The 119,207-nt window shown below is 47.3% G+C and overlaps 32 protein-coding genes across 39 annotated transcripts; 12 read left to right on the forward strand and 20 right to left on the reverse strand.

Annotated features, from left to right (window-relative positions):
- Window positions 1–6,639: 6,639 nt before the first annotated feature.
- On the forward strand, window positions 6,640–9,683 carry E1B28_002708 (uncharacterized protein). The gene is made up of 7 exons (XM_043159646.1): window positions 6,640–6,725; window positions 6,773–7,233; window positions 7,293–8,564; window positions 8,637–8,775; window positions 8,839–9,266; window positions 9,332–9,446; window positions 9,508–9,683. Exons 2-5 carry the CDS (start codon window positions 7,153–7,155, stop codon window positions 9,240–9,242), a joined length of 1,896 nt encoding a protein of 631 aa, XP_043003249.1. The 5' UTR covers window positions 6,640–6,725; window positions 6,773–7,152; the 3' UTR covers window positions 9,243–9,266; window positions 9,332–9,446; window positions 9,508–9,683.
- Window positions 9,684–10,137: 454 nt separating this feature from the next.
- Window positions 10,138–12,416, forward strand: E1B28_002709 (uncharacterized protein; the record flags this gene model as incomplete). The annotated part of the gene is made up of 13 exons (XM_043159647.1): window positions 10,138–10,450; window positions 10,508–10,535; window positions 10,593–10,612; window positions 10,683–10,707; window positions 10,767–10,904; window positions 10,959–11,122; window positions 11,198–11,298; window positions 11,346–11,481; window positions 11,553–11,566; window positions 11,621–11,924; window positions 11,977–12,001; window positions 12,054–12,305; window positions 12,374–12,416. The coding sequence occupies 13 exons, from the start codon at window positions 10,138–10,140 to the stop codon at window positions 12,414–12,416; spliced, it is 1,563 nt and encodes a 520-aa protein (XP_043003250.1).
- Window positions 12,417–12,852: 436 nt separating this feature from the next.
- Window positions 12,853–13,344, reverse strand: E1B28_002710 (uncharacterized protein; the record flags this gene model as incomplete). Its single annotated transcript, XM_043159648.1, has 3 exons — window positions 12,853–12,893; window positions 12,968–13,008; window positions 13,079–13,344. 3 exons carry the CDS (start codon window positions 13,342–13,344, stop codon window positions 12,853–12,855), a joined length of 348 nt encoding a protein of 115 aa, XP_043003251.1.
- Window positions 13,345–15,849: 2,505 nt separating this feature from the next.
- E1B28_002711 (uncharacterized protein) lies at window positions 15,850–20,405 on the forward strand. Of its 2 annotated transcripts, XM_043159649.1 has the most exons (22): window positions 15,850–16,088; window positions 16,152–16,587; window positions 16,657–16,739; window positions 16,796–16,885; window positions 16,943–17,151; window positions 17,216–17,362; window positions 17,417–17,810; window positions 17,859–17,947; window positions 18,000–18,044; window positions 18,103–18,237; window positions 18,304–18,371; window positions 18,426–18,498; window positions 18,559–18,682; window positions 18,765–18,986; window positions 19,054–19,238; window positions 19,294–19,332; window positions 19,395–19,504; window positions 19,552–19,680; window positions 19,736–19,784; window positions 19,844–19,871; window positions 19,926–20,050; window positions 20,107–20,405. In XM_043159649.1, exons 2-22 carry the CDS (start codon window positions 16,397–16,399, stop codon window positions 20,350–20,352), a joined length of 2,781 nt encoding a protein of 926 aa, XP_043003252.1. In that variant the 5' UTR covers window positions 15,850–16,088; window positions 16,152–16,396; the 3' UTR covers window positions 20,353–20,405. The 2 variants fall into 2 exon arrangements, with proteins under 2 accessions (XP_043003252.1, XP_043003253.1); XM_043159650.1 differs by having other exon boundaries at window positions 16,805–16,885; window positions 19,736–19,871.
- Window positions 20,406–20,411: 6 nt separating this feature from the next.
- E1B28_002712 (uncharacterized protein) lies at window positions 20,412–22,930 on the reverse strand. The gene is made up of 6 exons (XM_043159651.1): window positions 22,814–22,930; window positions 22,701–22,759; window positions 22,410–22,640; window positions 21,997–22,357; window positions 20,787–21,944; window positions 20,412–20,734 (listed from the first exon to the last, which is right to left on the reverse strand). Exons 2-6 carry the CDS (start codon window positions 22,750–22,752, stop codon window positions 20,647–20,649), a joined length of 1,890 nt encoding a protein of 629 aa, XP_043003254.1. The 5' UTR covers window positions 22,753–22,759; window positions 22,814–22,930; the 3' UTR covers window positions 20,412–20,646.
- A 52-nt stretch (window positions 22,931–22,982) lies between these two features.
- Window positions 22,983–26,596, reverse strand: E1B28_002713 (uncharacterized protein). Of its 2 annotated transcripts, XM_043159652.1 has the most exons (14): window positions 26,422–26,596; window positions 26,285–26,373; window positions 26,095–26,114; window positions 25,591–26,041; window positions 25,187–25,540; window positions 24,910–25,133; window positions 24,681–24,840; window positions 24,544–24,625; window positions 24,439–24,480; window positions 24,136–24,386; window positions 23,937–24,076; window positions 23,853–23,876; window positions 23,268–23,786; window positions 22,983–23,210 (listed from the first exon to the last, which is right to left on the reverse strand). In XM_043159652.1, the coding sequence occupies exons 1-14, from the start codon at window positions 26,492–26,494 to the stop codon at window positions 23,135–23,137; spliced, it is 2,505 nt and encodes an 834-aa protein (XP_043003255.1). In that variant the 5' UTR covers window positions 26,495–26,596; the 3' UTR covers window positions 22,983–23,134. The 2 variants fall into 2 exon arrangements, with proteins under 2 accessions (XP_043003255.1, XP_043003256.1); XM_043159653.1 differs by having other exon boundaries at window positions 25,591–26,114.
- A 343-nt stretch (window positions 26,597–26,939) lies between these two features.
- On the reverse strand, window positions 26,940–27,233 carry E1B28_002714 (uncharacterized protein; the record flags this gene model as incomplete). Its single annotated transcript, XM_043159654.1, has 2 exons — window positions 26,940–26,971; window positions 27,023–27,233. The coding sequence occupies 2 exons, from the start codon at window positions 27,231–27,233 to the stop codon at window positions 26,940–26,942; spliced, it is 243 nt and encodes an 80-aa protein (XP_043003257.1).
- A 329-nt stretch (window positions 27,234–27,562) lies between these two features.
- E1B28_002715 (uncharacterized protein) lies at window positions 27,563–28,066 on the reverse strand (the record flags this gene model as incomplete). Its single annotated transcript, XM_043159655.1, has 1 exon — window positions 27,563–28,066. The coding sequence occupies one exon, from the start codon at window positions 28,064–28,066 to the stop codon at window positions 27,563–27,565; it is 504 nt and encodes a 167-aa protein (XP_043003258.1).
- An 88-nt stretch (window positions 28,067–28,154) lies between these two features.
- Window positions 28,155–29,382, reverse strand: E1B28_002716 (uncharacterized protein; the record flags this gene model as incomplete). The annotated part of the gene is made up of 5 exons (XM_043159656.1): window positions 28,155–28,493; window positions 28,563–28,850; window positions 28,908–29,077; window positions 29,134–29,249; window positions 29,315–29,382. The coding sequence occupies 5 exons, from the start codon at window positions 29,380–29,382 to the stop codon at window positions 28,155–28,157; spliced, it is 981 nt and encodes a 326-aa protein (XP_043003259.1).
- A 106-nt stretch (window positions 29,383–29,488) lies between these two features.
- E1B28_002717 (uncharacterized protein) lies at window positions 29,489–29,866 on the reverse strand (the record flags this gene model as incomplete). The annotated part of the gene is made up of 1 exon (XM_043159657.1): window positions 29,489–29,866. One exon carries the CDS (start codon window positions 29,864–29,866, stop codon window positions 29,489–29,491), a length of 378 nt encoding a protein of 125 aa, XP_043003260.1.
- A 42-nt stretch (window positions 29,867–29,908) lies between these two features.
- On the reverse strand, window positions 29,909–32,485 carry E1B28_002718 (uncharacterized protein; the record flags this gene model as incomplete). The annotated part of the gene is made up of 4 exons (XM_043159658.1): window positions 29,909–30,537; window positions 30,593–31,603; window positions 31,658–31,720; window positions 31,777–32,485. 4 exons carry the CDS (start codon window positions 32,483–32,485, stop codon window positions 29,909–29,911), a joined length of 2,412 nt encoding a protein of 803 aa, XP_043003261.1.
- Window positions 32,486–33,815: 1,330 nt separating this feature from the next.
- Window positions 33,816–34,936, forward strand: E1B28_002719 (uncharacterized protein; the record flags this gene model as incomplete). The annotated part of the gene is made up of 5 exons (XM_043159659.1): window positions 33,816–33,908; window positions 33,964–34,126; window positions 34,186–34,316; window positions 34,380–34,586; window positions 34,646–34,936. 5 exons carry the CDS (start codon window positions 33,816–33,818, stop codon window positions 34,934–34,936), a joined length of 885 nt encoding a protein of 294 aa, XP_043003262.1.
- A 1,178-nt stretch (window positions 34,937–36,114) lies between these two features.
- E1B28_002720 (uncharacterized protein) lies at window positions 36,115–37,061 on the reverse strand (the record flags this gene model as incomplete). The annotated part of the gene is made up of 4 exons (XM_043159660.1): window positions 36,115–36,263; window positions 36,319–36,481; window positions 36,560–36,820; window positions 36,888–37,061. The coding sequence occupies 4 exons, from the start codon at window positions 37,059–37,061 to the stop codon at window positions 36,115–36,117; spliced, it is 747 nt and encodes a 248-aa protein (XP_043003263.1).
- Window positions 37,062–37,360: 299 nt separating this feature from the next.
- Window positions 37,361–39,224, reverse strand: E1B28_002721 (uncharacterized protein; the record flags this gene model as incomplete). The annotated part of the gene is made up of 10 exons (XM_043159661.1): window positions 37,361–37,468; window positions 37,517–37,573; window positions 37,626–37,672; window positions 37,725–37,785; window positions 37,838–37,870; window positions 37,928–38,240; window positions 38,295–38,470; window positions 38,530–38,649; window positions 38,708–38,815; window positions 38,871–39,224. 10 exons carry the CDS (start codon window positions 39,222–39,224, stop codon window positions 37,361–37,363), a joined length of 1,377 nt encoding a protein of 458 aa, XP_043003264.1.
- Window positions 39,225–39,553: 329 nt separating this feature from the next.
- Window positions 39,554–40,752, forward strand: E1B28_002722 (uncharacterized protein). The gene is made up of 3 exons (XM_043159662.1): window positions 39,554–40,070; window positions 40,144–40,279; window positions 40,333–40,752. Exons 1-3 carry the CDS (start codon window positions 39,597–39,599, stop codon window positions 40,569–40,571), a joined length of 849 nt encoding a protein of 282 aa, XP_043003265.1. The 5' UTR covers window positions 39,554–39,596; the 3' UTR covers window positions 40,572–40,752.
- A 1,592-nt stretch (window positions 40,753–42,344) lies between these two features.
- Window positions 42,345–42,740, forward strand: E1B28_002723 (uncharacterized protein; the record flags this gene model as incomplete). Its single annotated transcript, XM_043159663.1, has 1 exon — window positions 42,345–42,740. One exon carries the CDS (start codon window positions 42,345–42,347, stop codon window positions 42,738–42,740), a length of 396 nt encoding a protein of 131 aa, XP_043003266.1.
- A 656-nt stretch (window positions 42,741–43,396) lies between these two features.
- Window positions 43,397–45,670, reverse strand: E1B28_002724 (uncharacterized protein; the record flags this gene model as incomplete). The annotated part of the gene is made up of 4 exons (XM_043159664.1): window positions 43,397–44,860; window positions 44,908–45,256; window positions 45,310–45,546; window positions 45,595–45,670. 4 exons carry the CDS (start codon window positions 45,668–45,670, stop codon window positions 43,762–43,764), a joined length of 1,761 nt encoding a protein of 586 aa, XP_043003267.1. The 3' UTR covers window positions 43,397–43,761.
- A 1,477-nt stretch (window positions 45,671–47,147) lies between these two features.
- Window positions 47,148–47,450, forward strand: E1B28_002725 (uncharacterized protein; the record flags this gene model as incomplete). Its single annotated transcript, XM_043159665.1, has 1 exon — window positions 47,148–47,450. The coding sequence occupies one exon, from the start codon at window positions 47,148–47,150 to the stop codon at window positions 47,448–47,450; it is 303 nt and encodes a 100-aa protein (XP_043003268.1).
- A 260-nt stretch (window positions 47,451–47,710) lies between these two features.
- Window positions 47,711–49,265, forward strand: E1B28_002726 (uncharacterized protein; the record flags this gene model as incomplete). The annotated part of the gene is made up of 2 exons (XM_043159666.1): window positions 47,711–47,770; window positions 47,831–49,265. The coding sequence occupies 2 exons, from the start codon at window positions 47,711–47,713 to the stop codon at window positions 48,839–48,841; spliced, it is 1,071 nt and encodes a 356-aa protein (XP_043003269.1). The 3' UTR covers window positions 48,842–49,265.
- Window positions 49,266–51,197: 1,932 nt separating this feature from the next.
- Window positions 51,198–54,289, forward strand: E1B28_002727 (uncharacterized protein). Its single transcript, XM_043159667.1, has 6 exons — window positions 51,198–51,343; window positions 51,394–51,692; window positions 51,752–52,357; window positions 52,534–52,621; window positions 52,677–53,370; window positions 53,424–54,289. Exons 1-6 carry the CDS (start codon window positions 51,309–51,311, stop codon window positions 53,940–53,942), a joined length of 2,241 nt encoding a protein of 746 aa, XP_043003270.1. The 5' UTR covers window positions 51,198–51,308; the 3' UTR covers window positions 53,943–54,289.
- A 3,289-nt stretch (window positions 54,290–57,578) lies between these two features.
- On the forward strand, window positions 57,579–60,825 carry E1B28_002728 (uncharacterized protein). 2 transcript variants are annotated; one of them, XM_043159669.1, is made up of 6 exons: window positions 57,579–58,021; window positions 58,080–58,471; window positions 58,528–58,541; window positions 58,597–58,797; window positions 58,849–59,760; window positions 59,811–60,825. In XM_043159669.1, exons 1-6 carry the CDS (start codon window positions 57,846–57,848, stop codon window positions 60,609–60,611), a joined length of 2,496 nt encoding a protein of 831 aa, XP_043003272.1. In that variant the 5' UTR covers window positions 57,579–57,845; the 3' UTR covers window positions 60,612–60,825. The 2 variants fall into 2 exon arrangements, with proteins under 2 accessions (XP_043003272.1, XP_043003271.1); XM_043159668.1 differs by having other exon boundaries at window positions 57,579–58,471.
- Window positions 60,826–62,565: 1,740 nt separating this feature from the next.
- E1B28_002729 (uncharacterized protein) lies at window positions 62,566–64,786 on the forward strand. Of its 2 annotated transcripts, none has more exons than XM_043159670.1 (8): window positions 62,566–62,675; window positions 62,732–63,029; window positions 63,085–63,579; window positions 63,645–63,717; window positions 63,770–63,857; window positions 63,908–63,969; window positions 64,021–64,379; window positions 64,438–64,786. In XM_043159670.1, the coding sequence occupies exons 1-8, from the start codon at window positions 62,641–62,643 to the stop codon at window positions 64,696–64,698; spliced, it is 1,671 nt and encodes a 556-aa protein (XP_043003273.1). In that variant the 5' UTR covers window positions 62,566–62,640; the 3' UTR covers window positions 64,699–64,786. The 2 variants fall into 2 exon arrangements, with proteins under 2 accessions (XP_043003273.1, XP_043003274.1); XM_043159671.1 differs by having other exon boundaries at window positions 62,745–63,029.
- E1B28_002730 (uncharacterized protein) lies at window positions 64,768–68,225 on the reverse strand (the record flags this gene model as incomplete). Its single annotated transcript, XM_043159672.1, has 16 exons — window positions 68,173–68,225; window positions 68,035–68,123; window positions 67,905–67,981; window positions 67,826–67,853; window positions 67,569–67,761; window positions 67,227–67,513; window positions 66,775–67,170; window positions 66,488–66,720; window positions 66,276–66,435; window positions 66,101–66,218; window positions 65,800–66,047; window positions 65,605–65,741; window positions 65,520–65,543; window positions 65,043–65,461; window positions 64,913–64,988; window positions 64,768–64,846 (listed from the first exon to the last, which is right to left on the reverse strand). Exons 2-16 carry the CDS (start codon window positions 68,107–68,109, stop codon window positions 64,768–64,770), a joined length of 2,550 nt encoding a protein of 849 aa, XP_043003275.1. The 5' UTR covers window positions 68,110–68,123; window positions 68,173–68,225.
- A 620-nt stretch (window positions 68,226–68,845) lies between these two features.
- E1B28_002731 (uncharacterized protein) lies at window positions 68,846–71,357 on the reverse strand (the record flags this gene model as incomplete). The annotated part of the gene is made up of 8 exons (XM_043159673.1): window positions 70,447–71,357; window positions 70,144–70,383; window positions 69,985–70,066; window positions 69,695–69,919; window positions 69,490–69,640; window positions 69,236–69,430; window positions 68,998–69,173; window positions 68,846–68,938 (listed from the first exon to the last, which is right to left on the reverse strand). The coding sequence occupies exons 2-8, from the start codon at window positions 70,365–70,367 to the stop codon at window positions 68,846–68,848; spliced, it is 1,146 nt and encodes a 381-aa protein (XP_043003276.1). The 5' UTR covers window positions 70,368–70,383; window positions 70,447–71,357.
- Window positions 71,358–76,696: 5,339 nt separating this feature from the next.
- E1B28_002732 (uncharacterized protein) lies at window positions 76,697–77,825 on the reverse strand. Its single transcript, XM_043159674.1, has 7 exons — window positions 77,664–77,825; window positions 77,507–77,585; window positions 77,353–77,437; window positions 77,241–77,283; window positions 77,124–77,179; window positions 76,984–77,071; window positions 76,697–76,920 (listed from the first exon to the last, which is right to left on the reverse strand). The coding sequence occupies exons 2-7, from the start codon at window positions 77,583–77,585 to the stop codon at window positions 76,852–76,854; spliced, it is 420 nt and encodes a 139-aa protein (XP_043003277.1). The 5' UTR covers window positions 77,664–77,825; the 3' UTR covers window positions 76,697–76,851.
- A 2,476-nt stretch (window positions 77,826–80,301) lies between these two features.
- E1B28_002733 (uncharacterized protein) lies at window positions 80,302–80,780 on the reverse strand (the record flags this gene model as incomplete). The annotated part of the gene is made up of 3 exons (XM_043159675.1): window positions 80,302–80,502; window positions 80,559–80,688; window positions 80,740–80,780. 3 exons carry the CDS (start codon window positions 80,778–80,780, stop codon window positions 80,302–80,304), a joined length of 372 nt encoding a protein of 123 aa, XP_043003278.1.
- Window positions 80,781–82,718: 1,938 nt separating this feature from the next.
- Window positions 82,719–83,449, reverse strand: E1B28_002734 (uncharacterized protein). Its single transcript, XM_043159676.1, has 5 exons — window positions 83,342–83,449; window positions 83,197–83,281; window positions 83,081–83,123; window positions 82,813–83,008; window positions 82,719–82,749 (listed from the first exon to the last, which is right to left on the reverse strand). Exons 1-4 carry the CDS (start codon window positions 83,418–83,420, stop codon window positions 82,919–82,921), a joined length of 297 nt encoding a protein of 98 aa, XP_043003279.1. The 5' UTR covers window positions 83,421–83,449; the 3' UTR covers window positions 82,719–82,749; window positions 82,813–82,918.
- A 1,472-nt stretch (window positions 83,450–84,921) lies between these two features.
- E1B28_002735 (uncharacterized protein) lies at window positions 84,922–86,905 on the reverse strand. 2 transcript variants are annotated; one of them, XM_043159677.1, is made up of 7 exons: window positions 86,339–86,905; window positions 86,199–86,280; window positions 85,908–86,132; window positions 85,704–85,854; window positions 85,523–85,639; window positions 85,281–85,456; window positions 85,034–85,221 (listed from the first exon to the last, which is right to left on the reverse strand). In XM_043159677.1, the coding sequence occupies exons 1-7, from the start codon at window positions 86,560–86,562 to the stop codon at window positions 85,129–85,131; spliced, it is 1,068 nt and encodes a 355-aa protein (XP_043003280.1). In that variant the 5' UTR covers window positions 86,563–86,905; the 3' UTR covers window positions 85,034–85,128. The 2 variants fall into 2 exon arrangements, with proteins under 2 accessions (XP_043003281.1, XP_043003280.1); XM_043159678.1 differs by having other exon boundaries at window positions 84,922–85,221; window positions 86,199–86,905.
- A 1,101-nt stretch (window positions 86,906–88,006) lies between these two features.
- On the reverse strand, window positions 88,007–89,978 carry E1B28_002736 (uncharacterized protein). Of its 3 annotated transcripts, none has more exons than XM_043159680.1 (13): window positions 89,617–89,978; window positions 89,554–89,563; window positions 89,346–89,498; window positions 89,236–89,290; window positions 89,146–89,178; window positions 88,963–89,091; window positions 88,808–88,906; window positions 88,714–88,752; window positions 88,602–88,649; window positions 88,524–88,550; window positions 88,422–88,462; window positions 88,330–88,355; window positions 88,007–88,262 (listed from the first exon to the last, which is right to left on the reverse strand). In XM_043159680.1, exons 2-13 carry the CDS (start codon window positions 89,554–89,556, stop codon window positions 88,079–88,081), a joined length of 837 nt encoding a protein of 278 aa, XP_043003283.1. In that variant the 5' UTR covers window positions 89,557–89,563; window positions 89,617–89,978; the 3' UTR covers window positions 88,007–88,078. The 3 variants fall into 3 exon arrangements, with proteins under 3 accessions (XP_043003283.1, XP_043003282.1, XP_043003284.1); XM_043159679.1 differs by having other exon boundaries at window positions 88,963–89,094; window positions 89,236–89,295; XM_043159681.1 differs by having other exon boundaries at window positions 88,330–88,550; window positions 88,963–89,094; window positions 89,236–89,295.
- Window positions 89,979–90,401: 423 nt separating this feature from the next.
- E1B28_002737 (uncharacterized protein) lies at window positions 90,402–92,666 on the forward strand. The gene is made up of 4 exons (XM_043159682.1): window positions 90,402–90,897; window positions 90,974–91,169; window positions 91,222–91,941; window positions 92,015–92,666. The coding sequence occupies exons 1-4, from the start codon at window positions 90,878–90,880 to the stop codon at window positions 92,111–92,113; spliced, it is 1,035 nt and encodes a 344-aa protein (XP_043003285.1). The 5' UTR covers window positions 90,402–90,877; the 3' UTR covers window positions 92,114–92,666.
- A 718-nt stretch (window positions 92,667–93,384) lies between these two features.
- Window positions 93,385–95,188, reverse strand: E1B28_002738 (uncharacterized protein). Its single transcript, XM_043159683.1, has 5 exons — window positions 94,688–95,188; window positions 94,420–94,634; window positions 94,177–94,366; window positions 94,049–94,117; window positions 93,385–93,998 (listed from the first exon to the last, which is right to left on the reverse strand). The coding sequence occupies exons 1-5, from the start codon at window positions 95,181–95,183 to the stop codon at window positions 93,523–93,525; spliced, it is 1,446 nt and encodes a 481-aa protein (XP_043003286.1). The 5' UTR covers window positions 95,184–95,188; the 3' UTR covers window positions 93,385–93,522.
- A 12,971-nt stretch (window positions 95,189–108,159) lies between these two features.
- On the reverse strand, window positions 108,160–109,220 carry E1B28_002739 (uncharacterized protein). The gene is made up of 2 exons (XM_043159684.1): window positions 108,760–109,220; window positions 108,160–108,700 (listed from the first exon to the last, which is right to left on the reverse strand). The coding sequence occupies exons 1-2, from the start codon at window positions 109,153–109,155 to the stop codon at window positions 108,287–108,289; spliced, it is 810 nt and encodes a 269-aa protein (XP_043003287.1). The 5' UTR covers window positions 109,156–109,220; the 3' UTR covers window positions 108,160–108,286.
- Between the last annotated feature and the right edge of the window lie 9,987 nt (window positions 109,221–119,207).

The raw sequence follows: 119,207 nt of genomic DNA on the forward strand, positions 1-119,207 counted from the left end.
TAAACAGAGCCCCTACAGACCTTAGAATCCCCATAGCTGTGGTGTTTTTACACTTGCAGTTACACCTTGATTTCATAAGAACTTCATACGATATTGAGACTGTGATCTTGTGCGTAACCTTTGCCAAGCAGTCCACCCTTGCAATCTTTCCTGGTGTGTAGAGTTATTGATAGACTTTACACGGAGGTTTACTAGTTTTTGGGTTGATTTGGTGCTGGTGCTACTCCCGTAGCTCTGATATCAGGTTGACTCTTGAGTGGTATTCTTCGCCCATTACCGAGATCCGTTGTTCATTCCTGCCTGGTTCCTAGGTACTCTATCTGTGATCTGGGATCTGTATCATGTCTTTTTGTCTTTTCCTCAGATCGGGACTCGATCTACGGTCATATCAAATTTCTCCTAGTCTGTGTGGTCCAATGTCCGATTTCTTGTCAACTAAATCCCCCGTAGAAGTAGGTACTCCTAGTATGAAGGTCTTTTGACTTTGTTAAGTTCTGCTACAAACGGTTCTGTGAAGACTACAAGTCTTCCAATAGTACAATCCCTTGATATGCCAGTGCATAGTAGGATGTAGAGAGTAGAACTCGGTAAATTACCGCTTAAGTCCTCCGCTCATAGTGTTCTACAGGTTTCGAATGGTCATACAGTTTTCTGACACGATCTACGGCTCTCTCTAACTGGTCTAGCTGTGCCTACGGCACATTCTACTAGCGGCACTAGCTTTAACTAGCAATTCGGGCTCACTCTAGTTCTTAATACGACAAATATCGCTCCGTAGCACTGTTTAAAGTGCAAAAAGAACCTTGTAGCATAGTCAACTAAGTCGCATTATCGGCAAAGGTCTTTGTAAGCCTCCTCAGTTCGTCTCTTCTGTTCTTCATCTGACAGCATATCCCAAACATCAGGTCCCCCTGCTATAGTTACTATCCATGCCATGGAGTTCATTATGAGTGGAAGAACCGTTAATGCATCTATAGAAAGCAGAACCTCCTCTCCTTGTACTTCATGGTCTAGATTATTCTTCATGGCCTTCAGTAACCGTGTAGCTTTTTTCTGATCCTCTGCGTAGTCACTGGCAGCACCCTTGATAGACATGAAAAAGGTTTGTGGATCAACGAGACCGTTCTGGCAGATATGCGGACTTTTATTATACATGTCATAAAAGCGGTCTCGTAGTCGCACCCATCCACAGACCTGTTCCTCACTTGTATGATTTTTGTCGACTCCAGTCCTGCACAGTAATTTCGATGGTCTGTTCCTTTGTTCACGGTAATAAAGCGGGACTCGTAGTTGATGTTACGGTGGGTTGTACCATCCCCACTCACAACTATCCCTGATTTAATTTAGTTTCAGAAGTATTTCAGCCGACAAAATTAATTGATACACACCATCTGCCTTTGGAATTGCATCCACTATTTGCAACTCTGCCATGACACCCCCCTCAACCACAAAGCACTTAGCGCTCGTCTGTGAGATATGTCCATCCACACATAGTCCAACCCCAGTCAAGATCCTATCAATTGTTGGACCAACAGCTTTGGTCTTGACCCCCAGTGCAACCAAATCATTGGACATGTCGCATATGGAATGTCAAAACTGCCCATTCTCCTTCAAGCAAACTGTCTGTTTCTCTCTCTGCACTTGTGCAACTGCTCTATCCACTTTAAGCTTTGTCTGTCCTGGCACCCACTCTGCTCGTTTCTCCAGTCGATAATGATCTCTCTTCAAATCTGCTTTTGTCTCCTTCAACTGCTCTTTAATCTCTTCCGAATATGAGATTTGTTCTTCAACATCTTCTAATGTTACGGATATGCGGAGATCGACTGGACCCGAGTGGATCCAACGAATTAAATGATAGATAGATAGAAAGAAGAAGTGAAGAAGTGATCGGAAGTGATTGGAATGTTTCGGACAGCGATGAGAGAGATGAGAGTGACAAGTCTTGACAGTAGCCGAAGTTATTGGACAACGGCTCCCTGAGTCGAACTGTCTTAGACCTGATCAATGAGATAACCAGAGTTGAGTTAAATTCTAAAGTACTAGCTATTAAGAAGTACATCTTATATAGTACTCGAGATAACTAAAGGAGATAGAGTGAAAGTAGATGAGATCCGATCGGAGTCTGAGTCGGACAGACTAAGGAATTAAGCGAAGTTACTAGACCAAATGGACACTCAGCCAAGTAGAGATATGTTACATCCATGCCGGACCGATCCGGACCGACATGTCACAATCACTTCATTCTATTCTTACTTACTCCACTTACCTTAATCTCCATACTACCCATTAAAGCCTAGACCATCAGCTTGGGAGTCGGTGGTCCGAATGCGGATCCGACTATTGGATCCATCTTGGACCTTGTACATTTCTATCCTATATAAGATGTACGACTTAGTAGTTACCTTCTTTAGAATTAAACTCAACTCTGGTTTCCCAGTGACCTGGTCTAAGGCAGTTCGACTCAGGGAGCTGTTGTCCAATAACTTCGGCTACTGTCAAGACTCCATCATCCTCTTCAACCTCCTTCACTCTCCTCGTCACTCTCCGACACACTCCGATCAACTCCGTTTCTTTCCTCTCTTCATCTTAGATCATTCCTCTTTTAGTATATCCTTCAGTACATATCTTATATCTTATCTTATCGTTTCTCCCTTCGGTTCCAAGTCATTCCACACGTCCTTAACAAGATAGTGGAGTAAATAATGTGAATGTGTGGAGTATAGGAATGATAGTAAGTAAAAGCATCTTGGTCTTTGTTACAAACAATCCTTGGTCATAGACTAGGGACTGGATGGAAGCGGACCGTAATCCAGTCGGTCCGGAATGGATCCAGCACGGATATAACATCTAACAGCACTCTAGTATTGTGACAATCTTTTTCTGCCATTGTCGACCTCTCCCTTTCCACATCTAACTCGGATTGTAATCTCAGTTTTGCCTTTTTAGCTGTAGCTTCCCACTTCTCAGCTTTCTGCATCTCATGCTGATAATTGGTGGCCCTTTCCCTCCAATTAATACCACTTTGTTCTACTTGGTTTGCATCATTTTCCTTCTCAGGTATGACATGTTCCTATCACAAATCTGCAACTCACCTAGTTTCTTGATGTGTTGTAGTGGAGTGGTAGAAGGAGATTAGTAGTGAAGCTTAGATGGAGAGCACAGAGATGTTGTATGAAGACAAAAGATGTTGTTAAGTCTGAGGCTCTAAGGCTCAGACTGTCTAGCTTATATACATGAATTCTATCTAGGACCCCAGATACTATACTAAGACCTCTAATACTCTATTTGAATAGTAACACATGGTGTGCTTGGTAATTGTCTGATTGGAAGACCCCAGGTACATTCCAGAGAACAATAGTACTCTGGATAACACTGGGTAACTATATGGTACACTGAGTAACACTGGGTAACACTGAGTAAATATATAGTACTCTGGATAGCTCAAGCATGCTTGGCAACAAGGATCAACATCTAGACATCTAGCCTGCCAAGGCTGTTGCTAGTGTGATCTAGATCTGACATAATTCCCTAGATCTGATCTACAATCTGGAAGTGTCTAGAATGGTCTAGAACAAGTCCAATGGTCCACTCCATCTTTGGAATATCTAGTGATGTGATAAGATAAACACATGGCACAGATAAGATAAATGTTAGATAGGGATAAGACAGTGAAATCTGTGACAGTTCCGTCAGATTGTTTTGTTGATGGGAATTTGAAGGAGATGTACCCTGTGTCTGACAGGATGTAAGTGCCTTCAGTGATGCATGTTTCTGGGCAGTAGATCTTCTCCTGTGTCACCATTCACGTTTTGGCTCGGGAATAATTGTTGGTGTTTATTGCAGCTTGCCTTGGCTGTTTGGATGATTCCATGGGAATGTTATATTGGTGACATAAGCAGGAAGTCGATAATGCGACTTAGTTGACTATGCTACAAGGTTCTTTTTGCACTTTAAACAGTGCTATGGAGCAATATTTATCATATTAAGAACTAGAGTGAGCCCGAATTGCTAGTTAAAGCTAGTGCCGCTAGTAGAATGTGCCGTAGGCACAGCTAGACCAGTTAGAGAGAGCCATAGATCGTGTCAGAAAACTGTATGACCATTCGAAACCTGTAGAACACTATGAGCAGAGGACTCAAGCGGTATTTCACCGAGTTCTACTCTCTACATTCTATTATGCACTGGCATATCAAGGGATTGTACTATTAGAAGACTTGTAGTCTTCACAGAACTGTTCGTAGCAGAACTTAACAGAGTCAAAAGACCTTCATACTAGGAGTACCTACTTCTACAGGGGATTTAGTTGACAAGAAATCGGACATAAGACCATGCAGACTAGGAGAAATTTGATATGACCATAGATCAAGTCCCGATCTGAGGAAAAGACAAAAAGACATGATACAGATCCCAGATCACAGATAGAGTACCTAGGAACCAGGCAGGAATGAACAACGGATCTCGGAGTCCGTGCTGTTCATGTGCTACGGCGATTCGGAACTCTGGACCCATATGCTGGAACTACTTGGACACACAAAGTCCATATGATTTGATAACGTCAAAATGCAGGATAAGGTCCGTAGGCAGGAAATACCATATGGTACACCTATGTAGGTCCATTCTACATGCTGAAACAAGAATGAAGAACGGTCCAGATTGGTCCAAAACATATGATTCGAATACGGAAAAGCTCCATAGACAAGATTCTGCACATGTAGCAGTCCCTAGCGATAAGACTCTGCATGGATTCGTAGCTACGGTGCATTATTTTTAGAGATGAAACAAGTAGGGATAGGATTACAAAGCTAGCGTAGAAGTAGTATAAAAGCAGCTCATGTATCTGTAGATAAAAAAGTACTACCCATGCGTAGGAAAGTCCTGAGTGGGTTGCCCGTGAGTAACTGCTCTTGACACCAATAGAGAGATTTGCCCTGTCTTTGTGCAGTGAAACGATAAGATTTGATTTGAACTATACGAGACCGTCGAGGTCAAACTAGAGAACTATCCGTCCATAGGTCGCCGAGGTCTTGATTACTGTTTCGTGATCCGTTGAGGGTCTTAGCATTCGTGTCCGCTGAGGACTTAGTTTTCGTGTCCGTTGAGGGCAATAGTCTCCAATTGTTCAAATTAGTCTTACCGTAGACAAAATTCACAGTCCCACTTAGTCCACTGAACAATAAACAGAGCCCCTACAGACCCTAGAATTCCCGTAGCTGTGGTGTTTTACACTTGCAGTTACACATTGATTTTATAAGACCTTCATACGATATTGAGACTGTGATCTTGTGCGTAACCTTTGTCAAGCAGTCCACCCTTGCAATCTTTCCTGGTGTGTAGAGTTATTGATAGACTTTACACGGAGGTTTACTGGTTTTTGGGTTGATTTGGTGTTGGTGCTACTCCCATAGCTCTGATATTAGGTTGACTCTAGAGTGGTATACTTCGCCCATTATCGCGTCAAAGGCGCGTTGGATGGCCTTACATTAGTCGAGGTTCCACCAACAATTGGGTCCTGATCTGATGCTGCAGAATAGGGCTTATCCATGTAGAGAACAATATATTTGGGCCAGATTTTCTATATCTAGTCTCAAATGTTACTAAATGCGCGTATTTCAGTCAAGATCACCACTAAACAGTCAATAGCTGGTTTTTGAAGGCTCGGATCAAAATTTGGTCTCGAAGGATTCAATCTAGACATCATTCTTCTATGATTCCGTGACTAGTTAAGACACTTTACCCTACTATTATAGTTGTGAATTTTTTGTGCCACAAAAACCAGGAGGCTAACCGTGTGGGAACTTTCATGTCGGAGTTTAAACTCGCACGCGTTGGTACCTACCAGAGACAGATGGTGATTATATAAAGTAGCACATATGTCAGCTATCTGTTCAACAATTGGCGGTGTAATGGGATCACAGCATCGTTTTCTTTGGCTGAGTATGCAGTTCTCGTGATCACTCTGGAATTAGCAAGGATGGTCAAGGCCAACAGTCCAACTCTCACTGTGGCTGGAGGTCAAGTTATGTTAAAGGTTTGTTAAACGCGCTCTCCGAGTGACTGATACAAAAATTACGAAAAGGTATTCTAAGCTGCTTCAGATTTGATATAAAAGTTACAAGTAGCATTGCATAAAAATCACTTGAATGAGAATGAATGGAGTGTCCAGGAGTCCAACAATTCGTTTGACATGGGAAAGCTATAGTGTGATATACCTGGTTTGGCGGGAGTTGGTGACTTTTCGCCCCACACACGTGACTATGATGATCCAAAAAAGGAGATCTGGCAAACCGGCATTTGGCACTTTATGTCACAGTTGTTACAATGTGACAACAATGCTAAATACTGGGGGCAAGCCCCCAGACCCCCTCATATACCTTTGAATCCTTAACCGCTAGCCCGAACCCCTAACCAAACCCTAAATCTAACCACTAACCCGAACCCCTAGCCTCCCCAGTCAATACGTGTCCTGAGGGGAGAGTTTGAAAAAAAGCAGTGGGACATTGTTTGTCAATGTTGACGTGACATCATTCATCTTCAATATTTTAAAATTTCCGTCACAACCCTTTTTGGGACATCACGTGCGTGGGGAAACCTTTTGGCGGGCGGCGGGCGCGCCTGCTGCCGTGATGTGACCGAAACGTCTTGTATCAGAGAGAAGTTCCGCCAACTTTAAACACCCCTAGTACAGTCGCGTGAGGAAACAGCACCCATATAGTATGTGCGATCTGGTGAGTGGTTGTCTTTTCAGGTAATTCCAAGTTCAAATATCGCGCAGATTCCTACTCGAACTTTGCTTAGACCCTCGGAGCATATTGAATCAATACTTGGCTGCCGTTGAGTATCTGGTTCACTTTAAGAACCTCGATTCGTCTGAAGACGCTTGGGTTCCGCTCACCGCCATCCTCAACTCAGAATCAACCGCTTTCCGAAGCAGCATTGACATTTGAACCAACTTTCATGCTTTTGGCTAGCAGGTGTTTCTTGTCGGGTGTACGGCCCGTTTATTCTAGGTAATTCTCGGTACACTTCCCACGAGTCCTTCTTGAACTGCTTCTTCCTTTTTGGCCGCGCGATTTCTCGTCGTAATAACGTGTGCCTACAAAGTCCTCTATTATTCTACAATACCCCTCACCGCCCTTATTTCTTTTCACCAAGATGCAACGATCTGCACGTCGTCAGCCCAAGGCCCGCACAAAGTTGTCGTTCGATGACCAGTTGGAAGAGGATATGAAACGGGTATGTTCTCAATATTTCGCCGGCAGGAAGCTGTCTAGATACTTTACCCCCTTCTACAGGAACACGAACTATCACTCTTGATACCCGACCGGTGGCGCTACTTATCGACTGGGCTTCAAGAGGCCTTTCAAGGAGATGGGAGTCGCGATTTCTCGCTGGATGAAGCCATCGAGTATCTTCACGAGGAGATCTCTCCGACCTACGACGCAGATCTGGAGCCCTCCGAGCTCTACGAGAACGTTCTTCATTCTATCGCGACAATCCTCGCTCTCAAGTTTTGCCCTTGCCCTGATCACTTCGATTGGACCTGTGCAGTGTTCGAAACATGGGTCAAAATGTGTGATTGGACTGTGCACTTGCTTTACATCTACGTGCTGGGGAAGAGGACGCCGAAAAAGAGTAAAGGAAAAGCGTTCCAACATCGACTCATTGTTCTTGCCGAGAACCTATGCCACATTCCCGGGAAATACGGTCGATTCAACGAAGCGTTCGAGGGCGTTTCTGTCCCCGTAGCGTTCAGCTCTGTTCCACACCTCATTCCGACCATGATCAAGGTCTCCATCCATCTCCTTTCCCTCGATCATCCATGGTACATGACCACCTGGATGAAAATACACGACGAAGCCGAGAAGATACCCGACAAATTCAAGGCCTGCATCGAAGAAATGGAAACGGAGCATGGCTACAACATCGCACAGTACCTAACCGACCATTTCTCCACAATCTCCTCTCAATCAGATATTGACTTCTGTACCCTGCGATCCGACATCATCCTCCTCCTGCAGATTTTCCATTCATGCCCAGAGAGCAATATATTCCACCGCATGCTCTCGAGGGGAGTCACGAAAGCTTTCGCGAATATCATGGTTGCGGCCGCTTCCCAGGCTTACCTGGTCGATGCTCCTCCAATCGCTTACTATGACCGTGACAACCTGAGTTTCCTCAGTGCGCTTTTGGCCCGGTGCCTCACCGGGGGGATCACATGGGTCTGTGAGGCCCTTGACTGTCATTTCCTGATTGCGTTGGTACAGCTGGCAGTTCTCCCAGATAATGGTGATGCTCACATCAAGGATGGTATCCCTCTGCTCTTCGTATCCTACGCTAAGCTGACGAAGCTCTTACGGCCATTCTTGGTCTATCGTTCGGTGTTGAACCGCACGCGGAGAGAGCTCCGGCTTGTGCGCGACTCAGAGCTGTTGGGAAGGCTGGATGAGCGAAATTCGTTCAGACTTGCGTTGGAGGATTTGGATAGGGAGGCGGAGAGGTTGAAAGGGCTGCAGAGACAGTTTGAGTCGTCCACGAACTTGCCTTCGCTGTGTTCTGTACAAAAGGTGGGCGTTATATCCGTTTCCAGCGTTTTCTCTTTCTAGTCCCCGGCGCTGACATTTCCTTACCCCCACTAGTGCTGGTGGGTACGGCCTGGAGCGAAGCTTCAACGGTGCTCCGGATGTCGTGTTGCGGTTTACTGTTCGCGCCAGTGCCAGCGAGCGGACTGGGAGAAGCACAAGGAGTTGTGCGACAAGTACGACAGGCCAACGGATGGTAATTTCGTCATGCCTTGTTCTACTTCAGACATGACATGTAACTCAACGAACATTTGAACAGGTCTATCCTACCGCATCTCCCAACTAGATACCCTCTTCCTCAAGTTCCTCATCCAACGAGAGATCCGCGAACGCCCCGTTCGTCCGCCTGCCCACAACCGGTCTGGCAAGAAATCCAAGTCCAAAGTCCGGGCTGAGGACGTTGTCGTCCAGTTCAACTTGAGGGTTTCTCCGATGCAGGTCACGTATACGACCTCGGCCAAGGTTTTGCAAGAGATTCTATCGCTTTCCACGGGGCTCACAGACGACGGCCTTCATCGCTTGGAACACTCACAGTGGGCTCATGACAGAATGGCGATGCTGAAGGACCGGGTGAGGGAGAATCCTACCAGGACAATAATGTGTTATATGTTGTTTCCGGCAGGCTATAGCGATTCGTACGTATTGTGGGCGGAGCAGGTATAATCGAAGGGTTTGTAGGCTACTTCCGTAAGGTTCTTATTCGAACCTTATCTCTTGTCGAGCTGATGTTTATCTTGTTATTCATTTTCCAGTCGTTCTATGATGTATATGTATCATGCTACTTATCGATTCGAACTACTGTACCGCGAATCAAGTCAAACTTTTGTTGCCACCAGCAATACACTCCGAGACCGACTGAGAACACCTGTACGTCGACTCCCTTGCTTTGAACGCCATTTCTGCTTCTTCTCACATTTGCTACTAAAAGTCTACCTTCAATACAGACTGAACTTCGAACAAGTCGTGCCACGGCAATACCTGTCACAAGACATGCGCTGATGTACTCTACTATGTAGCCACGGCGTAAGTGTACATCAGGTCCCTGGCATCCATTGGGTCCGAAGCCGGGAATGTAATTCCCACCGATCTATTGCGCCCTGACGCTTTCTTCCCAGTGACACCTTCCGTCTGCAATATTAATTGAACTTGTCAAGACCTGCATCTTAGTAGGGAGGATGCAAAGTCCAGCCGCCTGTACTAGGTGGTTTTGGCAATCTTCCCTAGCACGGGTCGTGGCTCATGATGAAACCTTGGGGGTAATCTGAATTCGCAACTTTCGTCGTTCCGGGTGGATCGTGCCTAGACATTATTGATATTAGGAATTTCTAGACATGTGTCTTTTGCTTATCTTCGTATAAGTGCGAGGTGCTGAGCGCCGAGCGCTGAAGCTCCGCTTTGCTACTTCTGCCACAAACCACCTCTGACCCGGAATTTGGAAATCTCGTTGTAAAATGTGAGTTTTATCTTCGTTGAATAAGGATAGAACATCTATAAAATAGTAACGAGTGTCTCAACTCTCTCCTTTAGATCTTCCGCTGTCCTGCCTATCAAACGCACAATGAACATCTTCAAGTCATTTGTGTTACTCGCAGTCTCGTTACTTTTTCTCTGTCTCTTCGTCAACCGCTATCGTCGTGGGTTACATTTACCACCTGGACCAAAGGGACTACCTGTCGTCGGAAATTTTCTCGATGTACAGCGCCTGCAGAAGAGTAACGAACTTCCTTGGGTCACATATACCAAATGGTCGCACATCTATGGCGACATATTCACCTTCCATGTTCTCGGATCCCGCACAATTGTTTTGAACTCTTACAAAGCAATCATGGAGCTTCTGGACCGCAGATCTCACAACTACTCTGACAGACCATGTAAGTGATCTTAATCTGTGATCTGACCATTCTTTGACTATTCTTCCCACGACACAGACCAACCAATGCTCAATGATCTGGTGAGGTTCGTCCTCAACGTTTACCCCAACGACATACATACAGATACTAATCAATACTGCAGGTGGAAATGGATGTTTGCTTGTATGTGATTCGCCTATATTGCCATTCCAACCTTTGTCTTTGAACTGTCTGCTTCCCGGTGTTGCATCAGTCATGCATTATTCTGACTGGTGGAGGTATACCCGTGTATTCATTCTTTCCATTTGAAACGTTACTCATTCTTGGATTTTTGTAGATTACACCGGAGGACCTTTCATCAATTTTTCCAACCTCGAGTTGTATCAGATTACTATGAAATTCAGAAGGAGAGGACCTCTTTGTTGATCCAGAATCTAGCGACCTCACCGAAAGATTTCTTTGAACATGTCAGGGCGTGAGTTGCAATCTTCCTTTTGCACACAACAGAGCGTCTCAACATCGCAACAAGCCATTCCGGAGGAATTATTCTTGAAATAACTTATGGTTATCGTACCCAAGACGAGATCGATCCGTACATTAAACTGGTCGATGTCGCGATGGTAGGAATGAATGCATCCGGCCTTCACGGAACGTACTGGGTCGACTATTTTCCTATGCTAAGACATGTTCCGTGTGAGCCTTTTTCTGCTTCTCTACGATGCTGTTTCCCCGTTGTTTAAATTCCATCACAAAATTCGTGCTCCCAAGTCTGGTTCCCGGGTGCAAGCTTCAGAACCAGGGCCGAAGCGTGGGCTCGGGATACAGATCGGCTAATAAACATCCCATGGAAGCTGCTCAAGGAACGCATGGTTAGTGTCTTCCACATACCTATCCTACTCTGTTTACGTTTGGTCAGAACGAAGGAGACACGGTGCCGTGCTTCGCTACCCGAAACTTGGAGAAATTCAAATTATCACCCACTTCAAGCAACGACTCGTCGGAGTCCGTCATGGAGGAAGTGATAAAGGATTGTGCAGCCAATTCTTTCCTTGGTGAATGCCACGGACTTTTTTGTTCAACAAATGGGAAAACTAGATCTAACTCGAGATCTTTTTTTTTTCAGCCGCTGCAGAGACGGTACGCAATCGGAGGTTTTGGTTTTGGATGCATGACTCAACCCTCCGCCTGTAGACTGTGTCGGCCATTCTGTCTTTCATTTTGGCGATGATGTTGAACCCTCAAATCCAAGCGCGAGCGCAGAAAGAACTCGATGAAATCACTGATTCTAATAGACTTCCCGATTTCACTGATCGTGCAAATTTGCCATATATCGATGCTGTCCTTTCAGAGACTCTACGATGGAATCCTGTTACGCCGTTAGGTCGATCTCTTCCGGTTCATTGGGGATTCGAAGTCGATGCTAATACACGTATGGCAGCTCTCCCTCATCGGGCTCTGAATGATGATGTATATGAAGGGCATCTCATACCTAAGGGTAAATTGACTACTTTGCTACGATATTTTGTGCTTTACTAACGATGCCTCAGGATCGACCATAATCCCCAATGCCTGGTAAATCCCTCGGTCCTGCGCGATAGACATGGTACTTACCCGCTGCTCTCAGGGCTGTTTTGAGGGATGAATCTCTTTATGGCCCCGACACACAAAACTTCGACCCAGATCGGTTCTTGAAACAGGACGGAAAGAATATCCCGCCGAACCCGGAGCTCCTTGCATTCGGGTTCGGTAGAAGAGTCTGTCCTGGGCGCTATCTTGCGATCAACTCACTTTGGCTTGCGATGACCTATCTCCTCGCGAGCTATACTATGGCTAAAGAAATTGATCCAGTTGTTGAATATTCGTCCGGGATAACCAGGTTCGTATTCATGACATTGAACCAGAGGTGTCTGCTGAAACCAGTTGAAGCCATCCTCATCCTTTTAGTTGTCGTTTTATCCCAAGGTCATCGGTCACGTCGTTCAACTAACCAGTGGCACCTCGCGACTACGAGAAAATATGTAGGTTTTACGTACCGCTCGGAATTCTTTTGTAAATGGTACAGAGTATATAACTCTGGAACGCTTATACGCGTCGTGACGCGTTTATGGCCTGTATGAGTGTCTGTGGTTACGGTCTGACTGCCTGAGCGCGTACGAAAAGCAACCTAGATTCGGAGTATGGATGTATTTACCATGAAGTGAAGAATCAAAAAAAATCCATCGAAGCCAAATCGGAGCGGCCATTGAGCAACTCATCAATGTTCAACGATCAACCACACAGCTCCATCACTCGAACAGGCGTTTACACCAACAACAATCTGATATTTCAGTACTAAATCAACTACCAAAACTCAAGCTTGAGACTGATTCGACCACGAGTACTACATCCAATCCAGAATCCTCCGTTTCTCATCCGAGCGATGTTTAGATGGTAACAGGAACGCATCCGACGCTGATGAGATTGCCTAGAGATAGAAAGGGAGACAGTCAGTTCAAGAAATCCTCAACCGGGTATATCGAGGGGCAGAGGATCATGTACCGTGGCTGTTGTCATTGCAAATAACGGTGGTGCCTCCAGAGCTAGGTGAAAGAAACAGGGCATTATTAGTTATGTTTTGTTAGTGGAAGAAGAGGCAACCCGTGAACTAACCATGCACCGTTGTCACCACCGATAACGGTGATGGGGCTGCAGTTGAGACCAACTTCGACGGTGGCAAGGAGACCTGCCAAGACAGAAAGGACACCGAGGCTGGTAGCCTGGGTAATGATAGAGGGGTCAGTCGCGGACCCAACCTGTTGGCAGCATCGGAGGCCTGAGCATTGGGTGTTATCCTGACCACCCCCGCGGCGCTCGACGGCTGTGGCGGCAGCAAGAGTACTGAGTGCGGAGACGGCGAAGACTTTGTTAAAGAGCATGTTGGAAAAAGAGGACTAGTACTTGAACAGACGATTTTTGAGTGTTCGAGTAAGGAAAAGGAGTTCGATTTGGGGAGCCTTTTATACGTTTTATTCAGTGGCTGGTGTATGGGGTTACAATAGACCGTGCATGCTCACCCTGTTAGTTGGGGGAGCCCCAAAATGCCATTCTTGACAGAATGAAATTCATGGGAACGCAGCTTGACGCCTTTTGTGTTGAGCAGGAGGAAATCCCAGGAAATGTCAGTCCGGTATTAAGGGTTCGTTGTGAAACTCCATTGCAGTGACGCAAGTGGCTGGTGGATACGTCGCAGGGTTGCGGGCGTTGTGAAGCCATGTACCCGCGTTAGAGTTCAAACGGCGTCATATTCAACTATTCTCCTTGAGTTCGATTACTCATATGATGTCTTCTAGGACATTCAGCGACGGCATTGCTTTTGACTTTTCGTTCCGGCTGTCAAACGAATAATTTATTGAGCATAAAGCACATTTCACAGTGCGTACCTGGAATATGAAAGGGACAGGAACGACTTAACCTTTCATGACGAACCGGCTTTGTAATGTAGTTTTGTGAATAGATTTGACTGTGCCAAGTCAGTTTTTTCCTTTTTTCTGGAAAAGCCACTGTCATCCTTTGCGAACGGAACTTCCTGGTAGTTTGTTGTATCCCTGAGTCTAAAGTAGGCGATGACAATATCCCAATACCCGGTATAGAGGTGGGGCACGAACTTGCCCAGTGCAAACCAAATGTAGTGCAACGAAGGGATCACCGATGATTTTGGATTTGAAGCGCGAAACGTTGTTGCTAAGGATTCAAATGTGTGTGTGGGCAGCATAGCAAAAGAATAACTTTAGCACACACTTCATAGGTTTCGAAGAAATTGGACGAGTTGTCATTTTACTCCAGGCCCTATAACGACACAAACAAATTTGGGTGATCATCCATATACTGAATGACGGGACCTTCCATTCAAGATGCGTTGGTCAAGCTTAAGTAGGAGAGAGTCTGGGTTGTCGAATTCGAACGAAGTGACTCCGACAAGTTAAAGCTTGTACCACCTGCTCGAAGCACTGGTTCAGCATTCAGGAGAATCCTACCGAGAAAAAACGAGCAAGAGCCGCAGCAATGTTTCAGCGAAGCTGTACAGAGCGCTCGCCAGCAAATTTGACACCGCGCCATGCTCGATGACTGGCGAGCGTCAGACGCCCAGTATTTTCGCAAACAGGGTCTGTTTAGGCGAGATAAACTTGGTTATTGAGAAAGACACAAAAGAATTGTCGCTGCTAGATAGGCGACTAGAACGGACCCTTTGAAAACTTGACCACTGATACTTTGTACCTAATCCTCCTAGAACCAAAAACGAGAATTAACATACATTTACTACCACAATCGATGAGACACTATCACCTATTCCTACAAGCACCCAGTCGCTACGCTACAGGTCTGGCTGCAACAGGCTCCGGGGTTAGTCACATCGCACGGGGCATTCAGCGCAAGGCACTAGGAACGGGAGGGAAAGAGAGGAGGTTTAATGTCTCTGTGGGCGCGAATCGAGGACATGGAACATAAGATCACCTGAGGAGGCTTGGCTTTACACAGACCCTTGTCGCATTTCAGCCCCTGACAGCAATCCCCACGATTTCTACCACACTTTTCGTCGACTGCGACACATTGAGGGGTCTACGGGTTGAAACAAAAGTCATTTATGAAGAGACAACGTCGGAAGAGCAAAAAGAAAATGGCGTACAGGTTCCTCGCATTTCTAGAAATAAATTCAGCAACTCGCAATTTCGAGGACGACGGACAACTGCTCACCCCATTTCGGCAGACCAATCCTTGACAACACTTGTCACCGTTACTGCACTTTTGTCCACGCTGACGGCCATCCTTGAGCAACGATCCAATAACACCTACGCCTGGGCTTGGAGCAGCGGTGGTTTCCTTGGAAAGTAGTTGAGCATCGACATCGACCTCGCCTAAGGAGAATAGTCCTTACCATAACGGCGTGGAAAGAGATGACGAAGAGACTGAAGAATGCGCAAGTGAATAGCATGGTATAGGATAGACAACTGGAGGACTGTGGTGGTTCTGGGAATAGCGAGTCGAAAGAAATCCAGGTTTATATATCCTCACCGAAGACCCGTGAAAGGGGGGCTTTCGATCGGGCTTGTAGATGAACATAGGAGACTAGTTGAAGCGAATAGGAATAATGTTCCGAGCCCGTTTTGGCCCTAATTCTAGGGATGTGTCATTGATATGTCGAATGGCCTGGCGTTGAGTCAAGTCAGAAGTATCCTTGGCCCTGGTCAAGGCAGCCCATGTATAATGAGTTTGACCGAATCGGTAAAAGGACTTTCTTATTATGTGGTATCGTGGCGTGAATGGGTTACAGACTTGAAGTGGAGGATAGATAGATAGAGAGGGGATCGAGTTGATACGTCGTATAACTTGGACGCGAGTCTGTTGAGGAACGAGCTGCAACACGTGGCCGCTCGAAGCCATGACTTCAATTGCTTTCGTACCTCCCAGCTCAACAATTTCAAACTTTACAAGTTACCGAACGATAATTGCGCAGGCGTTCTTTCTCGATGCCATGATTCTCCGATTGAACAAAAGGGCCAATTACCGATTTATCCCTCATATACTCAATGCAAACTCCATCAAAACAACGACTTTTCAGAAAGAAAAGAAGAAAAAAAGAACTAAAATTCGACCGTGGCGAAGGGTGCTGATGCATGCAGGTGTAATTTTCGTATCCTCATTCACCGTCTTCTCAAACTCATTCATAACCCGCTATATCATTCAGCTCGTGGCGATATACTTATGTTATTCCGTGTCCAGTAGATGGCTAGCAAAGGGTCATATGCACAGTACTGAAGACCCAATCCCACGAAATCATCACATGGCATGGCTAGAACGTCCCGAAGCCAGGAACGAAGCTGAGAGCGGACCGCGGGACGTAGCGGGGACAGAAGAAGAAAAAAAGAAGGAGGGGCATATAACACGGGAAGAGGGTGAAAATCGAACATCACCAAGGGCTCCATCTTAACCATGAAGACTCAGAAACCTCGCGCTGCTGATGGAGTCGACCTGAAATGGCTAGATGGCAAAGCCCCCTCGACAACTCCCAGTGGTACCGCGTTTGGTGTGCCGTGGGCTCAGGGAGAAGTGGACAGGACCTCTCCCATTGCTGTATTGTCTGGAGGGTCCAGTGTACCAGTGCAAACGTGGCCTTTAGCCTTGTATGTTTATGTTTCCTTTCAGTTGTCCGTAAAGTAAATCTAATAACTAACGTCTGCATTTACATAAAGCTGGCCTGATGGAACCCTCAAATGGAGTGGACACGCACTACAAACAGACAGTGGTTTATCGGACAGTCTTACGCTCTCAGTAGGTATGTTTCTACCCCAGTGAACTCTGAACGGCGCAAGGAAAAGAAAATTGAACTAGGAGCACAAGGTACACCTGCAGAGCCTCAAAACCCAGTGTCAGTACAACAATCGAGTGAGGGTGTTACTGTCACCACGGGACCCTTCACAGGCATGTGTCTCGTTGCTCGATATAATTTTAGACGCACGTTTTCTCATGAGGCTACAGCTAAATTCAATAACGGTGGAACGACACTCGTCAGCTCATTGGAACTTCAAGGTAAATCACACGTGCAAAACGGTGTCCTCGAGCTTCTCCTTCAAGATGGCCCCGACCAGGGAGAAGTGCCAGGACCCCGCCCAACTGTGTCATCGTTTCAGGGCAGAGTAGATTCAGTTACGGTGGAACAAAAGGGTCCAGTTCGTGCAGTCATAAAGGTGTCTATATCCAGTTCATCCCCTCCTTACAACGAACTTGACAATCCTTCAAATTTTTCCTAAGGCGACTGGCAAATATAGCGGAGCCGGGCACGACGATTTCCTGCCTTTCGTCGTGAGATTTTACATCTCTGCAGGTGCAACGTCACTTCGTATGGTCCATTTCTTTATATACGATGGCGACCAAAACAAAGATTTCATCAAGGGAATCGTGGGTATTTCCTCAGACCATCAAACAAACAGGCAGCTTATAGCTTTTCCCTAGGGCTTGACGTTCACAACTCCCCTCTCTGATAAGCCTTGGGATCGTCACATTAGGTTTGTGACTACCGAAGGAGGGATCTGGGGAGAACCAGTGGTTGTCCTTTCTGGGCTCCGACGGGATGCAACTGCAGTAGTTCTGGATCCCCAGTTCGAAGGGGAAGCCGTTCCTGATATCAGCGAATGGCCGACTTCAGTATCGTCGGAAGTTGATCAGCTTGCTGTCTGGTCAGATTATACATTGGACCAGTTGTCGTCCTCCAACTTCTCCATCTCTAAAAGGACGAATGCAGGAAGTAAAGCCTCCTTTATCCCCCATGCCGGTTTCGGAAAACGAGCTGCTGGACTGGGTTATGTGGGAGGAGCGACTGGAGGGGGTGTTGTATTTGGTTTGAAAGGTAGGCAATTTATCTTACGTTTCAGCGGCTTATGCTCAATCGCCGCAGATTTCTGGGAAGCCTTTCCAAGGGGGTTGGACATTCGTGGTGCTCATAACGATAATGCGACTGTCACGTTATGGGCATACAATCCGAGGGTATGATTATACCGTATTTTCAATTTCGTTGCAGTGATTGAGATCCGCATAGGGACCTGTACTCGATATGCGTCACTACGACACGGTACCTCACGGAGTACGTTCTTACGATTCCAATCTATACAGCTCAGATTTCTGATAGTGGGTTCCTTTAGCTCGATCTTTCCTACGAAGATGTCGGTGATCCTGATCCTGACCCAACTGGAATTGGAAGATCCTATGAGGTATCGATTCAAGTGGTACCAGCTACTCCTTCACGTAGTACGCTCGCGCAGCTTGCAGCCGTTCATGTGTGTGATCTCCTCGATCTCCCTCGCCGACTTGTTTGGATCTTCCTGAGATACGTCTTCCAACAGACCCAGACCCCTCAAATTGTTGCAAGCCCCCAATTCTACGCGTCTCACAAACTCTTTGGCGGTCGATGGTTGGTGTTTGTTCTCATGAGCGTTGTTTCTTTCATCACCCATGAAGGTCATAGGGATGTCCCGAATGCGTCAAGAGCCACCGATATTGAGAAGCGAAAGAGTAATTTGTTGGATTTCTACGTTGCCGTGAGTAGATGGTCGTTTACAATTTCGGCCTTGACCATGCACTGATTTCCTATGATGCAGGAAATTGACCAACGCAATTTCTATGGATTTTGGAACTACGGCGACGTCATGCACACCTATGATCAAACTCGCCATACCTGGAGATACGACATCGGTGGTTTCGCTTGGGACAATGGGGAACTCGGTACGTATCGCCCAAATGCCCAATCAAAGTTTGGAGTTCCTGAGTGCACTTATGCTGAACCGACTTTTTTAACGTTCAACAGGCACTGACTTGTGGCTTTGGATGTCGTTTTTACGAACTGGACGAGCGGACGTGTTCCGGCTTGCATCCGCGATGACGAGGCACTTGTCAGAAACTGATTTCCACCATACCGGTCCGTACGCTGGACTTGGTTCGCGACACAACGTATCCCATTGGGGAGATGGCGCTAAGGAAGCTCGTGTTGGGGCTGCTGCTTTGAAGAGACCTTTCTATTATCTTACCAGTCAGTACTCATATATCCACCCCCATACCGCTTTGATTTTTTTTTGGCTGACGCAGTCTTCCTTCAGCGGATGAGCTTATGGGCGATGTAATGGATTTTGCCCTTCAAGCTGGCGACACTATCATGAACTGGGACCCCCTCAGGAAGGCTTTACCTCGCGATCACCCGAATCCTAATGCACCAGGAAGGTTACGTATCGGACCTGACTGGGTGACTTTGGCTGGAAATTGGTTCACAAAGTGGGAGCGTACGGTAAGGGATCGCCTAAGTCCGTTACAGATTTCCGCTGACCATTTTGGGCACATAGAACGACTCGCAGTGGTTGAATAAGATCAAAGTTGGCATGGCAAGTGCCAATTGCGTTGTTTTACTAGTCCGCTTTCTCATTCATCTACCTTCGTCACCCAGAAAGACATCGGTTCCTTCCAATTCGGGCTGTTCACTGGTAATGGGGCTGCAGTCGGATGGAATGCAGCAACTGGCCATATGTTTGATGAAGGTGAATCGGGAAGTGGCTCGTGAGTTTTGTTTACCATCTTTTGATGCAATGCTGAATAACGGTCAGGTATCACCTTACAATGCTCTTTGGCGGAGGAGAACTACTCATGGAAGCCATGGACATCATTACAGATGAACCGGAATTCGATGCTGCTTGGATAGACTTCTGCAGACTGTATAATGGGACCAATGCACAGTAAGTGAACGAGTTTCCTCAGAAGTATCCCAGTACACAGAAGATTGTGGGATAGGAAAACCGAACGATACGGCAAAGCATTCAACAGTGGAGGGTTTAACAATGTAGGCATTCGTTTTCGCAGAAACACAACCAACGTGATAAATTTCTCCCCCTTCCACAGCTCTATGCCAAGTTACAGGCTTATGCTGGTCCGTTTCACTTGTTGACGCTATGAACTTGACTCGTTCCTGAAGCTTCAACAGGTGAACGTCTCAATGATAACTCGTTGAAGCAGGGGGCATGGGATAACATCAATAACGGGGAACCTAACGTTGCCATCCCTGTCCAGAAAGTCGGCGGAACAGATGTTGTCAATCCTATCAACGAGGTCAACTCCTTTGTCTCCGACAGTGACTGTGAAACTGAACACATGCTATACCGTAGATTCCTAATATCAACACGAACGATGCGGCATCGTTTTCTTTGGCTGAATACGCAGTTCTCGCAATCGCTCCGGAATTGGCTCCCGCTCAGCGTATTAGTGGGCACAAGGATGGTCAAGATCAACAGTCCGACTCTCTGACACTCTGTGGCTCCGTGGAGGTCAAGTCTGCGGTAGATGAGGGTACCTCCGGCGGAAACCGCAACTCAACTGCAACGCGATGGTCGAAGTGGTTATGTTTGACTTAACTCATGTAGCAGTCGTGTAGATAAGAACGTTAATATTCAAGGCGTACACGACGATACCCCCGCGGCCCCGAAGCCTGGCTCTCGGCTCTCGGAGTGACTGACACAAATTTACAAAAAGGTATCGAAAACTGCTTCAACATGAGTTACAAGTAGCATTGTATAAACCACTTGTAGGATACAGGAGTCGATGGCTCAATACATGCAGAAGAGTAGGAGAAGTGTCAAGAGTTCAAGAACCCCATCGACATGGGAAAAGCTATAGGATCGGGAAGGCGATAGGACCATAGAGTGCAATTAACCTGAGGCACTGTGAGATGGAGACGAGCGACCACTTGTGCTCAATTTCCGTTTCTTCGTGACCACAGAATCCAGAGAGCAAGAACTGTCCAGTAGTTAGCAGATATTGGCATGTCATTCAATCGTGTCTTACGCACCTAATCGGAACATAGAAACAGTATACCTGCCCCGTCACCCAACCATCAGGTATAGTCCACTCCACAGGCGGCTTGCGGCCGTCAATGCTGGGGTGAATCAACAGATAACGGAGCTTGTTCGGCTTTGGATCCAACGAGTTCCTTAACGCCTCCAGTACCTTCATCGCCCTCAGGGAACCGCCATGGCTCGTCGGGAGCGTGATCTGAAATATCCACATCAAGCTGGACTGGGCATTCCCTGCACCGTCTTTGATCAGTACACCGTCGAGAAAAGGCGTCTTTTTCTCCTGTGAGAAAGTGAAGATATTTTTCGGAAAGTTCCCATCTTTGAATGTATGCGGAAGAAACGATCTGATATCGACCCCCGTCGCGTTGAGGTTAGCATCATCAGCATAACTTGGCGTTTCTCCCGTCGTGAAAGTACGGCTGATATCATTGGCTTTCGTCGCAGCTTTCAACCGCATGACACACAGAGGAATCGGCTCCGTGATGGATTGGAGATGACGGCGGAAAATTGCTTCAAGCATCCATCCGGCCAACATCCGACTGTTTGTGAGCTTGTAGTACAATATAAAGGTGTCGACTAGAGTTCTGTGCTGCATTTTGGCAAAGCACTCCAGCGCCCGCTCGGCAATATAAACAGACTTGAACCTACAGTACCAGACCTGTGGACGGACGATGACTTTATCGCGATCTTCAAATTCTTCGGAAGGACCTGTGTGTACAATCATTATCTGGTAAGGAACCCTGTCCAAGCAGTGACTCTCGCTGGACCACCTCAAGTCCTCGGCCAATGCATCCCAATCACATTCCAAGAAAGCCATAGAGATATCTCTGTCAGACGGGTCTCTGGCAATATACTGATAAACGTCGCGAGCCGGCCATCCAACATGGTATATGGCATTGTCTATAAGCAAAGACAGGATGTCACGTTCGTCCAAACCCTTCAATTCCGGACAGGACGAAAGGCGTTGTGCGATCGCGTACGCTTCAGATTCACCTTCGTCGAATGTGTTCGACCGCGCATCCTGGTATTTGTTTTCGAGAAGGTCCTTGGCGTACGTGACAGCGACATCATTTGTGCCTAGCTCTTGACCACCTAAGTAGTCGCGTAGGCGATCCAAAAACTGTTTGTGATAAGGATCTGAAGAAACGAAACTAACGGCTGTGGTTATCTACAGTACCACGTGATTTTATGACAACAACTCACTTATCAATGAGTTCCGTCTTAGTCCAACAAGTTGGAATCGCGAGTCTAACGTGGTACTTGTGTTTAAGCCAGGATGCGTGGGCGTTGTTCGGAGAAGATGCTTGTATAATGATTCGGTTTCCCTCGGAAAGGCCAGTCGGCGGCGCCGGCGACCTGGCACCAAGGTCAAGAAATACCAGCAACTTGACAGGTTTCGCACCACGCGCTTGAGAAGGGAATTTCATCTCGTCGACTTGCGAATCATAATATACCTTCCTGTCGAAAAAGATGTAAGCACGTCCGCCTGCCACATAGACAATCGGCATCGTGTTGTTGTTGCGCAAAATCGCCCGCATGAGGTACCACAGTGATACAGTTTTGCCTGCAGGGTAGAGTCAGGTGTGACGAGGGCAGCGATGTGTACTGCTACATACCGATACCTGGTTGGCCGTTGATAACGACATGATTATTGATTCCCATGCATTGCCTCCACATCCGATCGCACAGATCATTATAAAAAGATCTCGGTTGATATTTGTTTGCCCTCGTAGATGGAAAAGTGAACTTCGCGCTCAAAGGTTGAGTCAGAGCATCTTCATAGAAGGCTTGCCAGTCATCACTTGCAAGCATGAGGGGTTGAGGATTGAACATCCAGTTCTGCAGATCTGTTGTTTTTTGTCAACCTTTAGTATTTAACACGTCGTCGTTCGACAAAGAATATATACCGCAACCGCTCTCTTGAAGCTCTTTCGCATGCAACGTTGCTACGGTCGACATTACTATACTTGTTATGATACACGTGTCAATGGATGGTATGTGAAAGAAGAGAGAAACGCACATGGGTCAGATGAGTACAGCGAATAGTATTGAAATAGGGGGAGTCCAGCTCACGCTTGTTGCGGCTTGACGGTAGCCTAGAGGCGTGGTGAATGAGTTCAGCGAATAGGGGCCTTCGTGGCCCCTAGGTCTGAATCTAGCCAAGTTCTCACGAGTGGGTAGTACTACTTTGGAGAGTAAGGTTTGTTCTCATATTAGTATGCAATACATACTTTACTTTATTACTTTGATAGTCTCGTTAAGGCCAGGATACTATTCGTGTAATTGTGCACTATGTGCATCAACTTACCGCGATATTGAGTCATGTTGGTTCTCTTGCTCTTCAAAACGCACTGTACTCCATCGTTCCTGTCACCAAATCTCCGACACTGGCCATGAAGGAGTCCCAATCTTCTTGTCTAATGGTAACGTTATTAGGTGGGGAACGAACCATAGCCTCGGAAAGACAGACGCACGTAAAGTCAACATTCCCTGACCCCTCGGAAGTCAATGCCGTGTCCCCCATTAGATCTGGCAAACCGCCGGGCTGCAGCACAAACTGAGATGCGGCCGGATTAACAAACATTTGAGGGTCGTCCCCACCGATCGGAATCGCCAGACCGGTAAAGTCCGTGTTGATAGGCTGAGGTTGAAGTTGAATGGGATCAGGATTGAAGATCCCACATCTATCTTGGACGACGTTCGTGTAACTTGCTGGTGATGATGACGACGACGCAGAAGCACCAACACCGGAGTAGGTCTGCGACACGATAGGAAGGTCGTTCCATGACAAAGTAGTTGGAGTTGAGCTCTCTGGCTTGCTGTAACTCGATCGCCCACTATGCATCACGTCATGGAGATCCTCTAGCACCCTTTGAGCATGAGACGGTACGGGTGCGGGTCTTCGCTCTTCTTCGTCTCCTGGGCTTCTTGGACGTTTTAATTCCCTAGTTTTCGGCAGTTGACCGATAGTGATAACCGCGTTGAGGAGATCCCTGAAAGTTGGTGGTTAAATTCTTTAGCTGCAAAAACCAAACGGCACCGAAAGAACCAATACGCACAGTATACGACCGGCTGTTTGATATCTGAATGTTGGTAAAGGAGAATGAACGGCTGATCTATTAACATCAAGACGCTGTTTTTACCTCGACTCATGATTCTGAATCAATTTCAGGCATCGATACACATCCGTCATTTCCTTTGCTGACTCGCAGGGAGACGAATAACCTCGTTTCGGACGCCATATGTTGACGAGGAGAATCAATGCAGAGGCAAACAAGGGCGTCTATTTGTCTCATTAGTATCCACAACGAAATTCCGTATAACGATGCGATAAAATCTTACGAGTGTATTCGGGAATATTTCAAGAGCGACCATTCCCATCTCCCTCCGGGAATGCAGTATTTCCAGCATATTAACGGTTGCCCGGGCGGCATTCGAGCATATCGTGAGGGAAGGGAAAGGTAAGACTGACTCTTGCCCAGGTCGAGGAATAAAAGGGCGGTGCACTTGAATCTGCACCCAGTAGTAAGTCGCGTAAAGCATCGCCGATTGTTGGAAGAAAACGGGATCAGGATTTTCAGAATTCCACCTGACTTTTATAAAGTTAGCCATCTATGCATCTCAGTACGCAAAACTCTTACTCACGATGATTCGGTATGGTATCTAGGAACTTGTTCAGGGCAGAATCTGTGTAGAGAAGGAATCGGGAGGTTCAGGGATCTTCCGTAATCGACAGAAAACTGCATTCACCGAGCTCCATGACTGCCTTTCTTCTGAAGTCGATTCCTGAGACCCCCATTCCCGACCAAAGCTCAGACTTACGAACCGCATACTGGCAATCAGGGATTTAAATTTTGCCAAACTTATCAAGATGATTCTGAACTCACCAGAGTACGTTGAGCGAATCCGACGATGTCTAGAAGCTTGAGAAAAGTCACAAAGAACGACAGGACCGATGGTTTTCCCTCCGGTTGTACAAATGCTTTTTGCGGGTCATCAATCTCCCAATATTCATCGTCACATTCAATCGGTAGATCGACATCGAAACTACAGGAAATGGGATGATTCAGTGAGAAAGAAACCTACAAATAAGTAGATCAAATGAGAGCACTGAACTCATCAGGTGTTGTTGCGCGCGGTCGACCCACAAACGCGCTCATGAACACATCGATCGATATGAGCGTCCAAAATGCACGTTTCCACAGCTCGTTCTCGACCGGATTTCGATGATGGGAATTTCTTGTATGTATACCCATTTCCTGAGCGGATCGGATACCGATCCCAACCACCACCCAAGCAGCCTCTGGCGTTGATGTTGTTTGCAAGTAAAAGACTGACAGCTAAGAGATTAAGAGATTAAAAAGGTTGAGCTACGAATTGAGGAACCACGTACACTACAAAGCTGAAGGTCGTACAACGACGGGGGTTCAGTAAACGACTCGCGCACGAGGGGAACCTGACAAAACCATCTCCATCCTAGACTATGTGCCGAAGTTGTGCCTTCACAGAAATTGCGTGGGTCGTTTGACTGTCGAGATGCGACGGCACAAACAGCTAAGACAGTTGCTCCAAATGATCGATCTCGTGAGTGCAAACCTTCCGCAATCGAGCGTTCGAAAGTAGGTTGATGTAGTAGAGGAAAGAGAGGATTGAGATTCGAGAAATAGATATGGACCAGATCATGGAGCAGGTCGTCTTCCGGAAATACGAAGGGAGGCGCTGCACTTCGAGGTGGTATTATTTGCCACTAGATCAAACCTCAGAGACTGTCTAATATCCTATTCATGAATAACTCACTGGGAAAGGTTTCCAAAATTCCGGCCGCTGATGGTTGACAAAAATCGTCGTCGTGAATTTGAGGTCCCCAAGAACATCACGTCGAGCATCCATAGCGGATTGTATGAGCATAAAGTTGCTCGATTTCCCAAAATGTCGTTTGCTATGGGTAATCGACACCTTACTGAGTTCTTGAGCGAGTGAATCGATGGAATCTGGAACATTTCTCTCCGCTTCAGGTTCAAGAGTATCGTATGACGCAGATGGAGAAACAGCTGTTGAGGGAGAGGTATCGGTATCGGTAGCAGCAGCTCTCGCTAGTGACAGTTGTCTATCCAGAGAACGAGCATGGTTTGCAAGGTCGACCAACATCTCCCTGACAGTTTCTGAATCTTCTGGGACAACGAAGGGTTTCGAGGAAGATAAAATGGCGTTGACAAGGGCCCGGGCTGAATCAGTTCTCCTTGATGGCCTTCAAGCGGATTATCGGTGTCATGGGAGGACTGAGTGGTCAATTGCTCTCACCCTATCTTCGGGCCTCGTTTCTAGAACAAAATAGAGCAAGGTCAACCATCGGTATGATAACATTGCACTGCAGGTTCCTTTCCATGAAAGTGGTGCAAATACCCTTTCCCTTTGGGCCCAAGAAAACTACAATTCAGCTCCTCCGCCCAGATCACAACATGGAACCCGCAGTGAACAGATAAGAACACACCTTCTTCTGTAGCTGATGTGTACATTCAGTATTCAAGGCGATACAGTTCGAGCAAACGTTTCCCAGCGAAGTCGCACTGTCACAACGAACTGAGAGGAAGGGTTAGTCTGAGCTCCAGAAATATCCCGCTAACTCACTTTTCCTTCTCCGACACTCATCACACGCATTCTGAAGCCTGCGTTTCTTGCTCCCTCGTTCTTCCTCAGCCATAAGGAAGTTCGGTGAGGAGGTGAAGTAGCATCCGAAGTGGTCGTAGGCGAGACTCTTATAGCTCCCAATTCATCGAATTGACGCTCGGTATTTCTGACTCGCATGCCGAGAACATGGACAGACCATGCGTTGATAACGAAATTACTAAAACTGATAAGATGCGCCCATCCAATTTCCCTCGCAGTTCAAAAACTGAATAAGAAAAACGGTAGAATGCAACGAACACTTCGCTCAACTACGAAAACTTTTTGCACGCGCGTACAATCGGCACAAGAAAGAACTCAATTACTCGAGTCATTTCGTAATTCAAATTCATTGAGATCGACGCTCATGCACTCTAGTGTAAAAGTTCGTTGACAGTTGACAAATACGAATCCCAATCGTTGTACCTTGGGAGCATTGACTCCGCTTCAGCAACAGAGAAGTTATGAACGAGATGCACTGTTCAGTTGGTAAAAATCGCGGGAGACCATATACCTGCTGGATCATCAACACAAGAAAAGACAAGTTCGACCAAGTACCGCTCACCTTCAAATGAGACGCCAACACTTCCCAAGCCAGAAGCCGAGTACACGTCGGTCCCGGAATGTGTATCATGCTGCGGAGGTACCAAAGTTGATATTTCTGCTCCCATGTTGATGAAATCATCTAATAGTTGGCTATTGTTGCGGTACTCAGCGCTACTATCAACTGCTACTAGAGTCGGGACCGAACGCTTGTGAGTAGGAAGAATGATCATTGTGAGTATGTGGACGGCGGGAATGAAGGACTAGGGTCAACTGTAGTGGCGGCCACGTTTGACGGTGCGGGAGAAATCCTCGAGGAGGGGTATGTGCGGCTGGTTCATCGGATGGACTCGGTACTATGCTCTGGTGAGGCTTGAGCTCGAAAGCGGGGGGGTAGTCCCTTTCTGAATACATCAAACAGGGCGTAAGCGTAGAGGATTCGATAATTAGTACTCCTGTCAAGGGATGCAAAACTTGTCCATTTCCGCTGTTCCGAACCACAGCCGAGAGGTAGACGTATCTCCACCAAATTTACTTGATAACCTCCATGTCAGGTCGTCAACTACTTAGTACTCAGCGTCTCCGAGATATCTGTCTGGCTTGTCTCATTCTGCCTCGTCCATGTCATATCTAAGCCCACCCCAATACCCAATTCATCAACATTTATCCGTCGTTCACGGGTTAGATACTCCATATAGCGACCGGAGCCTGCTTCCTCTGCTTTTTGTAATGCATACCGCAACCCATCCTGATATCCCACCAGTGTAGAATCAACAGAGTGAATGTTTTTGAGGGTATCAAGGATACCCGAACAAGTGGGGTAATCGCAAATAGGATCCACACTCGTTCGTGAAGGAGTAACACAAGTCCACACTGTGTTCAGAAGTGCGGGAGTGAAGAGTAATCGAAGCGAATTGTAATGTTTTCGGACCCAACTCTCCCAGCTATCACGATTCTGAGGTGGTGGTGGACCCAACCGAGCAACCGTCTCCGCGATCAGTCGTTGAACGTTACGATTGTTCGAGGTGGAATGGAGCCACGCTATTGCGCTGCAGGCAAGCTCCATTCGCTCCTTTTCGCCGTGTTGTATCTCATTGATTTCGGTGGGTCGTAATGATGGCGTTTCGGCGCTCGGGCGGAAGGAAATCTTTTGCCTACCTAGACCCAGCACCTGCCGGATGGCGAACCATCCTTTTTCGAAGAGACGGAGCGTGGTGTGAATAGGACGATAGACAATAGGTATGCGGTAAGGGGAGTTCACAGCCAAGGCGGTGAGGAAGACTGTTGCGATGTATATGGCCAATACTCCTGCTGCGACCACGATTACCATGTACCCTACGGATGCCAGTTGCAAATATTCCCAATGCGAGATGAAGGAGAAGGGGTAGGATGCCTACGACCTCTGGTAGTCGCCACTTATAAAGGCTGGAGTAGCGTAGATGGCGCGTCAAGGCACGGTCTTGATTGTTGCCAGAAGTAGCAACTACATATAGCTATGAGAAAGAGAGAGAGTCGGTCGGATGAATACAGGGGACCGTGTTTACCGTTGGACAAACACACACCTGAAGCCATTGTTTGACCAGAACTGAAACAACCGAAGTACCCACTGCGAGGGCAAGACTGAGATACCCGAGAGCATTGATAGCTACATCTGTATCTGAGTGGGTTGGGGTGTCTGGCCCAACGTCCGGAGGGGGTATGAGGCTGATGGCAGTGGCGTTTCCAGCGGCACGCAGGAGAGGGATAATCTGGTCCACAAGAAGGCGGTTGGTGATTTGTGGTTGGTCTGGTTCCAATACCTGGCTAGTCTGAGCAACAAAAGTAGCGATGACCCCCGCCGAGAGGGCAGCCTAGCCAAGGTTCTTTGAGCACTGTTCGGAAAGAAGAGTCACGGAAATTGAACTTACAAAAACCAGAACCGAGTCGATTGTATCTTGGAAGCCAACAATCAGATCGTTGTCAAAGCGTTCGGCTTCTTTGAGATACACGCTCCAGATCGGTGCTTCCTCGTCAAACCTCACATCCCCTTGCGTTTTCGCGTCCTTGAGTTCAATATCACACCCGTCACCTTGTCCATCTACAAGTTCCATCGATTCAATCGCCCCAAGGGAGTACATTTGAAGGGCAACTTACCACGGTGAGGTTTATACTTGGTAGGATGAAAGAGAGTTGGTTTTCGTGTTACGTTTGGTTTCGCTGGCGGGTTAGTGTTGCCGTTTATGTCTCTCTCAATGCGTATTGAAGGGCTCCTGCAGTAGTGCGATAACGATTGACGTGAGCACCAGCTGAGCGCAAAAAGGTCACATGTACTGACCTGTTCCTTGGAGGTGGATTTGTCGCAGAGAAATCGAGGAAAGGGGGAGCTTCTGAGCTTTCATCCATGATTTTGCACGTCGCTGACTGGTGAAACTACAACTGAAGGTGGTGGGAGAGAACGATTATGCTCATCAACGAGCTCAATGTAACGAGCTTCTGCAGAAGCGCCCATTCATTTCAAAGAAGGCGGTACTGCGTCGCCATGGAACATGGTAGCAAGGGTTGATGGGGGTTGAATGATTATTTGAGATGAACTAATTGAGTTGGGCTGAGAACTGTCGTTGGGATTAATATCGAGGACGCTGTGTTGTGTGTTGGACCCAAGCGAAGACCCGGGGCTCAAAGTCACATGATAGCTTACAGCCCACCATACGAGTCCTAGTGTCAGTCTCATAGTCCTACGGCGACCAGGTAAGGTGAAGGTGATACAGATACACTGATATCGTGACAGCATTGAGATGTGAACGAGAGAGTATAATAGAAATATATGCGTAGAGAAAAAGAAGAAAGATGAACGGTGCAGGGGATAAGGTGCAATAGAATAGGTCATTACAGATGCAACATGAACGGGCACAGGTAATGAGGTTGAACATTATGATAGGGCGGCGAGAGCGTCCGTATATGGCGGCGGGGGATCGAGAGCTGCCAGGATCGTGCTGTAAGTAACATGGTCACCCAGGGTTTCGTGTTTAAACGGGGGAAGCCCACTGGGAAAATCAGGGGCCAGGTATTCGTCCTGTGCATTATATCCACGGCGGAGTCGTGTCCGAAGGCTCTCTAAAATCCGACGGAGAGATTCATATTGGGGAGTGATAGGCTGGCGTTCCACAGACCCGTGCATCCAATCAGACTTTTGGTGCCCAACATCAACCAAATTGCCTTTGCACCACCCTTCAAATGGTGGATTTCGGATTTCTCGTCCGTCCTCATAACGACAAATTATCCATGCAAACACGTACACCATCGATTCGAGGTCGTACCGAACAAAGTGTTTCTGCAAGGTGTCGGACTCCTTAGCAGGGGTCAAAAGATCGCGGGCAATGAAAGGTTTAGTTCCTGTTCGTTGTTTGGAGCTGGACTGGTGGTCTTCGTCCAGAGTACACGCCAAATCGAAGTCATTAAGGACCCCAAACTTCCTGTCGCCTTTCACACGAAACATCAAGTTATTGATGCTGACATCACGATGCATAATCCCCGGAACAGTGACCAGCCATTGATGACCTGCCAGAGGATATCAAGACTCATGAATCTGGCGGAACAAAAACTAGATACTCACAATAAACTATGTCTTTGAACGCCAATCTCAATTCTTCAGGCGCGGTGAGGTCTGTAATCGGATATAATTCTTCCACAGCCAAGTATCGGAGAGTCCTCTTTTCGTAGTCTTCCCCGAAAAGTTGTTCAAATGATACGGTACCTTCGAAATCTCCCGAATCGATCATTTCCGGAAGGTGGTTCAAAACCCATTTTTCCTTAGCGTCTTCGTTCGCCGCTGTGCTCGCTTTGTCAAGGAAGAATTGCTCGGGTTCCCGAGTCGTCGGAGCGCTCGAGATCTTCAAGATCAATTTTCGAACCTTTCCTTCACCAAGTAACTCCTTGCTCTTAGCCATCATTCCAATTGTCCAAGTCCCACGACCAATCAAGTCACGGGGAAACATGCGGATATCCGACACCTCGCACTTGTTTTCCCCGACATCCAGCGTACATCCCTTGAACATCCACAGATCAGTTTCTCCGTTGGGGCCCGGAAGTTGAGGAGTAGACAGCGTGCAAGGAATAAGCCGGTCGAAGAATCCCCACTGCGACCAAGTCAACCTCGAGAATGCAAGCAAGATGCTTAGAAAGAGACTCGGATTTTTGATGAATTTGAGAGGTTTCGTGAAGCAACTTCCTGAGCGGGTATAAACGAGAAGCTCGAGTACGTTGTTCGTGACAAGAGCCCCAATGACATGGGTGCGAACACCCCCTCGATTGAACAGATGGCGGGCGTATCCAGCGCACTCTACGCGGATATTCGGAGGAATCATCACCTTGCGTCGTTTTGGTGGAGGTTCTACGGCTTGCACGGAATCATCATCGTCACGACGGCGTTTAGTTGAATTACCCCTAGCGGGAGGGGTCGAATCACCTGAACCACCAGCATTACTGTCACTCGGAGCGAGAGGAGGACCAGCGGTACTGACACCTCGGGAAGTGCCATGAGAACGCCGCACTCCGTTAGTCTGGTAATGGTGAAAAATGGAGGCATCGGTGAGTTGCGTGTCATCGACTTGGTTGCTCTGTTTGTCTGAAAGACGTTGTATTGAAGATAAGTGAACAATATTGCAAGAAATGGACTGACTGGATCGTCGTGGAACAGAAACTGTAGAGGAGGATGTTGGCACTGGCTGAGAAGCGCCTACTACTGGCAGATAGGAGCAGTTGAAGAGAGGGAAATCAATTAATCACGGCTTTACTCACCAGGTTCCTCTATATCCCGCTGATCGTACTGTCCGACCTTAAACTCGGCGAACATGTAGAGGTCGTTCCACATCAGCGGAAATGTGGGAGGTGATGTGATTGTGTCGATGATATTCTCGAGAGTCGTTGAAGCATCTTCCACGGTCGATTGTGATTCAACCGTTTCCCCATTACCCCTCTTTTTCCTGTCAGTCTTGTGGTTGTTGTCGTTGTTGTCATTCGTCTCGTACTTCCCCTCTCGAAATCTGATATTGATAGCCTTGTATGTAGTACCAACCACGTCTGGTTTTCGGTGGCCTCCTGAACTGCGAAAATCGTTGACACAAAGCGCAAATCCCAGTTCGTTCTTCGTGATCTTCTTCTCTACCATCTGGGCAATAGCGTATCTGCATAATCTTGTGAATCTTAGGTACTTTTCCTCCTCAAGTACAACAGGTTTGCAGTAGTCTTCAAGGAGCCCAATAAACTCGGGGGATTTGACTATTTCGTCAATGACTTTGACTTCGGTTGATGGAAGCGGGTTGGGTGCATGAAGGACCGTCGACATGAAGACGTCCAAGTCGACTTGCTTATCGCTCATGATGTCATGGTGAAGGAGGTGATGGATTTCCGTATGAGTATAAAATTCTTCTTCGTAGTCAGAGGCTGTTCCGTTGCTGTAAGGAGATTTTGAGAGGCTGGCAGGTTCAGAGCCATGGCGGCGATCCATATTGTAAAGGGGTCAATTTCTTAGCACAGAGTGAGGGCCTGCGGGAGGCTCGCACCGTATGGGAGAACTGTAGCTGGGTAGGAGGAGACACGAGGGAGGAGCAATAAACCCATTGACGTGGTTGAAATTTGAAGGCGAACCTGTGGTATCACATGACCGCGACGCGACGCTTTTTTTTTCTTCCTTCTTTTTAGCGAACCCAGAATATGGTCCACAAATCATTTGATTGACTACCTCATCGATGGATTGTGTTATACCGATGGGCTTCCTGAGCAATGACTCACTAGGGAGTCGGGGCTTGTTCTTGATACTTTTTCCTCCACAACCTTCGTGGGATGACTGACGCAAATCCTCCTAGTAACGTACAACAGTGTGGAATATTTCTGCTGGCTAGGATAACCTTACTACTTTCATCATTCCAGAATACAAGCTGAAGGCCCTTCGAAGAACGAACGAAAGAAACACGCAAAAGCAGCAGAAAAGGAGAAAAGAGCAGAAAGGGCTGCGAGAAAAGCGGGGTTAGCTGTAAAGGCCAATGCAGCAACGGTCAGTGTATCTGACTGTTGAACGTTGGATACCGACCGTATGTGGCCTCATTCTTTTGTATTTCTCTGCTCAGGATTTTGCGAACGAATTTCACAGCCCTCGACTTCTCCATCAGTTCTAATCGTGTTCCTACACCTCTTGTGCAAGGCAACAGTTCTGAAGTCACCTATTTGACATGGATTGATGACATGGACAGAAAGAATGATAAAGGAATTTGCCATGTCGGAGTTTTGGTATGATCCATCTGATCCTCCGCACTTCGGGCTTCTGGACTCACTACCTTGATCAAAGCGACGTATCTTCATCGGGCTCGAGTAAGGGACCAGAAAAACATAACTGAACCAATGCAGTTTTGTACAGGTTGTAAGGATGGCTGATCCACACACGGCCACAATCCCCGTTCAAGCTGTCATTATCGACTTCATGGATGGCTGTTGCTGAAACAGCAAGTGTCAACTTCAGCCTGGAAACAAGGGGTAGGTGGCTTTCGCGGCGACTGCCAGACAGACATGAACCATGACTCCTTGAAGGCTTCATTCTCGGATTCTTGACGCAACGGTGAGCATAGCTTCAATTTATTTTGTGTGAATTAATTCGGTATCGATTCGCTGGATAGATCTACAGGGATCTCCATGCTGTTTTTTTTTTTCAACTTCTTGCGCTATAAAATGCCTTCAAGAACATCCCGGTTTTCTCAGGCGCAGTCCAATCCTCATTTTTTTACCTCTTTCATTTCCTTGTTTCACGCTCCCCTCTGTTCTGTGAACAGATTTCTTTCGTCGTCATGCAATACTCTCATTCTCGTCTTTTCCATTTCTTTGCTCTCTTTCTCTTTGTCCTGTGTTTGACCAAGGCGACGCTCTCTGCCCCTATCAAGGTGAGCATGATACTCGTGGCTCGGTTAACGTTGACTGACCCACCATGTTGTCCAGCCTGCAGCCGGAGAGAAGTCCGGAGCTAAAACCCCTGCTAACGCTAGTAAGAATCCGACACCGGCGAACAGGCCTGCAAGCCCGGTAGCTGGTACTAGTAGCGCCTCCGCCTCCGACCCTGCTGAGGCAGGTTGTGGCAAACAGACTACCTGCGAGAAGTGCAGTCAGTACTGGATAACCGGATGTCGCCTCCGTGAATCTGAATATTTTTTCCCATTCTAGTCGCTGTCAAGGGTTCTGGTGGGAAAGTCGTCTGTGGTTTCAATCAATCTGGAAAATGTGTCGGTCTTTCTACCGCAGCTGCGTCCACCTTGGCAAAAACGGCTGCTGAATGCAAGGCTCTGAACACTAAAGTACGACCCCCTGTGTATCATCCATTTCCGAACTCTTTTGCAACTTGTTTCCATTCAACTTAGGCTAACGAACAAGCCGGCGCAGATGCAGAGTTTACTGCCGCCGCTAAGAGCGAGTTCGCAAAGATCAAACCTCATGTTTTCGGTACGGAGAAGGGATTGAAGAATACCTCTGGCAGGCATTTGGCTTCCTCGCTTCTCAGCGTCCCTGCCAACAAGAACTTGCAGCGCACCGCGAATGCTTCTACTGGTCTTTCTAGGTTCACCAACGTGAGTGTTATTCCCCAATGGCCTTCACTTGTCCTTTTACTGACTCTCTGCTCCATCAGGCGAACGGAAAAGTAAAGACGACCTGGGATGATGACACGGGAAAGTACACCCAAGCTCAAGTACAATCGATGTGCGAGGACGCGATCAAGTCTGTCTTGAAGTTGACGAACGCGAAAACACTACCAAAGGGAACGTCGATTACTTCAGTTTCCGTGCAGTCTCCCCTCGGCATGAACCTCTGCATTAGTGTGCAAGGCAACACCAGTGTGTTCCCTGGATCGACAAACCCTACATCCGACGCCGCAGGTCAACGATGTACACCGGACGCTGAAGTTTCTGATGATATTTGACGGGTTTACTAGATTGAACTTCGAGTACTTGTACCTTACTGCTAATCGCCCACGATAATACGCCGCTTGGACCTTTACCATTCTGCCAGACTGTGATGCACGACTTCGGGGTTTCTCATTTTACTTTCACTGCGCTGCACCTTCTCCTTGGGTTCAAGAGATTAGGCCGCCTGACAGCCTGAGGCCCTCTGCCTCAGTCTCTTCCGGACTTGGAAGGATGATTCGCTTCTTCAGCCCAGTGTACCGCCTCGTCGAACATTATACATGCACAAGATATCATACTAAACCAGGCCAAGTTCAAATCGCTCTTTCTCGTGACACTATGCACTTGCTATCGGGACGATAGCCTCGTAAAAAAACGAAGCCTTCTTTTCTGGTTGGGTTTCTTGTCACTTTTTGGACTACATCGCTCGTATAATGTCAAGCCAAAAATTGACCTTACAACATAGTACTGTGTACATGAAGCCGAATCCTTAACAACCACTAACGCTCAATACTCTACGGGCGAGTCCATGGTGGCCCAATACCATTTCAATCCAAATCCAAGTGGTTGAATGACCATGACGACTCGGTAAATCCAAAGGTTAAGCTGTCAATACAGGTATGCTTTGTCGAGAGAAGTGAGCGACTGTGAAAGCGATAGATGACAGTGCAGCTCACATTGTTATACCCGTGGTGATTCAAAAAAAGGATCCGAGAGCTCCCTCCTGCTCCTCAAACCAGTTCAACGCAATCAAATATGTCCGCTTGGGAGGCGGGCCACGAAGCATTATACACAATCGCCCCAGCGCCCACTTGGTAGTTGCACGGATGCACTAGATTCGCGAACGAGTTGAATGGATGTAACCGATTGCTTCGAAATTCCATCTCTTTTTCGTTGCTAATAGGAGACTTCCTCTTGACAGCACTCGACTTATCGGATGAGGATGACGAAGACATTGCCAGCCCTTCGATGAAACTGTAAAACAGACTTTGTGCGGAGGTGAAGAGAAAGGACCATGAGCCATTCACGGGGGTAAAACCCCACAGGCACGATGATCGGTGTCGCGTTCTCGCGCCATTCCGAGACCAAGTTAACTGGCGGAGATTGCTAACGCCTGAGTAATGTGGAGTGGGGTATCTTATCTATTGTAAAGGTTCCGATGAGAGAAAAGTGCACAAAGCTGTTTTTTCGGAAGTCACACTACTCCGCAACCACCAACCCACACCGGTACCACAGGCTTTTCGTCTTTGCTTCCGGGCTCTGCACCCACCTCGTCAAGTCTCTGTAGCACCCTTTCACTTTCAGAGTCATCAGCTTTGACACGCCCGAATACGACGTATTTTCCTGCAAGTGTTAGACGGTCAGCTTTTTACACGGGTGTGAACGAATACATACACACCTTTCAGCTTCTCGATGACCTTTTCATCATCTGAGAGAACGATGAAAAACTGAGATGTGTTATTCGGATTCTTCCCTCCAGAATTGGCCATAGCAATACTTCCACGACGAGGTGAAACTTGTAATCCTTGTTTTTCGCTCGGAAATTTTGGGCCGTATATAGACTGAACCGCGTACGCCGTAAAGTAGAAGTTGATGAAGATGAGTAGAAGTTCAATACAAAACAGAAGACTCTTACTCACCTCTCCCCCCGAACCGTCCCCACGAGTAACGTCTCCACCCTGTGCGACAAATCCTTTGACCACACGGTGGATCGGACAATCCAGATAATGCAACTTCTTGTTAGGTGCGCTCTTCACACTTCCCTTCTCCCCACTACACAACGCCATAAAGTTATGCTTGGCTTTCGGAGTTGATGAATCCAGCACGAAAGTGATTCGGCCAGCCAAAAGAGGTTGAGGCGGTTGGAATAGCAAGCCTTGGTTACCATCGCCGCTGCCTTTCTGCAAGGAACGTGTAAGATCTTCGTTGTTTCTACAGCTAGGTAGATGGAAAAGAAAAGATCTAGACATTGAGATCGATAAGGATTTCTTGTTGTTCGGGAGTTAAGAGTTCTGGGGCGGATGGCAGATCGAAAATCGAGGCATGTTTCTTGAGGAGAGTGGAGGTGTGGGTGTAATGTTGTATCTGACAAGAATGTTCCTGTTTGTTCCCAGAGTATATGTCCAGATATGCTGCAGACATGTAGGATCAATCGATGGTCACTAGACAAGGTCGGATGCGTCACGACTGAGCGTAGCACAGACCCAAGTACACGTTATATAAGGTATTATAAGAGTATAGATTAGATACAGAAAATCCTTCGATTCTCAAGCTCAAGTTTCCTTTTTATGGAGTGTTGTCAAATGACAGGCGAGCAGACGCCTAGCTGTCCCCGCTGCCAGCAGCTGGGCCGACCCAAGCTCAAGTTTCCGGTTTTTAAGGGGCGTCCTTGAACTTGAAGCTTGAACGATGTCAACTACCAGCAAGGTCCATTGCGTCAATCAATTACTTAATGAAGGCTGCTGAAGACGTTCCCGTATAATTCTCGTTACGGTCTCTGCCTGCACTGGAATATCATTTCCGTGAAATCCAGGAGGAAAATTGACACCCTGAATATCGTTGAGCATAAGGATAGTCCCAAACTTGGTATTACGTACCTTATGTGTGGTTCCCTTCGGGTAGGTCAAAGCCGTGTCGTTCCAAATCCCGTAGTGCTAGTTTTCGGTTGAGCAAAACGTAGGCGTGAGTGCACAGAAAGACACCTACACGATGTCCAAGATTCCGAGCAAGTAGTTCATAATCGAAAGTATATCCTGCATCGATTGAATAAACCACATGAAGGAAAAGGCAACGCTAGTTACAGACCTGTCGGTATAAATATCTCAATGACAGTTGACTTTGTGGATGGTGTCATCCATAATTGATGCTTAAATTCGGGATTCAGAAGGACACGAACAACAGATGCGATGTCAACTCACCGTAAGACCGTTTCCGTGCACCCCGAGCATAATCTACGAAAGGCAACCTTCAGAGAAACACCCCAGGGAAATAAGTAAATAAAGCTATACCGTAGTCCTTGCTGCAAGTTCTATCTGTTGCTTTAATGTCATCTCTTCCATCCGCACAACAAGCACTTCGCAAATCCCCTCGACTCTCAGCTTTCTCAACTCCCTCACAAGTGCCCGATGGTGCGAGTGTATGAGAGTTCGGCGCTGTCTTGTGATGTAGGTGACGACTGGCTTTGATGAAACAGCATCGAACTTTGGAATATACCCCAGCAGGTTGTTAAGCACGGAATGTCGAATGGGTTCCCAAAATCCCTCAGGAACAGTTACATTCATAGTGCCTGCTATCATTTTGTACCATAATCCGCTGAAGGGGCTGGAACAAAAAAGTGATTGGTATGGAATAAACGAGCAGTAAGGGTAAACGCACTGCAAATGCGCAGATTCTCGATTCACCACGATCACCCTGCTAAACACGACCGTAGCCTCAATCTCGATCAAGTCTTGCCAGTAGTGACCGTTTTCGACGGCAGTTGTTGGAAAGGCAACACGCATGATGGGCCCGTTAATTGAAGCAGGATCTCGCCAGCCTGACTCTTCTACGAACTGCATAGAGGGCATGATCAGTGCGAGTAAGAAAGTCTAAGAGGAAAACCTTTGATTACTGGAGCGATAAATCGCGCAGGGAACGGTAGCGGGGTGATTGTGCCATTCAAACCAGTCCCGAGTTTAGAATAGACCCGCCATAGACCTAAAACGATTTCTCCCCACCAATGGTAGTAATGCTACGAACGAAAAGTATTTAGTGACCATGGGCGGAGATACGGAAAAGACTTTACGCACATTCATAAACTGCTCGGGCTCGTACAAGAGTACGGTGAAGCCGCTCAAACGAAGAACACGATCTCCAAGAATTGCCTCCGCGTCTGCTGGGTTGATTACCTGCATTTCCTATAGCAAAATTAGGATCGAAGCTTCAGGGTGAAAGTGGTTATGGTGTATTCACGTTATCAGTAGGTGTCAACGATACCCCAGCAGCCCTCCGACCTGGCTGCGAGAGAATGTGCGACAGAGGTGGAAATGAGTCGGGGTTGTCGGTCATGATATAGAGCGTCCCGTCTCGTAGATAGAGCTCTTCGAAAACCGTAAAACCATGGGTGTGGGCATCGCTGGGAATCGTGGTCTGTTTCAAACGGCCTTGATGATCGACGTCATCTTGCAGTGAAGCGGGTTCACCCTGGAACACGCCCGTCAAGCCAATATTGGTATAGCTTCCTAACCAAAAGTGACTGACGAGCGCAAAAAAGGCCACTAGAAGTAAGAGAAGAAGACATCGTCGTCGGTGACAACAAGGGATCATCGAACAGAGTAAAGGGGAAAGAGAAAATGTCGTCTATGATGACAGCCAGTATTTTGACGTGACCCAAGGTGTTCTAGAGAAATATTGATCCTTTCTAAATGCGCGGAACATTGGGCGCCTTTTCATTCTCCCACATAAAGTAGCTTGCTGAATGTCACTGTCAAGAGTTTCATGTTCATGATATTGACTTTGTTGTTGGGTAGCGGGAGATGGAGGTACTTGCTTGGGCAAATAGCACTGGATGAAGAGACCGGACGGCACGTGCCCAGGTCACGGCCCCGTAATGACGCGCACCGCGCCGTTATCCCATTTTCCCGCGCTTCTTTTTTGTTGATTAATTACATCCACAATTCCCTGTCTCTTCTGGCCTTCATGTTCCACATCCAGTCAGGTCCGGTTTGCGTATCTCCAGTTACTCCTCACACCAACCGCACACGCTCCCTTAATCAAAATGATACGTACGGCTATAGGCCTCTAAACTCCTCGCCACTGGCCAGTTTCGGTAACGATTCGAGTCCAGCTGGTCCGTCATCGTCACCTATACAGCAAGCTCAAGCACGTCGAAGGTCGCAGTATAAATCAAAAATGCGCACCTCTAGTGGTGTTGGTCCTAGTCAGTCGTTGTCTCCAACCATGTCAATGTCACTGTCAAGTGAAACGGGGTCCATACTACGAGAGAAGTTCAGGAGCTCTTGTTTGAAGAGAGCGAAAAATGCCAGGAAGAAGCTAGTCAAGAGCAGGAGGAGGCTAGATCCGATGAGCAGTAGTGACGGGTTTGAGGCGGATGAGTCCATGGCTATGGATGACGAGGACGACAGCGAAGCGGAGGACGAATTTGACGATGAGGTGGGTAGCGTGCACCTCCTCGCTCTCCTTTTGGCCGCGAGTTGAACGTACGACTGACTGACGTTGTCTGTAGGTTCTCAGACGTGTTATGCTCAACGATAATCGCAAACTCAGACATAAATACCGACTGTCATATTATGCTTCCTGTGGTGATTCTTTCGATCCGGATCTTGAAGACCTGGATCAGTGGGAAACTGAGCTTCATGAAGGTGCATTCTAACAGACTCTTCTTCACCTTTTCGGTCACTAATCACTGAGGCAGAGCCTGAGGGTACTAAATCACAAACTACCGTGGCTGGCGAGTCCCAGTTAACTCCAGAAGATCTTGAAGATGCAGAACTCGAAGCCTATGCAGAGGAATGCGAACGCCAAGCTGCTCTGGCCGAATTTGAAAACATACCCGTTGAGGATTTATTTGGGTGGGACGAAGACGATTTTGACTTCGAAACGAACGACAAGAATACCGTCAGTTCGAGTCAGGACATCGACATGGACTTGTAATTATAACATCGTTCTTGCCACATTTTACTATCTTGAAGCTACAAATTGTACGATACACTCAGATCTTGGCTGTTATCTTGGCACTTCATATAATACTCTAACCTACTAGAATTGGAATTTGTACTTGCGTTGGGGTTCACGCGCACGTTTTGTTGTTAATCGTAAATATGGGTTGAAGCGCTGACACGGTCAGTCACATCACATGCTGGCGGTCACTGTATCAACTTGAACTGAGTCATGATCGATGATCCATCACCACGTTCTCCATGTCCGTTGAGTTCTCGCCTTGTCCTGAGGGTATTCCCTACCTATCTATCTATCTATGGACAGCCACTGCTGAAGATTCCCATGCTTTTCTAAGCTGGCAGCTCTCGCTAAGCTTGAAGAGTGGTCTTTTTATTGAAAATATCATTCAATAAACTGCTTGATAAGGTACGTTTTCGGTGTTTCAGAATTACCATAAGAAGACTGGACGGTTCTTAGGGCTCGAATCGGCCATGGCGGCTTGGATTCGGATCTTCCGATTCGCTGCGGTGATGGAGGTTATGATTGGGGAGTTTGGTTCGCCAAATTTTCGACGGAAAAGAGAGCGTTACTCTACGGATGAGACGTCTCCTAGATGGAAAAGCATAAACTCTGAAGTGTACCATCCGGGACGCTGAAACATGTACTCCGGCGAATCTTCCCTGCAAGCCCCCCCCTGCAAGCCTCTGAACTCATTCTTCCCGAGTTTGTTGCATACTCTGCTTGTTTCCCCTCGAATATACCTCGGACTACGCAGGAAAGCCATTCACCCCACTGGCAATCCCGCTTCTTCTCTGCAACCTACGAACGGAATCTATATTTTTTTTCACGAGACAACGTCGTTTTACATTCACCTGCGACGGTACTGCGACGCTACGAATTCGTCGCCTGAGATTAAGTTGGATACTAGGGGCTGAGGGGGTTAGAGTTGAACTACGATATGGATATGACAATCGTCGACTTCCAGCTCCAGCAAGTGAAAACAGTGCAACCTCTCACTGCTCAGCCTACTACGTTATTGGCGGTGTGGGTCACACCGATGTGTCTTTGGTCTTATGATACATGCGCGTGCGGGTTCTGTAATCGAGATCTGGGCTGGTGTAAATTGCTCGTAGGCTTTTTCTTTCGTTTGGAAACCGGGGAAGTGGGATAGGCGGGTCGCTAAGGCTAAGAGGAGGGTGGAACTTTGAAACGCCTTGAAAATATCCACACGCGGGACTTCGGAAATCGCTATAAACGAGACAAGGCTGCCTTATCACAGCATCAGTATACTGGAGGTCGATAGAACATGGTGGGTACCTCTCAATCATCGATGGGTCAATCTGCTAACCTGGATCGACTAGCGCAAGTTGACCAGGCCTCAATCGAGTCGGAATTCACTTGAAAGCGTTTGAATTGTGTGGGTTTTGTGGGTTAATCGATGGAGGAGTAAGAGCATCATCTCACGGTCCTAAACGAGTCGTACTCGAGAACCACCGTCCCGGGGCCATTACACATTGGCCTCAGAAATCTGCCAACTCTCCTCAAACACCAGCTCCAAACCTTCTTCCATATCGATCTTCGGCCTACAGAACAGAGTCAGAGATGTCGATGTCTCCATATTCTCTGGACCGCAAGAGGAAGGCTGGCAAAAAGCATATACGGATGATCATCTCTTGGCGGATAACAAGGTGAAGGGGCACTCAGAGTCAGGATACGTGGTCGATGGTAAGCCAGTGTTTGCAGCCATAGTACCCGTGCTTTTATATTATGCCTCTTTCCTCCTCATTTTACTTTGTTCGTTGTTGGTTCGTTGCCCTCGTTCTGTCCTCGCGGTTTTTTTTTTCCCGATTTGACCACCGATGTACTTACCCTCTAATCACCCTTCATCCTCTCTCCGTTTTCGCTCACTGTCACCTAGTACCTGAGTCGATCCCCAACGATATTCACTTTATTCAATTTCCATCGAGTCAAAATCCGAAGCCCACAATACTGAAGAAGCACGACCCTCCCTCAGACGATTTCGTAGTGGGCGAAGCCTATGAGAAACGAGGAGCTAGATCAATGGAATCAACCCGTTCTATGTTGTACGTTGCAGGGCAGTGGAAGGGACAGACGGGGGTGATGACTGTTGATAAAGAGAAGAGACGCGCGGTTGCGAATTAATCTCGTGGAGTCGGAAACGAAGTGTTTATGTCGCTACCTATCTGATTAACTTTTTTTTTGTTCTCTATCTCTCGTTCATCGTCGTGGCATCCTGGCCGCTACGGCGGGTAAGTTCAGTCCAGGAGAGGATATTCCAGAAATGCTTTGGATGTACGTGAAACTTGAAGGATGTATCGGGCCTCGATGACGTTGCCAGTGGGTGGTGCATGGTGTACGATTATCTGGCTTCCTGTTGTGTCGATTTCCTGCAACACTTCAGGAAATCGATACGGAGCCTAACGGGCCCCAAACTTGAACTTAAAGTCAGTCACCATTTTGTCCGAGTCGTCCGTCGCGGCGAGTTGTTCCCCGTCCTGATACTAGTTACATGTACCTGGTCGATACACGGAACGCTAGCGCTTATCACTTATGATTACGGAGTTGCATCGATTGTCGAGGTCGTGGTCGCGACCTCTGAGTCGATGGTTTGGTTAGTGACTGAATCTGATGCGTTAACAAGCGACTTACTCGCGCTCAGTGGCCATGGGACAGCGCAACGGTAGGCTCAAAAATCGATCGCACTTCACCAATGACACCTCTTGGCGCCGAAATGATGAGTTTTAGTCGAATCCCTCTCCCATCATGATGACTCCTGCTCTTCGACCGCAGTCGACACATTGGCCATAGAACATGATATTCTGCCAGACCCGAGCAAACTTTACCTCAATTTACTGTTTACGAGTGAATATCAGTGTATTCTACCTGGCTGGTATCAGGACAAATGAACAGCAAAGTCCTCGACAAGGAACGGTGTCCGACGGATGCTGACCCCCATGTGATAGTAGGCTTTAAGAAAGGAAATAAAAGTGGCGACAAGACGTTTGACGCCGAAGGGCTGATGGGTGAAAGAAAGCGGGTAAAAGAGAAAAAGAACATTGAACGAGAAAAGACTGCCACGCGAGAAAGACTGTGCTACGTGAAGGGATGGCAAAAACATTTGTGCATGACCACTGAACGTAATGTATACGGTAGGTGATTTGACTCATGCGAGTGGGAGATAAGCGCAAAATACCTTTCCTTTGCGTTTACTCCACCCTGTAGGCAATTTCCAGGACCCTGGCATCTTCTCTCCTGCAGGTTCGACGGGCTTGACGAGGACATAGCGGATGTTAAAAGTATCACGCGGCCGTTTGGTGGATATAGCCGTCTTGATCTGATCTATTAGTGGATATCCTTCGTTGGAACCGTAATGGCGACCGTCACCGACTGTGAGCTGAAGAACCCACAGTATAGAAGTCCGATGCTTGAATTCAACAAGAATGGCGTCCATCAGTGGCGTGTTACAGGCGTCGGAGAACAGATAAACATCTGGTTTGATGTTTTTCCAGCTGGTTGGTTTGAAGGGGATTTGGATAACGGATCGCTTGGACGGTAACTTTACGACTGGGTCCGCAGCGTCAAGATTCTCTGGTGTGGTGAATATTGGGTTGGAGTTATTTCCGAGATTTGTATCCATTTGCATGGGAACCAAAGGGATGTCTTTTTCCAATGTTTTGAGGATTCGCTGGGCAGCGTCTTCGAAGAGCCAGCCAGCCAACGACCGCCCTCGTGGCAAAGCAAGTAAACTGATGCAGGATCGTATGACTCCTGTGTCCTCAAGTTGTCGCAATCGACGCATTAGCAGGAATCCAATGTCAGGTGATTTGATATTGATATTCCACTCTGGATCTATAGCGACCTTATCGACTTCTTCACCGTCGGCAGCCACGAGAATGATTCGATGCGAAGCTCCAGGTAAGGACAGTCCTTCACTCGACACGGCAGTGATTAGATCGCCCAACTGGAGTTCCTGTATAGCCCGTTGCAGTAGCGCATCTACATGCGACGGGTTGACGACGGCTGTGAAGACGTCGCGGACTACAGGGCCGAGTTTGGTTATGGCGGCCTCGATAAGCACAGACAGCTTGCGGGTGTGGTCGAGTAGGCCGGGATGCGTGTTTGCTTGCAGACGCGCTTGCTCCAAAGCTGACTTGAAGCGACTGGCAAGGTTTGGATCGACGCCTGTTTTCGCATTTCCATGCTCATCGAAGGATTCATCTAGTGTATTCAGAAACTTTGTGTTCCTCGGTGTCACTTCAAAACTGTAAGCGTTGAGATTGAGGGTATCGGATGAAGATATGTTTCATACCATTTCACCAGTTCGTCTTTTGTCCAGAGAGGAAGCACTATTTGTGCATGAAGAAGGTCCTTTTCGGTCCATCGGTGGTTGGCTGGATTGGAGGAGGCCTGGATGATCTTGGTCCATCGATTGCCGACACTTGGCGAGAGGTCCGTTCCGTCGAGATTGAGGAAAACAAGGAGTGTCGCTGATTCAGTCTTGGATTTGGGCAGCGCTTCGGAAGCACAAATGTTTGTGGATCCGTAATATACCACTCCGTCGAAGAAGACATACGTGATCTGCTTGTCCACATAAACGATTGGTTGAGCGATGTCGCGGATAGCACGACAGATGAGGTACCACATCGCCACAGTTTTGCCTGGATTCCTTCTAATCAGCGACTAGACAACGAAGTATGGATATTCCGCATACCTGTGCCAGCCTGGCCAGTAATGAGAATTTGACTATCTTCCTCCATAGTCAACGCCCACACTTTCAAATATAAATCGTCGTAACATGCTCTTGCCAGAAAGACGTCTCGGACTGTCGGGAAAGTGAAGTTTTCATGATTAGTTTGCAGTTCAGTGCTCCGGCACACTCTATAAAACTTTTGCCAATCTTCAGCAGCTTTCTCGAATCCTGTTGTGTTGAAGGTCCAGTCGTGTATATCTGATAGTCCAGTCAGTTGCCAGTTAGCCTAAAGAATGAAAAGCGTACTTCTGCTGTTGATTTTCTGCTGATTAGGTTCATTGTCATTCATGGTCATCGGCATTGCGTTTTGTGTAGATGCCATTTGTCACGTAGCGTCAGCGACTTGGTATTAGTAACGCCATTTTGCCAAAAATTCTGTTCTGCAGAAATGTGTACTGAATTTAGGCAGTAAATCCTAGATTTGAGGCGAAGCACAAGCCTCCATAATTGGAGGATCCAAGTCTGTTGAGTTCTTGAAGGTACTATCTATCTATCTATCTATGGACAGCCGGCTGAAGATTCCCATGCTTTTCTAAACCGACCCAGATCCTTCGTCATCCACTGGCACTGGCAGCTAGGCTCTCGCTAAGTTTGAAGAGTGGTTCTTTTATTAAAAATATCATTCAATACAAGGTACGTTTTCGGTGTTTCAGAGTTACCATGAGAGGACTGGACGGTTCTTAGGGCTCGAATGGGACATGGCGGCTTGGATTTGGATCTTTCGATTCGCTGTGGTGATGGAGGTTATGATCGGAGAGTGCCAATTTTTCGACGGAAAAGAGACCGTTACCCTACGGATGAGACGTCTCCTAGATGAAAAAGCATGTACTCCGGCGAATCTTCCCTGCAAGCCCCCCCTGCAAGCCACTGAACTCATTCTTCCCGAGTTTGTTGCATACTTCGCTCTTGTTTCCCCTCGAATATACCTCGGACTACGCAGGAAAGCCATTCACCCCACTGGCAATCCCGCTTCTTCTCTGCAACCTACGAACGGAATCTATATTTTTTTTCACGAGACAATGTCGTTTTACATTCACCTGCGACGGTACTGCGATGCTACGAATTCGTCGCCTGGGATTAAGTTGGATACTAGGGGCTGAGGGGGTTAGAGTTGAACTGCGATATGGATATGACAATCGTCGACTTCCAGCTCCAGCAAGTGAAAACAGTGCAACCTCTCACTGCTCAGCCTACTACGTTATTGGCGGTGTGGGTCACACCGATGTGTCTTCGGTCTTATGATACACGCGTGTGCGGGTTCTGCAATCGAGATCTGGGCTGGTGTAAATTGCTCGTGGGCTTTTTGGCTTTCGGTTGGAAACCGGGGAAGTGGGATAGGCGGGTCGCTAAGGCTGAGGGGAGGGTGGAACTTTGAAACGCCTTGAAAATATCCACACGCGGGACTGGGCAGAACTCGGAAATCGCTAGAAAAGAGACAAGGCTGCGTCATTACAGCATCAGTATACTGGAGGTCGATAGAACATGGCGGGTACCTCTCAATCATCGATGGGTCGATCTGTTAACCTGGACCGTTCCGGTAGAAGTGAGATCGACTAGCGCTTGGCCAGGCCTCAATCAAGTCGGAATTCACTTGAAGACATTTGAATTATGTGGGTTTTGTGGGTTAATCGATGGAGGAGTAAGAGCATCATCGCACGGTCCTAAACAAGTCGTACTCTAGAACCACCGTCCCGGGGCCATTACACATTGGCCTCAAAAATCTGCCAACCGGTAGGCTCACCGGCAAAGAGCGTTCCCCTGGCACTGTCACTGTTGATACGCTCAGCCTCGCACTGTGAATGTTGACGGTACTATTCAAATCTAACAGATGGTTCCCAAACATTGCCTCCCTGAAACACGAAACGGGACTCTATCTCCTCTTCCAACTGTCGTCCACGCTTCGATTCCAAATGCGAAGGTATTGGAACGTCTATCAACGGCCACACCTTCCATCCCGCGAAAACCACAAGAACCAGGCTGACTGGATATCCCCGATTAACAGGCTCATCTCGGCTGAAGAACCGGTCTCCAATTCATCTATCGAAACTTCGGCCACTGTCGGCTCATCATGTTTCCTAACGATTGATTCCGCGCGCCGATAGAAATAAACGGATTCTACATCGCAACCAGGTGCTCGGTATTCCCTGCGCAGCAGGAACCACCGAACGAATCAATAAACGACTGCGGATGACTATGCACTTCTATCCGTCAATACATAGCTTCTCAACCACACCACGGGGATACATGGCCACCTCCGTTTTGTTGGGATTGGCGTTTAAAGCTCAGCTCCAAAACATGCGTCCGGACCACTCTTTAAGCTTGCGACTCTCCAGCTTTACTTCTTTCACTTCCACTCTGTAACATGCAATCCATGGTCAAAGCTGTTTTTCTTGCTCTCGCTGCGGGGCCGCTTGTACTGGCGGTGAGAATTTTTTACCCCCTCGTTAAATGGTTTTTATTGATTCTTCTGTCGCTACAATAGGCTCCAGCACCTCAAGATGCGACCATCTCCTCGAGCAGAGTGGTGGTGACTGGTACTGCCAGCTCTAGCTTCTCTAGTAGAATTGCGACCGGTGTTCCCAGCTCCAGCGTCTCTAGTGGGGTAGTGACCGGTAGTGCCAGCTCTAGTTTCTCTAGTGGAATTGCGACCGGTGCTCCGAGCTCGAGTTTCTCTAGTGGCATTGCGACCGGTGCTCCCAGCTCTAGCTTCTCTAGTGGAGTAGTAGTGACTGGTAGTGCCAGCCAGAGCTGTATTCCTGCTGTTGTCACCGTCACCGCTGGAAGCGGAGTGTACAGCAGTGCGGTGACCGCCATTACTGGTACTGCAACCACCACCACCGTTATCAACGGAGGGACTGCTACCACCATCGCCACTTTGTTCCCCACCACCGTTTCGAGCGGGAACGCTACCGTTATTATAGTCGGAGGCACCACCACAATTGGGAGCGGAGGACCTGTCGAGACGACGATCTTCTCCGGAAGTGCTACAACCATCGTCAGTGGGATTCCCACCACTGTTGCTACTGCGGTCACTTCCAGCATTGTAGTTGGCAGTACCACCACAGTCGTGACTGGAATCCCTACCACTGTTGCCACTGGAATCACCACTACCGTTGTGGTTGGCGGTACCACCTCAGCAGTCACTGTAGTTACTAGCACTGTTTCCGGTACGGTCTCTCCTACTACTGTTGGCAACGGGGGCACAGGTACGACCTCTCCTACTACCGTTCGCAATGGGAGCACCGGCACGACCTCTCCTACTACCGTTCGCAATGGGAGCACCGGCACGGCCTCTCCTACTACTGTTGGCAATGGAAGTTTCACCACCGTTAGCGGCACGGTCGTCAGTAGCTCCTCCGTTCCTTGTGGTACGATCACCATTACCGTTGGCTCCCACCCTTCCACCGTATCCGGTTCCTTTGCGGTCACGTCCACTCCTACGGCGCTTGCTGTAGTAGAAGCGCTCCTTAAGGGCCTTGTATCCTCCCAGTGAAACCACGGAGTCTCTTTAGTTACTACGGACAAATTTGCTCTTCCTACCTGACAAACCTTCTCACGGAGTACAAAGGATCTTGCATGATCATGCTCAGTCGCAGTTGATGAAGGCCGATAAATCTTTACCTTGGACTTTAGTATGAATCCCTTGACGGCGTAGTATAGATAAGCATTTCAGTCTCGAAATTCCGTTGACGTCGAAGCGAGAGTCACTTGTTCTCCACTGCGACAGAGAAAAAAATTGACACACTCCGAAAGGCCCCACAAGAGTCGGTTGTTCAGCCTATCGATGATTCATCTCCTTACAAGTCCATGCATTGATAACAAGCTTCCAGAGGTATTGTGAAATGTATTTACATGGTGATCTTCGGCCGACAAAGAAAGGGTCCGGGAGCAAAAAGGATGTTGTATAACTGACAAGAGTGGGATTCGAACCCACGCCCGAAGACTAGAGTTTTGACTTAATAGTCCTAAATCTAGCGCCTTAGACCACTCGGCCATCTTGCCATAGAAATAATCGCGACTATTGAGCACTCAACCCGCAATGGCGTTTTCCTTTCAGTCGACGGGCTATTCTGCCCAGGTAACCAGAGCCGTACGGCCGGACTTGCACCCTTCCCGAGATCTTCATTCCAAGTCCAATCGGCCGCTTCGAAGCCCTACACAACGCTACAACACTTTTGAGAAAGTCAAAAGTCCCGAAAGTCCGAAAGTATCTTGCGCAAAGAGTTCCTGATGGGGGGTGACGGACACATCGGATCGAATAAGGAACGGTAAGTAGTATAATACGCAGTGAAAAATATATAACTTGCGAAATGAAAGCACTCCCCCGGGTGACCCCCAACCCTCCAGGGTTGGCTTTCTAATCGAGTACTAAGATGAACGGTCCCAAGGTTACAGATTGCGATCGTAAGTTTTGCTCTGGCCTGCTCCATTCAGAACCTGAAGTGATAGTAGAAACTCCTTCAATGGATACCTGCGACTAAGATTTTCAAGGAGCTCGAGGCCTTTTTCAGCGACTGCCAGTGGACTTCACAAGGATTTCTGGCCCCTGGGAGCATATACTGGCTCTATATTTATGGAGAGCACTGTAGGGACAGATTGATGACCTTATCTTTCTATGGAGGCGGGCCCGTAACATGATACTGCATATATGGAGGTAATATTAGCCCATTAGGATCGGTTTTTGAGCTAAAAAATGCGTATTGCTTTGGTTTGAAGCAAACATACCAGTCGGTTACCGGCCCTGCCACTGCCGTCGACACGCCACCCTGCGCTAAAATGTCAGCGGACCTAGCTCTTCGTCAGGAAATACTTATGGATGTAAAGGCGTCTCCACGGCCGAGATGTGACTGAAAGAAAGGTCTACTCTTAAGGATTGATTCCAGCGCGTGAAGTTGCGAAGGATTGGAAAGAGACAGTCCAGATAGAACAAAGTTGTATCCGTCGAGACCCGGATACGTAGTGCTAGCAGTAAGCTGACTTGACCCTGGTCCCAAATTTATGGAAGTGCAGTGGTGTCGTATGTCGGAATTTCAGGGATTTTGAGCCCGGAAGCGAACAAGTCGACAGAGCACAAAGGCATAAATATGTAGATCCTATTTCCTTTTGGTTGAGTGGTATGTCAGGAGTGAGGTAGTCAGTGGCGCAGTCCAATCTGGCAGAAAAAGGAAAGATAAGTAATCCAGGAAGTCAGACAGCGAAATATGCACAGACTTAAGCTCAGATAGTTCCAGATCCTAGGAGCGTTCTTGAACATTCACAAGCTCAAGCTCCCATATTCCTCAATGACGAGAATGTTTCTGCAAGAGATCAAGGAGTCGTTTCTTCACTGACGTATCAAAAGTAGTTACCGTGATTGAGTTTCACCATGGAATGAAGATCGACAAAAACCGGGCTGTCTGTTATGTTGGAAGAGGTGCTGATCGGAGTCCATGAATAGACATCAATACGCGCTGTACACTGTTGATTCAGTTGAGTCAGCCTCAGTCAGCCTCAAGTTCGATTTAGCGCACAAGTAAATAGTGGCTGTATATATATGAGCGGTTGTGAGGTACTATCAACAAAAGGGTTCATTCAAGTTGCAGACTTACATTAGCTCGGAATGAACCTTGACATTGACGTCCGAAAGGACTATCGTGAAGGTCAAGAAGGTATTAAGACGGAGAAGGTGTCACTAAGATAGAAGCCTACATTTTTGCTAAAACTCAACCAAACTCCTGAGCCCCTTACGATTCCTAATTTTACCCAAAACTACCATAAGAGGGCTAGATCGCAGAAAATCGTACCACAACATGTGGTCATTACCCGATCCCCGCTTGGTCAATTCTTTGTTGTACCCGAGATCCATTACTGTTTTTTGAAACCCATAAAATGGGCCTGGAAAGGGTACCCTTAGATGGTTTAACTCGCCATCTTCTCCTGAACAGATACACACTCCTTTCCGCCCCATCTTCAACACGGCCATGTCGGAAAAAGGACTGGACTACCGGGGCATATGGTGTGTTTCATCCCTTGTATCGATATCGAGTTGAGACTCAACGTTGACAGTGAAAACGTCCATGAACGACGTCTACAACAGCTCCAGTCCTTAGCAAGTTCAACATTTCAACCAGTGACCCCTGCCGAACACCAAATCTTGTCGTATTCTGTCTCAGAGATCATTGCAAAATGTTGTCAAGGAACGATAACGAGAGCTTCAATCCGTCAAAGTTACATGAAAAAGGTTGTCGACGCGCAGAAGGAGTTCAATTGTGTTAGTGAGGTCTTGGATTTGGACAAGGAACCGCACAACTCGGATGAGAAGATTTATGCAAGGCCGTTGGAAGGTGTTCCTGTAACTTTGAAGGGTAATTCTCTTCCCCCCTCCTTTACTGAGCGTTTAAATCTTAACCCGTTTCATCTCTAGACACCATCGACGTTGCCGGTCATTGCACAACCATCGGTTTTGCTCGCAACGCCAACATGCCAGTTCACTCTCACAGCCCGTTAGTTCGCCTGCTTTTGGACGCGGGATGCATCATACTCGCCAAATCTACAGTCCCAACCGCCCTCTTCAGTATTTCCACTTCATCACCTCTTTTCTCAGGTCCCACTCTGAACCCTCATAATCCGTTGTACGGAGTAGGTGCATCCACAGGAGGCGGTGCCGCTCTTGTCGCCTCGCGCGCAACACTAGTTGAAATGGGCTCAGACGTAGCTGGCTCTATCCGACTACCGTCCCATTTCGCTGGACTGTATGGATTGAAGGGTAGTGTGGGAAGATGGCCAAGCGAACGGAATAGGAGTAGCATGGAGGGCGTCGAATGTCTCAAAACGTCTGGTGGTCCCCTGACGCGGAGTATGGCCGATCTCCTCCATGTTTGGCGAGCTGTCATTGAAATGAAACCATGGGAATATGAGTCTGCATGTTTACCTATGGCATGGAATGAGGACGATGTCCAGCGTGTGTCTCAGAGCGCCCAAAACGATGATCCTACGAAAAAGCTCAAGTGGGGGGTGATTTGGACCGATGGTGAGTCAGTTTAGATCTTGGTTTCAGGGCGAGCATTTCGTAGTCATTTCCCATCGAGACAATGGGGCGTCAAATTGCACGTTTTTGTGCAACATGTTATATGAGTACTTTGCGCGACTTGACTACAGAAATGGCACGCCACGTTTACGGACTTGCGCTGACTCTCAACTACATAGGTGTCCTGCCTCCTTCTCCAGCCTGCCGGCGTGCCCTAGCAATGACCATTGACGCACTGCGCGATCAGGGTCACGACGTAGTCGACGTGTAAGTTGGTTCTGTATGTCCACTTCTTCAGACTCTTATCGAGCGTCATTCCCAGTACTCCGCACACCCCGTCTATACCCGAACTCCTTACGGTTGGGTACCAACTCGCATTCGGTGACGGTTGCTCTCAAATCCTATCTCAACTTCACAGCGACGGAACCGAGCCATTAAATCAGCCTCTACAAGCAATCGTTGACATGGTCAGAATGCCGAGCTGGAAGAGGTGGCTACTCGGAACGTTGGTGCGGTGCTTGGCTTTCTTCGGAGTTGGAGTACCGAAGGAACTTCAAACAAAGTTGCGAGTCGATCCCACACCGGAGGGATGGCTTACCCGCATCTTGGACGCCTTATTTCCCCTCCGCCGTGCAGGTTACGATTTTTACAAAGATCAACTTGGACTCCTCTCGGTCATGAAAGCTCGGGACATGTACTCGGAACGTGCCTTGGTCCATTGTCGAAATCAATTCCGCCGTGAATGGCACGAAAGGATTTGGAAGGAGCAAGGAGTAGATTTTCTACTTACACCTGCAGCTCCTTTCCCTGCACTAAGAGAGGAAAGTGGTGGTCCAGGAGACAGAAAGTGGCCTTTGGGTGCGGACTCGGAGTTGCAGCCAGAGGAGAGCCGTGGATGGTTGAGTCGACTGTTTGGGCGGTTATGGGGCAAGAGACAGAAGAAGCAAGTGGTGGCTAGCGGGGATCCCGAGCGCGCTGGGCTAGTCAGCGCCGGTTACTTATTCTTGTTCAATCTGGTGCGTATGCGTTTTCCCGATTTCCAAAAAAAAACACTTAAAGAAGTTCTCAGCTTGACTATACTGCTGGTGTTGTTCCGATCACTACTGTTGACCGAGATTTGGACGCGTTGGTTCCACCTCATCCTCAAAGACGCGTTCATGAAGTGGAACCTCAAGGAAAGATTTACCAAACACGGTTGCCAGGGAGCATTTACGAACGTTATGGCGATGGTAGAGTGCCTTTACCAGAAGAAGGATATCCGAGACACGAGCCCCCTTCCCCTGTACCTTCCAATTCATCCACACTTTTCGACCCTATTGATCGGATATACGACAAGTTGCATTCGCATTCGCTAGAGCAGGAGGTGGAACGCGAGATACGACGCAGTCCCTCCGCGGAACCTTCTTATCCATACTATGCATCGAATGCCACTTCTTTTACTGCCTTTTCCGTGTATGACTCAATCGGGATGCATGGGCTACCTGTTGGTATTCAAGTTGTTGGGAGGCAATTGGAAGAGGAGAGAGTCTTGGGTGCGATGAGTGTTGTGGATAATGCAATAAAAACTATGGGTTGGTGTATTAATTAATTCTCCTTTCCTCTTTTTCTTTCTGTTGTCTCTCAGCACATACACTCCTTTCTTGTTTCTTTTTCTCTGTCCACACTCTGATAAGGCTTCTCATTTTCTCTCTTCTTTATTGACCGTGCTTTGCATCGCATCTCATTCTTTCGATTCGAATTATAACCTATAGCTATTTTATGTTGACGTGCTTTAGCACCTATGTACTTTTATAACATCGTTAATCCTCAACACTAAACGGGATTCCTTTGTAGTTCAGTCGAGTAGCATTTTAGTTTGAACTGTACCAAACGTAGCATGTTCGATCGCGACCTTGCTCTTACCACTACCATCATGACGCACGTTCTTGAAGCGCCTAAGGAGTTCAATTTAGAACCTCAAAAGACCTCACCAGCTTCCATTACTCATGCCTTCTTTACCCTCGAGCTTCTTGGTGCTGCTGGAATGGTTCTAATCTTGACAACGGCTCTGCTGTCTCGCAACGTCAAACGCTGCATAACCTGGTATACATTTTGCGTGTCGTGGATCATTTCTTGTCTTTCGTATTGCCTTCTATTCTTCATCAAGCCATCCAAGCGCTTCTCTGAACAAAACATGAAGAATATCTGTATAACTCAAGCGGCTTTGATATATTCTATTCCAACCTTGTACACGGTGGTTCTAGCTCTCGGAAAGGATCTGATATTGAGCCACATTTTCCAGAACTGGATTGACGACCTTGGTTTTACTCATTCATGTGAGTTCTGAATCAGCTTGGAATGAAGATCATCGTTCTCATATTTCGAACTTTCTTTGTACAGAGCTGGTATAACGTTCATTTTGGGACATCGAAGCCTCCCTTCGAATCACATAAACGCGCCATGGGTGTCGTACGTCGACCATCTACTCGGGCTTTCAGATCTCTGAATTTACCTTAGTTTCTGCTCGGGCCCTTTGTCGCCTGGGCTCCGATGTTCTTCACGTTTCTCTGCGTGAGTGGCGACTTACTACTCGGATTTTTCGGCAGACTAAAGGCCGCAGCAGTATGGTCTACAACGCCCACATTTGGCTCACAGTTTCGGGATGTACTGCACCTTTTCAAATCTTATGCCGTATGGCCGGGTCTATCAATCCTCCGTCGGCTAGACCTGTACTGATTCGTTCGTAATTAGGGCCAAAATCTCCTCCCTTTTCGTTGTAATCATCACTTTTTCAACTATTCCTGTTCAAAGTACTCCCGGTCTTTCATTGGAACTTCTAGTATGCGTTGACATGTTAACGCTTAGTTTCTCTCGGGATGTCGCTATGTCGGAACTTTGATCGTAGCGATGCTAGAAGCACAGTCTCGGTTCAGACTCTCAAGATGGTCGCCCGTGTGTTGATATTCAGCTTTCTTGTTCTCATCGGTTTTGCGTATGGTTGTGATTTTTCCTCCTGCATCTGAACTAATAACATTCTACTAGGGAGGGCCTCGTTCATTTGTTGACGGAATACGACACACCCGCTGTCGACATCGTTCTCTCCTTTCGTAAGCCACATTTAAGCTCCCCTTCAGAATAATCCTTTAGAGACCGGCTCTTTTCCGTAGTGCCCGTCGCTGGTGTCCTCATTTTTGGTATCCAGAAGGTCAGCTTGTGGTGTTCTACTCTCCCCTGAGTCAGCATTTTGGACTTACCTGTCGTGATTTAAGGATCTTTTCCAAGCCTGGAGGAGCTGGATCTGTGCTGTTGCGCGGCCTTTACCGAAGTCTCCGCTCACGACCGCTTCTCGTCGTTCTTCGAGGTTTTGGGGAAGACAGAAGAACGAGATCGAGCTTGGAGTTCCTCTGGCTGTCCTTCCTGTGGCGTCTGCTTAGTACTGTCCTTTCCCTAACATGTGCATATTGCCCCCCCCCCCCCCCCCCCTCAGTCCCATTCTTCGACCCCCCGTACGATGATTTGTAATAATTCATGACTGTGGTCAATTGTCTTTCCGGTCCTACTACTGCTGATAAGCATTTCAGAGTCGACGAACCTCGGTGGCTGTATGACCGGGACCTATACCTGCGACCTTCGGAGTCATGTGAGACTGGGTATGGTAGACCAGAAGACCCGCACTTCTGATATCGGTGATACCAACCTACGTGTGGTGGTGGTGAAGAAATTCCTATCACCGCACACTTAACGAGGGTTATGGTCATGACGACGGCTTTAGAAGACTTTTTCGCGCTCTTTAGCCTGAGTTAACTTGGGGAGACATTGTTATCGACGTTTACGTTTCGAAAAATCCTCCTCAATTTCATTCGACTAGCTTGCCCAGAAATTGGTCTAAGTTGAAGATGTATTCTTGATGAGGGTTGGCTGGTACATGATTTCTCCAACCCTAGAGGACAACGGCCGGTTACGGCCCTCCGAGTAAGTACGGGCTAAATTGTGAATCGACTTCCGTTTGAAGTCGTGCGAATGCTGCCATATCCAGGCTTCCAATTCCGAATTCGTAGGTCTTGAATATGGACCCAGGAGTCCCTGCGGGGGTAAGACTCGACCCAGTGAGCTTACCGTCGTCATTGTCGTCGAAAATATAGCACCTGACATCCAATCTCGTCCGGAGGTATTGTGGGGACACTCTAGCCAGCGTTTCCGTTCGTGAAAAGTACGAACATAAGGACCCCACTTCATCAGAATCTGTCCCGAGATTCAAGGAGCTGGGGTATGACTATTTTTATCTTGGTAAGAATCACTTGCACGATTGATTGGAAGACATCAATGCGAGTTGGACGGTTTATCCTGGTCCAGTAAAATTGGAGTGCTCGCAAAACGAATAAAAAGTCCTTGGTTGTTTCGTCAGAGCAGGGACGATGACGATGATCTACTTGGAAAGCTTAAGCTTACTTTTGCTTAACGAGCAGAGCCTTTCACCGGTGGCGTTTCGCGCCAAGTTCAACCACCAAAACGATAACTTCGGCAAATAAGCAACGCGTCAACTCGTCCTTGGCAATACTTTTCTCCGCTTCTCTCAAGCTCCTGTTATTAACTCCTTTTAAACCCGCAACCTCGCAGGATATGCAACCATGTCAGACGGTTGAGAATGAGGGGGCCAAAGAGTCCAAGGTATATACATACCAATCGAGGAAAACTTTCGAAATCATCCATGCTTGGATCTCGGCGGATCGGCTACTTATCTGAACGGAATTCAGGAAAGCTGTTGCTGATGATTGAATGACGGGTAGAACTTGTGCTCACGACAACATTGTTCGGGTTGTGGTGGCGATTTCTTTTTTTCGTCGGCGAAAGCTGATTCTGGAAACTTGAGGGCAACTAGAAAGTTATCTTGGTGTTGGTAAATTGCCATTTGACATCCCTAAGTCCTCCAGGACTGCAAGAATTATGGAAATGTGTTATTGAGAGGCATTTGAGAGGATTCCGCATCCCGGTGACATTCCCGCCAAGCCTTATTCCTGTGTGAAATCTGTCAAAATCGCATACGTACTGAATATACCTCTTTGTAGCCCGATTGAGATCGACGACCTTCGTTCATCCTTGAGCAGTGGTAGACCGGTCCTCTGGATCCCTACTTAGTATCGGAGGGCGAGTGATTAGCTAGAGTGCTGGAATAGCTCGCGATTATATTTCGGAGAAGCTCGTACGAAACGCCACGGAGAACATGGATGTATACTGTGGTTACTGGCCCGTCAAGATATGATGATGTGATACATCAGGATACAGTATAAAGCGAGCACGCGATGGCTTGGAAAGAATTGAAACTGCTCGCCCACAACTGGAATCATTAGCGAATGATTCATTTTCCCGTCAGCCCTGAAGAACTATAAAAAGGTAACTCATCAGTCAGTCCTCGAAATTCTTCGCCTAGATCTTCATCTTTAACCCGTTTCTTTCTGACAAGGGACAGAGTACACGTAGCAGGGAGCTACAATTGCACCGTATAGCCATAAGGATGGGGACAAGTGTTATGATCAACAACGTTGTTGAACAACCGGTTGCTGGACGGCGTGGATGGCGGGGACTGATCAACGTGACATGCCAAGCTACCCAAACGGAGAAGGCACCGATAAACATAGCCAATCACGATTTTATACAGATCGACCATGAAGGGGTGATTCCGAATTTATTGTAAGTCCTTTGTGAACGTTCATCATCCCCCTTCCCATTGAACCACTTTCACACAAAGGTTGGAAAGTCTCAAAACCTCTTTCCTACTTTCAACACACGACTCATCGTTCCACACCGGTCATCAACAAGAAAACCATCCGTTGCCACCGTCGACGGTGACAGCGGCGGTCCACCTTCACTCTGACAATCCTGAAGCTCAACCTGAACACCGTTCTTCACCACTTGGTATGGAACGAAATGGGGTAATCAAGCGCAAAAACGTTGATATCGGAGTGGAGGCTCCTTTGGTATGGGATTGGGACGTGGAACAGAAAGATCGACAACGAGAAGCCAAGATGGATGCTTCAGTGCATGGAGCCATACCATTTGAGGTCGACCGCAAAATCTTAAAGGATGTAGTGCGCGAGAAGATGGGCATAGAGGTGGGTAGAATTGAGTTTATCAGCTCTGGTAAATTGTTTTCATCATGTTTTCATGTGATCATTCTGTTAACGTTCTTATCATAGGGACATTTCACAAGGTTGTTGTCCCTTCTAACTCAGCTACACGCGGTATCTGATACAGTTCTACTCTAGGCCTATTTCGTTACCCTTACGAACAAAGTCCAACTTGTGGCTCGCGTTGCTCGTCGATTCATGCCTCGGCTGAAAACCGAGTCGGAGGTTGCTACTCTGCGATACCTACGAGACAAGACCAACGTTCCAGTCCCGACCGTTCTTCACTACGATTCAAACCCGTTCAATCGACTGGGCGGCGAATACATTCTGATGACCAAAGTGAGTGGTTGCTGGATTTCTTACATAGTCACGTGACGGAGCGTTTTTCAGGCAGAAGGTGTTCCTCTCTCGAAGCTCTACCATTCCATGCCGTATACAGATCTAGTGAAACTCCTTCAAAACGTTGCAAGGATCATTATTCCTTTATTCTCTCATCGTTTTTCCTCCTTGGGATCCTTATATCTTGGACCCGATCCTAGTGCGAGCACAAGCGCCGTGCCCACTCCAAAGGCCATTCAGACGCATTATACCGCTTTCCCGTTCTCTGCTACACTCGGTATGACAATGATGTCTTCCCGCACCTCTACTCCCACCGCTGCCACTCCTGGTAATCTATCCCGAGTTCCCTCCACGTCAGGGGGAGTACTCAGCGATTCAACCGAATTCCACGTAGGACCTATCATCTCTTGGGCGTTTTTTGGATCCAATCGCGGGGAGCTTTCTCATCCCAATGAAATCAATCGCGGACCGTGGTCAACAAGTAAAACCTACTTCGACTCGTGCGTTGAACGTGAAATAAAAGGGGTCATAAGCGAAAACGAGGGTAAATCTGCTCCACATAAACTACACCTCGATCCGGACGAAATCATCTCTTCCCGTCACCACCATTTGCAAGCTATTTCGGACGATCAGAGTGATGACAGCGATGAGTGGGATTTGGAGGAGAGCGAGGACGAGTGGGAAGGTCCTGGTCCTGCTATGTATCGGGACTACAGGAGAATGCAAAGGACGACGTTTTTATTCACTGCTTTGCAGGAGAAGGAGGATTGTGTCAAAAAGGAGATGGCCAGGTGGTTGAACTTGATGGACGAGCTTATAAAGCAACAGGAGGAGCTCAAGAGCAAGGAAGGGCATGCGGTTATACAATCACGCACCGGAAAGGAAGTTGAAGAATTCGGATTCGACTGCCATGACTTGAGTCTCGAGAATGTCTTTGTAGATGAGGAAGATCCAACCAAAATCGTGAGCACAGTCTCGCCCGTTTCGCCGATGTCCTTCTGACCCTCCTCCAGACGTGTATAATTGACTGGGAATCGACGACTACGAGGCCGCTCTGGCAGTGCGCGCATCTTCCGGCATTCCTTCAATCCAGTCCTTTCACCGCCAAACTCTTCCGAGAAGTTCTGATCAAGATGGCTTCCGAAGCCTCGCATACGCCGGCAGCACCCGTTACCACTCTGAAACCTGACTCCTCTTCGAAGAAGAATCCCGAAAGTGACTTTGCATCACTCGCTCACGAGTGGCTGTTCTACGAAGCGGCCGGGAGGCGATTACGCATGGCCCATCGATTTGTGGAATGGGATGGATGGGAAGAAGGCTTGGCGGAAAGCATGCTCGGCGCTGAAGAGTTTGAGGAAGATTGGTTCAAGGAGGCCGACATGAACCAGGATTCGCCTCCTTTAAGCCCGCTTCCCGAGGTTAATGTTGATGGTGGAGATGATGTCAATGCGATATTGATGAGTGAACGAGTTTATGACGCTGTTCATGTTGGTATTAACGGCAATGGAGTGGAAGTGGATTCGGAAGATGGAAAGGGTCCAACCTCATCTTCTTCGTCTGAGGACGGTGGCCTCGGGAGAAGACTTTCGACCTCTAGCTCTGGTAAGGGTGTAGACGCCCCTGCAGTCTCTCTCGCGCGACGGAAAGCCTCCTCAAAAATTCCTGTGATTGCACGAGAAACCGAAAAGGAGAATACGCTTGATACGACAGGGGACATTTGCGGTGGACGCGGTGGCGAACTGGGGCGACGATTGGAAGCTTGGTTGACTGTGAGTGGTCACCTTGCTGTCCTTAATTCGGAAAAAGAGTCGTGATAACCAAGAAGTTCAACGAGTGATTGAGAGTTAGTCTCTTAGTGCCTGGCGATGTTTATTCGTATACATCCATACCCTTCATTTTCCTTCTCTGCATTTTGTATATTTTACATTGCTACCAGTTGGGGATTCACACATAGACTATGAACCAGTTCACGATAATGTTCTTGTAATTTTAGTACTCTACACAATGAAAGTCACTTTTAAAACAGGCCTCAATGACCCAAATATGTATAGAGTATGAATTCGTCGACTATCTGACCATAGAGTGTAATTAACCGGAAATCTGGTGATAGTTGTACTCAATTTACGCACGGCTACGGAATCTGGAGGCGAAGTACTATCCGATAAGATATTGACAAGCCTTCCACTTATTCGCCTGATTGGAACACGATCGCTCACCCAACCGTCAGGAGTAGTAGATGGCCGCTGACCATTGATGCTGGGTTGGATCAACAGATTACGCAGCTGCTTTGGCTTCGGAACCAACGACGTCGTGTATGCTTTTGGGGAACTGTCGAGGCGAGACACGTGCAATCTGCAAACAGGTCTACATTCTCTTCGACGAGTACACCATCGAAGGAAGCTGTGTTTATCTCTCGGAAAAATATGAAGGCATTTCGGAATTCATGAGTGTCCATGTACTGCCTTCGCGTCGAGGGTAGCATCAATAGCTAGAACTGGTGTTTCTCATCGTTGAACTTGTTTTCGAGAAAGGTCTTGGCGTTTTTGACGGCTTCATCGTTTTTGCGCTGCTTCTTGACCAGACGGATAGATAGATAGATTACGCAGCATGGTCCCACATGGGAACCGCCGGAACTACCAGAACAGTGACCACCCTAAGCAGTCATAATCACGTTGAAAAGCTTTGCGATAAAGAAACGGAAATAGCAACCGTGGTTATCTACACAGCTCCGCAGGAAATCAAAACTTCGACTCACCTAATGATGAGTTCCCCTTGGTCCAACCTGGAAGTAGCGTAACGGTAATTAGGAAGCACGTTTATTCCAGGACTTGTAGACCTCGCTCGGAGAAGAGGCTTGGATTACGACCCGGTCTTTCATGAAAATCCTCGTCGGCGGCAATGAATTATTGAGATGTGAACCAAGGTCCAGAAATACTAGCAGTTTCACGAGTTTCGCAGGGTTCGCAGGAGAAGGAGTTTCATGAAGTCCATTTGCGAATCGTAACATGCCCTCCCCTCGAAAAGGATAAAGGCACGTCCGCTTGCCACATGTACGGGGTTGAAGGAGCTCTACCGGAATGGGTGCGTCTCGTTGATTCATACAAGTCGTCTGTCCCATTTCTCCGGTAGCTTGCTACTGTTGCCTGACGTTCTTTTTTCGGGCCTAGCTGGGCCGTATTACGAGCTATTATTTGCTTCCGAGAGTTGCTGGTATCAAGACACGGGAAGAGAGAATACCAAGCGACAGTGGATGACTTCCCGTAAGGATTATTTGTAAATATCGTTGCAAATAACGCTGAAAATCATCGGAGATATATTAAGCGAGTGATACCTGGCAACAAATACCAGAATCTGAACATCAGGGCATGTTCTAAATTCTTGAATTTAGAAAGGCCTAGCGACCCCTTTCTAAACTGTTTTTGCTGCAATATTTCGTTAAGCGAGGTGAGTCCACATGGTTTCCAGCCCAGATATGGAAGTTTGTCCGCGCTTACGCCCTTGGCGAGCTACCACACGTGTGATAAATCCGAGCACTTCATGCAAATTTCCAGCATTGCGGGAGGCATCTGCAAATAATTCGACAATTTCCCAATTTCCAATTTACATCAAAACTTTTATTTGAAAGGAGATTATTTGCACATCCTTACGGGAAGTCATCCAGTGAAATGTGCTTCAGCTGCGGTCGCCACGGTTTGAGGTATGGAGGCGATGAATGCAAACATGGTTATGTGTAGAATTGACTGAATCACGTTGCTTATTGATTTCAAAGTTCAACTGGAACCCCCATGATCGCAATGCTATCAGACCTCTTCCCACATTATTACTTCCCACCACGACCACGACATGCTACTGTCGTACTTTGAACATCGTAAAGCATGGTATGTGTCGACTTCTGCCGGCAGTTCCGGTCGACCCTAAAAATCACTTCTCAAAGTCGCGTGAAACAGGAAGAACGACGAAATCGTATTGCACGCCTTCCGGACGACTTCCACAACCCTTTAACTACCGAAGAGAAACGGATTCTGGACTTACCCGTATCTGAACTCGCAGAGAATGTTCGAAAAGGACGAATACAACCACAGGCATCTCTAACGGCGTATGGAAAAGCTGCGTTGCTCGCTCACAAAGAGACGAATTGCCTCACGGAAGTGATGATATCGGAAGCGCTAGATTGGGCGAAGGACTGTAACATGGATGGTCCTCTGGCAGGCGTTCCAGTGAGCTTGAAGGACGTGAGTAGCCGCTGTCCTCAACACTGGATTGAAACTCAACCGAATTGTTAACTAGATGTTGGGCGTGAAAGGGTTCGACTCCAGCGTTGGGTACTCTGCATGGGTCGGAAAACCTTTTAAAGAACACTCAGCCATTTTTAACCTCCTCCGCGATGCCGGTGCGATTCCTTTCGTGAAAACAAACGTTCCAATCACCCTCATGTCCTACGAATCCTCTTCGGACCTCTTTGGTGTCACGACGAACCCTCACAATCCTGATCACTCACCCGGGGGTTCTTCAGGTGGTGAATCAGCTCTAATTGCCTACGGCGGATCTCGGATTGGTGTTGGTTCAGATGTAGCTGGGTCGGTGAGAGTGCCGGCACATTATTCAGGGATATATTCCATCAAGGCATCAGTGGGGAGATTTCCAAAGGCGGGGAGTGGGACGAGTATTCCCGGGCAAGAAGGCGTGCCTTCTACTCATTCGCCAATGACGCGAACCTTGGAGGATTTAGAGACATTCTGGAGAGCAGTCGTCAAGATGGAGCCGTGGAAGTATGACTACAGTGTTAGCCCTTTTGTGTCGATTATGTGAGACAGGGCACGAACTGATGATCCGGGTTCCTTTTACAGTGTTTGGAAATTCCATGGCGTGAGGTCGATTTACAACACAAGAAACTCAAGTGGGGCGTTTTCTGGGATGATGGTTCGTCGGTCTTGTTCTTTAGTTCTTTTGCCGCTCTTTAATCAAAGGCAAGGGATCGTCAAGCCTTCTCCGGCTTGTAAACGTGCACTGCAAACCGTTGTGAACGCTTTGCAAGACGATGGTCATACTACAGTCTCGATGTTAGTTTTTCGTTCGCACCCTGATGAAGACTACCTCACAGCTCGCGCAGAAACCCTCCTAGTCCTTACGAAGGTCTCAAGATAGCTTCACAGTTATTACTCGCAGATGAAGGCAAGTACTACTTCGTCTCGTAATATCCGATCCGCTGACCTTTCCTCTTAGCCAAGGTCATAATCGGTCCCATTCGATTTGGAGAGTGGTGTGATTCGGGAATACAACAGATCAGAAAGTGGTTTGTCACTCCTTGGTTCCTGAAGAAAGTCTACATCTGGTATACTCGATACATACGCCGGGATGATATCTACGCGGGCTTGCTGGAAGGTGTGATGTCGGAGAAGAAGATCACGGAATATTGGCCTATCATCGCTCGTCGAGAAGCCTACCGTAGGGAGTGGTTCGATATGTGGAACAAGGAAGAACTGGATTTCGTGCTTACGGTTCCGAATGCTCTTCCTGCAGTTCCGCATCGAGGTATGAAGACGGGAGCTCAAGGGGCCGGATACGCGGTATTGTTTAATATGGTCAGTGAACCGCTCAGCTGTGACTTCTGAGTTTGATTCTGAGTAAAAACTCTTTCAGCTTGACCACACTGCTGGGGTTTTACCAGTGACTCATGTTGATCCTGTGATCGATAAAGTGTCTCAACCGACGAAAGCGAGAAATGCCATCGAGGAAGACTTATACAAGATGTACGATCCCGTGAAGATGGCTGGTCTCCCGGTCGGGGTCCAGATTGTCGGAAGGCGTCTGCAGGAAGAGGGGGTGTTAGAAGGGATGAAGCTGGTAGAAGCTGCATTGAGGAGGCGAGGAATACAGTATCAATTATTGAAGAAATGGTAAAACTTATAACAACGACACAGCAGAGATCTACGAATGTGACACGAACACTAAAAACACAGTCAGAAGTTCTTAACCTGTGATAGAAATATCCAGTGAAGATCGTAAAATGTCATCGATGCTTGAAACATAGGAACTCCAGTCTTCCCATCTGTAGTAGTTATGAAATGAGCGAATCCCGATCCCGATCTCTGTAAAAGACGAAAATACCACTTACCCGTATTCACCTGGTGTACCTGACCACATCGCGAGTGCTCCGCTATTGAGAGATACACTCTGACCGGGGTTAGAGCCTAAGGGGCGTTTTAAGTCGAGAGTAACGAAAAAAGAAATCAAGAAAAACACACCGTCTAACAATGAAGGACCATCATGACCAAGGTGTGGCCAGGTCGGTGTAATCTGGTCAGTAGCTTGCCCGGCACTTTGTTGCTGAACAGTCGTCCGAGATGATGATTGCAGAGAATGAAGGTCACCGCCGAATAAATCGTGGGTTGAACCGTGCAGGGGTAATCGGCCCAGATCTCTGGTATATAAGGGCAGTCCACTGAACGTAGGCTCTTCCCACAAGTTCCCGTTGGAAGTGGACTGGGATGATGCGGCAGTATAGTCGATCCCTGGATAGACGACAGCAGATGCTATTTGGAGATCAGTACCAGTTTCGGACGTCGTTTGATCATGATCAGAAGGGTGTGGACGTTTGAGTGATGTAGACGGGGTAGGTATGATATTGAGATCGCTGACGGATATGAGTTCTGTTAAGATATCGCTGTTAGGATGGCCACAGTCAGCAAGGATGCATTACCGCGCACATGAAGAGGCTATACCTGAGACGGCCACCTATTTGCCACCTGTTCACGGACGTATGAGTTGGATTTGAAGATCAGGGTAAACAGAGAACAGGCCACTGACCTTTCTTCATAGCTTCGTAAGACGTTCAAGCACTTATAAACGTCGTTCATTTCCCTGACAGGGTCAGGTGTGACACCTAGCTTCTTCCCACCCCAGATATTGAGGAGTAAAACAACAGCTGAGTTGAAGAGGACCATCTATGTCAACCGTGACGTGAGCGAAGAAATATCAGCAGTAAATGAAAAGTGACCGTACTTGTGTCCCCGGAAAGGGTATAGGCAATTCTCCTTCTCTGCATTGTACGTCCATGACATGTGAGCATGAACGTGCTGCGTTCGCACAGACAGCCAAACTCGAGAACGCCATTCCCCGGTGGCGATTTCCTTTGACACGAAGGAATGGCCGGTGAATTTGTATTTGAACCCAATAAAAGTGAGCATGTAAGGTAGAGGATTGATTGAAGAAAAGTTTGTTCTCGCTATACATGTGCGGGTTCCAACGGACTGAGAAACACGGTGAGGACAATTTGAAAGAGGGGGTTCGTAATATGACTGACGATAATCGGGAATGTTATCAATCCATTCATTCAAGGCTTGATCGAGCTCTTTGATAGCCGCTTGGTCTTGTTCGAGGGAAGTGATGCCTTCAGGTGGCTGGGATTTTCTGACCGAATACTAGAGGAAAGGTCGACGTTAGCAAACGACACCAAGTGAAGGGGAAGGACGACGTGCGATGGTGCGTTGTGCAAAACCGAAGATATCCACCAACTTCAACATCTGCACGTAGCCCGACACTATACACGGTTTTCCAGAGGGTTGTTTGAAGTTTTGTTCTGGGTCTGGTTGATCCCAATACTCGTCATCGCATTCTACGGGAAATTCGAGATCGTAGCTGAAAATCACTTGCTGAGTAGAGACCGAAATATAAAGGGACTGGGACTCACTCCGCGGGATTGGTGGCCCTTGGGCGTCCCAGAAATGCACTCATGAGGGTGTCAATAGTTACTAAGCACCAAAACGCCCTCTTCCACAACTCCTTCTCTGTAGAATAGGTTCCAACACCACCACGGAAGCTCTTTCTATGCACGCCTGCGCCTACCGCATACCGTACCCCATGTCCAAGAAGTAGCCAACAAACATCGGGCGTGGATGTCGGTTGCAGAAACATTATACAATTCTACCCAAGTATAGATGAGTCAGTCTTTTGGTATGAACAACGTGTCAGACCTACGCAGATCAACTGCACTTCACAGACATCGGGTCTGGAGGGGGAAAAATCGACGCTCATGGCTCTGTAACCGATCTGTCTGTACCATCTCCATCCTAGGCTGTGTTTCCTCGACGTCTTTGCTTCGCTGAGATCCAGGACACCTTCATTTAATAGCCTCTCATCGTTTAAATCGAGAAATCTCGATCCGATGGCGCATACCGACAGTAACATTAAGCCAAAGCGTGCATCAAAGAGATGGCGTCCACCGGTTACGTCCTTCTCAAAAGTGGGCCGATGTAAAAGAGGGAAAATGACATTGTAATCGTCGAAGAAATGCTGGATCAGCAGTGACATCAATCCGGGGGAAGGGAAATCGAGAGGAGGTTCAAATTGGCAAGGTACGCGTTGCCACTGTAACTAACGAACACGCCCACGTCAGACTCAACATCTGAACGAGTAAATCCAAGACTCACCGTAAAGGTGTTCCAAAATTCTGGCCGCTTTAAACCCTTGATCTCAACCCTCTCTTCGCCTCCAGTCGAGCTAGTGTATTCCGCTTTGGCGTCTATTGCTGATTTGATGAACACCATGTCACTCGACTTGCCGTAAAAGGCGTCGCCTTCTTGGTGCAAGGCGAGCCTTTTCATCGGATCCGATACTGCAATATTGATCATTCCTTCCTCCGAGTCCTCATCTGCCGAAGTCTGAGACGTTGAGTACGTGAGTCCGGGCCCAGAAAAATGTGGCGTGGGCGGGCTTCCTAACACACATGCTTATCAGCAAGATCTCGTTTCATAAGAAGCTAAACTACTTACGTGTCGACCTGTTTGTAACAGCAAGGGAGGGTGACCTGCGTGCGGCGGTGAGTTGTTGCTCTAAATAGCGAGCGTAGGAAGCGAGTTCGAATATCTTGGAATGAGCTTCAACTAGGTCATGGGGAAACACGTAGGACGCGGAAAGAACGGAATCAGTAAGTTCTTGACGAGTGGACGACGTTTTGTGTATGCTCTGACAAGGATAATGTCACAATGTGATTATATTATTAGGAATCGGAAATCCCAAAGGAGCTTACGTCTGCAAAACTTCGAGTGGTTGAGGTCCTGTATCGATGTGAATTTCAAGATTTCGTGTTGACCTCTAGGTATACGCACGTTTCGGTGGGACTCGCTGAAGCTTGAGGATATCCGACTGTATTTTGTGATTGGATCGGTGGTTTCGGTGCTCCACGCTAAAAGTCGACGGTTGAGAGATTTGTGAATGGAAATCCTTCGTCTGACATACTTTCTTCGAGTTCGCGAGGACGTGTGTGCATTCCGAATTGAACATGATGCAGTTTGAGCAAATATTTCCGGGCATATTTGCACTGTCACCTAGATGGTTTTAATGAGTCGTTCAACCAAGAATTAGTAGAGAACGTACATTTTACTGAAGCAAATTTAACACCCCCAAGCTCAAACGTTGATTCACGCAGCTTTACAAAGCTCATTTCTCACCTTTTTTCTAAAAAAATCCCGATCAACAAGAAAGCGAATTTTAGAAATTCAAGTTACGAACTTGCCTACACGTATCGCAAGAGTTCTGCAACCTTCGTTTCTTGAAAACTCTTCGAGGTCCATCGGTTTGAGGGCCGGTTGTATCTGTCATTGGCCTGGAGAACTATCGAGGTAAGTTTATTTATACCGAAGGGTACGAGGTGAGCGATACCTTCGGCGAAACGAACAAGTGAACAAGAAGAGAAAGAGAAAGGATATACCGCAAAGATAAGATTGTCTACGAAAGATAAGATATCCCACGAACTTTGTATTTATTCGGAGTGAAAAACTGGACATGTTTTCCTCGTTGTAAACGTATCGCTATGGGCAAATCTTAAAGGGAGAACCCTCTCAATTCTCATGACAGACGACACAGTTCCGATTCAAAAGCTGAAAGAATCCGGTACTTATATGTGCACGATCGGCCGGAGGAAGGCAGTCACCTACCTACAAACAGCAATACCAGGTGACCCTTCCTCTGCAATAATTCTGAAAAGCGTCGTGTGACAGAAAAAAGATCACTTAAGTACGGTTTTGAGCATCGTAACCGGTGGTCTAGTCTACAGGGTAGGTGTAGGAAGTGGTTGTGCCTTTGGAATCTTCTGGTAATCGCATGCCATATTCATCAAATACACGGGCTTAGTTCCGTCTCCCTGTCAGGAGCGATATTTTGGTGAGCAGCGGCAGGTTTTTAATAGTGCCCAAGACTTACAATCATGATATTAGGGAAGCCAATATCGAAGGAAACTTGACTCTCCAAGAACTGAATCTGTTCCGCAGACAGAGTAATGTCAAGTGCTTCAAGGTTTTGCTCCAGCTGTTCCACTTTCCGCCCACCAATGATCGGGAAGACGTGAGTGGTCTTTTGCATTACATACGCAATTGCAACTGTCAACGAAAGTGTGTAAGGAACGTACGCCATCCATCGTAGGTAGAAAGAAAGACAGTACCAGATGAAATGCTCTTCGCACCAATCTCCTGTGCGACTTTCTCCAATGCTCGACTCATCTTTGCTTCGTCCGGCGTCCTCTCCCAAGTACCAGCCCGCTTTCTGCCCTCCTCTCCGCTTTCCTTTCTTCGTTGCTCTTCAGCATCGGTCCTGAGTTTGCCTCCACCGATAACACCCCATGGGGCGAGTGCCATACCTTCAAGTTGACCATATTGAGACGAAATTTAGGAAAAATGAGCTAGAGGAAGAACTGACCAAAGGATCGCGCCATAGGAATGATGTCTCTTTCAAAAGATCTCTGCAAGACACTCCATTGCCCTTGATAGACAGAGAAGGGTGTCTTTCCGTGATCTCGAGCATATTGGTTAGCCTGTGCGACTACCCATGCAGGCGTATCCGAGATGCCCTGAACCACTCGGTCAGACTATTGTAGATGACACACAAAAAAACTGAGCCTTACCAGGTAGAGCACCTTGCCCTGGACCACTAGATTGTGCAACCCATCCATGACCTCCTCAACAGAGGTATCGTAATCCCACCAGTGTACATAGAAAAGATCGATATAGTCGGTGCGGAGCTTCTTCAAGCTCGCATTGACGCTGAGGTGCATGCTCTTCACGTTATTCCCAGTGTAATTGACCTTTTGAGCGACCTTCGGGTCTGCCTTCTTGAAAAGAGTGGTATACTGCGAGATAGCATAAGACATGAGACTTCGACTTCATGGCAGATGGCATACGAACTACCACATACCTTGGTAGCAATGAAGAGCTGATCTCGGATCCCGCGTTTTTCTGCCCACTCGCCAATGAATTCTTCTGAGGACTCATCCTGACTATATTATAACACAGATCAGTAAAAAAAAAGTTCAACAACAAAAGCCTTTTCCCTCCGAAAATCAAACCAACTGACTAGGTGTTAGCCGTATCAATAAAGTTTCCTCCCATGTTGAAATACGCGTCCAATAGTTTGAAACTGGATTCTTTATCCATCGATCCCATCCAATCCTCCCACTTGTCGCCGATGCTCATCGCACCGAGGCATAAGGGAGAGACGCGAACACCAGCTCGAGATGACAGAACACGATAGATACCGAGCTTGGTAGATGGCTTTGGAGCAGGAATGAAGAATGACATTGTTCTAGAGGCTGATCTGAGGAAGTTGAAGAGACGATTTGAGATTGTTGATACAGATAATTATTGAAAGTTTTTATACTGGTCCGGCTGAGAGCGCTTAGTACTCCACTATGCTCTTAACATTTCCGTATCATCGGGGTGTGGGGATATTATTGGAGATGTTTGTTGGGATCAAAGGGACTCGGAAGGGACCCGTGGCAGTTTGACGATTCATGATTATGTTTACCGGTATCGACCCGTGAAAGCATCAGCATTTTCTTGCAGATCTTGAAGCAATTGCCAAACACGACTCGGAGAATGATTGAGGTCGCCGTCATGTTATCATTGGACCAAACCGTGGAATTGCTTCTAAAGCTTTGTTCCATCACATTCGCTGCTTTCGTCTCGTCTTTCTCGCTTTGCCCTCTTCTCTCTCGTAGGAGCCGGAAGCAATCCGTTGATATCCGAGCCACAGCTGACTTCCGAGAAGAAGATTCGCCCTTCCCAATAGTTCCACCTCTTTCTGGGATCGCTTCCTGCCGAACTTGCTGTTACGGGGTACCATGAAAGTCGGTGAAGGACTACGAGTTCAATTGATGTCTCCAACAGTTCGCAGAAGCATATTCTCCCACATATATAGGTATTGGCGAGGCTTTGAAGGCAGAACCGGCGGCGATTCGCGAACAGAAAAGAGCAGGGAACCCTTTCGCCATGCACAAGCCGTGCATCTCCAAAATTTACGTCTCCTTTGTGTCTGATATCAACTGCCAATGTCCACGGATAACAAGCACGCTTGATATCGGCAGTCAATTGTCCTTTAAAACCACTTCACTGGTTGAAAGCGTAGCACATATTTGACATATCGCCGGAATAATTGCACGTGTGGGCCACAGCCGTCAGAGGTCCCTGGTTATCATGGGTACTGTCGAAGGAAGGGAAAGTGTTGGAGTTCCAATGTACGAGGACAAAGAAGGCGAAGGTCGTGCTAACGTGGGGGGGGGATAATCGGGCCGTATCTGGCGCCTACAGGAAGAGTAAAGACGATGATCACGATAATCATCGTACAGACTGGAGGGATTGGGAGTTCAGTAAAACTGATAAAACAGTCCAAGATGGAAGACCTCACAGCTTAATAACGCGTAGTACATAACGCCTAGCTTCGATGTGAGTTTAATTGTACGGATGGAGTCCTTGAGCAACTCAATGACCTGTTGTTGAAAAGGGCGAGGCACGCATGCACCAATGTACCTGGAAAAGAACACTTTGGAATCTATTTTTCAGATGAAGGTTCCTTATATCACATACTCAGAAGCCCCTCAAAGAGTCTTCGTTGACGAGCGATACAACTAACAACTCGCCGTCTGCGTGTCAAATTTGAGAGTCAGCCCTCGGTCACGACAGAATACCACCAGAAAACATCGAGTGGTCAACCTAACCCAGCGAACAGGCAAGTCAGAGAATATTTCTATCGAGGGGTGTCACGGGATTTGTGGATCCCAGTGGACGTGGCGTCGCGATTGCCGACTCCACTCTTGGACATCCATGTACATACATTTACATTCTCATTTAAATAAAGTACATACAAGAAAATTCTAGATACTTACTTGTAGGTATTAAAGCTCAACCAGAGCTCACTCGGAGTAATAAGTAATTCCTCTCCATCTCACACTCTCGTCAGGTTATGGGCCCCGGCCCCAACTGAATCAACTCGCATCCACTCTCGTCCTTCACTGTCGCTCTCAGCCTTCATAACATGTCTACAACCGACTCGGCAACATCCAGCGCATACCGTATCCAGCATCTTTCAGGTGTCGAGAATTACTCCACCTGGAAGATCAAGATGCTCGACATCCTTACAGACATGGGCCTCGAAGACTATGCTCTCGGCACATCGTCCAAACCTACCAACCTACCTGAGTCCGAAATTAAGGCTTGGGGGAAAAGGGACTGTCAAGCCCTTTCCGCCATCCGTCTCAGGGTCGGCGACGAACCCCTCGTATACATTTCCGATGCGGCATCTTCAGCCGCAGCGTGGAAAATACTGTCCGACATGTACCAACCCAAAGGTGCCATTGGCATTGTGCTAGCGCGCCGAAAACTGTTTCGTGCCCAGTGCCAAGACGGCGAAGACATCGAAGAGCATATTCGGACTATGACACGATACAGACAGCAACTAGCCAGCCTTGATTCCAAAATCACTGATGATGAATTTTCCATCACTCTCCTCACCTCCCTCCCTGAATCCTGAAATCCATTCATCCAGGGTGTCGACACAACCTCACTTTCCGATTCAACTAAGCTCATTGCCCGGATATTGGAACAGGCCCGCCGAAAGGAGGCCAAACCAAGTTCGGACGACGTCGCACTCGCAGCAGGAAAGGCCAGTAAGGGCCATCAACGCCGGAAATCGCCAAACGTCACTTGTTATGGCTGCGGTCGCCTCGGGCATGTCAAGGACGAATGCCGGGACACAGCCGCCGGAAAAACCTTCACTCCCGAACAAAAACGGCAAAATTTTGAGCGTTCAAAACAATCCCGATCTCGAAATAATCGCTCCCACGTCACACAGGAAGAGTCATCTGTCCAGTCTGAGCCGGAATATGCATTCATGGCTCAGGAAGCTGCTTCCAGACTCCCTCCCGACACATGGTTAATAGATTCCGGTACTACTAGCCACATAATCCGTAACAAATCTTACTTTTCAACTTATACCGAGACCCCCGGAAACTCCGTTACCGGATTTGGACAGTCACCCGCACTCGGAAAAGGTGACGCCCACATCGCAGCCCACAACGGCACCCGTGCTTTCAACATCACGCTTCAGGGATCCCTACATGTTCCCAATTCACCATTCAACCTCATCTCGCTTGGCCGCATGACTCATGCAGGGTTCACTGTCAAATGTGCCAAAGACTACATGTCTGTATTCTCCCCCGGCACTTCGTCACGCGAGGTTATCCACGCCAAGCGCGTCGGAAATCTCTATGTTGTTACTGTAACCCGTACTTCTCGTTTCCCATCCCCGAAAATCACCACACATGATTCCTCCCCTGAAACTCCCACACTTGCCTTCCCCACCAATCCCACTACCCGTTCTTGGAGAGAATGGCACTGTGCTTTTGGACACATATCACCCAAGTCTATAAAACTCCTAAAAGACAAGGGCATGGTTGATGGTATGAATGTTGACACCAATAGTACACTCACATTTGAATGCAAGGCATGTGTACGTGCCAAACAGCATGTTTTCCCCTTTCCAAATGAGTCAGAAACCAAATACACGGAAATTGGGGAAATTACGTTTACCGATGTTTGGGGACCCTCTCGCATTAACGGAATCTCACGTGAACGGTACTTCATTACCTTCACTGATGGTGCCACTCGTCGCACTGTACTGTTTTTTATGAAAAGGAAATCAGAAGTTGATGTCAAAATACGTAACTATGAGGCCTACATCACAACCCAAACCGGCAAGAAGCTCAAAGCGTTCCGATTCGATAATGGCGGAGAGTATGTCTCTGCTGAAGTCAGACAATTTTTAGCCGAAAAAGGGATACGGTGTGAATACACGGCGCCGCACTCACCTCAACAGAACGGCGTCGCCGAACGACTAAACCGCACCATTGTTGAACACACCCGGGCTATGCTAGCCGAACATGATCTCCCACTGTTTCTATGGCCGGAAGCTATCGCTTATGCCGTCTACCTCAAAAACCGTTCTCCCACGCGTGGCCTCGACCGTGACGTCACACCCAATGAAGCCTTTTGGGGAAAGAAACCAAATGTTAGCACACTGTACGAATTTGGTTCGCCATGTTGGGTACTCCAACAAGACGGCAAAAACCAAAAGCTCACCCCAAAATCGCGACCCTTCCGCTTTATGGGCTTATCCGAAGACTCTCGCGCCTGGCGTTACTACAACCCGGAAACCCGCAAAGTCTTAACGTCACGTAACGTCATCTTTACAACTGACAGAAACCCGGGTAATTCCGAAATTAATCCCTTGCCGGCACTCGAGGGGGAGCATACACCATCCGAAAATTCACACGCACCATTCGAAAGTCCAATCACCACCGAATCCGAGTTACCGGCAAGCGAGAGCAGTACAGACCCACCTCCCCCACTCCCTGAGCAGCCGAATTCCACCATTCCACCCACTCAACCCTCCATTGACCCGGCCGCCCCATCCACTTCTTCACCCACCACAAAAATCCCAGCTCCATCCCGTACCGTGTATCCGCGAGCTACAAAAAACCCAGTCAACTATAGACTATTAAATAATCCCGACGCCCGCTCGCCGAAAAAGCCTGATGCCTGGAAAACCAGAGTGGCACAAACTTCCGGCGATTTCGCTACTTTTTCCTTCTCGGCAGTCGCTGATCCGTTAGCAAATGAACCACTCACCATATCCGAAGCGAAAACGCGATCCGACTGGCCAAAATGGAAAGAAGCGATGGATGCCGAAATCGCCCAGCTTGAGAGATTGAACACGTACACGCTTACATCATGTCCAGCAAATCGGACCCCAATATCAAATAAATGGGTCTTTCGTGTGAAACGCGACGAAACCGGAAAAATCACACGGTACAAGGCCCGTCTCGTCGCCAAGGGTTTTTCCCAGATCCCCGGCATCGATTATGACGAAACATTTGCACCCGTCGTTCGTATTGAAACGATTAGGCTCCTTCTCGCACTTGCTGCCCACTACCAACTCAAAATTCACGTTGTTGATGTCGTAGGGGCATATCTCAATGGCAAGCTTGAAGAAGAAATCTACATGATGCAACCCGAGGGCTATGAAGATGGTACAACACGGGTATGTAGACTACAACGCTCACTTTACGGCTTAAAACAAGCCGGAAGAGTATGGAACCTTGCGATGGACAATCAATTCAAAAAATATGAATTCACACGCCTTCTCTCGGATCAGTGCGTATATATCCGGCGCACTAATACTGGAATAGCCATTGTTGCGGTCCACGTTGATGACATGACGATCCTCGCATCAAATGATCACTTGATGTCTGAAGTTGAATCCCAACTAGCTTCGGAATTCTCAATTAATAAACTTGGTGGACTGCGACAGCTCTTAGGCTTTGAAGTTCACCATAATTCCGATAGCATAATTATTACACAGACTCAATACCTCACCCGGATCCTAGAACGATTCAACATGGCAGACTGTAACCCTGTTCACACCCCTATTGATACCCACAACAAACTTTCCAAAACACCCGAAAACCAATCCTACCCCGAAATTAAATCAATTTACCAAAACATCATCGGATCGTTAATCTATGCCGCGATCACCACTCGACCCGACATCTCCTTCGCCGTACAAACTCTTTCCCAATTCAATGCCAATCCTGGCCCGACCCATCTCACCGCCGCCAAGCGAATTCTCCGCTACCTCAAAGGAACACTCAATCTCAGCATTAAATACTCATCTAAACATTCCGACGCTGCCGATTTGAAGATTTTTAGTGATGCCGACTGGGGAAATAGCGTGGATGACAGAAAGTCGATTTCTGGATATGTCTCCATGTTTGCAGGGGGAGCCGTGACCTGGAACTCGAAGAAGCAACCTACTGTTGCTCTCTCCAGCATGGAAGCCGAATATATGGCACTCGCCGCTACCACGAGAGAATGCCTTTGGTTACGAACCTTGTTCTCTGAACTCGGTCTACCATCCCAACATCCAACCAATATTTCCGTCGATAACCGCGGCACCATTTCTTTTGCACAAAACTCCGGTTTCCACGCTCGTTCCAAGCACATCGACATCCGTCATCATTTCGTACGCGAGAAGATCACCTCTAACCAGGTGTCAGTTGACTACTGCGCATCCGAGGACAATGCGGCAGATATTCTTACAAAGGGACTCGAACGAAGCAAGCACGAACGCCTCGTAGGCCTTCTCGGGATGTGTCGTGCTTGAGGGGGAGTGTCACGGGATTTGTGGATCCCAGTGGACGTGGCGTCGCGATTGCCGACTCCACTCTTGGACATCCATGTACATACATTTACATTCTCATTTAAATAAAGTACATACAAGAAAATTCTAGATACTTACTTGTAGGTATTAAAGCTCAACCAGAGCTCACTCGGAGTAATAAGTAATTCCTCTCCATCTCACACTCTCGTCAAGGGGATCTTCACCTCACCTGCAAGGATCAGGGAATCGGTCCAACATAGCGGTCGGGGAAGGACAAATTTGGATCCGGCGGCAAATTTAGGATGCGCACGGACCAACTTCAGGGGAGGTCATTCCTGGCATCCACTGGGTCTGAAGGGGATGTAATTTTTTAAATCTCAATCAATCTTAATCTGGATCGGACACCGAGTAATCATTCAACAAGACTGCACAGGCTACGAAAACGTATTTTTTTGGGGGTTTTGTATTTATATAAATAGGGAAAGAAAAGGAAAAATTGCAGAACCCAGAAATCTGGACGAAACCTCAGGTTGGCGGCGGCCCATCTGCGTGATACCTATTCCTTTGATATCAGAAAGGATTACCGTTACGTCCAGGATCAGCAGTCCATTGTCCGCAAGGGTCGGTCATAACACCACCCTACGCACAGACCCGTTAGTTAAGTTGACCCCGCAACGCGGCGAGAACCAGTCAACCACTCACCTGTTTACCATTGACACCACCGGTGTTGCACTTGTCGACCGGGAGACGAAGGAGACGATTACAATTTCCGTCAATGGTGAAGGAGCACCTAGAGCGCGGATAAACGTCATTGAATCCTTATCGTGAAAATGCAACCATACCCATTGATCGCTTTAGCAGAGAGCCAATAATCCACATCCCCGAATTCGAAGACGGTCTACAGTAGAGGTCCGAGTCAACATTGACGAGAAATGCGGGCAGTCTGAGCATCTACTCACGCTGACTTCTTGACCATTGTTAAGGTGCGTTCCGATGACCTTTCTGTTGGCGAGAGGCGGGTTTTCAATATGGTCTAGCCCGGTGGTATCAAATCAAAAGGGAAAGACTTACGCGCACCACTGATCAATTGCAGCCACGAATGGCGCGCGGTCAGATTTAGTCCCAGTGTTGTAGCAGCTGACGATTTCAGGCAAGGCTGGAGGGAAAGAGGATCGTCCAATGTCAGCGGCTCCAGTGGACAGCGAGAAGACTAAAATAAACGCACTCCTGTCGACGAGCTCAGTAGGACTGGCGAGAGTTTGACCGAGAGCAATGGCAGCGACGACGAAGAACGAGAAGTGCATCTTAGAGACAGAGAGCGGTTAAAAACTGGTAAGAAAAGAGAGAAGAAGTGCCCGTTTGCTGTCTCTGACTGCCCTGACCTTCCTCCTTATATACCAAAATGACCCAGCACTATCCCCCGGAAAAGCGTCAACTGCATTTCAGTAACAGTGGATTCTTGAGTTGAGCCAAGCCACGGCGCCTGAAGAGGCTGAAGCTTGAAGTTGAGACTCGCATCTTCTGTGGCGTCGCGACCATCAAACTCCGACATAGCCGCGTAGTGCCGCTGGAATTACGAGCGGCTTTTCTTGCTGGATTGTCGTTTCACCTCTCCATACTTTTGACATGTTCTGGTTGACAATAATCCCCGGTAATTTTATAATTGAGCAGCCATACTGTATAGTCGGACTAGTGATGCCGATGTTCGGTTCGGTCCGGTTCTCCCATCGCTTTTTCCGAACCGAACCTACCAAGTCCCCTGGACCAACTCGGACCGCACCGTCCGAACAGGTTCGAACCTCAGTATATATAAAGTGTGTTTTTGTCAATTATTTCAATAATTTTTGGTCAAAAAAATACTTCTCACCTTGGTCAAGCCTCCGTGAGCCTTATGATGCAGCAATTGTCATGGTGCATTAGCTGTTCTGGTCGAGGTTGCAATTGGTCCAAGTAGATGATTGTCTCATTCAGTCACTCATCCTGCTGATGGACTGATCAGCAACTGAATAATATTCCTAGGCTCAACTTAAAAGGTCATATAAGTATGGTTGGCCGAGACCCGTTTTGCGAGTTTACGGCCTCGTCGTTCCCATCTAGAATATCGTAGATACAGAGCTGTGCTGTTGCATTGCCATCGAGAATCTGTTCTGTCCAGAGCTGTTGCTGGGACTCAGGAAATAGTATGTGTGCCAAGAGCACGGGCTGAACGGGCACGGACATCAGCAAAAATGCACGGGTATCATGTACTAACGTTTATGAGCGTTCATGGCTGTTTATGAACGTACATAAACATTCAATGTTGTATTCAAATTTGAATAGTGAAAAGTCAATATGACCAAGCCAAACTCAGATTAAACTCAGATTTGAAACAAGGCATAACGGTACAGCTAATGTTGGCGGCAGAATTAACTCTTTCGTCGACCCGCCCATGGTTGCCAAGAAGGTGTAATCAAGTACTCGAACGTTGAACGATGATCCCCTCGCCTATACCGGCCACCGCCTGATCCTAAATCCGGCCCTCCCAAACCGCCACTTCTCAAAGCTCCACTTAACCTCAATTCAACAGCTGAGAGCCCAGATAAAGCTCTCATGCACACTCGGCAGCTTCCGACCTCTTTTATCAATGTTACATTCATAAACACCCCATGGTTAATGAGCGGTGGTGGGATTTTCCTGGTTGTATGTTCGGTAATGGAGGGGTGGTGGCAGAAGACTGCTAGCCGATGAAGCTTAAGACCCACTCCACGCACCACTCGCGTCTCGACTTCCTCGTTGAGCACGACATCTGAAGACCCCGTTAATGGTACCCAACCCTATATTCTTGTCGCAGCTCGAAGCTGGTCGACGTCAGCTACCAGCTCTAAACCAACTGTAGTTCACAGGTGAACCGAGGAATCGATGATATGATGCAATTCTTTCATGATCGCAGCTCGCGCCCCTTCAAATCCAAGAACTTCACACAACTGTTCGAGTAAGTGTGCGTAAAGTCGGTATGAATGACATTCTGAAAAACGGAATTCCATCCGATACAGGTCCTGGTCTAATTGAGGGGTCCAGTTGACGGGCACGCGATTCACGACTAGCCCATCTTCTTCCATCGTAGGTACGTCCTACTCTACATGTTTCCTGGTATCCGCGTTCTGGAGCTGAAGGTGGGTTCTCGCGTTGTAGACCGCGTGAGATTAGGATTCAAAGGGCAGGGCCCGAGGCCCAGCTCGAACCTTTTTTCGACGATGGCGTGGATCCTGTTGGTATGAGGCGTTGTGACGAGTGAGACGAGGTGGCCGATCAGGCGGTGGTTGGGAGGCATGTTGAGAGGATGTCGTTAATTCTTCTCTTCCCAGGTAAGGACGGGGAGCGTGAAGACCTTCTTGCTACCTTAAATCATGTCGTCGTTAATCGTGAGGAAATGAAGCAAGAGCAGCACGTGTACGCGAGGGCGAGGCGGTGACAATGAAGTGAAGTTGCGATGGGTGGATTGATGCACGCCGCACGATAGCCATTTGCTTCGCCAACTGGGGTGACTTTGAAATAGTTAACTGGGAACACGGCGGCCCCAGATTCCGTTGCAGCACTCTGAAGCTCCGGCGAGTGCATTTCGCTGAATCCGTTCGAGCTGAGGTAACCTCGAAACAGACCATCTATCGCTGACTGCCGTTTATTTCAAGGGTTGGGATCGTTATAGAAAAACATAATTGAATATCAAACGCACACGAAGATCGATAACTCGGTTGTTGAGTCTTGCGTCGAGGAGCACTCGGTTGAACTGGGCACCTTCTGCGTCAATCTCAGCATCTGGACGGTTTGCGTCGTCAACTGTAAAAGGCAACCTTCCGTCGACTCCAGGATAAGATGTATCTTCAGGGCAAAGGTGAGTATGACGCAAGAGAGTTGAATGTAGAAACATGCCTGAGAAACAAGTACTTCGACGTCTCCAATGCTAGCACTCTTGATGGGTTCTAAGGGAGTCTTCTTGACGACGCCTTCAACGAGCGCGATACACCCTCTCTGGAGTAGCAATCACCAAAGCCTGCATCGATTCTGTTCTCTGCCGGAGCTCCAAGGACATCTTGTTGCGCACACGGATTGTATGAACACGAGCCCGGAATAAAACAGTCTCTCCATCTCGAGATGATCATGAGGCAATTTGAACTCGAGGCTTGCGAGGACGCGATTGGGACTGATGGAGAGGTAGAGGGCCGTGGAATGCTTTTGCAAAATCTTGAGGAGAGAATAAGGCCGTATGCGATCGGTGTTCAACGTTCAGATACACTGACCACTTCGTTTTTTGCCTGTTTCACAGCTAGCTCCGCTTGTCTTGCCCTCTCTGCAGCTTTATTCTCCTTTTCCACCGCTTTTGTGCGTTTCTTTAATTCGTTCCTCGATGGACCTTCAGGTGGTGCTTTTCTGAGACGAAAGGTGGTTAGGTTACTGTAACCACAGAAATATCGTACGCACTGCTGTAAGTCACTAAGAGGAGGAGGATTGGTGTCAGCCATCCCAAGAGGTTAGGAGGGAGGAAGAGTGTGAAGGACCTGACAAGTCAGATTATCGAGTGCTGACTGGCAGTGACTTGACATCTTATCCTCTATCTAGGCGCGGATCCGGTCCATCCCAGCCGCTGCCCATTCTCCCTAATAGATTTCAACAGATGCCCAGACCAGATGATGCCTCCACAGATCCCTACACGTAACCTCCTTCACTAACTGAACCTTTAATGCAACGCCAACGAGTGTAACAATGTTGATGACGTTGTGCATCCTTCCCACCCACACATAAAGGCTGTCCGCTGGCGCGCTGTTGCCGAAAGGCGACAAACGGTCGTCCACGTCCTGTATCGACTGATCGACATGATCCATGGATAGGGTGAAGATGTAGGGCGCACTCCGAGAAAAAGTAATGTATGGTGTAGGGAAGTCCCAACTCGTAACATGTTGCGTCGGAATTAGATTTGGACGTGGTCAATGAGGGAGACGATCGCCCTGAAAACCGGGCCAAAAATCAATTTATGAGAAAAGTTGACGTTCGGTGTATTCTCGTTAGGGAAGGCGTGAAATCGCCGGTCCCAAAGCCGCAGCTCAGGGTCATTTGGGTCGCTGTAAGGTGGAGGTGATTCAGGAATGGTGCTAACAGGGATCTGCCGCGTAATCTGATAATCTAAAGAGTCGCTATGGAGTATAGTTTTCGACATCCAGCGTTGCAAGTTGCGCCGCAGAACAGTCGTCTAGCAACCTATTATAGAAAATGTGACACCGTGCCAGAAAGCAATACAACGTATAGACTCACAAACTCAAGTCGTAGGTCAATGACTGATTCAGCATTTGTATCATCCACCAAGGCCTTTATCCCATCGATAAAGGTCCAAGTTTGTGTCATCGGAAGCCTAGCTTCGCTTTCCTTTCACGACGAAGTTGGGACAAGTCTTTCCTATGATATTGTCGATATTAATATAGTGATCCTGTCAAGGAACTGAGAACTCACTGAAAGCGAGTCGCATCAACCAGCAAGTCCATCGATTTTACAGAATCCGACATGATATAGTGTGGTGGAACCGTAGAATTCCGGAGTCTGATGGCGACAGTATGTTCAACGCTTACTATGTAGTAAGCTTCGATTTGTTGACCAGTTTGTCTAATGATCTGGGTTCCCTTTCGTCGCAACTCTACAGGAGAACCTGCACATACTACCACCAAAAGAGCGGCCTGACCGTCGAAACTTCCGACGCTCCGCGGTCTCCATCCTCGCGTAAGACAGAGAGCGCAGGATTAACTGCAGAGGATGGGGTGTCAATCACTTTGTAACTTGACTTCTCGCCGAAAAAGGAATGATCATGATATACACAGAGGTAAAAGGCGTGAAACAATCGATGCGAAGATGCGGACGCGGTCATGTGATACCTGGAGTGCTTGTGACATCTTGTGACATCTCAACTTGCTCCTTCCTACTCCTTCAAACCTCCGCTTCAGACAAGTTCTCTCAACCAGAAAATATCAAGTGGTCAACCTAACCCAGCAAAAATGTGAGTAAGAGAATAATTCTACGTCGAGGGAACCTTCACCTCACCTGCACGTCACAGCAACCAAGGATCGGGGAATCAGTCGAACATAGCGGTCGGGGGAACAATTTCCAGACCTCGGTCGATCCGGCTTCAGGATGCGCACGGACCGGTTCAGGGGAGGTTATTTCGCGCTCGAACATTACCAGATCGGAAATAATCATTCAACAGCTCTACAGGCTACGAAAACGTATTTACGGTTTTTGTGTTTATATGAAGAACAAGCAAAGAAAAGGATTGCAGAAACGAAACCCGGACGAAAACTTCAGGTTGGCGGCCCATCTGCGTGAATATCTGGTAGTACTTTTGATATCTTTCTAGGGCTGTAGCCTGACTGGATGTCCTCAGAAAGGATTGCCGTTGGCTCCAGGATCAGCAGTCCATTGACCACAAGGGTCGGTCATAACACCACCCTACGCACAGACCCGTTAGTTAAGTTGAACTCGCAACGCGGCGAGAACCAGTCAACCACTCACCTGTTTACCATTTTCACCGCTGGTGTTGCACTGGTCGACTGGGAGACGAAGGAGACGGTTACAGTTGCTGTCGATGGTGAAGGAGCACCTAAAGCACGGATAAACGTCATTGAATCCTTATCGTGAAAATGTAACCATACCCATTGATAGCTTTTGCAGAGAGCCAATAATCCACAGCACCAAATTCGAAGACGGTCTACAGTAGAGGTCCCAGTCAGCTTTGAGGAGAAATGCAGGCGATCGGATGGTCCGATGAGCATCTACTCACGCTGACTTCTTGACCATCGTGAAGGGTCGTTCCGATGACCTTTCTGTTGGCGAGAGGCGGGTTTTCAATAAGTTCCGCAGCCCTAGTGGTATCATAATCAAAAGGGAAAGACTTACGCGCACCACTGGTCAATTGCAGCCACGAATGGCGTGCGGTCAGATTTAGTGCCAACGTTGTAGCAGCTGACGATTTCAGGTTGGGCTGGAAGGAAAGAGGGATCGTTCAACGTCTGCGGCTCTGGTGAACGACAAATAGACGCACCCCTGTCAACGAGCTCAGTAGGACTGGCGAGAACTTGACCGAGACCAACGGCAGCGACGACGAAGAACGAGAAAAGCATCTTAGAGACAGAGAGCGGTTAGAAACTGGTGAGAAAAGCTACGAGAAGTGCCCGTTTGCTGTCTCTAACTGTCCTGGCCATCCTCCTTATAACCAAAATGACCTGCTATCCTTCGGGAAAACTTTAACTGCGATGCTTTATGCTTTATTCAGCTTCCTATCGAAACGGCCCTCATTCCGAGGTTAGGTACGGTGAGTGGTTCTTGAGGTTGAAACGTTGAGATTTTGAGAACTGATCATACTTGATGCGTTCTTCACGTAGTTGTAACTATTGAGTACATGTAGCTTTAATTCAATCAGCCATCCACGTTAGGTCAAGCAACTAATTCACCCATGCGAACTTGCAGAATCAATCCCTGACAAGGAACACCTCTTTCGTAAGTCGCCCTCTCCCAGTCCGACCTCGGAATCCAAGTCCAAATTCGTTCCTATCACCGCCCATTTCATGTGGCTTGAACGTAACGAAGAACGCAATTCCAACGGACAATAGGCGTAGGAAGGTCATAGATGGTGACCAGTGATCTTCGGAATCGATGGCACACACGCCGCCCAGGGGAGAGATGCCCGAAGCAGGGCCAGACGGCCATCAGCATTGTATGAATACTATCATGAATTTCACGTTGCAATAAGTACATACGAAAGAATATGAACTCTGGAGCAAGAGGTTGTTAGATTTTACCGATTCGTTGGTCGCATGGCAAATTGATTGGCGAGGCGGCATGGTTTGCCGATGCAAACACAGTCTTTTGTTTTCGCGCAGTTTCCCGCTTTCCTTCTGTCAGATCCAAGTCAGCCCGCTCTAACCGACACATCCGACTCAGCCCGGTGATTTGACAATATATTGAAAGTGCAATAGTAGCCTCCGAAGCACGCGAAACTCGTAACGCCTCCAATGACACCGAAAAAGGCGTCGTACCTCCACTATTCCTATCACCCCCTCGAGCGCCCGTGGGAAGACTGAGAGAAATAACTAATAGCGTAGAATTGATACCCACTCGTACTTGAAATTACATGTATGACTATCATTGAAAGGCAACTTGGGTTTTAGAGGGTTTGTGTGAGGCTCGACGACTGATCGATTCGCCATCGATGCCTGGGTGTACGAACCGGTAAAATCTGACACCTCTTGCTCTTGCTCTGGAGTTCATTGAATCAACATGATCAAGCTAAAATTAAATTTAAAAAAATCGCATATAGTATAGCTACCCTACTATGTCTTTTCATGGCAGACGAGTCGAGCAGCATAAGAGTAATGAGCTTGACGGAGGAGATAGCAAAGTCGTTGAATAGAACCCTCGTTAGAAGATACTGAGTAACAACAGAGAGTGCCTTCGACGTAGTAAGGTGATTTGGTGGCGTGGAGGAGAATTTCAGAAACGCCATTTTCGCTTGTCCATGGCGGTAAGCCGGCCAGTGAATGACTGCGAGGGTTGATACGAGTTCCCGGAAGAAACCTCGAGTCTGGAATAGCGAACACCCCCATTGACCGAATCAAATTGATACCTCAGTCATCGCAGAAATATACATCGCATTCAGTCATGCGTGGATGTGCATGGCACTCGATGGAGCGTCGCAAAAAGGACGCACAGAAGTCTGACGTGCTCATCAAACAGCCATACCAGGCGACCCTTGTAACACATTCTGAAGAGCATCGTTTGGCAGAACACTAGGTCACATATAGTCTTGTGTATCGTAACCGGTGGTCGAGCCTACAAGGTAGGTGCAGGAAGTGGTTGTGCCTTTGGAATCTTCTGGTAATGGCACGCTATATTCATCAAATACCCAGGCTCAGATCCGTCTCCCTGTCAGGAGCGTTATTTTCGTGCGCAACTACACGTTATGAGAAGTGCTCAAAACTCACAATCATGCTGGTAGGGAATCCAATATCAAAGGAAACCTGACTCTCTAGGAACTTTATCTGTTCCGAAGATAGTGTGATGTCAAGTGCTTCGAGGTTTTGCTCCAGTTGTTCAACTTTACGCCCGCCGATGAGTGGGAAGACATGCGTCGTCTTCTGCATCACATATGCGATTGCAGCTATCAAATAGAACGGCGAAACGAAATAAGTATGCTATCAGCGGGGAAGGGAGAAAGACGACGTACCGGATGAAATGCTCTTTGCACCAACCTCCTGCGCGACTTTCTCTTTCCTTTTTTGCTCTTCTGCGTCGGTCCTGAGTCTTCCGCCCGCGAGAACACTCCATGGGGCAAGTGCCATGCCTGCAGATATTAATACACCAAATCAGACGAGAGATCAGAAGGCGCGAAGTAATAAAAATCTAACCGAAAGATCGAGCCATAGGAATGATGTCCCTCTCGAAAGACCTCTGCAGGATATTCCATTGTCCTTGATAGATGGAGAAAGGCGTTTTCCCGTGGTCTCGAGCGTATTGGTTAGCCTGTGCGACTACCCATGCGGGTGTATCCGAGATACCCTGAACCACACAGTCAGATTATTTTAGATAATTCACAAAGAGCGGAACCTTACCAGGTAGAGTACCTTGCCCTGGACTACTAGATTGTGCAATCCATCCATGATCTCCTCGATCGAGGTATCGTAATCCCACCAATGCACATAGAGAAGATCGATATAGTCCGTGCGGAGCTTTTTCAAGCTCGCTTTGACACTGAGATGCATGTTTTTCGTATTGTTCCCGGTGTAGTTGACCTTTTGAATGATCTTCGGGTCTGCTTTCTTGAAAAGAGTTGTGTACTGCGAGATAGCATATAACACATGAGACGTCGACCTCTTGTAGATGGCATACGAACTACCACATACCTTGGTAGCAATGAAGAGCTGGTCTCGGATCTCTCGTTTTTCTGCCCATTCGCCAATGAACTCTTCTGAGGACTCGTCCTGACTATATTTCATACGCAAGTGAGTAAGAGTCCAAGAATGGCGATGTTGAAACAAGCTACTAGTTGCCAGCCGTATCAATAAAGTTCCCTCCCAGGTTGAAATACGCGTCCAATAGCTTGAAACTGGATTCTTTATCCATCGATCCCATCCAATCCTCCCACTTGTCACCGATGCTCATCGCACCGAGACACAAAGGAGAGACGCGGACGCCAGCTCGAGCTGACAGAACACGATAGATACCGAGCTTGGTAGCTGGTTTAGGAGCAGGAATGAAGAACGACATTGTTCAAAAGATCCTAGAGACTGGTTGAGGTGTTTAGAGAGACGATTTCAGATGGTCGATATAGACATTGTTAAGAGTTTTTATACTGGCCCAGCTGAGAGCTATTGAGTACTCGACCTTGACACTCCCTCAGAGATTTGCTAGATTTGAATATCCGAAGTTTTGTGGTATCATACTAGTGATAGTCGAGGCGTCCAGACGTGTCGTGAACGCGTTATTCTCTCCTTTTCGTCCATATTTCATATTTGAGACTCAGATTTGGCTTCATGACCTCAATTGGAGAAATTTGCGCCCTCGATGGAATGAAAGAGGTATGAAGAACATGGGGGGAAACGAACGAGACGAGAATGCGGGGATTATGTCATCTTCGCCTTTTTCGGCTTTTTCGGTCCTTTTATGATTTGGATTTAAAAAGCCGAAAACCCGGTGCCTCTCTCACTCTTACCTATTACTTTACGATTCGCCAACAACGTTTGTGGTTCATGGGGCCCAGTTCCAGCCGACTTGTACTTTTTTTGCGGGTTTCATGCTTTTGGCGGGGTTGAAAAAAGCCGAGAAAGGCCTGACAAGCCAGCGGTTTTTCTGTTTCATGGAGGACGATAACTGACGGTTGAACGTTGAACGTTGAATGTCGAACGTTGACGATTCGAGTCATGTTGATAAGGATTCAAATATTCACGGCTGACTTCCGAGAAGACGGTCCACCCTTCCCAACAACTCCACCTCTCTTCCTCCGACCCTGAGAGACAATGGTCTCCGAGCTTAAGGCTACGGGGTACTATGAAAGAAGCTGGTAAACGACTGCGAGTGAGTCACTTGGTGTCTCCAACAGTTCATGGCAGAAGCATATTCTCTCAATCCGCTTTGAACACAGACCCAGCGGTTATTCGCGAACAGGAAAAGAGCAGTGAATGCTCTCGCCGTGAATTCCACGATCTTTTTTCTGTGAACGTCCGTGAATAACGATTGGATAACGCAATCAATCTCTCAATCTCAATTGTCTTCCAAAACCGCTTTATGGGCATAAGAGGGACCTCGATGAAACAAAACACCCTCACGGATCGAAAACGTGGCACATACTAATTGATTTGTATCGTCGCCGGAACGATTGGACGTATGGGCCACACCCGTCACATGTTCTTGGATAGAAATCATATACATATCGAAGCTGTCCCAATCAACTCTCCTTTGCGCGCAATACATTTTGGGCGCCCTATCCCACACAAAGAGCGGTAACCATCTAGTTCCTGGAAGAAATCTCGAGTCCGGAATACCGTTAAACACCCCAATTGACCGGTAAAACTTGGGTAGAACGGCCTCCTTCAAGTCAGCGGGAAGCCTCCTTAATCCCAAGCGCACGGCATATCGCGAACGTTACAAGTCGCAGTTTTCCAGCGTAGTTTTTAATATTTCGTCGGGGTTCACCCGTACTCGCCTTCTTATACCTTCTCAATACCCATGAATTAACACACTACCTATTACACCTCATTATACCATTATATACAAAAACTTTTCCCTATCCCACCGCTAAACTCCCGTCGGAGCTTTGTAAGGAAGGCAGAGTTCCATGCTCGTTCTCCTGCCCGTTTCGCGAGAACTCGATCTCTGACATCGTTCGGTAAATAGAACGTTCGGAGGCAACTTGTCGAATGTGGAGGATTGCACGACTGGCCAGAATGGAATGCAACACACGCTCGAATCTGGATTGGGGAGGGGGGGACTGGGGCGTTAGATACGTGTCAGTAAAAAGTTGGGGTTTCTACGTACGAGGCCAAAAGAAGGCGAAGGTCGTGCTAGCGGGGAGAGAAAAAAGTAGTTGTAATCAGGCAGGTATTGCATGGGCCGTGTGCGGTGCGTACTGGAAGAGTGAAGACGATGATCACGTTAATCATCGCACAGACTGGAGGGGGATTGGGAGTTCAGTAAAAAATAATAAAACTGTCCAAGAGGAAAGAGCTCACAGCTTAATAACGCGTAATACATAACGCCTAGCTTCGATGTGAGTTTGATAGTACGGACTGAAACGGGAAAGCCCTAACCGTCTTGATATATAGTTTTAGAGAGCTGCGATCTTCCACCCCGCCGATCTAGAGGGGGAGGGAAGGTCATTGAGCGACTCGATGACCTGTCGTTGAAAAGGGCTAGGCACACATGCAGCGACACCAGGAATAAGAATCATCACTAATGTACCTGGAAATAACACATCAGTTTACATTTTTCAGATGAAAACAGATGACAAACTCACCGGTGTCATACACCATTATCAACACCCAACACATATATATGATTTCACTTCCACCAACGATAAAGCATCCCCAAAAATCAGGAATTGGAGGAGTACCGACTAGGAGAACCGAATGAAGTTATGTGCGATCCGGGCGAAGAAAACAGGAGGCATACATTTCACGGCACCCAAGAACGACGCCATGAAAACACAGCAAGGCACCCAACAGGCAAAGAAGAATCCAACAAGTCCTATGCCCACCCAGAAACTCCTCTCCCAGACCGCCCAGAGACGGATAGTTAGAACTACTGGGTGGCTAGTGAATTCGCGACAGTTTCACAAAGCGTGACGCGGCTTACTTTCCGACAACATGGAGCCAATAATGAAAGACCCTGCATGAGCAATTCCCGTCAGAATCTTTGGCTAAAGCAATGTAGCGTAAAACATACATGTGGCGACGTTAAAGGTCGAGGTGCAATAACGAACGCTCATATTTGTTGTAAACTGGTCTAATGTATAGAGTCATGATCACCATTTTGAAATGCAATGGTGCACTTACTATGAACGAGCAACCCCGCAGTGTCGAACAGCGGGAGATAGCGTTGGAGGATGTATAAACAAGTGAAAAATGACCATTTCTTCGTCCAAATATGATCGATCTCGATGTGGAGAGTGATGATAATCTCGTATAAGACGAGCATAGCGCTGAGGACTTTGACATCTGCTAAGGTTCAAGTGCTAGGTTTGAAGTGGATAATTTGACGAACCATTCGTAAACTACATAAAAGCGGGTTAGCCTCGCATTTACAACCGATGTTAAGACCACTTACTGCGATTACCTGCTGATGATTGAGCAGCCCCACTATCTCTTCATAAGCCTTGGTTGTGGCGGCATCACCCATCGTTCGAGAGGGAGGCTGAGCTTTGGGGAGACATTAGCAAAGCCCGTTCTTAAAGGCGATTCTTGCTATGTAATACACCTCGGAGACCGTACGTAGTAAATCAGTGATACACGGATGATAACGGGATCAAAGTTCTGTCACCATGTGCATGCTGGCGCTTAGCGAGGATATTGGGTGTATTCGAAAGACCTCGAAAGACGGCTGGCTTCGACCGTGCAGTATCAATAAGAACGGCAGATATCCGTCGTCTTTGAAGCAGGACACAAAAAACGTCCTTGTAAGGTTGTTGTTGTAAGGAGTTGCAAGGACGCTAACTTGAAAGAATGAAAAACGGGCGTCACACCACACGTGCACGGCCCGTGCCGGACCGGTCGTGGGCAGTGACCTTCAGCGTCCCGTCCCTTCAAATAAAATTTCTCAATGAATTGTCTCTCGTCCAACCAGCATGTGGTGACTTAGCACTTAGGGCCGGAGGTTATAAACCCAATTGAAGCTCCTCTCAACGTTCCACACAGCTTTCAGAAGCTTTTCAACGCTGCCCCCATCGACATTTACATTTATTGTGGTCGTCTCGAGTTACATGTCTCAGAGACAGGATAATCAACATTACTGCCAGGAAGACGGGATTCGGCGTCTGAGTCTCGACAGATCATGCGTTCCATGCTTGTGTATCCAAGATGTAATGTAAAGAGATATCTAACATGATCACTGTACCGTGACTGGCATCGACAGTCTGTAACACGTTTCTCTTCCCCTCCGTTCATGATCTCCCCCAATCATTTTTCGCCTTCCCATGCCCTGGGCTTGTGTTTTTTTCTCAGACATCTCGAAGCACACGGTATATGGTCTTGTGAGTGAATTTTTGTGGAGTATATGGAGGACGTTATCGATGAGCTACCCATCTCAGGTTTCCGCAATTCCGCCATCGAAGTCCTCGAGTGAAAATCCATCCGAGAACCCTCGAGGACGTTTCTTTGAACGTTCATGTCATGTCAAGGCCAGGCCCTTACAAGTTTTTAAGTTTCCATCCCTGCCTCGTGCCCGGAGCCGTCGTCTAGCCAATTGTGACTTCTAGCCGACGTCCTAATTCGGATCCTTGAATTGAAGATCCTTCCAAAAATTTTCAGTATTCAAGAGCGATGGTCGAACCGGCTCCTCAATTTACACCCACTTGGACGAACCCCAAAACATGTACGGTTGGCGGACAAGGTACGAAATCATATCGCAACTTGATCAGCGCCTCATGTTCTTAATCTCCGGTATAACTGATATATCATATCGACAGTTTAAGGTATGATCATGATCCAGATCATATAATGGACCATCTTTCGCCCGCCCCTCTCGACCCGCCCTTCTCCACGCCAAAACCATCCTGTTGCTCACAATTTGAAAACTGGGATTCAATGCCACTGTACATGGACTTACAAGAGGATTACAAGATTCGGGATATGAATAGAGTGGCTTTGCTCGAAAGAAACTACGTGCGTTGACCTCATGCTTTCTGGGTAGTACTTGAACTGATCACACGCACAGTGCTCGAGCTTTTTCTGCTGCGACATCAGGCTTACAGGATTCCACGAGCTGCTAGAACACATTGAAGCTGTTCACTTCGTCGTGACGAACGACAAAAACGGAAACAAACGGTACTTGTACGAGCCCGTCGGTGTCTCGAACGCCGGACAACTATTTTCACCACACCAACACCAAAACCAACACCAGCAGCAACAGGCAGAGGAGAACCAGTGTTTGCCGTTTGATGCTGGCTGGGAGTACGAGTTGGATACGAATCCGTCTGGGTTTTGGGGATATCAGAACGAGTCTCAACCCTCGTCGCCGTCACCGTCACCTTCACCTACGATTTCGTCTCCATCGCCCTCACCATCATCAACATGTTCTTCAGCCTCCTCATCTCCAACAACGTCCCCGTTATTGCTACCGACACGAGCGCCAACATCGTCCCTTTCAACTGTCGTACCCACGTCACACGATTCATCACCATCGCCATCACCATCGTCTCCCGCTGCTTCCATACCGCTCATAGCACCTATCCCATCAACGCCGATAAATTACGATCTCGTAGTTCGTGAGGGAAATCACTATAGTCACGCGTCAAAGAAACCATCTTCTACCGCTAAGCCACGGTGGAAACACGCCTCAGGTACAGCAACAGCAACGATTACGGCTGCTGCTGGGACAGGATTCCGAAAACGAGGACTAAGTGCGGGCGACAGAGAAAAGTTGTATCGATGTCCTGTCAGTGTGTTGCTTTTTTTTTTTTGCTTCCGTTCGAATCTCACGGGATTACGTACTGACGCTTTCAAAATAGACGGTTGGATGTACAAAATCATACTTGAATCCCAATGGACTCAAATATCACCGTGAAAAGGGGAAGTGTAGTTTTGAGGAAGACAGGGTGCCGAGATAGTCATCCAATCCATCTTTCACTTCTTGACACTCGCAATTCTGTGTTCCTCTAATCGGAACCTTCTTGTGCCGCCCCACGCGATCCACCCCTTCCTCCTTCCTTCCTTCCTTCCTTTCTGTGGTCAGGCGTTCTCTTCAAGGTCTCCGTGGTATCCGGAGGAAAGACGGAATTATGAAGAATTCCGTTGGTTATATTCGTCGTCCGTTTTTTCGCCGGTGGTTCTGTTTCGCTTGTTTGATATCCTTATATCGGCTATCCTTTCTCCCCCCTTTCTTTTTTCTGTAGCCACATACCACACTGTATCGTTTTTTACTTGAATGACTTTTTTCTCATACGGGTTAGTTTCAATTCTTGTACCATCACTTTTTTCTCGCGTGCGCCTGCTATTTCGAACCTTTTTATGACAGTTTGTGTACCGCGTTTGGGCGCTTTCCCTTTCTTCGTTTTTGCTCCAGAAAAGTAAAAGTACTGTACTTACAAGTTATTATGAGTGCGTAGGAGAACTGTACTAGCGAGCATAGGGTTAGTCCTACGGCCGGATTTGAAATTTCCTCTGAACCACTCAGCAAGTGAATCACACGACTGAATGCTACGATTATTCGCTCCACCCGTCGTACGACTAGTCGCCCCAGTCTCCTTTCATTCCCAAGGGGGCGTCGATCTCGGAGTTGCATCAACAACCCGACGACTGGGCACACCTTTTGGGCATAGTTGCCCTTCGTCCTTCCGACTTCGATTCCCCCTTATAGTAGATGACAGTGGGTGAATGTCATTCGGAACCACAGTTGGGTACCGCTCCTTTTAGTATTGTGAAAAGGACGCTGAGTTCTCATGACCTCGATGCGCGGCATATCAATAACCTGTAGTCGAATCTTTCCCCCTAGCCATAACCATATGGCGCAGACCGCACTTCGTGACTCACCCTTGTCACCCTCCTCTTGAACCACCTGATACGTACTAGTGATGGTATGTGGAGCAACCGAACAGTACGTGATATTCGGATTGTTGACAGAGTGTTTAGGCTGTTTTTGCATAGTTCTGTAAAGTTGTAGAAAGGCGGGGGACTTTATACTGAGGGGCGTAGTCGATAGCGTACGTACCTTATCTGGTTAATCCTATCTTGTTTTTCCCGCGATATGATATCTCCGCATCGGCCGATTTTCGTCATCGGCGCAGCCCGCTGTTGTCGTAAAATGCCCGCCTCCCACCTCCCGCGCTTTTCCAGCTCATACCTTGTCAGAAATTTGAGTTGAGTGTTAAATATGACAATAGAACAATAGAAACAGTGTATTGCTTCTAATTGACAGGCTTTTTCTATCAAAAACACAGGACATGCACATAAAGAACATAATATATACTCTGTCCATGAAAAAAACATAGAAAAACCCTTGTCAGCGACAGCCAGTTACCTAAGGCACACATCCCTCTTCCTCACCACTCTCGGAGCCTGAATCAGAGTCAGAGATAGTTTCCTTACTCTTGTGTCCCTTTGATTTCTCCGAAGCTGCCTTGCCAGTTGTGCTTCCACCAGTCCTAAGCCTTTTCCTTGATCCCCCAGTGTCCTCCGCATACTTTCTCTTATGGGTACCGCCGTAGTCACTCCGCTTAGTACGCTGAGGGTCCACATCAGCTCCATCTTCGCGAAGTTTGTTAATTTCAGTAACGAAGGCCTTGTATTCAGCGGCTGACATCTTCTTCCATTGGCAAGAGTTGGTCCTCCACAAGTCGTAAATCATCCGAGCATCTGCCATGGGTAGGCTGTATGGGCTCATAATTGACGGCCCGTTCTCGGGCCACCCAACGATATGAACCTTGAATTTTTCGACGACCTGGGACTTGTAGTGAACATAGTTCACCACCATCCCTTTACCACCGGTTATCTCTCCTTATCATCAGTTAGCATGCTTACATTGAAAAAAGGTGGAAAGTACTGACGAAAGCGTTCGGTAATCATTTGAGCCAGCTTACTCTTGATGTCTTTGCCGTTTGGCCCTTTTCTCTGAACTAAAACAGTCGGCAATTAGTACACGAGACACGCGGCACTTTTTGGAAAGGCCACTGACGCTTTTCCTCCTTGCAAAAGAAACCCTCCGCCATACTCACAAAGTCCCATATGGATATGTGGAAACACTGCTGTAGGAACTCTTGAACCGGGCCGCGAGCGAAGAATCCGCCTTCTATACTGGAGTCATAGCCTCCTCTGGTGATAAAACCAAAGGCGCAGGCACCTGTACGACTTGAGAGATCATTCACCTAGAGTAGCTTGAAAATCGATAGGCAAACAATGAATGATGCGAAGTACCCACCTCTTGTGTAATGCGAGTGAGTGTTCTGACTGCGTCGGTAGCGGCGGCCTTGTTGGAGAATCTCGCACCGCGAATCCTCTCGTCTCTAGTAGCTTCCATATCTTCTTGAAGCTCCTTCGAGAGGACAGGATCTTGAAGTATTTCTTGAAGCTCCTCATCAGCCTTGACAGCAGCATGAATTTCCTTAGGGCCTGCCCTATGGCCTTTAGCGACACCTGACATAGAGCTATCAGCGTCAGAATACTGCTGGCAAAAATGGGCTGCCTACCTATGTTGAGCTCCTGGGCTTTCTTCCTGTACACGGCATTGTATGCACTGGGTGCTTTGCGATTTTTGAGAGATGTCACCCGACCCTGTAGCTGCTGGACCCTTCGAACGTTGACCTTGTGCTCCAATGCAATTTTGCAGATCTCGGGCTGCTCCGTATCGTTCAAGTAATCGACAAGAGCGGTGTTGATGCACTCCGTTCGGGTTTTGCCCTTCAACGCCTTTTCGGCCTCCCCCATTCTTGAGCGTGTAGTTGCCGCAGGGACAGCATCGACCTCGAAGGAATGATGCTCATTGGACTGATCTCCAACAGAATCCTCACCGATTCCCTCTATACTGGGCAGCGGAAGTGGATCAATGGCAGGTGGAATAGTGGGAAGAACAGACGCCGGTATATTGGAAGCGGGTGAAGAAGGTGAGGGAGAAGATGGGTGGTGAGGAGAAGATGGGTGGGATGGTGAATGTAGCACACCAAAATCATGGGTGAAAGGGGGCATCAGGAAAATGCAGATTTGTTAATTAACGTTAATTAACGTTAATTAACATGAATTAAGGGTATTTAATGTTAATTGAAAATTAATCGAATTAATGGTAATTAACGTTAATTCGCTAGGTTATAAATTTAATTAATAGTAATTAACAGTAATTAACAGTAATCAGTAAGTAATTACCAGGGATTAGTACGAATAATAGTACACATTAGCAAGATAATTAGTAGAAATTAGTATGAATATAATACAAATTAATACCAATTAGTATGAATATAAGATAAATTAATACCAATTACTATGGATTAGCTCAGGCTTAGGTTTCTTTCGATTCATGTAAAGCAATATGGTGCTTGATTAGCAGGCGGGTACGTTAATGACAAAAAAGAAAAATCTATATAGCCCCGTTTTTTACAGGCCAGAGCATCCTTCAAACATCAGCCAATTGATCAGCCCCCGGGTCCTCATCCAGCTCCTCATCCAGCTCCTCATCCAGCTCATCCAGCTCATCCAGCTCCGTGTTTCCTGTAGCGTTCGGCATCCATTGGCTGTGTACTACATTGTCTTTGTCTTCATTAGCCTCTTCATCCGAGTCACGATCGTTGAAATCGTATGTCTTTTCGACAACGCCGATGTCAGGAATACCACTGAGCAGACATAGTCAGTAACAAGTAGAGAACGACGGCAGGAGATGTCACCAAGCAAAACCATATAGTTCCCGCATGATCTTGTGGAAAAACTCGCCATCCTTCCCATCTTTCATATCTGTCAACATGACTACTTTCTTCTGGTATTCCTCCCTGGCGAGTTCCTCGCTAAAGGGTGCCTTGACTTTGCCCGACGTTAATGTATCCTTGAGTGCACAATGGATCTACGAAAACTCAGCAAAAGAAAATGTCGAGTTACGACCCGACGTACCGCTGCGGCCGAAGTCGCTAGAAGAGGGATAGATACTTCGCCACCGAGCACCTGGAACTGCTTCTCGAACAACCGGAGGATAGAACCGGAACCTCCACGAGAAAGCCATAGGCGGCAATGGTTCAACACTGCATCATGAAGGAACGGCTTGCTCTTGAGTGGGCGACGGCTGTAAGACTTGAGCATTATATACAATAGTCAGATTCCAACCAGTGCAACCACAGAAAAAGACCCACCTTTTTCCCAGATGTACCCGCGTTTTCCGTCTTGGAAGGATATATGTAGAGGTCATTTCTGGTCTCCGCGTAGGCAATATCAAGGCGATTCGAACCACGCAGTTTGTAGTCTGTTTCGACAATGCCGGACGCGACTGTCTTGCTGCTGGATCGGAACTGAAAGAATCGCGTCATTGGCTGCGGGAAAGTGACCAACCAGTTAACACTATTGAAACAGGCGTAAAGAAGGGAAAATTCACCAGCTTGGAAAGAAGACGAAGGAAAACGGGATCAGTGTCGAATCGTTTGAATATTTCACGGGCTTCTTCGGTAGTCCGTGCATCAAGGGATTTTCGTCGTCCGAAATTGCGCGCGCTGGTAAGCATCATGTTCTTCATGAACTCGGTGGGAGTTGCATATTTCGGAAACATATTGGTGAATGCAGCATACTCCATTACAGTGGTAATGGTTAGTTTTAGAATCCTTCTGAGTGTTTGCGGCTGATTCTTCAAAAGGCACACGCCACCGGCAGAGATGACAGCTGTCGCTGCTTCGCTCCATACTACTGGCTTGCTTTCAGTGACGCCCCGAGATATACCCTTGATCTCCGGGCGCTTGGAGGGGTTAGACCGCTATAACGCATTGAGAGTTTGGGTTAACTTACCTCTTTAACGTGTTCTTGAACGCGCTTCGACTGCACGGACATAGGGCCGTTAGTAAGATAAGAGAGTTGGATATCATGTAGGAACATACTTTGGCGTCAATCGTTGTGGGAGGGGTGGATGCCGAGACCTTACGAACAAGGGTTCTAGTAGAAATAGCCTTCTTGTGGGTTTTTTCAGGTGCTGGTTGACTCTCGCTGTCCGCTGAAGATATGTCAGATGCCGGTGGAGGGGACGAGTGTACGACAGCTGCACGCTCGACCCCGAGTTCGACGTCCGAGTCGAAAAGGTTGCCAGACAAATCATCGATGGTCGGGAGAACTGTTGTGGACAGCTTGATAATCTTGGCCTGCTAAAACGAGTATCAGGCAGCACGTTATGCACGAGACAAGACTCACCTCATATCTGTACTGTTTAGCTGTAAGAGGTGTGTCATCCTCATCATCGCTGAGCTCATCCTCTTCCTCCGACAGCGAACTGTCACCCTTTGCCACGCCTATATCATGTTCGAGCTCCTCAGATGAAGATTCTTTATCAAGTTTCGGGGGTCGCCCTGTGCAAAGGTGAGTACATTGAACTAATATAAGCCACATGCGTACCATGTATATGCGACTGAGTTACCCGTCCCACTTTTCTGCTGTTGGACGGTTTCTCACTGGAACGTATGGCGTCGGGGACCTTCTCCTGTACCATATTTGATGCGTTGTTGGGACGGCCCGTCTTAACATTCGCCTGCGTGACACTCGAACCAGACTTGGGTGGCTTAGAGGGTTTAGCTTTACTATTCTTCACAGCTGGAGAATAGTAGAACATCAGATACACAGTCACCGGTGCTACGCAGAAACAGTCTGGCCTAGTTGTTCCAACACCTCCATCGTTATGTCTTCATCTGAGTCATCGAAACCAGGCGGTCGTGGGACATTGCCGTCTATATACATGTGAGCTACTTTACAGACAAGAAAAATGTTAACGACACCTTTTGTTGCTTTGAGTCGCTTCGCCTCCGCTTCTTGAATGGCACTGGATAGGGCGCGTTCACGTTTGCGACTTTCAAACGCAGCAGTCGCACCCGGACCCTTATTACGAACTGCTGTCATCCACACTGTAGAACTAATGAGCATTCAGTACATGGGTGAAAACCAAACGACGTACCACCATCCTCTTGAGCCTTGCTTTTGCTCTGACGAACAGGCAGAGCTCGCGTAGGTGCAGAGGTTTCAGCGTCACTTTCGGTGTTGGGAATAACCATGTTCTTGCGACCTCTACGAGCACGGGGGGGGGGCAACTTCTACGTCGCGGCTGTCGTCATTTTGTTCGGTTTGTTCTACGTCGACATCCATATCTTCACGACTGGCGTCATCTGCAACCAGAACTGTTAGCAGTAAAATGATCAGTGAGGTAAAAAGCTACCTGGAACGGGTGCTTTTTTTTTCTTAGTCTTGTCATTCTTCTTGTTACTTTTTTTGGAGTTTCCTTCAAAATCAGGAGGTGTAAGAATGCGGGACACGGTGAGGGAGGACATAACTTACCCTTGGGCATGTTGCTGGGGCAAAAGCAAGAGAAAGCAACGATGTGTGGTCCGGGGTACCTACAACGGAGGACCACATTGCTGACTTGTTTGATTCCTCGTCGATAAACGTCGTTTTGGCGAGCCTGAGTGTGAAGTAATGCAAGGATAAAAGACTATCGGTGGAAGTAGGCGATTTGCACACAGGCAATCCAGGGTCAGGACATACACGGGTATATATCTGCATCCTACAGCTAGGAATGTAGATATACAAGTATCGGCAGAAAGTACTGTAGATATCGTCGACGGTTACCCAGATCGCAGGGAAGTAAGCGATTTCTGAGGTAACTTCACCCTACAGCTAGGAATGAAGGTACAATAAAGGACACTTTCAAATGTTGGCAGTCTCAGTAGGAGGTTAAAAACAATAGGATTCCTAAGTAATGACCGCTAGATGGTTGCTGCCCAAACCATACACCGACAGCTGGCATATGGAAGTGGGACATGTCGTGGTACAGAAGAGAGTTAAAAATTGTCACACTATCACACTCGTCACATATAGCGGGGGTCACTCGTTGTATTAAAAAATGATATCAAACAAGCTGATACTACCAAAATACATGGGGGTTCCTACTAGCTACATAGTGTCCAAAAAATACAAGAAACTAAACAAGAAATACAACATTTGAGTTGTTGACTACAAAATTCTCAAATACCCGCAAATGTCTGTAAGAAATGGCTAGCCAGCTGCCGGTTCTTTTCCTGGATCTTCGGAATAGAGTAAGTGAAAGATACAGCTTTTCTCCACCTAGTCGCGTTCATAAGGTACCCCCGGCCACTTGAACATTCGCGGAGTCGATTCAGATACCACTTTTCGCAATCTTTCGACCAAAAATCGAGGTTGAGGCCGCCGGCCATGAAAGGAGCAGGGCGAGGCCACCAAGACATGTGCGATGCTTCAGCTGCGTTCGTATTTACCTGATCTAGTAGGGCTGTCAAAATCTAACAGTAAATTTTTAACTGCTACACACTTACCTCTCTCCACCATATAAACTCCGCAGAGCAGGTCTACTTCCACAGGCGTGAGGAAATCGTCCCAGTATCCCGCTCCCTCATGCTCCCAGAAGCATCGTCCTTGCCTTTGAAGCCGTTCGGGGTCACCGCCAAAAATTACGTTCTCTTCTGACACTGTCGTCGTCGCCATCCTCGACAGCAAACCACCCGCTAGCACCGCAGCGCGCCCCCTGGCTGATCGTAAGAACTGATCACGTTCTGTTTCATACGCCCTCCAGTCATGAATATCCGGTGTGTAACCAGCACACCGGAAGCCAAGGAAACAAAGAGTTGACGCATGAGCGGCTTCTCGCCACAGAGCCGCCGCTTGAGGGGGTGGGTCGCCACGGACGAGAATGTGGAACCGGATACCGTGTCTTATTAGCTGAGAGGCAACAATGTGGAGATCAGGGCCCCAAGCACAGCGTACAATGTGCAGAACCGATACGGGGCACTTTATAAGTAGCACCATTTTTGGGGCGAGAAGATCGGATTTCTTGCGGACCAGGTGCCAGACCTCGTTGTCGACAGTAACTTTGATGACGAGTATCTCCCAGTTCAATGCATCTGATATGTACGATGAAGGGTCGGAGAGATCGTGGCTCGGAAGAGAGAGGGGGGGATGTGTGGGTTAGCGATAGGATGTGGAAGAATTGACGCAGTTTGTCCATGGTTTCTGAAGGTGGGTCAGGTTCAGAGAACATGGCATTATTAGGGTTGTTCCGCCAGCGCCCATTCCCCAACAGATTTCGGGTGGTGTCAAGGTCGATGAGGTCGACGCCTTCCCTCTCCCATTCACAGTCACTGAATCCGTAACGCTCAAAAGCGACCTCTTCCATCCTGATGGGTACGAAGTCGGCCGTGACTTCATCTTCTGCTTCTGGATAGCCCCCAATTGCTTTGAGAGCTTCCCCTGAAGTGGTCTCTGTGTCTGTGATGATGGGTGGGCCATCTGCGATCTCCCCATCCTCATCCTCTTCTTGCTCATTACCTCCCTCCACCTGTTCTGGATCAACTCCAACGTCCGTATCCTGGGGTGCATCTTCCTCCCAGTCGTCGTCCGAGTCGGGATCAAATTCACCGAATTCACTACAGAGATCCCAGGTGTTGGAGAAACCGTCGTACCTCTTTTGCGCATCCGAAAGACGTTCCCACTCACTCTCTACTTGCCCTCGAGTGAGACACGTCCTGACTCGGAAACCGCTCCGATTATCCCAATACCAACACACTGCCCCTTTCCGACCCGGTGCGTGGTATTTGCTAGCCTCTCGTTCTCGATTCTCACGAGACCGCCTCTGTACAGGTGTTTCTAACGCCAGTCGCTCCTGATTTCTCCCGTCCCGGCGAGCAAAGAATTCCTGCCAAGTCTGGCCAGGACGCTGACCAGAGTTCTTCTCAACAATGGGCGAATCGGAATTGGGAACATTGAAGTAACTCTGATAAGGAGCATACTGTTGTCGAGGATGAGATGAGGAGGCCACAGGCACTACAGAGAGGGAATCTTCAGGGTTGGGATGCGGGTTATCGTAGACGCGCGAACAGTTTCCAGAACTCTTCATTGGTAGGGAACACATCTGCCAAACTCTCAAATATGTGGCGGTAAACCGTCCATGCACCATCTTTCAAAATAGTCGTTCCAGTCTCATTGTACTGCCCCTTGGTAACAGTGCCTAAGTCCTTCAACTCTCCCCAGTGAACACACACCGGCACGTTCAGCTGGCGGTAAAACGACAGCAACAATGGTGTGGTGCGGTGAGTAGCATCGATTATACCACCTGTACGCAGAACGTCCTTGTCATTGGCGTACGATCTCTCAAATGCCCCAAACCATTCAGGATGTATACCGTTTTTGGTTTGTAAGCGTTCTCGCCAAGTGTAGTCGAGATGCAACCTTTCTTTACGCCTCAACCACAGCAGACTGAGTGTTCCTGCTGCAATCAATGGTAGGAAGGCATCCCTAGAACACTGGGCAGCCTGCTGGAGTGCAGCAATCGATTCATAACCATGCTGGTACCCATACGATGCTGGGTATGACCACAGAGAGATTGTCGGGTCCATCAAGGACGTATCGGGCTTTCCCTCCTCCAGCATAGCGAGGACCAGTTTTCGAAGGTGTTTCTCCAGCTGGTCCCATGCAATCGTAACATCTCTAGCTAGAAAATACTTACGTCCGCCAGCGGCCTGACGAACATAAGGGAAACATTCGTTTTTGTGGTCAAGGCAGCTAAAAAGCGAGCCTTTGAACACATTCCACTGAGGTACAAGAGGTAAGAACGGATGGGCATGATGTATCCAGTTGAACTCCTTGAGGTGTACCAAGGAGCGATGCGCCGTATCGGAGAAATGAAGGGCGTTGTACGTTGGTACGTGAGAAGGGTTGGTTTTCGCAAAGCGGCTTATGACAGTGAACATTCTTCCATTCGCGACAAAGTGTGTGTGCTTGCCGTAGACGCGTGCTGTTGGCTCATGCAGAGAAACATTGGATTGGGTAGAATTCTAAGCAAATTACGCGTCAGATTCATAAATATCGATGCAAAACGATGCTAGCGTGATTTTATACGTACGAAGTTGGTATATCTCATCATCTTGAGTGCGCAAGATAGCCTGCAGTGACAGATGTTCGCAAGTTGATCAGGTAACGCTAATCCTCACACCCACAGCTAGGTGAAGAATACGGTTGAAAAGAAGAATGGAAAAAATTGGAATTTTGAGAGACGTAGTGGTGGTGGTAGATGGCAGACTAGAACTTTGAGAGACGGAGTGGTGGTAGAGGACAGACCAACGATAAGACATGTGACCTTTGACGCGTCGCCCATATAAGGCAGTGCCGGCCTCGCCACTTTTCTATACAGTATGCCTCCAACCCAGGGAACTCTGTATACCGTACTCCGCAGAGCGACGGATACACATATCGACATAAAAGTCTGCCCCCCTAATTGCACCACTCGCGACGGAGACCCTCAGCCACTCATAACGATGGGGATAGACGCAGCCCGTTTCGACCAGCCCTTCGTAAGTGATAACCGATTGCGACGTACGATGTACATGATACTACTTTCTATCTAGATCGTCAGACTGTTGCTACCGTCGATGCAGACCCCACCCCTAACAGAGAACACTCCTGCCGACTTCGAGAGCATCACTGAGCCTGACAGTGATCCCATCATTGGTTTCGAGGGCGTTATCGAGCCTGACAGTGATCCCATCGTTGACTCTGACAATGAGGGCAACTGGATGGTACACATGGACGCGGTCGGTGAACATGTCATGGAAGAAACCCCTATGTATTCGCCTCTTGAGGATGGCATCCCGCTCACCCAAGTTACGGAAAGCCAAATTGCGGCCCTCGATGTCCCAGACGAGTCGTACGAATTCCCAACCCCTATGTGTTCGCCTCTTGAGGATGGCATCCCGCTCACCCAAGTTACGGAAAGCCAAATTGCGGCCCTCGATGTCCCAGATGAGTCGTACGAATTTCCAACCCCTTGGAATTTCCTGCACACTCCTTCAGGCCAGCACGGGGCACATAACGGTACGTGAATGATGCAAACTTGGCGTAACCCTGACTGACACGTTTCCAGAACCTTCAACTCCGAACAAGCGACATTCGTTTGGATCTCAACAGCCACGGACGCCTACAAAACGTAAAACATACGACACTCGGCAGTTTGGAGGTGTGAATGACCCACAAGATTACGAATGCGACCCGATGTCGATGTATCGTACTGGTGGGATGTTCTAGTGGAGGGAGGTGTATTGTGTAGACAGACTGGTATGTTCCGTAGATCAATTCGACAGTTCATATATAGGCAGCTACTTGGCGAGTCCCTTTCTCGTTGTGATATACCCTAGACAAAACTTCATGAAATAATACGTCCCTAACCCGTTCCTGAGCGATTATACGTTGATCAGCAGTTCATAGTGTTGGTGAATGTCACTAATAACGTAGCCATGAATATAACGTTATATTGACGATGTCAATAAGGAGACACACCTTATCAATTCACTCACTCTAACCCCCCACACCCAATTTTCATCATTGGCATCCTCCCATCGCGCAAAAATGGGTCCACGCCAAGGACGACGCTCGTATGCATAAGCCGGTATCGTTAACACCTGATACGGTGCTTCCCTCTCTGCAAATTCTCGCAGAAATCGTTCGATGTAAGGATTTGGCGGGAAGGGATTGTTCGGTTCTTGACGGAAGAAAAGAGGTTGTATCCTACTCGCTGATTTTCATCATCGTTCGGAGCTGTCATTTCGGCGAGCACAAGACTTGCTTCCGGATTGGAGCTACACATGTAGCTATGTGGAAAGCCTCGGTGTACGATCGGAACAGGTACTGAGAATAGAACCCCATCACTGGAGATGAAGATTGCAGGCGATGTGGGCTATGGCACGATGGTAATGATTAGTACTTGTTCTTAGGACTGCGACACAATCGAACTTACTACGTCGTTTGAATCCCAATAAGCTATCTGCTGGTCGACCTCGTCGGACAGAGGAGGACTATCAGGTACGGGCATATTGGGGTGATTGGATAGTGTGTTGGGATCTGAAAGGTAGTTGTAGCGGCTGGTACTGTCCCGGGTACTCAAGATCTTCACAATCACTGATTTGCCGAACCTGAAAGTCGAGTAGCGTAAGGAGAATAATAATCGCAGAGGAGTAAGCGATTGGAAACTGGCCATCCAGGGACAGCAAGGCGTAGAGTCAACTGCGATCGTCGTCTATCTCCATCCTACAGCTAGGTATGCAGATAGAACGCTCCCATGAAACTCCATCCTACAGCTAGGAATGCAGTTAGAACGCTCCCCATGACCCCCCATCCTACAGCTAGGAAGGAGGGTTGGAGGTTTGTTATCGATGATGGTGGTGGGAGGAGAACAGGTGTGACGATTGCGACACATTGTGACTGTGAGTTACTAAGTGACAGTGAGTTACAACGTGACAGTGAGTTACAAGTGACTTACTACTATTTGACTTAACTCACTCCCACCACGATGTTGAACACCTTCCTCCCTACATCTGCTGTTAGGAGGTCGGTTGTTAGGGTATCTTCCTCTGTCTGTGGAGGGAGGCGCCTAGACGTCAGCTGGCTTCATATCCAAACACTGGCCTTCACATAAAGACCTGTCCAAATGCCCGACTTTGCGATGGTTGTGGAGGGGAATTCACCTCTGCTGGGGCTACACCACCACTTCAATCAAACGACGAACTCCGAGTGCATCCGCTATGCAAATTCTCTGAGTGGATTTCCCGCCTCACCCCACTTTTTCCGACGACATCGAACCCCGCAGATATAGAAATACACGACTTCGAAGACTTTTTCGTTATTTGGACTTCGACAGTGAGCCAGCAACATTTGATGGCGACTTCTTCGGAAACGAATACACTATGCATGACTTAGGACAAGTAACTGAACCTTTGACCGGCGAGGACGTCACGACGAAGACAATACTTATTGGCATGCACACAATTATGACAACGATAATAGCAGTGACATCGAAGATGGAGAAGGAGAGATGGTCTGGAAGACTTTGATGAGGATGAAGTTAACGCAATGTATGAGCACGATTGGGAACCAAACGAGAGGGAGAGAGCGACGAAGAGGTTGAGGTTGTGATGTCGAGAACGGCTTCCTGGCACACACTTTGAAGGAAACCGATCCCTGAAACAACGCAACGATTCAAGATTGAAGATCGACTACGCCATCCACCATTCGTAGTTCAAATTTCCGGGCCCTGCTGGACGCCCTTTGGCGATAGAAACAGTGAGAACGCAGACATTCGTTATAGGCGCGAACTGGGTCCAGGATCCTCATTCTGGCAACCGTTCGTCTCACAAATTGACTGGGAGGTCGGGAGGTGGGCCGAAGCTACGTGGGCCTAGTTCCAATGCTTTCAACGAATTATTGAAAATCCCTGGGGTACGATCATTTATCTACTACTAATAATGCTGTTTTATTGATACTTCTGTGTAGGTTGTAGATGCTCTTGGACTATCGTTTAAGACAACCCAAGAACTGAATAAAATCATTGATTCTCACCTACCTGGCCGCCCTCCCTTCAAACGCGAAGAGGTTGTCGTTGCTGGCGAGGCGTACGAATTTTATTACCGCGACATCTTAGAATGCATCCAAGCACTGTGGAGGGACCCTGATCTGAGCCAGTATCTTATTGTATGCCCCGAACGTCACTATACAGACAGTACATGCCAGACAAGATTATACCATAGTATGCATACAGGTCGGTGGTGGTGGGCTACGCAGGTGAGTTCTTGAATATATCTACCTGTATCTCAAGTATAAAGACTTACATTTGTTCTGTGTAGAAGGAGGTTGAGAAAACCCATCCAGGCGCTACGATTATTCCCCTCATCATATCCTCCGACAAAACCCAACTCACCGTCTTTGGGAATAAGACAGCCTATCCCGTTTACATGAGCATCGGAAACATACCAAAGGAAATCCGACGTAAACCTTCTCGCGGGGCATATGTTCTTCTTGCCTATCTCCCTACCTCCAAGCTCAGCCATATCAGCAACAAGTCGGCTCGTCGTCGCGCTCTGGCTAATCTTTTCCATACCTGTATGGGTCATATCCTATCCCCTTTAAAAGATGCTGGCCTCGACGGTATAGAAGTAACGGATGGGATGGGTGTATGTCGGCGGGTCACCTATTCTAGCAGTCTACGTCGCCGATTATCCAGAGCAAACTCTGGCCACGATAGCCAAAAGCAACCGCTGTCCTGCACTCTGCCCAACGGAACCCGAACAGCTGGGTGAAGACGGCATGGATGGGCCTTTCCTAGGACTTCAAGATGCTCTCAATGTCCTCGAAACCATTGCTGACGGCCCGACCGAGTTCCATAAACAATGTAAAGCACATGGCATGAAGCCTATTGCGGAACCGTTCTGGAAAGAGTTACCCTATACCAACATCTTCCAGTCAATCACTCCAGATATCCTCCACCAACTCTATCAAGGACTCATCAAGCATCTGGTCGCTTGGTTGATAAAGATTGTCGGCGCTGCAGAGATAGATGCTTTCGATGTCGACGGTTTCCCCCCAATCACAACATACGGCTTTTCATGCGAGGGATCTCCGGTCTTTCTCGCGTCACTGGAACAGAGCACCAGATGATCGGCCGACTACTTTTAGGCCTTATTATCGATGTTCGACTTCCTGGTGCCTCTTCTTCGTCTCGCCTATGTGGGGCTGTTCGGGGCATGTTAGATTTCGTCTACCTTGCCCAGTACCCTCTTCATACTACCGACTCGCTCAAACTTCTCAAACAGGCCCTTTCCCGTTTCCACATCAATAAGGACATCTTCGTTGAGCTCGGAGTATCCACCAGCTTCAAGATCCCCAAGCTGCATGGATGCCAGCACTATGACGTCCATATCCAGAATTTCGGTACTGCAGACAATTACAACACCGAATATACGGAGCGACTACACATCGACCTCGCCAAAAATGCCTACCGTGCAACTAACCATCGTGACAAACTCCCTCAGATGGTGCTTTGGTTGGACCGACGCGAAAAACTGCACCGCCATATCAAGTACATCCAACACAAGTTGTTGGGCACCACAAACCCCCCTATTTTATACGATATAACACCTGGAGTGACTTTCGAACGCACTCTGAAGATGACGCGACATCCTACCAGAAAGGCTGTTAGCTTCGAGGTGCTTGCAACTGCCTATGGTGCCATCCACTTCAAGGAGGCATTGGCACGTTATGTTACTAGCATTCGTGCTCCCACCCTCTCGACACGAGTCCTCATTCGGGAGTCTCAAAATCTATACATCCCTTTTGCACGTGTTCCTGTTTGGCACCGCATCAAGTGGACAACCCCTGACATATACAATACAAAGACACACGGTTCTGTTGTGGTAGACAGCGCCCACGTCAACCCTTCCCGTAAGAATAAGCGTGGACACATCGTTCCTGGTCGTTTCGATACTGTTTTGGTTAATGTCAAAGATGGGCAGGCGCTCGGAGTTAAAGGTTTGTTCACTTGGTTCTACCTTCATCCAAGTTTCGTGGACTGACTCATTATACAGGGTATCGGGTGGGCCGCGTTCGCGTACTGTTTTCACTTTCAGAGAGCCAGAAGGACATGCTCTTCCAGGCGGACGAGCAGGAATATGTAGCAGACCACCTTGCTTACGTTGAATGGTTTACTACGTTCCCTCGCAGACCTGAAATGGCTCATGGCCTCTACAAAATAACCCCTTCGGCTGATGCAGACAGCGGTTACCGAGATGCTAGCATTGTTCCGGTCTGGTCGTTCAGACGAAGTGTTCACTTATATCCTAAGTTCGGTCCTGTCGTACCTTCTGAATGGACTTCTAGCACTGTTTTAGATCAGTGTTCTTGTTTCTTTGTAAATGCATTCAGTGATAGAAATTCCTACTACACTGTGTTCTAATATGATTAAACCCTTTCCCCTTCATTTGTGTGATAACTTATGCAGAAACTCAACTACCAATTAGTGCGAATTATCACCAATTATCAATTAACATCAATTAAAATTCATTAGTATCAATTAACATCCAATTACTGTTAATTACTGTTAATTACTGTTAATTAACAAAGGAGGTTTTTTCTGATGGGGGAGGCTGGCGGCATGGTTGACTCCTCAGTAGTCAATTTTGAACCGCTAAAGCCTACAGTTAGCGATTCAAACAGACGGTAAGAGGCGGGAATAGAGGATTGTGGAGTGGCTAGGTTCGAGGTTTCGGCGGAATCTACTGAGGTGTTACTTGACTGGGCCCCAGTTCGAACTTGCGCATCGATTCGTTTTTGAAGCTCCCTACATTCATATGCATCAGCATCCACGCTATCAACATACTGAATGGGCGCCCATTGAAGGGCAGTGGGAGGGATAGACCAAGAAGACGGAGTGGAGGAATGTGCTTGAACAATAGAGGAGAAGGCGAACGGAGAGGATGCAGACTAGATGCCTTAACCGGTTGAGATGGTCTAAATAGGGAAGGTTTTCTGAGATCTCGGTTATCCAGAGTCCTCTTGAATGAGGAAGGGTGGGCATTCATGGGTGCCAAAGCAGCGGCATTGTGCATGGTAGAGTCACTGAGAACCATGCGAGGGTTGAGGTCTTTAGGGGGGGTCAGGCCATGGGCTGGATGACTTGGGACTGCCTGCTGAACATAACATATAAATTTGAGCTCAGGTATGAGGAAGCGGCGGCGGAAAAGACTACCTGAGGGTATGCAGATCGCAACGGAAATGAATTGTTCTGACTGCAAAGTTGGAACGGTGTGGGTGGGCAGAAAGCAGGATTGTTCGTTCCTGCTATATTTTGATTTGACTGGGTCGGTATCGAACGGGACAGGTTCGACGTGTTCGTCAATCGAGAGAAGTTTGTCAATCGCATTAAACGAATATTTGGGTCAAATGGCAAGCCAGCACACGCGTTCAAAATTTGCGCGGGTGGTTGATAGATAGAAGACAAAGGGGGAAGCCGCATGGTTTGGGCATTTCCACGTATTGGATCGATGGACGATTCAGCAAGAAGGGGACGTTCGTTCAAGAACGGTGGGCGCCCGTTTGAGTGTGAAGACAGGGTGTGTATCCCTCGATTCGGATGTGAAGACATGGTGTTTATCGACGGATAATCGGAGAAAGTTTTGAGGTAGGTAGAACAGTTGTTTTTTTGGTGAGTTTTCAGTCAGTTTCAGTTGACCGAGTACAACTGATTGGATAGTAAAATTCAAGAGTCCGTTGAGTGGATGAAAAAAAAAGCTTACTTAATAAAACCCAACCATCTCATTTTTTCACTACTGTCGTCGTCGTTGTCCATCTTCAAGAGCTCAATCTTGCCGTCGTAGTCGATGTACGGTATGAAAATTGGTGTGTAATGGATCATGATTACTGTGTGACTGTGTGTATGATGTTTCTTAATGTTATTTTCCAGAAACGGAAGAGCTTACCCAGCTCCAGTATCACAAATCTGCAACTCACCTAGTTTCTTGATGTGTTGTAGTGGAGTGGTAGAAGGAGATCAGTAGTGAAGCTTAGATGGAGAGCACAGAGATGTTGTATGAAGACAAAAGATGTTGTTAAGTCTGAGGGTCTAAGGCTCAGACTGTCTAGCTTATATACATGAATTCTATCTAGGACCCCAGATACTATACTAAGACCTCTAATACTCTATTTGAATAGTAGCACATGGTGTGCTTGGTAATTGTCTGATTGGAATACTTCAGGTACATTCCAGAACAATGGTTCCTTAGCAACAATCTGAGAAACCATATGGTATACTGGGTAATCCTGGGAAACCACATGGTGAAGCCTGGGAAACCATATGGTGCAGTGGGTAACACTGAGTAGATATATAGTACTCTGGGTTGCTCAAGCATGCTTGGCAACAAGGATCAACATCTAGACATCTAGCCTGCCAAGGCTGTTACTAGTGCGATCTAGATCTAACATAATTCCCCCTGGATCTGATCTACAATCTGAAGTGTCTAGAATGGTCTAGAACAAGTCCAATGGTCCACTCCATCTTTGGAATATCTAGTGATATGATAAGATAAACACATGGCACAGATAAGATAAATGTTAGATAGGGATAAGACAGTGAAATCTGTGACATCACCCCCCTCTTTTGGTTCGAGCTCCGAGAAGAACTTTTCGTTAATCTGACAAATTTTGTATGTCATCTTGAATTTCGATAATGTGTACTGGGGGAAGCTCTAAGCGCTTATATTCCTGAATTTTATCTTGAGCATTTGCGAGATTCTTTTCAGGTTCCCAAGTATCATCTTCTCGACCAAACCCTGACCATCTTACAAGATATTGTGTTTTTCTTCTATAAATGCGATGTTGTAGGATTTTTTCAACTTCCCACTCATCTTCACCTTTCACTACAATTGGCTTAGGTGGTGGTCCTCTTTGTCCCACAATAGTTGGTTCATTGTAGGTGGCTAATTTGCTGGCATGAAAAACTGGATGGTAACTGCGGAATTTTGGAGGCAACTTCAGTTTGAAGGTAACTGGAGACAGTTTCTCCAGAATTTCAAATGGTCCTTTAAATCGTGGATTGAGTGCTCGTCCCTTGGTTTGATAATCCTTGAGGTTGAGTAACACTTTGTCACCAACTTTGAAAGGAACAGCTTGTACCCCTTTATCGTAGTACCACTTCATACGCTCAGCAGCTAACTTGAGAGCAGCTTTCGCCTGCTCTTGTGCATCATGTCGTCTTTGCGCAATGTTATTAAGATCTTCATTACGTTGAAGGTCTTTTGTAATTGTTGGTCCTGCTCTTGGATGATGACCATACTCTAAAAAGAAAGGACTCTCTTTAGTTCCTTCATGTGCTTGATTGTTATAGGCAAACACTGCCATTCCTAACATCAATGCCCAATCATCTAGATTGTAATCGATATAGCACTGAAGGTATTGTTCCAGAACTTGGTTGACATGTTCAGTTTGACCATCTGTCTGTGGATGATATGCTGTTGACATTGTTGATTTAATTCCAAGTAGTTTACACCATTCCTGGAATAATTCTGCAGCAAACTGGGTTCCACGATCAGAGATAATCTGTAGAGGTAGTCCATGCAGTGGGTAGACTCTGTCATAGAGTAATCGTGCAAGGTCTTCTGCTGTGAAGTTGCCAGTAATTGGGAAGAAGTGAGCACGTTTTATTAAACGGTCAACCACTACACAGATTGCGTCAAATCCATATGATTCTGGTAATTGAGTTATAAGGTCAATGGAGATAATCTCCCAAGGTCTATTAGGAACCTCATTTGGTTGTAGCAGTCCAAAAGGCTGTTGTGGGCGATTTTTCATCCGCTGACACGTATCACAGCCTGTAACATAATTCTTGACAAAGATTGACATTCCTGGCCACCAATAGTTTCTAGTAACCAATTCATATGTTTTCCACCTTCCTGGATGACCAGCTGATAATAAATCATGGTGAATATACACAACTCTTTGGTGAAGATGATCATCTGTGCTTTTAGGTATATAGACTTTCCCTCGATAGAGTAGTAATCCATTTTCATAGTTCCATTCCTCCAGAGATTTTTTGAATTCTCTTGGTCCTGACTTAAGAAGTGATTTATAATCCTTCGTAACTTCATCTGAAAGTAGTGCTGCTTTGACCTCTCTTAGAATTTGGTCATCATTGACAGGCGATTCATGAGTAGCCTCGATTGCCTGAATTGCAAAAAACTCAGGTTTGAGCAAAATTTGGTCTCTGTTATCGAGGTTTACCCCCTCCTCATGATCTGGCCTCCTGGACAGAGGGTCTTCAGCTTGCATTGTTTTTCCTGGTTTATGGTGAAGGGTGTAGTCAAAGCGAGTGAGATACAAAGCCCATCTAGCTTGTCTCCAAGTGAGTTTTTGGGCTGATTTGAAGTATGTCAAATTCTGGTGATCTGACCAAATCTCGAATTTAACTGGATGTCCTTCCAAGTAATGTCTGTATTCCTCCAAAGCTCTGATGATAGCAAGTAACTCTTTATCATAAATTTCATAGTTTCATTCATGTACATCGAGCGACTTGGAGTAAAATGCAACTGGATGCCAAAGATTATCTTCTGGACTTAGTTGTGATAAGACGGCTCCCACAGCAAAGTCACTGGCATCTGTTGATAGTCGGAAAGGATTTACATCATCCGGTATTCGTAAAATAGGAGCTGAGGTAAAGGCCTTTTTCAGTGCCTCAAAAGCATTTTGCTGACTCTCGCTCCAGACCCATTGTTGTTCTTTCTTGGTGAGATTAGTGAGTGGTTTAGCTATCTTGGCAAAGTCTCTAATAAACCTGCGATAGAAATTCGCAAAGCCTAAGAAAGCTTGAATATGTTTGACCTTACTAGGTACTGGCCACTCAAGAACTCCTGCAACCTTCTTGGGATCCATTGCAACATGTCCCTTGGAAATGATCATGCCAAGATATTCAATAGTATCTTTTTCAAAGAAACATTTCTCAGCTTTCACATACAAATCATTGTCTTGAAGTCTTTTCAGCACTTCTTTAACAATTTTTCGATGCTCAGCTTTATCATTCCCAAAGATTAATATGTCATCCAAATACACCATAACTTGTCCATTGCGAATCAAGTCTCCCAAAATTTCATTCATCATTGCTTGAAAGGTAGCTGGTGCATTTGAAAATCCAAAGTACATGACCATTGCCTCAAATAACCCACGTTTTGTGGTGAAAGCAGTTTTCCACTCATCCCCTTCTCGAATTCGAACATTGTTATATCCCCACCGAAGATCAATCTTAGTGAAGATAGATGCAGAACTTAATGCATCAATCAAGTCAGATATTCTGGGAATAGGGTAACGGTTTTTAACCGTAACTGCATTGAGTGCACGATAGTCCATAACTGGACGAAGAGATCCATCATTTTTTTTAACAAAAAAGAAGGGTGCAGCTACAGAACTCTTTGATGGTCTAATGTAGCCTTTGCGAAGTTCTTCATCAATCCACTCATCCAAGGAGTTTTGCTCTTTTGGAGATAACGGATAAATTTTAGCTGGTTTGAGGAGTGTTGCACCTTCCACAAAATCAATTGGATGATCATAAACTTTACGTTCTGGCATCCGTTCTGATTTCTTCTTTGAGAAGACATTGCCATATTGATGCAACCACTCTGGCACATGGGACTTCCAAGTAATGGTGTCTTCATCTGTTTCACTAAGTTCTTCATCCATGTCCTTTTCATCAAACATGGTTGCAATGACTGCTGCTTGTTGTTGATCTTCTGGATCATCAATATCGATCCAGTTAATGTATGGATTTTCCATGTTCTCTTCTCCTAAATTGTCCAGTGAGGATTCCCATGGTAAATCTGGTTTGATTTCGAGCTCATCAGCTCCAGCTTCGATAATCTTTGTTTTATGGGCTCTAGTGGCACATGTATCTGGGCACCTGGTGAACTCCCATTCTCCTGCCTGCCAATCAATCTGTGGATTGTGCTTGTATAAGTATGAGTACCCAAGAATCATTTCCTTGTCCCCTAGATGGGTGACAAACAGATAATGTATTGTTTTATGGGTCCCAATCTCAACATAGGAACGGACATACTCTATGATTTGTCCTGATTTATTGAAAGTTCCATCCGCATTCTTTACATCATACGGTGTTGCCAACTTATGTGTTACCAGGTTGTTAGTTTCAACAAACTTTTGGTCGATGAAATTTGTTGTGGCCCCAGAATCAACAAGAGCCTCAGTCTGTACTTTTTTTCCATATACCCAAAGTGTTACTGGAAGTCTAAAAGACGATTTCTTGTTGCGAGCAATATTTATATTACAAGATTCCAGTACTACTTTTTCTAAGTCTTGCTTAGAGCTGATAGTAGATATACTATTCCCACACTGTAGATCACAGACATTATACTCTACAGTGCATTGGGAAAATCCACGTTAGATTGCCGATATACCTTCAATTTTTGATCCGTCGATCAAGAAGGCCCCAACTGTACTTCATCGACTTGCACAACTGTCTCCATTACGGCAGACTGGGAATCGGGTATTTCTACGGTTCTCGCAGAGTTGATGTTGACAGTCACAGCTGGGGAAGCTGTACCATCATCATCATTCATCTCCTTCATAAATTCCAATAATTGCGCCTTGAAAGATTTCTTGGCCCCTGGCGCACCTTGTCCTACTTTGTTATTCTGCACAGACGAGGATGAAGTTGATGAAGAGCTTTTAGGAGCAGGTTTCTTGCTCTCATTTCCAGGTTTATCCCAACAATCATTAGTGTTGTCACTAGAAGCCTTGTTTTTTAAGCCTTTTGCAGCGCAAATATTACAATGCTTCTTCTTTTTAACTTCCTGGGAGTTGGCTTCTTTTGATTTGCCTTTGCTCTTCTTTGCAGAATCAATCTCCATTGCATCTGAGTCAGATGTATTGCCATTGCCATTGCCAAAAATTGCACTCTTAGCCTTTTCAGGATGCAAAGCCTTGTATGCTTTAAGCAAGAGATCAAGATACTCTTGCTAAGCTTTAGGTAGAGTACCATTCATTTTCTGAATAACCAAAGCATTTTTAAACTCCTGAGGAATAGCTTCCTTAAGTTTATCAATGAGAACACAATCTGTAAATTCTCTGATATAAGCTAGAGTGTGATACTGTTTAGAGTATTTATTGAAGTCTCTGTTTTGTCAAGGTTTTAATCAACCAAACTTGTGTAAGCTCAAGCTTTGCCCCTTCATTATCATCATACTTGCTATAGACATCTTTAAGTTCTTGGAGGAAATTCTCTCAAGACCTAAGGCCTTCTCCATGTCCAACTTTAACATAGTATTGGTTTACATAGGTTGTGACTGGAGATCTAAGGCAAGTAGTGCTGCTACAACTGATGTACAACTTGTGTAGTACTATTGCATAGGGCAATCTGGTTAATCCAGTTAGCTAATTTGAATTTGCTGTCTGGTCCAGAAAAAGTATAGCTCTGAAACTTTAAGAGACTTGGAACAAGGTTCAGCACCAGCCTCAGCAGGAGATTTGTCTAGCTGGGCATTATATGGTGTAAGAAGAAGGTTTCCTTGTAGTCTCCACAATTTACAATTTTCATGGGAAACTTCATGTTGGATGTAGACATTTTGTAGGCAAAGCATTTGGCATAAGTACCATATCTCTTGACAGCAGACACAGTACAAGAATAGTACAATACCTCTTTACAGCAGGTATAGTACAGGAAGAGTACAGTACCCCTTTACAGCAGGTACAGTACAAGGAAAAGGGAAAGGAAAGGGGGTCCAAAAAGAGTGACCTGTTGAGGTGCACAAGTCTTGATGGTCTTGATGCAAGGGTGGGGTTCTCAACACAGGTTCCCAAAGCCTGTGCAGCAAATGGTTTTTGAGAGCATGTTACACACTCTCAGTCTTCACTCAGTACTGGCTGCTGTCCTAACCCTAAGGCTCTAGCTGCCCTGAGACACCAGTACTGTTGCATAAAGCAGTGAAGCCCCTTACACCTGGGGATCAGCAAGTAGGTTAGCTCTGTGGTCCTCAGTGGACCACCCTCATGCATTGCCCAAGCAACCTTCAGACTAAGATGCATAGCATCCAGACTACAAGGCTACAATAGGGATACAACTGAGGTGCTTCCCAAGAAGACAACTGTCCTTTTCAGTAACAGAGTCTTAAAATCCCCCAGAACCCAAGCAAGCCAACAGACAAGGCACCTGCAACAAAGCCACACCTGTTGCTCTTTGACAGCAACAACAGGCAAAGAAGCAAGACTTAACAAACTATCACAAATCTGCAACTCACCTAGTTTCTTGATGTGTTGTAGTGGAGTGGTAGAAGGAGATCAGTAGTGAAGCTTAGATGGAGAGCACAGAGATGTTGTATGAAGACAAAAGATGTTGTTAAGTCTGAGGGTCTAAGGCTCAGACTGTCTAGCTTATATACATGAATTCTATCTAGGACCCCAGATACTATACTAAGACCTCTAATACTCTATTTGAATAGTAGCACATGGTGTGCTTGGTAATTGTCTGATTGGAATACTTCAGGTACATTCCAGAACAATGGTTCCTTAGCAACAATCTGAGAAACCATATGGTATACTGGGTAATCCTGGGAAACCACATGGTGAAGCCTGGGAAACCACATGGTGCAGTGGGTAACACTGAGTAGATATATAGTACTCTGGGTTGCTCAAGCATGCTTGGCAACAAGGATCAACATCTAGACATCTAGCCTGCCAAGGCTGTTACTAGTGCGATCTAGATCTAACATAATTCCCCCTGGATCTGATCTACAATCTGAAGTGTCTAGAATGGTCTAGAACAAGTCCAATGGTCCACTCCATCTTTGGAATATCTAGTGATATGATAAGATAAACACATGGCACAGATAAGATAAATGTTAGATAGGGATAAGACAGTGAAATCTGTGACATCCAGATTGCCAGCGAGGCACCTAAACCTCAATCAACCGAGTTTGAGCCCCCTTCCACCCAGCCTCGACAACAACTTGAACCAGAACCAACTCAGCCTCGACGAGGTCTCTCTACCCCAGAAGGCCGAGCCGCTCGTGACAGGGCCATTGCAGAAGCTCTAGGAGCTGGCATCCGAGTGGTTCAGAAACAAGAAGGTATTTTTTCTTTTTTTGCCAGACCCATGTACTTGGAGGTCTGTACAGTACTCTTGAATGCGGAACGTCACCGTCAACAGTGTGAAGATACTTTGGTCGCCGCTGAGGTCACTCTCAATAGTAACATGGACGCTCTCGATGGCGATTTGGCCCTCTTCAATCAAGCCATGAGTGAGCTCGGACACCCTATATTTCGCTACATTCTGACTCCTTCTTCAGGTCGAGTGAATGATGTTTTTACTACCCCCACCACCCGCCGTGTCATAAACTCACCTCCCTCCACTCCTTTTGGTTTCCACATGCCATCGTCCCCACCATCAACGCCCTCCACGAATAGGACCATGACTCCCGCTACAACGCCCTCAAAGAGACCCGGTGGCGTTATCGTAATGGAGCCTGCGTCGCCGTTGGTTGGCACCGTACACCCGGGTAACCGATTGCCTGCCTATGTCGTATATCATGGCAAAGACAATGCGCATGGCGTCTTCGAAAGCTGGTGAGCTTCAAGTTCCTATGCGAAACTGCCAGCTGAGGATCCCTAGGGTTTCTTGTGGTGATCTCCCGTATGCTAAGTCAATCGCCGACTTGAATGTTGTGGGAGATGCCATTTTCCGTGGCTTTCGAAACCTAAATATGGCGCGTCAGTATTACCAGGAAGCTCTTCGGGACGGGATTATTGCGATCTTGAATACCCCACGCCTGTCCCCTGATGAGCAGTACATCGTTACCAAAGGAGTTCGACCTGGCGTCTATTCACAACGGTAATCTCCACCATCGCCCTTCTTCTCTTCTATTGATTCTATTATATTCAGAGGCATTCTAATGAAAACGGGTCTGCAGTGGCGCGGCGGGGAGGTTACCGTTATGGTTGGTACCTCTGCTGCTGGTAGGGCTCAGTTCAGGGAATGGATGGCTCAAGGGTTGGTCCAAGCGTATCCCACTGATATCAATGAGAGGGATATTTAGTCACCCCTCTACTGCACTTTCTTGATGCTATGCACTGCTGTAGGTTTTGTGATCTGTGCTGTGTGTTGTAAAGTCCGTACCGTATCTCAAGAAATCAATACTTCGTGTTCTCTAGAAGATGATCAACTATGGTTGAGAAAGTTGTAATTTGAAGTCTAACTTTCAGGGTAGATACTCGACAACTCCATCCATTGGATCCCTCTTCTCTTTTTTACCAAGTAAGCCAATTTTGTAAGGCCACAGACGAACTTCGTAGTTGTTCCAGTAGGCGGTCTCGCCGTATTTCGATATAAAAGTGCTTAAGATGGGTCAACAATCGCTATATCCACAAGATGCCATATACACCTTGAACGTTTAGTGCGAGCATCACCCAGAAGTCGTTCCCGGTTTCTATAGGAGGGGGTTTACTTCATAAGAATGTTGGTGTTTGCAGAATACGCACTTCAAGTAATACTTCTGGTTCGCCTCCTTTCGTCGTCTTTTCTCCTCAAATTTCTGCTCTTCAGACATGGACGCCCTCTTTCTAATAAGATTGAGAATCAAGATGTGACCACGAGAATTATGAGAAAGGTTGAATGGTCGATGCAATTTGGGTGATGATGGAAAGTATCGCATCGAAAGCCATACCGTTGCATTCGTTCTTGCGCTCGTTCTCGCACACGATGGTCATTTCTAGTTATAAGTGTATATATAAAACAACACTGTATAATTCAATGTTGTTAAAATCGCAAGTATTTGACGCACCGTACTCGATACCTCGCTGCCGCCTGTTTTGCCTTCTCCTTCCTCTCTATCTCTTTGTTTTCCTCCTTCGCTAATTTTTTTGATGGATCTTTGACAAGGGGCGTCGTCTTCATTAAAATTGGGATTTTTGTTGGTGAGTAATGATGTTGATCGTTGAAGGTGCACGAAGTTGTGGTGAAAGAGGTGTAAAGGCATATATCACTCGCGGCATAACGATCTTACAATATGCAAAGTGTTCGTCACTATGCCTTTTCAATCCTATTTCCACATCCCACCACCATTCAGCCTACTAGAAAATGTGGATCCTAGTGAAGATACTCTATTTCTACCCAGATATATATATATGCTAAGATGAATAGCAATTCCAATCACTCGTAATTCATTTCGGGTGTCAGCCAAGCCTAAACTAAGAGTTCGTCATAATCCAGTTGATATTTCATTAATACATCACTATTGGTATACAATAAATGTCTGGATTACTAGCTACTGAGGAAATACTTCAGTCCATCTTTAGCTAATGCTATTCTATGCTCCTTCCAGGCTTGTTCCTGGCTCGGTGTTGCAACTTGAGTGAATGTCTTGTCAGACATACAACCATTGTTGACCCATCGGAATAAACCCGCCGCACTATACTGTACAAAGGAGGAACGTTCTTCGTGACTAGCAATGGGTATGTTTGAATGCTCGATGAGGGCGGAGGGAAATACGATGGTGCAGCCTGGAGGGAACTCGATGACCAGCTTCAAGTCCCAGAGAACAAGATGACCACCCTTCATATAGTCGAATGATCCGGAAGGAAATGCCGTGCACTGGCCACAGTAAAGGTTGAGGTGATCGAGATGACGACGAGTGAACGCCCTTCCCA

This window comes from Marasmius oreades, chromosome 10 (genome assembly GCF_018924745.1).
Source record: "Marasmius oreades isolate 03SP1 chromosome 10, whole genome shotgun sequence".
Lineage (NCBI taxonomy): Eukaryota > Fungi > Basidiomycota > Agaricomycetes > Agaricales > Marasmiaceae > Marasmius > Marasmius oreades.

What these genes read in the sequence shown, in the direction of transcription:
- E1B28_002708 (XM_043159646.1), top strand. Translation starts at nt 7,153, where the DNA reads ATGCAACGATCTGCACGTCGTCAGCCCAAGGCCCGCACAAAGTTGTCG. An exon ending in TGGAAGAGGATATGAAACGG is followed by an intron (nt 7,234 to 7,292) that starts GTATGTTCTCAA and finishes CCCCTTCTACAG; the next exon opens with GAACACGAACTATCACTCTT. An exon ending in GTACGACAGGCCAACGGATG is followed by an intron (nt 8,776 to 8,838) that starts GTAATTTCGTCA and finishes ACATTTGAACAG; the next exon opens with GTCTATCCTACCGCATCTCC.
- E1B28_002711 (XM_043159649.1), top strand. Translation starts at nt 16,397, where the DNA reads ATGAAGACTCAGAAACCTCGCGCTGCTGATGGAGTCGACCTGAAATGG. An exon ending in ATAAGATCAAAGTTGGCATG is followed by an intron (nt 19,333 to 19,394) that starts GCAAGTGCCAAT and finishes TTCGTCACCCAG; the next exon opens with AAAGACATCGGTTCCTTCCA. An exon ending in TATAATGGGACCAATGCACA is followed by an intron (nt 19,681 to 19,735) that starts GTAAGTGAACGA and finishes ATTGTGGGATAG; the next exon opens with GAAAACCGAACGATACGGCA.
- E1B28_002712 (XM_043159651.1), bottom strand. Translation starts at nt 22,752, where the DNA reads ATGTCGACCGTAGCAACGTTGCATGCGAAAGAGCTTCAAGAGAGCGGT. An exon ending in CAACGGCCAACCAGGTATCG is followed by an intron (nt 22,358 to 22,409) that starts GTATGTAGCAGT and finishes TCTACCCTGCAG; the next exon opens with GCAAAACTGTATCACTGTGG. An exon ending in AAGACGGAACTCATTGATAA is followed by an intron (nt 21,945 to 21,996) that starts GTGAGTTGTTGT and finishes CACAGCCGTTAG; the next exon opens with TTTCGTTTCTTCAGATCCTT.
- E1B28_002713 (XM_043159652.1), bottom strand. Translation starts at nt 26,494, where the DNA reads ATGGCTGAGGAAGAACGAGGGAGCAAGAAACGCAGGCTTCAGAATGCG. An exon ending in AATTTTGGAAACCTTTCCCA is followed by an intron (nt 25,541 to 25,590) that starts GTGAGTTATTCA and finishes GGTTTGATCTAG; the next exon opens with TGGCAAATAATACCACCTCG. An exon ending in ACGACCTTCAGCTTTGTAGT is followed by an intron (nt 25,134 to 25,186) that starts GTACGTGGTTCC and finishes TTAATCTCTTAG; the next exon opens with CTGTCAGTCTTTTACTTGCA.
- E1B28_002722 (XM_043159662.1), top strand. Translation starts at nt 39,597, where the DNA reads ATGTTCCACATCCAGTCAGGTCCGGTTTGCGTATCTCCAGTTACTCCT. An exon ending in AGGACGAATTTGACGATGAG is followed by an intron (nt 40,071 to 40,143) that starts GTGGGTAGCGTG and finishes CGTTGTCTGTAG; the next exon opens with GTTCTCAGACGTGTTATGCT. An exon ending in GGAAACTGAGCTTCATGAAG is followed by an intron (nt 40,280 to 40,332) that starts GTGCATTCTAAC and finishes TCACTGAGGCAG; the next exon opens with AGCCTGAGGGTACTAAATCA.
- E1B28_002727 (XM_043159667.1), top strand. Translation starts at nt 51,309, where the DNA reads ATGTCGGAAAAAGGACTGGACTACCGGGGCATATG. An exon ending in GGGGGTGATTTGGACCGATG is followed by an intron (nt 52,358 to 52,533) that starts GTGAGTCAGTTT and finishes TCAACTACATAG; the next exon opens with GTGTCCTGCCTCCTTCTCCA. An exon ending in ACTTATTCTTGTTCAATCTG is followed by an intron (nt 53,371 to 53,423) that starts GTGCGTATGCGT and finishes AGAAGTTCTCAG; the next exon opens with CTTGACTATACTGCTGGTGT.
- E1B28_002728 (XM_043159669.1), top strand. Translation starts at nt 57,846, where the DNA reads ATGGGGACAAGTGTTATGATCAACAACGTTGTTGAACAACCGGTTGCT. An exon ending in GGGGTGATTCCGAATTTATT is followed by an intron (nt 58,022 to 58,079) that starts GTAAGTCCTTTG and finishes TTTCACACAAAG; the next exon opens with GTTGGAAAGTCTCAAAACCT. An exon ending in AGGAAGATCCAACCAAAATC is followed by an intron (nt 59,761 to 59,810) that starts GTGAGCACAGTC and finishes ACCCTCCTCCAG; the next exon opens with ACGTGTATAATTGACTGGGA.
- E1B28_002729 (XM_043159670.1), top strand. Translation starts at nt 62,641, where the DNA reads ATGCTACTGTCGTACTTTGAACATCGTAAAGCATG. An exon ending in GGTCATACTACAGTCTCGAT is followed by an intron (nt 63,858 to 63,907) that starts GTTAGTTTTTCG and finishes CAGCTCGCGCAG; the next exon opens with AAACCCTCCTAGTCCTTACG. An exon ending in ACGCGGTATTGTTTAATATG is followed by an intron (nt 64,380 to 64,437) that starts GTCAGTGAACCG and finishes AAACTCTTTCAG; the next exon opens with CTTGACCACACTGCTGGGGT.
- E1B28_002732 (XM_043159674.1), bottom strand. Translation starts at nt 77,585, where the DNA reads ATGCACTTCTCGTTCTTCGTCGTCGCTGCCATTGCTCTCGGTCAAACT. An exon ending in GCAATTGATCAGTGGTGCGC is followed by an intron (nt 77,284 to 77,352) that starts GTAAGTCTTTCC and finishes TCTCGCCAACAG; the next exon opens with AAAGGTCATCGGAACGCACC. An exon ending in GTGGTGTCAATGGTAAACAG is followed by an intron (nt 76,921 to 76,983) that starts GTGAGTGGTTGA and finishes GTCTGTGCGTAG; the next exon opens with GGTGGTGTTATGACCGACCC.
- E1B28_002734 (XM_043159676.1), bottom strand. Translation starts at nt 83,420, where the DNA reads ATGCTTTTCTCGTTCTTCGTCGTCGCTGCCGTTGGTCTCGGTCAAGTT. An exon ending in TACTGAGCTCGTTGACAGGG is followed by an intron (nt 83,282 to 83,341) that starts GTGCGTCTATTT and finishes CTTTCCTTCCAG; the next exon opens with CCCAACCTGAAATCGTCAGC. An exon ending in GCAATTGACCAGTGGTGCGC is followed by an intron (nt 83,124 to 83,196) that starts GTAAGTCTTTCC and finishes TCTCGCCAACAG; the next exon opens with AAAGGTCATCGGAACGACCC.
- E1B28_002735 (XM_043159677.1), bottom strand. Translation starts at nt 86,562, where the DNA reads ATGTCGTTCTTCATTCCTGCTCCTAAACCAGCTACCAAGCTCGGTATC. An exon ending in ATTGATACGGCTGGCAACTA is followed by an intron (nt 86,281 to 86,338) that starts GTAGCTTGTTTC and finishes TATGAAATATAG; the next exon opens with TCAGGACGAGTCCTCAGAAG. An exon ending in GATTCCCTACCAGCATGATT is followed by an intron (nt 85,222 to 85,280) that starts GTGAGTTTTGAG and finishes CGCTCCTGACAG; the next exon opens with GGAGACGGATCTGAGCCTGG.
- E1B28_002736 (XM_043159679.1), bottom strand. Translation starts at nt 89,688, where the DNA reads ATGGGTGATGCCGCCACAACCAAGGCTTATGAAGAGATAGTGGGGCTG. An exon ending in GATAATGGTGTATGACACCG is followed by an intron (nt 88,753 to 88,807) that starts GTGAGTTTGTCA and finishes TGTTATTTCCAG; the next exon opens with GTACATTAGTGATGATTCTT. An exon ending in CTTCGCCTTCTTTTGGCCTC is followed by an intron (nt 88,263 to 88,329) that starts GTACGTAGAAAC and finishes TCCCCAATCCAG; the next exon opens with ATTCGAGCGTGTGTTGCATT.
- E1B28_002737 (XM_043159682.1), top strand. Translation starts at nt 90,878, where the DNA reads ATGTACGGTTGGCGGACAAG. An exon ending in CTTTGCTCGAAAGAAACTAC is followed by an intron (nt 91,170 to 91,221) that starts GTGCGTTGACCT and finishes TCACACGCACAG; the next exon opens with TGCTCGAGCTTTTTCTGCTG. An exon ending in AAAAGTTGTATCGATGTCCT is followed by an intron (nt 91,942 to 92,014) that starts GTCAGTGTGTTG and finishes CTTTCAAAATAG; the next exon opens with ACGGTTGGATGTACAAAATC.
- E1B28_002738 (XM_043159683.1), bottom strand. Translation starts at nt 95,183, where the DNA reads ATGCCCCCTTTCACCCATGATTTTGGTGTGCTACATTCACCATCCCAC. An exon ending in AGCCCAGGAGCTCAACATAG is followed by an intron (nt 94,635 to 94,687) that starts GTAGGCAGCCCA and finishes GCTCTATGTCAG; the next exon opens with GTGTCGCTAAAGGCCATAGG. An exon ending in AATGATTACCGAACGCTTTC is followed by an intron (nt 93,999 to 94,048) that starts GTCAGTACTTTC and finishes ACTGATGATAAG; the next exon opens with GAGAGATAACCGGTGGTAAA.
- E1B28_002739 (XM_043159684.1), bottom strand. Translation starts at nt 109,155, where the DNA reads ATGTCTTCACATCCGAATCGAGGGATACACACCCTGTCTTCACACTCA. An exon ending in TGCGATCTGCATACCCTCAG is followed by an intron (nt 108,701 to 108,759) that starts GTAGTCTTTTCC and finishes TGTTATGTTCAG; the next exon opens with CAGGCAGTCCCAAGTCATCC.